General features: G+C 38.2%; 6 protein-coding genes and 2 long non-coding RNA genes across 11 annotated transcripts; 2 read left to right on the forward strand and 6 right to left on the reverse strand.

Moving 5' to 3' along the window:
• Positions 1-16,622: 16,622 nt before the first annotated feature.
• Positions 16,623-18,203, forward strand: LOC138878608 (uncharacterized). The gene is made up of 3 exons (XM_070158301.1): positions 16,623-17,156; positions 17,436-17,492; positions 17,601-18,203. The coding sequence occupies exons 1-3, from the start codon at positions 16,623-16,625 to the stop codon at positions 18,201-18,203; spliced, it is 1,194 nt and encodes a 397-aa protein (XP_070014402.1).
• Positions 18,204-21,016: 2,813 nt separating this feature from the next.
• Positions 21,017-22,274, reverse strand: LOC104241573 (uncharacterized). Its single transcript, XR_714760.2, has 3 exons — positions 22,050-22,274; positions 21,464-21,775; positions 21,017-21,383 (listed from the first exon to the last, which is right to left on the reverse strand). It is a non-coding gene; the product is annotated as an uncharacterized lncRNA (long non-coding RNA).
• A 165-nt stretch (positions 22,275-22,439) lies between these two features.
• LOC104244195 (uncharacterized) lies at positions 22,440-24,122 on the reverse strand. Of its 2 annotated transcripts, XR_715423.2 has the most exons (3): positions 23,898-24,122; positions 23,312-23,623; positions 22,440-23,231 (listed from the first exon to the last, which is right to left on the reverse strand). It is a non-coding gene; the product is annotated as an uncharacterized lncRNA (long non-coding RNA). The 2 variants fall into 2 exon arrangements; XR_011402403.1 differs by lacking the exon at positions 23,898-24,122 and having other exon boundaries at positions 23,312-23,839.
• Positions 24,123-24,287: 165 nt separating this feature from the next.
• Positions 24,288-25,937, reverse strand: LOC138877049 (uncharacterized). Its single transcript, XM_070156493.1, has 2 exons — positions 25,420-25,937; positions 24,288-25,316 (listed from the first exon to the last, which is right to left on the reverse strand). The coding sequence occupies exons 1-2, from the start codon at positions 25,444-25,446 to the stop codon at positions 24,399-24,401; spliced, it is 945 nt and encodes a 314-aa protein (XP_070012594.1). The 5' UTR covers positions 25,447-25,937; the 3' UTR covers positions 24,288-24,398.
• Positions 25,713-27,461, reverse strand: LOC138878609 (uncharacterized). The gene is made up of 2 exons (XM_070158302.1): positions 26,886-27,461; positions 25,713-26,696 (listed from the first exon to the last, which is right to left on the reverse strand). The coding sequence occupies exons 1-2, from the start codon at positions 27,459-27,461 to the stop codon at positions 25,713-25,715; spliced, it is 1,560 nt and encodes a 519-aa protein (XP_070014403.1).
• A 29,877-nt stretch (positions 27,462-57,338) lies between these two features.
• On the reverse strand, positions 57,339-64,424 carry LOC104216118 (cilia- and flagella-associated protein 58-like). Of its 2 annotated transcripts, none has more exons than XM_009766093.2 (3): positions 64,254-64,424; positions 60,929-61,791; positions 57,339-57,736 (listed from the first exon to the last, which is right to left on the reverse strand). In XM_009766093.2, the coding sequence occupies exons 2-3, from the start codon at positions 61,786-61,788 to the stop codon at positions 57,565-57,567; spliced, it is 1,032 nt and encodes a 343-aa protein (XP_009764395.1). In that variant the 5' UTR covers positions 61,789-61,791; positions 64,254-64,424; the 3' UTR covers positions 57,339-57,564. The 2 variants fall into 2 exon arrangements, with proteins under 2 accessions (XP_009764395.1, XP_009764396.1); XM_009766094.2 differs by having other exon boundaries at positions 64,212-64,378.
• Positions 64,425-65,602: 1,178 nt separating this feature from the next.
• On the forward strand, positions 65,603-77,293 carry LOC104216117 (uncharacterized). 2 transcript variants are annotated; one of them, XM_009766092.2, is made up of 7 exons: positions 65,603-65,849; positions 67,225-67,646; positions 67,755-67,821; positions 74,782-74,855; positions 74,947-75,122; positions 76,138-76,218; positions 76,962-77,293. In XM_009766092.2, the coding sequence occupies exons 1-7, from the start codon at positions 65,690-65,692 to the stop codon at positions 77,008-77,010; spliced, it is 1,029 nt and encodes a 342-aa protein (XP_009764394.2). In that variant the 5' UTR covers positions 65,603-65,689; the 3' UTR covers positions 77,011-77,293. The 2 variants fall into 2 exon arrangements, with proteins under 2 accessions (XP_009764394.2, XP_070012177.1); XM_070156076.1 differs by having other exon boundaries at positions 65,616-65,849; positions 67,260-67,646.
• Positions 77,294-78,888: 1,595 nt separating this feature from the next.
• On the reverse strand, positions 78,889-80,927 carry LOC104216116 (WEB family protein At2g17940-like). Its single transcript, XM_009766089.2, has 2 exons — positions 80,632-80,927; positions 78,889-79,689 (listed from the first exon to the last, which is right to left on the reverse strand). The coding sequence occupies exons 1-2, from the start codon at positions 80,770-80,772 to the stop codon at positions 79,195-79,197; spliced, it is 636 nt and encodes a 211-aa protein (XP_009764391.1). The 5' UTR covers positions 80,773-80,927; the 3' UTR covers positions 78,889-79,194.
• Positions 80,928-144,179: the final 63,252 nt, after the last annotated feature.

A 144,179-nucleotide genomic window follows, 5' to 3' on the forward strand; every position in this document is an offset into this window, starting at 1 on the left:
CGTCAGGGTCCAGTGGTCATTCTTGCTAAATGCTTTCAGTCTCAACACCGACCCCATGAACATCCCCAAACTCCATATTATCCACCCCAGCATTATCTGTCGAACAACATCCGATTATCCGTCCAACCACCAGGTCACTCCCTCCGCCGACGACAGGGTCCAGTGGTTGTTCTTGCTAAATGCTTTCAACCTCAATACCGACCCTATGAACATCCCCAAACTCCACATAATCCACCCCAGTATTATCCGCCAAACAACATCCGGTCATCTGTCCAACCACTAGGTCACTCCCTAGGGCGAGCACCAGCATCCCAAAATTCTCGTGTGCCTTCACAGCATTTTCAAGCATCCAACAATCCTAGAAAACTGAGGCATGGAGGGAAACAAAGGCAAAAAGATAATTTCACTCGCATCGGAGAATCCTACACAAGTTTGTTTGAAAAGTTAAAGCATTCTGGCCTGATTGAGCCGCTCCTCGGCTATACTCCAGACCCATATGCAAAAAGGCTTTGATCCTGCTGTACGATGTATGTACCAATCTAATGTCCAAGGGTATAGCATTGAAGATTGTTGCTCTTTGAAAAGGGAAATAGAAAGAATGATTCAACAAGGGGTAATTGTGGTCAATGACAGTGACTGGGAGCATGTGAATCCTCTTGGGAACTTGTTGACTAAAATTGATAATGTTGAAGTTGGTAATGGTCTTGGAAATATTGATGCGGAACTCAGTGGCTAAGATGTCGTGCTTGGTAATTGGAAAGACGCTCCATCTGTTGGCTAGATGGGGAGGAGTCTTGGCGGTTTATCTTGTTGTCATTTCTGTTGTCCGGGTTATTTTCAGGGTTGTAACCCAGATATTGTCTTGTGACTCAAACCTTTCTATCCTTTTATTTTGACTAGTTTGTTTAGTCGTAGTAGCTTATTTAGTGTTATCTAGGTTTGTTTCAGGTTTGTAACCCCAATTTAGTTTGCTTGTTTTGTTGTTCAAATCCTTTCACCAGCTGTCTAATGCAATTTTCTGTTTTCTGTAACTGCTAGTCATTTTTGTTTAGTTCTCTTTTCTTTTATAGTTCTTTTCTTGTTGAGTGACATGACATGCACGCATAATTCTCAGCCTGGTTTTAAAAGTCAATTTAGTCATGAATCAATGAAGCAATTTTGAAGATGTAGGGACATGCGAGGGGAAATAAGCAAAGGCATTTTGAGATCACTTCAAGCCCGAATTGTGTGAAACTAGGGAAGATAGAACATAAAGAAACCATATTGAAATGCATCCTGCCGCATCGGGTCGAAGCTAAAGGCAAGTTCGCCCCAAATTTGCAGGGTGTCGTTCGTGGTAATGAGAGTGAGAGTGTTGTCCAATGGTGCTTTGTATTTAACAGATGTAGAAGGCAAATGTGTAGAAATGGCTATCAATTATGATGCGGTCAAAAGATATTATGTATGATTTCTTTGGTTAAGTTGTGTTTGTTTTTACTTTGCATGTTTTGAAGATTGGAATGACGAAGGCATTTTGTTATGTTATCTAAACACTTTATCCTTTGTTACCCTTTTTGAGCCTTATTTATTTCTTTTTCATACCCCTCTTTTGGAATCAGTAGTAAAGTTCAGAAACGCAAGTGCAAAATATAAGTAAAGGACAAAGAGAAAAAGAGAAAGAAAAAAATGAAGAGAGAAAGAAAAGAATGAAAAGAAAAAGAAAAAAGGAAAAAGAGAGGAAAAAACAACAAAAAGAAAAACAAAAAGAAGAAAAGAAGAGAAAGAAACAGAAAAGAAAATCACAACAAACAAAGTAATTCCTATGACATGAACTACGTTCGACCTGATTCTTTTTAAGGATACGTAGGCAGCCTCAAGATTCGATCCCATCAAAATAAAAATCCAAAAGTCCCCAAACAACGAAACTAGGGCAGAAGTTGTGGTTGTTGTGAGAAAATCTGGTTCCAAAAGTTGTAATTTTGGACCCGGTTGAGTATGTTTTGAGCCTTTTGATACCCTTTATTTCTAATCCCATCCAAAATCCCACATTACGGTCTAAAGAAAAACCTTCCGATCAGTTTTCGAGAGATGCCGAGGCGAGCAAGTAGAGGTGAATCATATCAAGGGCAACATTCCGGTCCAAACGAGAAAAATGAAAAATGAGAGAGTCTTATTGGTGAAAATCCTCACGGGCACCGTAAGGTGACGGGAGCTGAGAGAACTCAAAAATGAGAGAGTCTTATTGGTGAAAACCCTCGTGGGCACCGTAAGGCAACGGTAAGTTGAGAGAAAGAACAAAATGAGAGAGGCTTGATGGTGAAAACCTTTCGGGCACTACAAGTCGAATAAGGATTGTGAATCAGATTGGATAATCGGAGCATTGAATCCTAGTTTCACGATTTAGGGGTATAACAGGAGTTGAACATCAGACTTGCTCAACATAATAGGCCATAGGTGCATGTCATGGTCATTAGAGTTGGTATCCACATCTGATAGGTTTCTACTTTGTAGTTTTCTTGTTAGGAATCATCTCTTTCCTTTGTCCTTTACTCTGTTCCTTTTGTTTTGTTTACTTCCTCTTCCTGAGTCTGTTTGGTCAAAATAAGTGAGAAATGACTTCAAAATTTGCCACCAGCTTTCTAATTGCACAAAACGAGATCTGGCTAGCACATCAAAGTGGCATAAGTCAGGAAAGAACAGCAAGCGCACTGAGTTGGTAACAATCAACATGCTTTGGGATCCATGTGAAATACAAAGGTTTGGTATATATCAATTCATGAACAATGCAACAGATGGAGGGTGTTAGGTGAACGGATCAAAGGTATTTTCTGTGATAAGATTGACAAAGAAAGTGGTTAACCAGTGACAAGAAAGGTCTTCCGAGCAGAAATCAAAGTTATCATGGCAAATGAGGAAGCAATAGACCTCAAGGCCAGGGCCAGGGGTTTAAGTCAAGAAAGAATAACATACAAAATGAGTGGGTGGCAATTGTCGTGCTTTGAGATTCATGTGAGACTCAAAGGTTTGGTAAATATCAGTTCATGAGCAATGCAACAGATGCAGGATATTGGGTCTGAATGGAGAAGAGGTATTTTCCGTGATAAGGGCGACAGAGAAAGTGGTTAGTCAATAAACAAGCAAGGTTTTCGAGTGGAAATCAAAGTTATCATGGGAAGTGAAGGAGCAACCACCCTCAAATCAAGGCCACAAACCAACCACCATATTTTTAAACTGACAAGATTTTTCTTTGATGTGAAACAGGAGCAGAAAATTTCGTTTGCTTCGGAGAAACCTTGCATAAGGAAAAGCAAGAACCAGACAGGTTTGACAGTAAATTCTCAGGACCCTCCTGGAAAATGGGACCTAGTTTTAAAATTCAAAACAATCATGAGTAGCAAGATCTAGCATAAATGCACCCCAAAGAAATATAAGTTGGTTTCAAAGTTTTCATTCTAGAGATAGGATTCAGTTAGGAGTTGTCAGGACCCTCCTGAATAATGGGACTTAGCTTTAAGATTTCCATTAGATAACAAGATTTAGCATAAGTTCTGTTGTAGGGTAGTATAATTCAGTCATAAAAGTCGTCACTCTTAAGATAAGACTTGATTTTTGACTTTCAGGACGCTCCTAGATAATGGGATATAGTTTTAAGACCTTATTAGATAACCAGATTTAGCGGAAGTCATACCTTTAGAAAACATAATTCAGCTTTTAAAACTATCATTTAACTAGGAGTTTTCAGGACCCTCCTGGATAATGGGATCTAGCTTTCAAATTTTTAGTAATATTTGGTAACATGATTCAGTTTAATACTCACAGATGTGCCCAGCTACCAAACTGGGGCAGAAAATTTTCTTTGTTTTGTCTATTTTGTTGAAATCAGGAGCCCACCTGGAGAGCACGGGAATACAGTTCAAGTTCAGCAATCAGGCGCCCACCTGGAGAGCACGGGAATACAGTTCAAGTTCAGCAATCAGGCGCCCACCTGGAGAGTACGTGAATACAGTTCAAGTTCAGCAATCAGGTGCCCACCTGGAGAGCACGGGAATACAGTTCAAGTTCGGCAATCAGGCGCCCACCTGGAGAGTACGGGAATCCAGTTCAAGTTTTGGCAATCAGGCGCCTACCTGGAGAGCACGGGAATACAGTTCAAGTTTAGCAATCAGGCGTCTACCTGGAGAGAGCACGGGAATATAGTTCAAGTTCAGCAATCAGGCGCCCACCTGGAGAGCATGGGAATACAGTTCAAGTTCAGAAATCAGGCGCCCACCTGGAGAGCACAAGAATACAGTTCAAGTTCAGTAATTAGGCGCCCACCTGGAGAGCACGGGAATACAGTTCAAGTTCAGCAATCAAGCGCCCACCTGGAGAGTACAGGAATACAGTTCAAGTTCAACAATCAGACGTCCACTTGGAGAGCACGGGAATACAGTTCAAGTTCAAGAATCAGGCACCCACCTGGAGAGAACAGGAATATAGATAAAATTTTGGCAATCAGGTGATCACCTGGAGAGCAAGGGAGAACAACACCAGTTTTAAGGAAGGGAAACAATCTAAGTGTCGGTAATCAGGCGTCCACCTGGAGAAAAGGAAAGCATCTCATATTATAATTCGAGTTTAGTAATCAGGCCTCCACTTGAAGAAAAGGGAAAGCATCTCAGATTACAATTAAAGTCAGAAACAAAAGAAGCTCGCGGAAAGAATGTGAGTCAACAGTCCGAGCTGATCAACAGAAGTTAGTCACAATAAAGGAAAAAAAAAGAAAGGCAAGAAGTTAATCCAAATGCAGAAGTTGATGAAAGATATGAGCTTCTCAAGACATGGTTGAGGTCACAAGCACTACATGTCCGGTCTTGATCTGAAAATCTGAAGAAGAACGAGCTAGCACCTGCAACTAGCAAGCATCAAGGTTCAAATCCAAAGTCTGCATGAAGAACCATTCAAGGCTCAAGATCAAGCTTCAGAAGACTTATAGATAGGAATCTTGTAACTTATAGTTGACAGACTTAGCTAGTCTTTTTCATCTTTTGATTTTTGATGTAATAACAGGACCGTGGACCGAAAACTCGGCGGAACAACACCTCGACCGGCTCTCCACCTCGTCATACTCCATCATCTCACTTACCTCTGAACCACACTTGGCCTGATTCCTTTATAGCCAAGGATATGTAGGCAGCTCAGATACCAGGGCTCGGTCACATTCCCCTTTTCTCAGTTTTAATCTCTCCCAAATAAGGGTTGGGTCAAAAAAAACCTGTCTAGTCGTTCTTTATCTGAAAACTCTTCGCGTTTCCAGTCAAAGAGGGGCAGCTGTAGACGTGATTTTTGACCCTCCCCAAGATTTTTATATTTTAGCATGTAAATATTTAATTTAGGCATAATATAGCTATTTCAACTAATTTTTACTCTTTTACTTTATTTTATTATTAAAAAAATTAAAATTATAAAAAAATATTTTAGTTTATGTGTTATTCATAAATTTAAAAAAAAAATACAAAAATAGTACCTTATTTTTATCTTTATATAATTTCGAAAACACAAAAATAATTTCATGTTTAGTTTAATTAATTAGGATTAGCTTTGGCATTCTGTAGTATTTTTATCTTATTTTAAAAAGAGTCAATTAAGGTGTTAGACCACAATTTTAAGAGTTTTGGAGCCCAATTCTTGGACCAATACCCAATACCCACTAAGCCAACCCTAGGGACCATTCTAGACTCTTCTTTAGAACAAAAAAAAAAGACCCTAAGGACTTAACAAAAAAGACCTAGGGACTAATTGGTAAAATACACAAAATGTAAACCTAGACTCTAGACCTATAAGACCCTAGAGCTGAAAAATAAAAAGGGAGAAGAAAGAGAGAAAAGATCTGGAAAAAAAGACTGAAATAGAGAGTGACGAGAAAACAAAAACGGGCAGCCTTCTTCCTCAATTGGAATTCCCGTTTCTATAGGAGAAAATTCATAGACTTTCAGCTCTCTTCTCCAGCTTTAAAACCACAAAATTTCCACCCATTGCACCACCATTTCCCACAAAAACCAGCCCAAAACAGTTGCAACGCACCTCTTAAATGTAGCTGAAAAATAAAGTAACAAAATTCAGCCAAAGAAGCAGCCATTTAATCCCAAAATCTCCCGAGAAAAAAATCCTAAAATTAGCAACATCAGCCGCAAAACCCAGTTGAAATCGATCTTGAAATCAGCTCCAAATAACCGCCAAACCCCGTTATAAATAGCTTCTTTCTTCTAGTTTTTGTTGCTGTGGGGATTCGAGTTTTTCGGCAGGTTTCGAGGTCGCCGGCGAGGTCCTATTTGAATTAGACGATTGGTTTTCGGTCTCTGTTCATTTGAATCAATTTCTCTGTATGTTGGCTTTGAGTTTAAACATTTTTGCTCCAAACTCTGTTCAAATGTGAGAGCCTCTGCGCAAATTGAGTTTCAGAAATAAAAGACAATTAAGGTTATTCCCTTCGCTGTTCATTATAGATTCACATTATGTTTCTTTTTGTTGCAATTTTGGAGTTATTTGCATCCTATTCACTATTTTTGCTTGATAAAGTGTCGTATTAGTTCATTGCTTTCTCTACGATAATTGTAGAGTATGGTTAATTAATTTTTTTTAAAAGAAGTTTAGTTTTTTTTTCAAAAGAAATCTGCAGAGAGCCTTGAGGTTTGATAAATAGAACATAGAAGAATTTTTGGGTCCATGTGTTTTAATATTAAAGAAGGTAAAAGATGAATTTAAAATGGACTTTTAAGGCGTTGAGGCCGTGATTGGGTTTTAAATGAGCCATTGAGTAGTTAAAGGGTTAATCCTCACTGAGGGCTGATATTGGCTCATAGGAGAATCAACTTTGTCACTTAGGAATTAAACATAGAATACCCAAACGTTATCCCTGCTATTAAGCCCAAATGTTGAACGATTTCTTGATAGAGATTGCTAATAATTTGATAAGTTGTAGGTATCTCTAATTTATATTTTTCTACAATAATTTTCATAACCTATGGCCTTCACTATAATCTCAAAGTCGTTTAAGGAAAAATAGTTCATGAAGTGTGTAGCTGCTTTAGGCGCGCTATTTAAAATTACTTCCCTAAACTCGGGTGTGCATTTATGTGACCTAAATCCAAATCTCAACAACGTTAAATAAAATGTATCGTGGACCGCGGGTGCATTTATGTGACGTGGTTCAAGATGTGTTTTAGATAATGTTGAAATTTTTCTTAAAAATAATTAAAGCGGTTATAAAGTTTAAAATTGAACCATAGGTTAAAACTTGTGTTAAAATCAGATAATAGGCCAATTATAATAGTTGAGCGACCGTGCCAGAACCACGGAATTCAGGAATGCTTAACACCTTCTCCCGGGTTAACAGAATTCCTTTAGTCGAATTTCTGTGTTCGCAGACTGTAATACAGAGTCAATCTTTTTCTCGATTCGGAATTTGAACCGGTGACTTGGGACACCCTAAAACTATCCCAAGTGGCGACTCTGAATTTAATAAATAAATAATTCCGTTTCGATTGTCACTTTAAGTTGGAAAAAACTCCCTTATATACCCCTTTAAAGGGGTGTAGGTAAAAAGGAGGTGTGGCAAGTACAGCATAAGTTGGGCACATAGGTTGAGTTGAGCACAGCATTTCATCCTCAGACAGACGGATTAGTCCAAGCGCACTATTCAGATATTGGAGGATATGCTCTGCGCTTGTGTTATAGACTTCGGAGATTCTTGGGATCAGTTCTTGCCACTTGCAGAGTTTGCCTACAATAACAGATACCAGTCGAGATTCAGATGGCTCCCTATGAGGCACTATATGGGAGACGGTGTCGTTCGCCAGTTAGATGGTTTGAGTTGGAAGAGGCTCGGTTGTTGGGTACAGATTTGGTACAGGATGCCTTGGACAAGATTAAGATTATTCAGGATCGACTTCACATAGCTTAGTCTCATTAGAAGAGTTATGCTGACCATAAAGTTCATGATGTTGCATTCAAGGTTGGAGAGAGAGTGTTGCTACGGGTTTCACCCATGAAGGGTGTGATGAGGTTCGGAAAGAAGGGAAAGTTGAGCCCTAGGTATATTGCCACCTAGTTTGTCAGTAGTTCATCCAGTTTTCCATGTGTCCATGCTCCGGCAGTATCACGGTGATCCGTCCCATATGTTAGATTTCAGCTCTGTCCAGTTGGACCAGGATTTGACTTATGAGGAGGAGCTGGTGTCTATTCTAGCCCAACAAGTTCGACAGTTGAGGTCGAATGGTTATCCTTTAGTTTGAGTGTAGTGGAGAGGTCATCCTGTCGAGGCAACTACTTAGGAGTCTGAGTCGGACATGCGGAGTAGATATCCACACCTTTTTACCAGTTCAGGTACTTTTCTATGTCCGTTCAAGTATGAACAATTGCTTTAGAGGTGGAGAATGTGATAACCCCATAGGTCATCTTATGTTTTAGAACCTAATTATGTGCTTTGAAGCCTTAAATACCTCATTTTATCTCTTCTCGATTTGCGTGCGCATTCCAGGTAATTTTTCGGAAAACATTTATTTTAAAAACTGAGAAAAATATGAAATTTTGCCTTAAAATCCATTTGAGTTGACTTCGGTCAACATTTTGAGCAAACGGACCCAAATTTGTGTTTTGACGGTCTCGATGGGTCCGTATCGTGATTTGGGACTTGGGCGTATGCCTAGAATAGAATTCGGAAGTCCCTATCCCGAGTTATCACACTTTGTTGATATTTGAAAGTTTAAAAGCTTAATGACTTTGAAAGTTTGACCAATGTTTGACTTTATTGATATCAGGTCCATATTTTGGTTCCGGAATACGGTACAGGTCCATTACTATATTTGTTCCTTATCTGTCAAATTTGGTGAGAAACGGAGTTGGTTTGACGTGACTCGGACGTCCGGTTGTCAAAATAGAAGTTCATGAGTTTTCTTGAAAATTTCCTTTGATTTGATTCTCAATTCGTAGTTCTAAGTGTTATTTTGACGATTTGATCGTGCGAGCAAGTTCGTATGATATTTTTAGACTTGTGTGCATATTTGGTTTAGGGCACCGAGGGCTCGAGTGAGTTTTCGATAGGCTACAGAGTGAATTTGGACTAAGAAACATTGCTAGTGTGATTCAGTTCTGGTGCAAGCCTCAGACCTCGCCATTGTGAGGTCAGGAATCCCATTTGCGACCTCTGATAGGTTCGCATGTGCTTTTGCGAAGTGGGATTGGGATAGGCTTAATCGCATTTGTGATCAATTTGGCCGCAATTGCGGAAGATCAATGTTCGCATTTGAGAACAAATCATCACAAATGCGACGATAGAAAAAATATAAGGACTTTGTATTTGCGAACCTCAGGTCGCAAATGCGACATCTGTGACTGATCAAATAGCTAAAAAATGGGATTTTCTCCTATTCTTCAAATTTTCAAAACAAGAAAACCCTAGAGACGATTTTCCCAAGCACACTTCTTCCCCAAATCATTGGTAAGTGATTCTAGCATATTTTCTTTCAATCCTTCATTACATTTCCTAAGATTTCAACCTAAAATCTAGTGTTTTCATAGTGGAAATTGGGGGTTTGGGTAGAATTAGGAATTTTTGTAAAATTGGAATTTAGACCTCAAATTGAAGTTAGATTCCAAAACAAATTACATAACCGGGCTCAGGGGTAAATGGGTAATCGGGTTTTGGTCCGAACTTCGGGCTTGGACCAAGCGGGCCCGGGAGTTGACTTTTGTTAACTTTCTCAATAATGACCGAAATTAAATCCTTTGCAATCGCGGGTAGTTCCTAAGACTTAATTGAATTGTTTGGTTGGTAATTTTCTAGATTCTATCAGTTCGGAGGCTTGTTTGAAAGGCAAAGACGTGGTTGAGCTTTGAATTGATCCTTGGAGCAAGGTAAGTTTCGTGGTTAACTTTGACTTGAGAGATTAGGACTTGTTTGTGTATTTGCTACATGTTTAGATGTTAGATACAATGTATATATGAGGTGACGAGTAATTATGCGTTGTTGTCGGGTTAAAGCATGCGTGTGGAACTTTTTCCTTGTAATTATTGCTTACTTTGATCATGTTACCCATGTTTAGAGTAGTTACTTGTTAACTTGATTGTTCTTACTGTATTTATGGGCTTTTGTGATAACTGAGTATTGTTTCTAAAATTGAGATTGGTATTGTGGAACTATTGTTGATGTAAGGCTTGTTATGTTGATCCTATCTCTTTGTTACTACTTGTTCATTGTTTTATGGTAAGGGAGAGTGTTAATGCATGAAGGGATATGTCATGCTATATTGTGAGTGTTAATGCACGAAGGGTGATACCATGCTATATTGTGAGTGTTAATGCACGAAGGGTGATGCCGTATCTATTGATTTGTGATAAAAATGAGTGTAAAAGCATGAAGGATGATGTCGTGTCGTTATTATTGTTTCACTGTGAGGTTGAGAGTAAACGCACGAAGTTTTTATTCATTGTGTTCACTCATTTCATTTGTTAAAGGCATATTAACTGTTCTAGTTATAATTTCTGTTGTATTTCTCGTATCTTGTACCCCCTTTAGTAGTCCCCCTCCCAATAGCACATGTTTGGCTTTTATTTGTTGTTATCATGTTTGTATATTGTTATCTGCAAAGGTTTATTACATAAGTGTCTTGTCATAACCTCGTCACCACTTCGTCGAGGTTAGGCTCGACACTTACGGAGTACATGGGGTCGGTTGTACTCATACTATACTCTACACTTCTTGTGAAGACTTTGGTACTGGCCCCAGTTGTTCGTGAGGCGTAGCAGCGTGGACTTGCTCATTGGAGATTCGAGGTAGATCTATTGGTGTCCGCAGACCTTGAAGTCCCCTTCCATTTCCCCTATTTTAATGTTTCCTTTCGTTCAAATCAGTTGTATTTCTTTCAAACTCTATTGGTAGAAAAATTCTAGAAGCTCGTGAGTTGTGACTCCAGATCCAGATTGTAGTCGCTATTATGGGCACTTATGCTATTTCGCACTTAGTTTTATTTCATGTTGGCTTAATTGACCTTATTTATTGGAATTGAATAAAAGTTGGCTTAACAGTTTTCTAACATTGGCTTTCTTAGCAAGTAAAATGTTAGGCTCCATCACGATCCCGAAGGTAGGAATTTCGGGTCGTGACATAATTGCCTTGACTACCCGTTACCATATATAATTGTAACGGCTACATTGATCTCTGAAGATTTCCCGTAATCCAGATATTATCCTATCACCTTCCAAGGCTTGGCGAACTCGTTTCTCCTGAGTGACGGTGTCCTTTGATGTCTTTTTTGCAGTTGTGTATGTTACCCCTTTAGCTTTATCTGTGGAGATGGAGGCTTTGGAGGTTCTTGCTTGTTTTTCATGTATGGTTGTTTCCCCTTCCCATTGAACAGATCAGTAAGATAGTCTTGTTTCAATAGATATTCAACTTCCCCTTGCAAGAGCATGTAGTCTGTTGTTCTATGGCCATGTTTATGATGAAACTCGGACAAGAACTCCAGGTTCCTTTTAGTTCGGATCCGATCTCATCTCTTTTGGCCATTATGCCTTGTCTCTCATTTCTCTTAGAACAACCACCAATTCAGAAGTGCTGGCGTTAAAACTATAATCTCTTATTCTTGCTTGAGGGCTAGAATCGTTGCTTCGGGTGTCCCGCTCCTTTTTAAATCGGGAAGAAGAAATCGTCTCTTTTTGCCTTGGTCTTGAATCAAAATGTGAATTCTCTTGTTTAGGTTGGGAATCTCGCCCCGGAGGTCTCATATAAGGCTCGTACATGTTCTTACCAGACCTTCTCTTTGATTCCGAGCATCTAGGACCTGGCCTTTCATCTACCCTTGGCTGTGTAACTGTATCTTCTTCTATCCGCAGCTTCGTGTTGTATCGATTGTACACACCGTTCTAAATAGTTGCAGGAAACTCCCGAACTTTCTTTCAACCTCCTCGTAGCTTCTGAACTTTTCTCATTCAAATTGCATACAAATGCCATAGCAGCCCAATTATCAGGTACTCGTGGCAGCATTATTCTTTCACGTTGGAATCTATCTACGAACTCTCCGGACAATTCTGTACTCCCCAGTTTAACTTTAAAGATATCATTAATCCTTTTTTTTCAACTTCCCCCCCCCGAATGTGCCTTCATAAATGGATCTGCAAGCTCAACAAAAGAATCAATAGATTCTCAAGTAAGAGCGAATACCATGTTAGCTCCCCTTTAGTGAGAGTTTTGCCAAACTTCTTATCGAAGACTGATTTTATCTCCTGCTTGGTTAAATCATTGCCTTTCAGGCCTGTGGTGAAAGCATTAACATGATCTCGTGGGTTATATGTCCCATCAAATTTAGGGATATCAGGCATTTTAAACTTTTTGGGAATTGGCAAGGGAGTTGCACTTCTCTTCCAGGGTTGTTGTGAATATTTGTCAATATCCACACCCTTGTTCGCAGGAGGCACGCCAGGTATTTGTTCTATATGTTCATTTTGCTCCTTCAGCTGCTTCTGCAGAGTTAGTACTAAACTTTGTAAATTAGAATTATTCGGTGTACCTGATCCTCCATTGCGGGATTCATTTGGCATTTCTCTACTTCCAGAGTTAGCGAGTCTGGAACACGGATTTTCCAAGGTGGTATTCACTGGTAGATTCATTTGGAGTTTGTTATGCGTTGGGAAATCCACTAGCAAAAGCTCGTGGCGTTTCGTTCACATGTTGTGCAATCAACTGCTTCAAAGCATCTTGATCGACGATTTGGTCACCTCCCTGTTTCCCATCAATACGCAGACCTTTCAGGTGAACTTTCTCGTGAATGTTGGGGAGTAGTTGTGGTTACGTGATGTGGTAGAGTTTAACCTTGTTGATTCAGCTAGTTATTCTCATTAGCACTAGACATGTTTTGTTGCTAAAAACAAAATTTAAAAAGTGAACAGATTATCAAAGTCGCAGCAACAGAATCAATTTGTTTAACCAAAAAAAAAAAATCTCGATCAAAGCGAATATCAAGAAAAGTTCGGGTGACTGATAACCAAAATTATTTTACTTTCTTGGTAATTCAAAGAATAAAAAAAAATAATGGAAATATTATATAAGGAAAGAAAGCTTAATGTAGATCGACAATCTCTCCCAGAATTGCGGTTTGAACACTTTAAATAAAGTAAAAAACTAATTGCATATATTCATAATATTCATATGTCTTTACAAATGAGGATCGGTTCCTTATATAATGATACATAATTATAATGGTTTTCCTACTTAATTCTGCTTGTTAATGACATTAATTTCCTTGATTGTCCGTTACCATATATAATTGTTGTGGTTACATTAAAGGTTGAGATTTCCCGTAATCAAGATCAATGTTGATTTTCCTTCCTTATTTATAACAGATTCATGAATATTCCCCTTTTATGGTCTTCATTCATCTCATGCCTATTTATTCTTTTTCGGTTGTTAGGGCCGGTACCTTTTCTGATGGAACACCGGGGGGTGTTTCGTTCGTGCCTTTTCAATTCCTTTAATTCACTTAACCGAAAGTGTCATTTGTCGTCTTGTTGATGGTCCGCGTGTCTTGCCTTTTTTCCACCAATACACCTCATATAATTATTATTACGTTCAAATGATATTGTACTAGTCCTTAGCCATCTTCCATATGTAAAACGGTATCTTAGATATACGTTATCGCAATTAATTCCTTCAAACTTCACGAAATTCTTAAGGTCACTACACCATATTAGGTATTTTTAATCATAAGAATTTTTTTTCTAAACATCTTGTATTTCTCTCTTAAATGTTCGCTTATTAAACATTCCACAAATTAGAGCTATGGGGGTTGATGAATTTGCAACAACAACAAAAAAAAGCAACAAATACTTCTTATATTTTTTTTCTAAAACAGTGAATATGTAAAAATTAATTAGCGCATGTTATTGTAGACGATTGAATTTTATTTGAGTTTAAGTCCATTAAATTATTTGGACCACATGATAAAATCAAAGACATATCAGCCCAAACAATGATTACAGGCTAGAATAATTGAATTTATTATTTAAATCCAATATGCGTATATGGATTTAATTAAGAGCCTGAGTTAATTGGGCTAGTTCATCTTGTTGGACTTCAAATGATAAGCCCAAAATCCATGCCACGTGTCAAAGGACATGGCACGCCAAGTCAAATCAAGGGCCACTAAAATCATGCCACGCGCATAAGTGATGTAGCATGCCAAGTCAAATGTAAGGACCAATCAAATGTCGCCAAATATTCAAATGACATGGTTCAACCAATTATGTGCAAGCTTATCACATAGCTTTAGTGATAGGTTTGACTCAAGTTGGCCAATCAAATTGGAGGAAAAAGATATGTGTTTATCACAAGTTCCCTCCCCTCCAACTATAAATAGGGGGTCTCCATAAGGCTAAAGGGAGAAGAAAAAAGATACATATTGAAGCTCTCCTCCACAGTGGTGATTCGCAAGTCTTCCGCATAGCAAGAAGTTGTCGTCTCCAAGGGTGAGCCGCAAGTTTTCTATCCTCCACGTTTGTGGTCAAAGCCTAGCTCTGCATTCATGGTCAAATCCCAATAACAAGTGGTCCATCAATTCAACAACAAGAGAAGCTCTCGAATTGACGGCCGTGAGGAGAAGAATCAGAGGATTACATCTTTTAAACTTAAGATTGTTCAAAGATTGTAACCCGCGTAAATTATTGAAATACAAATACTTTTTTTGTAGCTATATTTCTTGTCTTGATTATTATTTTCAGGAACGAAATTTTAGTTGATACAAATTTTGGCACGCCCAGTGGGACATATCTTTTCCTCTCATCTCTTCTCTCCAACAATCAAAATTCAAGAACGCTAAATGGCTTCAAATAAAATCAACTCCGGTTCAACTTCCACCAAGGCTGCTAACTCCAAGTTCTATGATGATGTGGAAAGCATCCTCGATATTACCTTTGGAAGCTTTGGACTAGTTACGAGGAGAAAAGCAAGCTCTTTAGGACAACAAGCACCCCAAGTTCCATCTGCGTCAACCCCTATTTTCGGATCTTCATCCTCAAAAGGAGCAAGATCTTCCACAAACGTATCTGAAGAAGGAAGCGATGTTGCTGAAAAGATCAAGAAAACTCTTGCTCTGCTTGACCTCTCCTGATCCAAGCACTCTGCTGTGAAGGAAGATGATGATGCTTCAAGTGATGGGTCCTCCTCACTTACACCACATAGCGTGAGCCGATCAAGGATCAATCATTCAGTCGCCTTATGAAGAAAGGTGTCCCTTTCAAATGGGACCAAGCATGCAGTAATGCCTTTGAGAGCATTAAATCCTACTTGATGAAGCCTCCAGTTTTAGCAGCCCCTATACCTGGAAAGCTATTGATACTATACATTGCGGCACAAGAAAGGTCCGTTGGAGCACTGTTGGCCCAAGAAAATAGTGAAGGGAAAGAAAACTCTCTTTACTACTTGAGCAGGATGATGACACCGAACGAGCTGAATTATAGCTTGTTTGGCCAAGCTTCTCAAGACAAAAAAGTGCCTTTTTCCCTAATTTGAGGTGTTTGGCCAAACTTATTTGGGAAAAAAATGTGCTTTTGGGAAGAAGCAGAAGCAGTTTCAGAGAAGCAGAAAAAAGTAGCTTCTTTCCAAAAGCAGAAGCAGAAGCAGTTTTTGCTTTTCTTCTTACCTAAAATACCCTTAACAAAATATAGTATATACCAAAATAACCCTTAAACCTAATACTTAGGATATTAATTTATAAATATTTCTTCTTATTTTTAGGAAACTTTCTAATATATAGTGTCTTTAGGGGTGAATGCTTTTATATTTGTTGAAGGAATTTTAATATATTTAACTTATATTAAAAGAATTAAGTACTTTTTAATTTTATTTTCATATTTTACTTAAATAAAATGAATTTTTTTTAATTATTGCATGTAATAACAAAATCTTGATATTATTTACTTATAATATTAATTATTAAGTAAATCTATTCATGTCCTTATTCGTAATTTGACATTTAAAAGCACTTTCTAAAAAGCTTGGCCAAACACAAATTATTTCTCAAAAGTGCTTCTCAGACTGATTAGCCAAACACAAACTGATTCTCTCCAAAAGTACTTTTTTCAAAAGCACTTCTCAAAATAAGCTGATTTCTCCAGCTTGGCCAAACATGCTATTATTCGCCAATTGAAAAGTTGTGTTTGTCGCTAGTCTTCTCAATTCAAAAGTTGAAGCATTACTTTCAATCTCATATTGTTCGTCTTGTTTCTAAGGCAAATCCCATCAAGTTTGTGATGTCAAAACCTATTCGTAGCGATCGACTAGTGAGATTGTACCTCTAATTTCAACAATTCGAGATTTTATACATTCCTCAAAAGGCTGTAAAAGGACAAGCATTGGCAGACTTCTTGGCAGATCATCTGATACCTGATGACTGGGAGCTAACCGACAAACTACCTGATGAGGATGCAATGGTCGTTGAAGTTTAACCTCCATGGAAGATGTACTTTGATGGTGCTGCACATCGTCGAGGAGCTGGTGTTGGTGTAGTATTTGTCACTTCCCAAGGTGAAGTCTTGCCCTACTCCTTCACCTTGACACAACTCTGTTCCAACAATGTTGCTAAGTACCAAGCATTAATACTTGGGCTTGAAATATGAAGCAATTGCAATTGCAAGTCTTTGGAGACTCCCAGTTAGTGGTCAATCAGCTTTTAGGTAGTTATGAGGTCAAGATGCCTGAACTATGCCCATATCATGATTACGCTAAAAAATTAATGGGTTGGCTCAGTGATGTGACTATTCAGCATGTGCCAAGGAAAGAAAACAAGAAAGCGGATGCTTTAGCTGCCCTAGCTTCATTGTTAACCCTGCTTGATCAAGCGCAAGTTATTGTCTACAAAAAATGGGTAGTACCGTCGCCAAATGAGGCTGAAGGTAAAGAAAATAAACTCAAGCATCTTGTCGCTGTTTCTGAAGTCGAGAAAGAAGAATGGAGACAACCCATTATTGATTACTTGTGTTATGGGATACTTCCAGAAAATCCGCGGAGAAGAACTGAAATCTGTCGTCGTGTACCTCGCTTCCTTTACTACAAAGATACCATATACAGAAGATCATTCGAGGGACTACTCTTGCTATGCTTAGGGGAAGATGAAACACTCCAAGCTTTACAAGAAGCGCATTCTGAGGTATGTGGGTCACACCAGTCTGGACCAAAGCTCCACTTCCATATAAAAAAGATGGGATATTATTGGCCAATGATGGTAAAAGATTGCTTGGACTATGCTCGAAGATGCAAGGCTTGTCAATTCCATGCGAATTTTATTCATCAACCTCTTGAAGTGTTGCACCCGACTGTGGAATCCTGGACGTTTGACGCTTGGGGATTGGATGTTGTTGGACCACTACCAAAGTCCTCTGGTGGGCACCTATACATCCTGGCTGCAACCGATTACTTCTCAAAATAGGCTAAAGTTGTTGCTCTTAAGGAAGTAAAGAAGGAAAATGTTGCTAATTTCATCCGAGTAAACATTATTTATCGCTTTGGCATTCCCCGTTACATAATAACGGATAATGGAAAGCCATTCGATAATAGGTTGATGAATAAGGTTTGTGATCTCTTTGGCTTCAAGAAACGTAACTCTTCGATGTACAATGCTGCCGCCAATGGTCTGGCTGAAGTATTCAACAAAACTCTATGCAACTTGCTAAAGAAAGTCGTCTCCAAATCCAAACGAGATTGGAATGACCGTATGGAAGAAGCTCTATCGGCATATAGGACGACTCACCTCACGCCAACACAAGCAACTCCGTATTCACTTGTTTATGGAGTCGAAGCCGTCTTGCCACTTGAGCGTCAAATACCTTCATTACGACTGGCTATTCAAGAAGGGATCACTGGTGAAGAAAATGCTCAACTTCGATTAGCAGAGTTGGAGGCTCTTGATGAGAAGAGGTTGGAAGCTCAACAGAGTCTTGAATGTTATCAAGCTCGATTGTCTCGTGTCTTCAATAAAAGAGTTCGCCCGAGATCCTTTCAAGTAGGAGATCAAGTCCTTATCGTACGAAGACCTATAATTACTTCCCATAAACCTGTAGGGAAGTTCACTTCAAAATGGGATGGGCCCTATGTTGTACAAGAAGCTTACTCAAGTGGGGCTTACAAGCTGGTTGATGCAGATGGCATGAGAATTAGCCCTATCAATGGCAACTTTTTGAAGAAGTACTATCCTTGAAGTTGCAACGCTCCTCGACGTATGAGCCTAAACTGCAAGTTATGACGCTCCTTGATGCATGATCCTAAACTGCACGTTGCTACACTCCTGGCCCGCATGAGTCTAAACTGTGTACGGCCCAACCAAAAAAAAAGAAGTCCGCTAGGTTGAAAACCTCGCGAGAGGTGGCCTAGGAAAAAATTAGGACATAAAAAAAACAAAAAAAAATCATCCCTCTGAACTACGTTATGACTTGATCCTCTTTATCGAGGTACGTAGGCAGCTTAGACTTTCATTCTAAGTTCAGTCGCATGAGTTTTAAAAAAATAAAAGTTTGGCATCATCGGATCATTACATTAATTCTTCCAAGTGTAGAGGCACATATCTATGAGGAAAATGAGACGATTTGCGTTGAAATATAAAAGATGTTTTATTTCTTCAATAGTACAAAAGTTGATACATCCAAAAATGTAGATACAACAGGAACTAGACATTTTTCTATACAAAAGCCTAAATCATGAAGATAATCGTAAACTAGGCTTTGTTGTTGACTCGTCTAAATGCTTTTCTAAGTCTATATGACATCTCCACATTTGATGCCATTCTCAATTGTTGGTTGAAGGTCCCAATCACCATGGGAGCCGCCATTGATGAGCTTCAAGACTATCAACAAATCAAGTGCAATAGTTGGTGAAGGGGTGGCTCCACATCTTGTATGACACCTCGGTCTGATATCCAGACTCTTTGAGCTTCTTTGCGAGTCTTCAAAAGAAATAAATGAAGAGATAAGATTTGTGACGCATATAGCCAAAGCTACTACACGCAAGACTATAGAGTCAATTTCAAGAAGAAAAAAAACATTTGTAGGACAATTCAGAGAGCATAGAGCTGGAAAGCAAGCTCGACAGACGACGGGATCAACTTTGAAAAACTACTGCAGTCCATCTTGAAGACGTTTTGCTCCTAACATTTTATATGTTGTAGATTTGTATGTCTAGTTTGTCATGATTTTTTTGCCGGAACTACACGAATCTGAAAGTTACTGCAGCTACGTGGACTTTGAGAATTTTCTGTTTCTAGCTCGGAAGGAGTTATGCCACGAAACTCATATGTATTGCAGATCTCTAAGTGTACTTTCTAACAGCGCAAATGGATCTCAATTTGGAGTCTCCTAGCTCGAGATATGAATCATTCGACAGAAGTGCACAAAGCAAAAACAAACGCAAGGCGGACATCAGGAGCGAATTCAAAGTAATATCGTGACCAATCTAAAAGGAGTTCTGCCACGATATTTTCAGGTGTTGTAGGTATCAAACTTATCTTTCCGATGTTGCAGACGTCGTGGGATCCCGATACCCATAGCTTGAGATATGAAGTTTTTTACAAAAGCGCGCAAAGCTGGATTGCAAGTGCGGCAGACATTAGGAGCAATTTCAAACTACTGTTGCGGGCAATCCGAAAGGAGTTCGTCCTTGATATCTTCAAGTTGCAGAAATTGTAGTGTTCTCTCCAATGGCACAGATGGCTTGCGATTCTGACACTTGTAGATTGAGATATGAATTTTTCCACGAGTGCACACAAAGTTGAATAGCGAGTTCGGCAGATAGATGGGTGAATTTCAAAATATTGCTGCGGCTAATCTGCTCAGAATCCTTCCATGATGTTTCGGGGATTTCCTTACTCTGAGTCTTCTTTCCAGTGGCTCAGACGGCTAGCGATTTGGACGTTCCTAGCTTGAGGTATTTTTCGTTCCAATGACAGCATGCAGTGTTGTGAAGCCGAAATGACAAACTTGTGCATCACCTTCAAAAGTTCATTCCGACTTGTCCTGTTGCAAGTTTTGATTCTGCAGAACCAAGCGGATTGCAGTTTGGACACTCCTAGGTCGAGATACAGTTTTTTTAATGCAAGCATGAAATGCTATGAAGTCAAAGTAGCAGAGACACGCCAAGTGCTTGCTCGCCGAAGTTGGAAAGGCCAACTCCAAGCCTGTTCCGCGCCAATCTTCAAGAACTCTGCGCTTGCATAGAAGAATACAGTCGCTCCAACTCCAAGCCTCTTCCGCGCCAATCCGATGAGAGGTGCCATGTGCTCGCTCTTCAGGGATGAACTCGGTCTTCATCTTCGGCATGACCATGGATTTCGAAGGTAAGATGCCAAAGGACCAGACATATCGCAATTCGGATTCACCATACACAAGATATGATCTCTTTTGCAAGAAAAACAAAAAAAAAAAAAAAAAAAAAGAAAGTTCACGAGTTTGAAAGTTTACTGCGGTTAGGCCAACTTCAAGAATTTTCTGTTAAGAGCTCGAAAGGAGTTTTGCTATGGAAATCGTATGAGTTGTAAGCCTCTGAGTGTAATTTCTAACGGAGCAAACGGATTTCAATTCCGATTCCCCTAGCTCAAGATACATTGTTTTTCGCTGAAAGTACACGAATCAGAAAGTTTACTGTGGTTAGGCCAACTTCAAAACAAAAAAAGCTGTTGACAGCCCAAAAGGAGTTTTGCTATGAAATTCATATGCGTTGTAGGTCTCTAAGTTTACTTTCTAACGGATCAAACGGATTGCAATTCCGATACTCCTAACTAAAGATACATTGTTTTTCGCTGAAAGTACGCAAATCGGAAAGTTTACTGCGGTTAGGCCAACTTCAAAAAATTTCTGTTAACAGCCCAAAAGGATTTTTGCTATGAAATTCATACATGTTGAAGGTCTCTAAGTTTACTTTCTACTGGAGCAAACGGATTGCGATTCCGATACTCCTAGCTCAAGATACATTACTTTTCGTTGAAAGTACACGAGTTTGAAAGTTTACTACAGTAAGGTTGACTTCAAGAATTTTCTGTTGACAGCCCTGAAGGAGTCCTAATATGAAATGCATACATGCTGAAGGTTTCTAAGTTTACTTCCTAACAGCACAGACGGATCAGGATTCCGACACTCCTAGCTCGGGATATGATGTTCTACGCTAAAATTATGCAAACCTGTAAAGTTACTGCAGTTAGAACAAATTCAAGAAACTACTGCAACTAATCCAGAAGGAATTTTGATCTGAAATTTTGACACGAGGTTGCGGTATAAGTCTGGTTTCGGGTGCATAAACTAGACTTCGGGTTGCACCCACCTACACCAAGATATGGCTGGTTCAGCAAGAGTGGACAAAGCCGTGAAAGGAGCGAGTCATGATTGGAGGCCGCCTTCAAAAAAAAAAAATTAGTTCTGGTCGGTCCAGAAAGATATTCAATCTGAAACTTTAATATGTTGCAGCACTTGATACCTGGTTTCTAGGGGATTAAGGGTTTCGTGATTTGAGCGCTTCTAACTGAAGATATGGATTTTTTTCCACTAGAGCGCGCAAAGCTGTAAAACATATGTATCTGACTTAGAGATCAACTTCAGGAATCAGCTCGGACCAATGCGGAAGGAATTTCAAGGCGCATGAAGTGAATGACATATGTTGTAATAGAAAACAACTCTGCCGCACGTGATCTTCACTGCCTCTCCAGCATCATATCATGAAGCTTTTGCTGTGTACTATTTTCGGATCTTGGCGTAGGCCTTCAATACAAACGGACGCACTGCGAAGTCCCTAAAAAACATATGAGCAAGTCGTCCAGTTAGAATTCATCAAATACGTGCATCCAGTAAAGAGTCGCCTAAATATGTTTGTCACTGAATGGAGTCCATGGCTCGCATTTGGGAATGGTCATTCGACTGAAGCCTCCATGAGTAGATGGCTGCAACTTAAAAAAAACAGCTTTTCCACCGCAGTGGAAACTGAACCAAAAAACAAAGGGAATTCTTCTAAGAAGCATAATTAAAGCAGCGCAACAACTTTGAACACTATCAGCAAAATAACTTACCATTGTGTAGTAGACACAGCCGATCGAGCTCAAGTATTGTGACAATAAAAAGTGCCGCAGCGTTTCATTCGGCATGTCTCCAACAACGGAGCAAAGCATCTGAAAAAGCAACTTTGGTCGTTCAACGACCTTTCTTAGCAGCATCAGGAAGCAGTGATCAACAAACATAAGGTGCAACTCTGACCAGCAACACACCAAAAATGGGAATTATACAAAAGTGTAAAGATGGAGAATCGACCAAGCAAAGAACCTGAGCGTCATATGTTTTAGAAATAAACGGTTTCAGAACTATGACACCAGTTAGTTTATCTCAATTAACCTCGATATATCTGTATAATTCATCCATGCCATAATTCACAGGAAACTCAAAATTCAATGAGACAACGCAAATAAAAAGAAAGTACTTTTATTGCTCTAAGAAAAGAAATATCAATACATGATATTCGTCTCCAAAATAAGAAAGAAGCAGGGGATCCTAAATAAAAAATAAAAAATCTAAAGCTATGGAAAAGGTTTGAAGCTAAAGATTTGCTGGAGACTCGTTTTAACTGCGTCTTTCAAGAGTGACAGTTTCTCCGCTTTATCATCCGACAACGGAACATTCACCTCAATGGTATAAATCTCGCCTTCGGTAACGGTGATTTCCTTTTGACTTTTGGACAGCATCTCTTGTTGTTTATCCAGGAGCACGATGATCTTCTTCTTTTTATAGGTCAGGGCTGCTAACGGATTGCAATTCCGATACTCCTAGCTCAAGATACATTACTTTTCGTTGAAAGTACACGAGTTTGAAAGTTTACTGCAGTAAGGTTGACTTCAAGAATTTTCTGTTGACAGCCCTGAAGGAGTCCTAATATGAAATGCATACATGCTGAAGGTTTCTAAGTTTACTTCCTAACAGCACAGACGGATCAGGATTCCGACACTCCTAGCTCGGGATATGATGTTCTACGCTAAAATTATGCAAACCTGTAAAGTTACTGCAGTTAGAACAAATTCAAGAAACTACTGCAACTAATCCAGAAGGAATTTTGATCTGAAATTTTGACACGAGGTTGCGGTATAAGTCTGGTTTCGGGTGCATAAACTAGACTTCGGGTTGCACCCACCTACACCAAGATATGGCTGGTTCAGCAAGAGTGGACAAAGCCGTGAAAGGAGCGAGTCATGATTGGAGGCCGCCTTCAAAAAAAAAAAATTAGTTCTGGTCGGTCCAGAAAGATATTCAATCTGAAACTTTAATATGTTGCAGCACTTGATACCTGGTTTCTAGGGGATTAAGGGTTTCGTGATTTGAGCGCTTCTAACTGAAGATATGGATTTTTTTCCACTAGAGCGCGCAAAGCTGTAAAACATATGTATCTGACTTAGAGATCAACTTCAGGAATCAGCTCGGACCAATGCGGAAGGAATTTCAAGGCGCATGAAGTGAATGACATATGTTGTAATAGAAAACAACTCTGCCGCACGTGATCTTCACTGCCTCTCCAGCATCATATCATGAAGCTTTTGCTGTGTACTATTTTCGGATCTTGGCGTAGGCCTTCAATACAAACGGACGCACTGCGAAGTCCCTAAAAAACATATGAGCAAGTCGTCCAGTTAGAATTCATCAAATACGTGCATCCAGTAAAGAGTCGCCTAAATATGTTTGTCACTGAATGGAGTCCATGGCTCGCATTTGGGAATGGTCATTCGACTGAAGCCTCCATGAGTAGATGGCTGCAACTTAAAAAAAACAGCTTTTCCACCGCAGTGGAAACTGAACCAAAAAACAAAGGGAATTCTTCTAAGAAGCATAATTAAAGCAGCGCAACAACTTTGAACACTATCAGCAAAATAACTTACCATTGTGTAGTAGACACAGCCGATCGAGCTCAAGTATTGTGACAATAAAAAGTGCCGCAGCGTTTCATTCGGCATGTCTCCAACAACGGAGCAAAGCATCTGAAAAAGCAACTTTGGTCGTTCAACGACCTTTCTTAGCAGCATCAGGAAGCAGTGATCAACAAACATAAGGTGCAACTCTGACCAGCAACACACCAAAAATGGGAATTATACAAAAGTGTAAAGATGGAGAATCGACCAAGCAAAGAACCTGAGCGTCATATGTTTTAGAAATAAACGGTTTCAGAACTATGACACCAGTTAGTTTATCTCAATTAACCTCGATATATCTGTATAATTCATCCATGCCATAATTCACAGGAAACTCAAAATTCAATGAGACAACGCAAATAAAAAGAAAGTACTTTTATTGCTCTAAGAAAAGAAATATCAATACATGATATTCGTCTCCAAAATAAGAAAGAAGCAGGGGATCCTAAATAAAAAATAAAAAATCTAAAGCTATGGAAAAGGTTTGAAGCTAAAGATTTGCTGGAGACTCGTTTTAACTGCGTCTTTCAAGAGTGACAGTTTCTCCGCTTTATCATCCGACAACGGAACATTCACCTCAATGGTATAAATCTCGCCTTCGGTAACGGTGATTTCCTTTTGACTTTTGGACAGCATCTCTTGTTGTTTATCCAGGAGCACGATGATCTTCTTCTTTTTATAGGTCAGGGCTGCTAATTGTGTCTCGACACTCGCAAGAGCCACTTGAAGTCTTTCAGCAGACTCATTTGCCTTCCCATATTCCAACTTCGCATCATCGAGGTGTTGTTGCGCATTAGAGAGTGAATCTTGGTGTAATTCTCTACTCATCTTGGACGATCTTAAAGCATCATACTCTGTATAAGTCTTGAAGAAAGCTTCAACAAGATCCTCCAAAGTAGAAATATCAATGATATTCTCTCTTCGTATTTCCGTAAGAATCAAACTAATACTTTCCTCCAACTTCATAAAGCTATCTGTGGAATCTACAGAGAACTCTTTGATCCACTCGCATAATTCACGCCACATCACAGAAACAAAAGTTGATTTGGCACGACAAATAGTCCCATGCGGCTCTTTGCTTGAAGCACCAGGCTGCAATGGCCATGAGGAAGGCCTAAACGATTTTGGGTGCATGACCTCAGTTGTAGCAGCCGTAGCTTCACTCGTCACAGCTGGTTGGATAAACTTTCTATGAACTGGAGAAGAAGAATATGGCTTTCTAGGTGGTATTAACTCCACCGAAGAGGCTCCACCCATACCATGATACTTAGAACCATTTGGTGACTTATGGGAACTCTTTGCTGTCATACCAAGATCATCTATGTCAGCAAAGCAATCCTCAATAATGTCACCCCCAAGCTCATCATTGCATAATTCTTGAAGATCCGACTGAAAATATATATATAGAAGAAGAAGAAGAAAAAGCTGTTAGTATTCAAAAAAAAAGGAAAAAAAAATAAAGTAATAGGAATACAAACAAGAAGAACTCTACTTGTTCTGGTAATTCAGGGAATGGCATTGTTAATTAGCCCGTATCCTCATCCATAAAGGCATCATCCTCAATAATGATGGTATCTAAGGCAGCAGTACCGCAACAGACGTCACCCAACTCCTTCGCCTTCTTGTTCGGACGGTTCCAATGGTGGTCTTCGCTAGATTCACTCTCTACTGGACTGGAAGCTATAGTAATATCTCCAATACCATTTGGAACAATGGGAAGATGATTTTTCTCTTCACAAAGTGGCACAAGGTTGGGCTCTCTATCACTGCCCTAGTTTGACGAAACTAGGCACTCCTTCCTTTTGCAAGAGTCGTTGGATACCTTGGGGCAGTAGTAGTTGTCTTCAAGGCCAATGAACGTCGCCTAACTTTCTTTTTCGTCGGTGCATTCCCATCCTTCATGACTTTGGACTTGGAAAGGGTCTGGGCTGCTTGCAGAAGGTCATTTGACTTCGTCTTAGGCTTGGAAGAAGGAGAAGGTAGCTTTACTTTCAGTCGACTCGGGACCCCTTTAGATCGCACATGCACTTGATCTTGCCTTGGACTTGTCGAAACAATATGAGGGTTCTTTTTTGAAGGATCTAGTCGATGTATTGGCCACCAGTCTATGTACTCACGAGTCATTAAGGTCACATCGTTTAACGGACGTAGTGGCACAATGAATTTCAAGGAGGTACCAAGACGTGTGGATGAATCCCAAAGTTGCACTAGTGCCTGCAACGTACCATCATAGGGCTGCTCCATAAGATCTCCAGGGATGTCTTGGCAAAAACCAAACTGCCTACTAAACCTGTGAGGGTTGTAGGACTCCACGATAAAAGTAGCATCATGCCTAAGGGTGAGATAGCTAGAGCGAAGAGATATAAAAAATTCGCTGAACGAATCTGAAAGTTTGCCATTTTCCGTAAAGTGTAACTCTTTGCCGCGCAACAATGCCAAATGGTAGAGTTGACGGGCATCATCACGTTGGAACAACCTTCGAGCATCAGAAAGGTTGAAATATTTATCCACCTTCTCGCCTAAAATTTTGCATAAGGGTAAACTTCGGTTCATGTGATTAACACGATGGTGGGTCTCAAAATACTCTCCCATCCAACCACACACATAGTGTATGGGAAAAATTACATCACTTGCAATCAGGTCATTGGAAGTGGAGATCTCCCTCAAGCCATGGTATATGCTCGCAAGGAGCAGGACTGCTAAAGAGAATTTTACTCCACGAGCCATTAAGCTTGCAACTTTGAAAACACTAGCACGAACGTGGTCAACCTTCTTATTTGGAAGCACAAACTTACAGAGCCAACATGCAAGGAAAGCCGCCAAGTTAGTCTCATTTATAAGAGACTCTTCCACACCTAGCTCGATAAAGGGGGCATTCTCCTCGTTTGTTCATGGTAGGAAGGTTTTGTCTATACGTCCCGAAGGATTATGATTCTACCTCGGCTTGGTGGTCCGTACCTTTGACGTCTTTTGCAGAGGCTCAGCATACCTGCTCGGCCCTCTAAACCAGAACCCCACCCAATCATGGACGGAGAACTCATGAAATTCCCCTTTTGCAAGCCTGTGGAACGCTGAAAACAAGTATAAGCAGCTTTCTGAGAGGAATGGCTTCACTTGATGGTCCATTTCTATCAACTCCTTCGCTGAAGGAACTACTTCGTCATAAAAGGACCCATGCATGGGAAGGCCTCCAATGGTTCGCAGGTCCCATAAAAATATAGATAATTCTCCAATGAAGGTAGAAAGTGTGTTGGTGGAAGGACGCCAAAGCTCACAAAAGGCCTGAAGCACGTTGTCGTTATAATCGTACGTAAACAATGAAGCGTATATGGCATCGTAGACCTTCAGATCTTCCAAAAAAATTTTGTGGTGGGGGAGCACATCTTCTACCCACTCCCAGTAGCCGGGTATGTAGCGAACCTTGCCAAAGCCAGAAGGGGGAACATTCCAAGTGTGGAAGCATCCATTGCGATGAGAAAATTCAGACGGCGCGACTTCCCGATGAGTTGCGGACTTCAAAATAGGGACCTTCATGCTAGTTGTCACACCTCCTTTTTGCGCGCCCGCCCCTAAGGATAAATGCGCGAGGGGAGTTTTTCCAATTTAAGTGACAATATTCGAAATGGGATTATTTATTTAATTCAGAGTCGACACTTGGGAAATGTTTGGCTTTTGGTGTCCCAAGTCACCGGTTTATCTTGAATCCCAAATCGAGGAAATTTTCGACTTTTCCAAATGAAGTCTGCGAACCAGAAATTCTAAGTAAGGAATTCTGTTGACCCGAGGGAAGGTGTTAGGCACCCTCGAATCCCGTGGTTCTAGCACGGTCGCTTAAATTGTTATAATGGCTAAATATCGGATTTAAATACATGTTGTGACTTATGTGCTTTTATTAAGTTTAAAACCGCTTTTATTATTATCATTTATTTTTATAGAATTGCAACGTCATGAAAATGCATCTCGAACCACGTCACAATCAATGCACCCGTAGTTGTTAACACATTTCGACTCCGTTGAGATTTGGATTCGGGTCACATCAATGTGCACCCGAGTTTAAGAAGGTTAAATTATTAAAGGTACGCCTAAAGCAACTAGCGTATTGTTATTTTAGGAAGAGGCCGTGAAGGTTCATTAAACGACCAAATCCAAAGTCTAGTCAATGGTTATGTATTTTATTGAGGGCCCCGGCGGTTTGTGATTTATTTGGCGAGGCTCGTCTCATTTTTATTTTAAAGGATAAACCTATAGTGACTATATTTTCTATTAAGTTTGTCTCTAAAAATAAAAGAAAATCTCTTAATTATTTACATGCTGAAAACGTAACCTATTAGTTATTAGTTTACGGCTAATGCGATTGGAAAATTGCGATCGAGTTTGTACAAAGAAAAACTGCTTTCATTTTTATACTCTATTATTTACTAATGCTGGAACATGAGAGGGATACACAATAATATCAAAGCCGATTAACTATTCTTCAAGTAATTTAAACTAGCATTATTAGATGAAGAAATCATACATATGCAGCCTCATTACTCATTAATTAATCGACTACATTTTTATACAAAGAGAGGAAAATTAATATTCAAACACAGATCCAAACAAAAGAATTCAACAGGAACAGGAGCCTGATTAATATTTCATTTTTTCGCTTCAAGCCAAGAGTGTACAAATGTGTACCTGGAAACAGCAGTACAAGAACAAAAGAAGTAGGAGTCAGCAACAGTAATAACGCGGCAACAGCAGGTTCAGCAACACCGCAAAACCAGTAACAACCAGTAGAATAACCCAGTAACAGATTGAAAACTCAGCAGTGCAAAAGTACAATCGCAGTCAAAGCAGAAGAGAGAAAAGATACGAGATGCAGTAGTTTCTGACTTTTGAATAACACTCGAAGAAAAGCAAACAGAATTGTTCGAGTGAAAGTTCAAATTGTCTTTCTCTTTTACTATCACAAACTCTCTCAAGTATAAAAGTATGTCAACTCTCAAGTGTAAAAGAATCTGTCAACTCTCTCTAAAAATCCTCTCAATAATATTCAACTCTTTTTCTCTCCCCCAAAAATCCTTCTTAAAACTCTCTAGTCTTCTCCTCAATGTCAAGAAATGACTCTATATTTATAGCAAGACTTTGCCTTGAATTCCTAAACCCAAATTATTCCCCCAATGGCATGCTTTGTCCCACTATCAAATGTCTTCTTTATTTTAAAACTTTGTCCCCCATGCCTACATTAAATAAATGTCACATTACCAACTCATTACAATATGTCCCCCATGCCTACATTAAACAAGTGCAAGATTCCTCCCCATTATGTTTTGTCTTGTCCCCCATTATATTAAACAAGTACATCAAAAACCCCACCCCATTATATTTGTCCCCCATGCTTAACATAAAGAATCAAAATAATGTTCAATTACCAAACTACCCCTCCGACCTTATTGCAATTACAAATCTACCCCCGAATGCAATGCAATTTACCAAATTACCCCCATCAGCTCTAAACACTCAATTAATCATAACTTGACCGAAATATGATCAAGATGACCAATTTCTCAACAATCTTCAACAACAATTATATGAACACGATGAACAACACAACTCAAAATTAATGGAATGAATTAACCATATCGGGAACCAATCCTGGTTAATTTAGACCATGAATGTATGAGCAAAACACAACAATACAAACAACAAAATACTAAATTAAACAAATCAAAGACAACATAAACTCACATTAAATCACTGGATTTAATCATGAACTTCAAACAAAGATGAACATGAATTAAATCTATTTTTAGCAACAAACATGACGGGTTCACATGACTCAAACAACATAAATAATTTCTGAAAAATACATAACAACATGAAACAAATTGAAGAAATAATAAATTAAATTTCAATTTGAATCTAACAAATATTAAACTAGCAAACATTCACTTAAACAACAATACAAACATGGAATAAACATGAAAAATAATTAATTAATCTTTCATTTGAAATCTGAAAAATTAATTTAACAAACAACACATGAACATGAACTAAAAATTAATTCAAACGATAAAAAAAACAAACATTTGCCGATTTTAGATTCGAAAATATCAAAACAAAATACGGACAAAATAAAACTCAAAAAAACTACTAACCGGATCGAAACGACGAACAACGACCAAACAAACAACGAACTTGACGAGCCTCGACCAAAGCTCAAACCAACGATGGCGAACACGAGCAGACGACGAACGAACATGAACCTACGAAGCAATATCAGCGGTTGACAACTGAAAACCACGCCGAAGCTAAACCGGCAGTTGGCGGGGCAGAAGTGAAGCAGTAAAAGCATTCGTGGACGACGAGGTTTCAGTACAAACCCTAATGAGAGGTCGATGGACAGCGGAGACGCGACAGCTGGGGACGGGGCTTCGAACTGGACGATGAGCTTGGCCAATGGAAACAGCGGAGACGCGACAGAACTGGGTCGTGACGATGACGGGGAGGCAGCTGGAGGCGACGGGTTCTTGTTCGTTTTCTGGGTTTTTGCCGGAGAAGAACGTGACGCAGCAGCAGCATTAGCATCAACAGCTGCTACTCGACAGGGGGGTCCGATGATTCGAGCATTGGGGGTGCGAGGGTTCGTCTGGGCAGTGGCGTTTGGTGGTTGTTTGGTCGTCGACTCGACAGTGACGACGAGGGGGAAGCTGGTGGTTGACGAGGACTGTTTGGTCGAAGGTGTTTGGACGTGAGAGAGTCCGGGCTGCGTCCATGGTGGTGGTGTTCGCGGTGGGAAGGTGCTGGGTGGTGGACGCAGAAGAAGGGAGCATGGTTTGGGCAGCCATGGTTGTGAGCTTGGAGTTTTGAGAGGATGAAGAGAGGAGGCGGATGAGTTAGTCTTTAGGGTTTTTGGTTTTTTGTTATTTTTGTTTTGTTTTTGTGTTTAGACCAAAAAATGAAGAAAGGGGTTGGGTATTGGGTTAATGGGGCGGACCGGGTCGACCCGTGTGAAGTGGACTGGGTCGTGGACAATTGTTTGGGCCTGGGGTTGAAAATTGAAGAAGTGGCCCAATCCGATTTTTATTTGTATTTTTGTTATCTTTTCTTCTTTTATTTTCTAAAACTAAATTATAAAAATACTTAAATTATTATTAAGAACTAAATTAAGTTATAAAAGCGCAAATTAACTCCCAATAACAATTAACGCACAATTAAGTAATAATTAAGCATAAAATTGTTCATTTGGACATTAAATGCTAAAAATGCAAAAGATGCCTATTTTTGTAATTTTTAATTTTTGTAAAACTAATTTAATTACTAACAATTGTAGAATGAAATCCTACATGCAAAATGCGACATATTTTTATATTTTTTATTAATTTAACAAATAAGCAAACACAGACAAATACAAATAATTATCCAAAAATATCACAAAAATACTCAAAATTGCACACCAAGGAAAATCATTTTATTTTGCATTTTCTGGGAGTATTTCTCATATAGGGCAAAAATCACGTGCTTACAGCTGCCCCTCTTTGCCCGAAGACACGAAGGGTTTTCGCGCAAAGATAAAGTGAGCGATTTTTGCCTATCCGAGTACTCCGTGTGAAGCATTTTTTTTTGAAAAAGATTTAACCGAACCTCTGCTTCAAAGGTTTCCTACATATCTCTGGCTAAAGGGGAATCAGGTTAATGTAATTCGGGAAACTTTGGGTAGCTGGGACTACCATGGGATTGCAATGCTTGATGTTACTGATGTTGTTGTTGTCATCGCTGCTTTACTGACCGCCTTATTACAACCAAAGAAAAATTGAAACTGAACTAAACACTTATATGCATGTCAACTGCTAGTTACAAGATTCCTATCTATGATTCTTTTGCGACTTGATCTTGGGTCTTAGCTGATTCTGCTTGTAGACTCCGATCTGAATCTTGATGCTTGCAAGTTGTAGGCGCCTATTTATTTCTGTGATACTGAATATGACGGGGTTGGTATAACTCGGGACCTTGATCAAATCTTGGAGCGATCCGCCTTCCATTTTCTCCGGTGTCTCGGGACATCTTTTTTCTTTTTCTTCTTAGATTCTGAGTTGAGACTCATCTTGTGGGTCGTTTCGATCCGTGTGGCTCGAGGTTAGACCTGCGGGAAAAACAAATGAACGAAATTTTCTGCCCCAGTTTCACTAGGAAAAATTTCGTGAATTATTCGCCAGGAAGTTCATAAAATTGATGAAAGAGGATATGCATGCTCAGTTCAGGGTTGGAGCCCTAATATCGACTAGCTGGGGAAAGGTTCAGTTTAGAGTTGAAACTCTAATACTGACCAATTGGGGAAAAGTTCAGTTTAGGGTTTAAAACCCTAATGCTGACCAAAGGAAAAATTCAGTTTAGGGTTTAAAACACTAATGCTGACTAAAGGAAAAGTTCAGTTATGGGTTTAAAACCCTAATGCTGATTAAAGGAAAAAGTTCAGTTTAGGGTTTAAAACCCTAATGCTGACTGAAAGGGAAAGGTTCAGTTTAGGGATTAAAACCCTAATGCTTACTGAAAGGGAAAAGTTCAGTTTAGGGTTTAAAACCCTAATGCTGACTGAAAGGAAAAGTTCAGTTTAGGGTTTAAAGTCCTAATGCTGACTGGAAAGAAAAAGCTCAGTTTAGGGTTTAAAACCCTAATGCTGGCTGAATGGAAAAAGTTCAGTTTATGGTTTAAAACCCTAAGGCTGATTAAAGGAAAAAGTTCAGTTCAGGGTTTAAAACCCTAATGCTGACTAAAGGAAAGAGTTCAGTTTAGGGTTTAAAACCCTAATGCTGACATGCATGGAAAAAGCTCAGTTTAGGGTTTAAAACCCTAATGCTGGCTGAATGGAAAGAGTTCAGTTTAGGGTTTAAAACCCTAATGCTGACTAAATGGAAAAGTTCAGTTCAGGGTTTAAAACCCTGATGCTGATCAAAGGAAAAAGTTCAGTTCAGGGTTTAAAACCCTAATGCTGACTGAAAGGAAAAATTCAGTTTAGGGTTTAAAACCCTAATGCTGACTGGAAGGAAAAGCTCAGTTTAGGGTTTAAAACCCTAATGCTGGCTGAACGAAAAAAGTTCAGTTTAGGGTTTAAAACCCTAAGGCTGATTAAAGGAAAAAGTTTAGTTCAGGGTTTAAAACTCTAATGCTGACTAAAGGAAAGAGTTCAGTTTAGGGTTTAAAACCCTAATGCTGACATGCGTGGAAAAAGCTTAGTTTAGGGTTTAAAACCCTAATGCTGGCTGAATGGAAAGAGTTCAGTTTAGGGTTTAAAACCCTAATGCTGACTAAATGAAAAAGTTCAGTTCAGGGTTTAAAACCCTGATGCTGATCAAAGGAAAAAGTTCAGTTCAGGGTTTAAAGCCCTAATGCTGACTGAAAGGAAAAATTCAGTTTAGGGTTTAAAACCCTAATGCTGGCTGAATGGAAAAAAGTTCAGTTCAGGGTTTAAAACCCTAATGCTGACTAAAGGAAAAATTCAATTTAGGGTTTAAAACCCTAATGCTGACTGCATGGAAAAGCTCAGTTTAGGGTTTAAAACCCTAATGTTGGCTGAATGGAAAAAGTTCAGTTTAGGGTTTAAAACCCTAATGCTGACTGCTTGAAAAGCTCAGTTTAGGGTTTAAAACCCTAATGCTGGCTGAATGGAAAAAGTTCAGTTTAGGGTTTAAAACCCTAATGCTGACTAAAGGAAAAATTCAGTTTAGGGTTTAAAACCCTAATGCTGACTGCATGGAAAAGCTTAGTTTAGGGTTTAAAACCCTAATGCTGGCTGAATGGAAAAAGTTCAGTTTAGGGTTTAAAACCCTAATGCTGACTAAAGGGAAAATTCAGTTCAGGGTTTAAAACCCTAATGCTGACTGCATGGAAAAGCTCAGTTTAGGGTTTAAAACCATAATGCTGGCTGAATGGAAAAAGTTCAGTTTAGGGTTTAAAACCCTAATGCTGACTAAAGGGAAAATTTAGTTCAGGGTTTAAAACCCTAATGCTGACTGCATGGAAAAGCTCAGTTTAGGGTTTAAAACCCTAATGCTGACTGAAAGGAAAAAGTTCAGTTTAGGGTTTAAAACCCTAATGCTGACTAAAGGGAAAATTCAGTTTAGGGTTTAAAACCCTAATGCTGACTGAAAGGAAAAAGTTCAGTTTAGGGTTTAAAACCCTAATGCTGACTAAAGGAAAAGTTCAGTTTAGGGTTTAAAACCCTAATGCTGACTGAAAGGAAAAATTCAGTTTAGGGTTTAAGACCCTAATGCTGATTAAAGGAAAAGTTCAGTTTAGGGTTTAAAACCCTAATGCTGACTGAATGGAAAAGAGTTCAGTTTAGGGTTTAAAACCCTAATGCTGACTGGCTGGAAAGTTCAGTTTAGGGTTTAAAAACCCTAATGCTGACTAAATGAAAAGTTCAATTTAGTGTTTAAAACCCTAATGCTGACTAAAGGAAAAAGGTTCAGTTTAGGGTTTAAAACCCTAATGCTGACTAAAGGGAAAATTCAGTTTAGGGTTTAAAACCCTAATGTTGATTGCATGGAAAAGCTCAGTTTAGGGTTTAAAACCCTAATGCTGGCTGAATGGAAAAAAGTTCAGTTTAGGGTTTAAAACCCTAATGCTGACTAAAAGGAAAATTTCAGTTTAGGGTTTAAAACCCTAATGCTGATTAAAAGGAAAATTCAGTTTAGGGTTTAAAACACTAATGCTGACTGCATGGAAAAGCTCAGTTTAGGGTTTTAAACCCTAATGCTGGCTGAATGGAAAAAGTTCAGTTTAGGGTTTAAAACCCTAATGCTGACTAAAAGGAAAAGTTCAGTTTAGGGTTTAAAACCCTAATGCTGACTGCATGGAAAAGCTCAGTTTAAGGTTTAAAACCCTAATGCTGGCTGAATGGAAAAAGTTCAGTTTAGGGTTTAAAACCCTAATGCTGACTAAAAGGAAAAGTTCAGTTTAGGGTTTAAAACCCTAATGCTGATTAAAGGAAAAAGTTCAGTTTAGGGTTTAAAACCCTAATGCTGACTGATTGGAAAAGTTCAGTTTAGGGTTTAAAACCCTAATGTTGGCTGAAAAAGTTCAGTTTAGGGTTTAAAACCCTAATGCTGACTGGTTGGGGGTAAAGTTCGAGAATGCTAGCTAACCTTTTTTTGGATTTTCTTGTTTTAGTAGAAGATGAAAGGGAGTCTCATGGAAATTTACCTTTCGAGTGAGTTCCTTATTGCCAAGATATTTCTTGTACCCATGTACCTTCTTCTTTAGACGACACCTGCTTCTTGCACGGTTGTTTTGGATTATACTTGTTTCAACTTTTCAGACAAAGAACAATTGTTAGTTTGGAAATGACGGTCGGTTCGGTGACCTTGATCGATCCCAGTTGCTTTGTTGCGTCCTCATTCCTGTTGCGAAATCCTGCCATTGATTTGATTCAAATGGCGAAACTCTTTTGACTGCTCAGGCTTTGTATGTCCAGATTCTGTGATGATTTGCCTCGTAAGGCTTTTTTTTTTTTGTATCCCATCTTGTTTGGAGATTCTCAACGGGGATTTTATTGGGGATACTCTGTGGGGATTTGTACAAAAAGAAGCTCTGTGGGGGGAATATTTACAAAGTGGATTCTTTGTGTGGATTTTTGTACAACGGGGCATGCTGGGGATGTGCTGGGGAAATTCCAACGGGGATTTTTTTTTTTTTATATATATTGGGGAGACTCTGTGGGGGATTGTACAAGGGGAGACTTTGTGGGGATTTGTACAGAACGAACTTGCTGGGGATTTGTTGGGGCAAGCTTGCTGGAGAATTTTTACAAAGGGAGGCTTTGTGGGGATTTCTTTTTTTTTTAACTTCGTGGAGGCGATTAACCATGTGAAACCCAAACCTTTCAACTTCAATTGCCTTTATAGGCTGCCATGACCAGTCGAGGTCGTCTTGATGCCCCCTGCTGAGGCTGGGTGCCCTTTGCACATTAGCGTGTATCCAACGAAAGCCCTGTAAATCAGTCTTGCCATCCTTTCTTTGTCTTGGTTTTGGAACAGTGTTAGACCAAAAGGGATTCAAAGAGAAACAAATAATTGAATGGAGAATGAGTTTAAAACTAGAAGTGTCCCTTTCGGGGAAAGGAGAGAAGGACTTATCTGGAGTACATGCGGACTTCAATGAACATGACATGCCTTTTGGACTGGATGCCTGATCTGTGTAAACCGTCTGACTCCCAAAAATTTATCACAACTTTGCCTTGAATACCGAGGAACCTTGCTAGGACTCTGTTGATGACGGTGGTTGTGAGGATCTCATTTTCGGTCATGGGCGCCCTTTGTGGGTTTTCACGAGCTGGCATTTTCATTTCATTTCTTACCATCTCCTTATAGTGCCCGTGTGGGTGTTCACTAAACAAGACTTCTCATTTTGATTTTCTTTGCTTAGCGTCGCCTTACGGTGCCCGTGTGGGTTTTCACCAGCAAGACTCTCTCATTTTATTTCCTCTCATTTTGTTGTATCAGACCCAAATAAATCCATCCTCCCATTTTGAACCGCTTTGCCGATTGATCAGAAGGACTTGAACAAGGTTTGGGGTGAAAAGAATTTGGATTGAACTACAACTTTGGAACCTTTTGGGCGGGATCATTGCCGAACCATTATAACTTCTGCCCCAGTTTCACTTTTGGGGGACTTCTTGGATTTTAGTTTTGGTGTGACTGAACCCCAAGGAGAGGTTGCCTACGTATCCTTTCGGAATCAAGTCAAACGTAGTTCAGGCACTTTTGTTTTTTTTTGTTTTTTGTTTTTTTTTCTGATTTGCTTTGTTTTTCACTTCCCTTCCTTTTTCATTTTCATTGTCTCCCTTTTTTTGTATATATATTTTCTTATTTTTCCAATTCTTTCTTCTTCTTTTTTTTCTTTTTCATTTCAATTTTTTTCATTTTATTTTCAATAATATTTTCATGTTCCAAAGAGGGTAATCAAAGAAGAGTAACCAGCTCAAATAGGTTTGCAAAGGGTTGATAGTGTTTGGGTAGCGAGAATGAAAGCCTTCGTCATCTCAACCGGAAAAGATTTTATTATATAAAGGATCCAACATAGTACCTTTTGACTGCATTTGCATTGACAGTTATTTCAAGGACATTTCCTTCGATGTGTCCCAAGTACAACGCACTCTTTTTGGCAGTACTCTTGTTGTAATGTATGGACCTTTCCAATTTCGGGAATCAATTTTCCTTCAGTTGTTCCAACTCTTTGTCTTGTTTCCTTAAGCTATTCTTCATTGCGACCCAATTCTTGATTCATTATTTCGAGGTCTGGCAGAGTTTTAAGATCCGGGCATGAAGTCCGCAAGCATGTCATGTTATTGAAATCTGCGTTTAACAGAACTAAAAAGAGAATGAGAAGATTGACAAGATTTTAAGAAAAGAGACATTCCGGAAAAATGAAATATCAATTTCATTTGATTTTTTTATTTTTTTTTTATTTTTGAAGATAGAAGGGTTTACATTGGAAAGTAAGACAATAAAGTAAAACATCTGGATCACACCCTAAGACAATCCAGATGCAGAAAGGATAGCAAGACTGGCTACCGAGACTCCCGTCTGATGGGGAACTTTCAAGCTTGACAATCATTTTTTGGCTTTTCTTCTGTCTCGGCAATGGCTGCAATAGCCTTCAGTGCCGGATCAAATTCCTCAGCTTCACATATCATTCCATCTATTGGCCCATTTGTGAGAGTAGGCAGGGGAATGTTCATCATATTAGGAACCTTTTCGTCCCGGTGAACGATTCTTTCAGCTTCAATCAAGTCCTCAACTGCTATTTTGAGGGTCTAATGACCAACAGTCCTTTGTATCGTGCCCCACTGCTCCAGAGTGGCATTCACATCTAGTATTAGCTCGATGCGGGGAGGGGTGACTCGGTGTTTGGCCGATTTGGGGCCACTGGCTGCAGCAGACTTCGCCTGACTAGCTTTTGGAACAAGCCTGAGTATGATTCACCAATAGAGGTGAACTAATTCCTTTTGAAAGACTCTCTTGGGTGAGGATTGTACTGATGAACATTTGATTGGGGGACTATATGGAGCTTGGTAAGGATGGGCGTTTCTGAGAGGTGGAGCTCAGTTTTGTGTATAATGTTGTGGCGCGTGCGAGGCTGCTCATCACTGCATACCAACAAAACCAATCACCAGAACAGAACCTGGCTAATTTACTCACACACACAACCTTGTTAGTTTTGAAGCATTTAACATATAGGAAATCGCAAGATGGGATGCAATGCACCTAAACAGTTAAACGCTTTTACCATGTGTTTGAACGGGTTGCATGTTTCATCCCGACCCTAAACTAGCCCTCTTCACTATGTACCTCTTTTCTTTTATTCTTGCCTCTCTTTAGTCACTCTTGATCTTGTTTGTGCCGCTCTTTTATTTTTTTGCACTCTCTTTTTTTTCTTTTTTTTCTTTTTTGTTTTTTTTTCTATTCTCTTTTTCACTCGATTTTCTTTTTCCTTTTCTTTCAGTTTGTTTTTTTTTCTCAATTTATTTTATAGCTATGATCGAATCCGATGGAGATTGCCTACGTATCATGACCCCGCATGAATCAGATCTTGCGTAGTTCGGGCCAAATGAAAGGTAAAAGTAATGAAACATTTTTTTTCTTCATAATAAAAAATTGGGTTTCAACACTCACAAAATGCAACCGAACGGTTATTTTTTGCAAACGTGGCCCCTTCCAAATTTCACATGAATTTTGAGGCCGGGGAGGATCATTTTACAAACTTGTCCGTTCTTTTACGAAAATAACCTTTCGACAACTGAAAGATACTCTAAGGCTACTTCGGCAAGAACGGTTTAAGACGCGACCGAAGCTGGCTCGGCTTATTATGACAAAATTCAAACGGTATTCACCCGACCGCTGACTCTTTGCTTTTTGTTTTTTTGGTTTTTTTTTTCAAATTACAATAAAAACCTGGTGTTGCAAACACGGCCCTTCAGCGCCTCGGGGCGAAGGTTTTTAAGGCTGTGTGGGTCAACTGGATAAAAAATACTAAACAAGACCCAAAGGTGGCTGTTTATGCAAAGTCAGCCTTCCGGCGTCCCTTTCGGGAACATTCGGCTATTTATGACAAAACAGCATCACCTGACTTATTTATGACTCTTTTTATCATTTTTTTTTTCAAATTAGAAAACTCAATATTGCCAACACGACCTTTCAACGCCTCAGTGACGAAGATTTTAAGGTTGTGTGGGTCAACTGGACCAAACCTTAAAAAATGACCCAAAGGTGGCTGTTTATGCAAAGTCAGCCTTCCGGCGTCCCTTTCGGGAACATTCGGCTATTTATGACAAAACAGCATCACCTGACTTATTTATGACTCTTTTTATCGTTTTTCAAATTAGAAAACTCAATATTGCCAACACGGCCTTTCAACGCCTCGGTGACGAAGATTTTAAGGTTGTGTGGGTCAACTGGACCAAACCTTAAAAAATGACCCAAAGGTGGCTGTTTATGCAAAGTCAGCCTTCCGGCGTCCCTTTCGGGAACATTCGGCTATTTATGACAAAACAGCATCACCTGACTTATTTATGACTCTTTTTATCGTTTTTTTTTCAAATTAGAAAACTCAATATTGCCAACACGGACCTTTCAACGCCTCGGTGACGAAGATTTTAAGGTTGTGTGGGTCAACTGGACCAAACCTTAAAAAATGACCCAAAGGTGGCTGTTTATGCAAAGTCAGCCTTCCGGCGTCCCTTTCGGGAACATTCGGCTATTTATGACAAAACAGCATCACCTGACTTATTTATGACTCTTTTTATCGTTTTTCAAATTAGAAAACTCAATATTGCCAACACGGCCTTTCAACGCCTCGGTGACGAAGATTTTAAGGCTGTGTGGGTCAACTGGACCAAACCTTAAAAAATGACCCAAAGGTGGCTGTTTATGCAAAGTCAGCCTTCCGGCGTCCCTTTCGGGAACATTCGGTAGTTCGGGCTCGTGAATAGAGTAAGCAAACTAACCCTTTTTTTTTGAATTTTTGAAAGAAATGCTTTAAAAGAAGAAAGAAGATTTTTTATTGTTTTGATTTTTGTTTTATTATTTTTTTTAAAGAGATACTTCTAAAAAATTATTTGCTTTTGACTTGAACTTTGGAAAAAAAAAATTCTTTATTATTTTTTAAACAAAAAGAAAATGTGTTTGGTTGATTTTTTTTTTGTTTGTTTTACCTTTCTACGGAAGAAAGAATGTATATGATGTTGCCTCTTAAATTTTGAAAGAGGGACTTTTAAGAAAATGATGTGGAATTCTGAGTTTTATTTATTTACAAAAGCACTTCTAAAGAAAAATCCTAATATTTTGAAATTCAGTTTTTCAAATATTTTCTTTTTGGACATTTTACAAAAAAGAGACTAAAAAGCAAAGAGTGTTTTTTTTGGATTTTTGTTGCTTCTTTTTAATTCTTATTTCATTTTTTCATATGAAAGACTTCAGAAAGAAGGAGACTATTTATTTTTTTTATTTTTTTATTTTTATTTGAGTTTAAAGAAAACTTCTATATTATTTTTTATTTCTTTTTTTTGTATTTTCTAAAGAAACATTTATAAAGAAAGAACTAAAGAAAAATATTTTTTTTTATTTTTAAAAATTGGGGCCGGAACCGATGAGGTTTGCCTACGTATCTCACATCCGGTGAGAATCAGACCCGCGTAGTTCGGTCAAATTAACCGAATTAATTTAGAACAAAATTCTTTCCTTTTATTTTTCAACAAACAACTTCCCAAAAATAAAAGACTATTTTTCTATCTTTTTGTTTTTCTTTTTCTTAGTAAATAAAACATTTTCCCCTTTTATTATCGCAAAATTTCGGCAGAGTTTTGACAGTAATTGGGCATTGCTATTTTTCAAAGTAGAAAATTAGCCTTATACACTGTTATTTTTTATTATTATTTTTTTTTGTTTATATTTTTCAAATACTCCAAAGTCAGGCAGCATGCATGTCCGAGACAAATAAATGCGCGGAAACAAATAGGATGCAACAAGATGGTCTTTTCATTTCAGGTTGCTAGTCCTAGACGGACCCAACCCCTGTGTTGAGTCCCCTAAGTCAAATGCAACATGATGCAAATAAGCGTTCCTACTAGGGATCCGGCATGAAGTCAAGTTATTCTAGGTTCGTAACCTGGGTATTTGTTCTAGACTGTGTACCCGAGCGGACAACTCGAGTCGAGGAGGGGGCTACGTACCGGGGACCCGCGAGATCGTCCGGCTTTGTAACTTGTCCGACCTCTTTCTTATTTCAGGTATTGACACTAACAGAATAGGGAGTCTCGACCAGCGAGCTTCTCCCCGGAGGTAAGAAGAGAAGGGTTTCGGCACAGTTTATATACAGTTCAGATAATATCAAAGCGGTAAAAGACAACATTTAGCACGTTATGCAAAAACATGTAATAAAGATCAGATAATAAAGCCAAATATAACAATTATTCTAAGCTCGAATTCTTGAACCCTGAACCAGTAGTTCTGGGTTTACATCCCCAGCAGAGTCGCCAGAGCTGTCACACCTCCTTTTTGCGCGCCCGCCCCGAAGGATAAATGCGCGAGGGGAGTTTTTCCAATTTAAGTGACAATATTCGAAATGGGATTATTTATTTAATTCAGAGTCGCCACTTGGGAAAGGTTTGGCTTTTGGTGTCCCAAGTCACCGGTTTATCTTGAATCCCAAATCGAGGAAATTTTCGACTTTTCCAAATGAAGTCTGCGAACCAGAAATTCTAAGTAAGGAATTCTGTTGACCCGAGGGAAGGTGTTAGGCACCCTCGAATCCCGTGGTTCTAGCACGGTCGCTTAAATTGTTATAATGGCTAAATATCTGATTTAAATACATGTTGTGACTTATGTGCTTTTATTAAGTTTAAACCCGCTTTTATTATTATCATTTATTTTTATAGAATTGCAACGTCATGAAAATGCATCTCGAACCACGTCACAATCAATGCACCCGTAGTTGTTAACACATTTCGACTCCGTTGAGATTTGGATTCGGGTCACATCAATGTGCACCCGAGTTTAAGAAGGTTAAATTATTAAAGGTACGCCTAAAGCAACTAGCGTATTGTTATTTTAGGAAGAGGCCGTGAAGGTTCATTAAACGACCAAATCCAAAGTCTAGTCAATGGTTATGTATTTTATTGAGGGCCCCGGCGGTTTGTGATTTATTTGGCGAGGCTCGTCTCATTTTTATTTTAAAGGATAAACCTATAGTGACTATATTTTCTATTAAGTTTGTCTCTAAAAATAAAAGAAAATCTCTTAATTATTTACATGCTGAAAACGTAACCTATTAGTTATTAGTTTACGGCTAATGCGATTGGAAAATTGCGATCGAGTTTGTACAAAGAAAAACTGCTTTCATTTTTATACTCTATTATTTACTAATGCTGGAACATGAGAGGGATACACAATAATATCAAAGCCGATTAACTATTCTTCAAGTAATTTAAACTAGCATTATTAGATGAAGAAATCATACATATGCAGCCTCATTACTCATTAATTAATCGACTACATTTTTATACAAAGAGAGGAAAATTAATATTCAAACACAGATCCAAACAAAAGAATTCAACAGGAACAGGAGCCTGATTAATATTTCATTTTTTCGCTTCAAGCCAAGAGTGTACAAATGTGTACCTGGAAACAGCAGTACAAGAACAAAAGAAGTAGGAGTCAGCAACAGTAATAACGCGGCAACAGCAGGTTCAGCAACACCGCAAAACCAGTAACAACCAGTAGAATAACCCAGTAACAGATTGAAAACTCAACAGTGCAAAAGTACAATCGCAGTCAAAGCAGAAGAGAGAAAAGATACGAGATGCAGTAGTTTCTGACTTTTGAATAACACTCGAAGAAAAGCAAACAGAATTGTTCGAGTGAAAGTTCAAATTGTCTTTCTCTTTTACTATCACAAACTCTCTCAAGTATAAAAGTATGTCAACTCTCAAGTGTAAAAGAATCTGTCAACTCTCTCTAAAAATCCTCTCAATAATATTCAACTCTTTTTCTCTCCCCCAAAAATCCTTCTTAAAACTCTCTAGTCTTCTCCTCAATGTCAAGAAATGACTCTATATTTATAGCAAGACTTTGCCTTGAATTCCTAAACCCAAATTATTCCCCCAATGGCATGCTTTGTCCCACTATCAAATGTCTTCTTTATTTTAAACTTTGTCCCCCATGCCTACATTAAATAAATGTCACATTACCAACCCATTACAATATGTCCCCCATGCCTACATTAAACAAGTGCAAGATTCCTCCCCATTATGTTTTGTCTTGTCCCCCATTATATTAAACAAGTACATCAAAAACCCCACCCCATTATATTTGTCCCCCATGCTTAACATAAAGAATCAAAATAATGTTCAATTACCAAACTACCCCTCCGACCTTATTGCAATTACAAATCTACCCCCGAATGCAATGCAATTTACCAAATTACCCCCATCAGCTCTAAACACTCAATTAATCATAACTTGACCGAAATATGATCAAGATGACCAATTTCTCAACAATCTTCAACAACAATTATATGAACACGATGAACAACACAACTCAAAATTAATGGAATGAATTAACCATATCGGGAACCAATCCTGGTTAATTTAGACCATGAATGTATGAGCAAAACACAACAATACAAACAACAAAATACTAAATTAAACAAATCAAAGACAACATAAACTCACATTAAATCACTGGATTTAATCATGAACTTCAAACAAAGATGAACATGAATTAAATCTATTTTTAGCAACAAACATGACGGGTTCACATGACTCAAACAACATAAATAATTTCTGGAAAATACATAACAACATGAAACAAATTGAAGAAATAATAAATTAAATTTCAATTTGAATCTAACAAACATTAAACTAGCAAACATTCACTTAAACAACAATACAAACATGGAATAAACATGAAAAACAATTAATCTTTCATTTGAAATCTGAAAAATTAATTTAACAAACAACACATGAACATGAACTAAAAATTAATTCAAACGATAAACAAAAAAAACATTTGCTGATTTTAGATTCGAAAATATCAAAACAAAATACGGACAAAATAAAACTCAAAAAAACTACTAACCGGATCGAAACGACGAACAACGACCAAACAAACAACGAACTTGACGAGCCTCGACCAAAGCTCAAACCAACGATGGCGAACACGAGCAGACGACGAACGAACATGAACATACGAAGCAATATCGGCGGTTGACAACTGAAAACCACGCCGAAGCTAAACCGGCAGTTGGCGGGGCAGAAGTGAAGCAGTAAAAGCATCCGTGGACGACGAGGTTTCAGTACAAACCCATATGAGAGGTCGACGGACAGCGGAGACGCGACAGCTGGGGACGGGGCTTCGAACTGGACGATGAGCTTGGCCAATAGAAACAGCGGAGACGCGACAGAACTGGGTCGTGACGATGACGGGGAGGCAGCTGGAGGCGACGGGTTCTTGTTCGTTTTCTGGGTTTTTGCCGGAGAAGAACGTGACGCAGCAGCAGCATCAGCATCAACAGCTGCTACTCGACAGGGGGGTCCAATGGTTCGAGCATTGGGGGTGCGAGGGTTCGTCTGGGCAGTGGCGTTTGGTGGTTGTTTGGTCGTCGACTCGACAGTGACGACGAGGGGGAAGCTGGTGGTTGACGGGGATTGTTTGGTCGAAGGTGTTTGGACGTGAGAGAGTCCGGGCTGCGTCCATGGTGGTGGTGTTCGCGGTGGGAAGGTGCTGGGTGGTGGACGCAGAAGAAGGGAGCATGGTTTGGGCAGCCATGGTTGTGAGCTTGGAGTTTTGAGAGGATGAAGAGAGGAGGCGGATGAGTTAGTCTTTAGGGTTTTTGGTTTTTTATTATTTTTGTTTTGTTTTTGTGTTTAGACCAAAAAATGAAGAAAGGGGTTGGGTATTGGGTTAATGGGGCGGACCGGGTCGACCCGTGTGAAGTGGACTGGGTCGTGGACAATTGTTTGGGCCTGGGGTTGAAAATTGAAGAAGTGGCCCAATCCGATTTTTATTTGTATTTTTGTTATCTTTTCTTCTTTTATTTTCTAAAACTAAATTATAAAAATACTTAAATTATTATTAAGAACTAAATTAAGTTATAAAAGCGCAAATTAACTCCCAATAACAATTAACGCACAATTAAGTAATAATTAAGCATAAAATTGTTCATTTGGACATTAAATGCTAAAAATGCAAAAGATGCCTATTTTTGTAATTTTTAATTTTTTTGTAAAACTAATTTAATTACTAACAATTGTAGAATGAAATCCTACATGCAAAATGCGACATATTTTTATATTTTTTATTAATTTAACAAATAAGCAAACACAGACAAATACAAATAATTATCCAAAAATATCACAAAAATACTCAAAATTGCACACCAAGGAAAATCATTTTATTTTGCATTTTCTGGGAGTATTTCTCATATAGGGCAAAAATCACGTGCTTACACTAGTGACCTCGCCCAAATATTCGCCCATAACATCTTTGGCCTCCCTTGTCCACCATTCTGTAAGATGAAGAGATGTGGCAGGCAGCTTTCTAACACGAGGGAAGGAACTGATCACTGGAGGATGAACTTTCAAGGTGAGAACTTTATCGGACTGATTTTGCTCGTCGCTCGTGATTTCAAGATGAGGGTGTGGCTTATTATGGTCACAAAATTGCATCTTGATTGCCAGAAGTCAAGGTTGTATACGTTGCATGAAAGGAATTGAGAAAAAAGATTAAAATTCATGAAGCATGTCCAAAACTGAAACAGAAAAATCAGATCCTGCAGCTAACTTTAAAAAAAATCATAGAAACCAGCACACAATGAATTGAAGTGCGAGTATTCGGTGTAAAAGTAGTCTCTGAAGTTTAGAATTCAAATGATCAAGTAGTGCTTGATTTTGGGCCTACGTCAAGATACAAGCTATCTAGTGAGCGCGCAAATCTGGAGACGCAATATAGCAAGATCGCAACTCTGAATTTCAGAATATTACCTGGATAAATATATTAGCTTTCTGGTCGTGATTTTTAAGCATGTCGAAGCTCCACGAGTCTACTTTCCAGCGCCATAAACCGTTTGTGATTTCGGTATTCCTTCAAAAAGTTATTAAGTTTCTCGTGACGATGCGCGAATCTAAAACCATCAGCGAATTCGAATTAAGAACCTGATTTCGAAGAGGTTACCTAAACAAATCTACGAGCTATGTGATCAGGATTTTCGGATATGTCAAGGTGCTACGAGTCTGCGTTCCAGCTCCACAAACCGTTAAGATTCAGGTGCTCCTACAACAAGTTATGAATTTTCTCCTGCAAGTTCTCCAAGCTGCCAGGAAAGTTCTGTCACAAAGACAATAAGGGAAGAACAACATTAGCTGCAAGCTTTGCTTCATCTGAGCATAATAAATTATATGATCAACCGGAAAATGAAAAGAAAGCAAGGCTAAGTCCATAACGCCGCAATAGAAGTTGGAACGATAGAAGACGTTTGTTCTATTAAGCACCATGATAAGAGGCAAACCAGACCAAAACAAGTGTATGAGGACTTACATAAAGGAAGGAAATACTCGAAAGAGTTGGTGTGAATATAATGCATCGGAATGAGTCCTTATATCGACCACCGAAGGTAGTGTTTGATTCGTTCCCAACATGGTTTCATTGAGCTGTCACTCTTTGAGAAGAACTCAAATTTCAGGATTGAGGAGTTTATATCCTAAAATTTCTGGACAAGAAAAGTTGGGTCCTAAAAGAAGACAAATTGAAAAAAAATACTACTCTCTCTTGTTCCTAAAAGAAAAGGGAGTTTTTGTTGGCATGAGTCCTAAAATATCTGGACAGGAAAACCGAGCAAGTGGAATACCAATTGAAAGTTTTTAAAAAAAATAAAAGGGCGCGACTTTCCATTTTTTTCAATTTCAAGTAGAGAACGACTTCATATAGTATTGATGGACTCAAGTCTGAAGTTATTGAGCAGGAATATCGCAAGGCGAATTCGAAAAGCCAAATCAATTCGATCCAAATGCTATATGTTGTAAATTCACAAGGTTGTATTTCCAAAATAGGAAAGGGCTTACAAGGAGTCAAGTTTGAGGTTCAGACAAGTTTGTCAATATTAGTACTTCAAGCCTCGCCGTTAAAGTTTGACAAGTCTACAAACCGATGCAACTTGAAGTAGGGGGCATCTGTAGACGATTGAATTTTATTTGAGTTTAAGTTCATTAAATTATTTGGACCACGTGATAAATTCAAAGACATGTCAGCCCAAACAAAGATTACTGGCTAGAATAATTGAATTTATTATTTAATCCAATATGCGTATATGGATTTAATTAAGAGCCTAAGTTAATTGGGCTAGTTCATCTTGTTGGACTTCAAATGATAAGCCCAAAATCCATGCCACGTGTCAAATGACATGGCACGCCAAGTCAAATCAAGGGCCACTAAAATCATGCCACGCGCATAAGTGATGTAGCATGCCAAGTCAAATGTAAGGACCAATCAAATGTCGCCAAATATTCAAATGACATGGTTCAACCAATTATGTGCAAGCTTATCACATAGCTTTAATGATAGGTTTGATGACTCAAGTTGGCCAATCAAATTGGAGGAAAAAGATATGTGTTTATCACAAGTTCCCTCCCCTCCAACTATAAATAAGGGGTCTCCATAAAGCTAAAGGGAGAAGAAAAAGGATATATATTGAAGTTCTCCTCCACAGTGGTGATTCGCAAGTCTTCCGAACAGCAAGAAGTCGTCGTCTCCAAGGGGTGAGCCGCAAGTTTTCCATCCTCCACGTTTGTGATCAAAGCCTAGCTCCGCATTCGTGGTCAAATCCCAACAACAAGTGGTCCATCAATTCAACAACAAGTGAAGCTCTTGAATTGACGGTCGTGAGGAGAAGAATCAGAGGATTACATCTTTTAAACTTAAGATTGTTCAAAGATTATAACCCGCGTAAATTATTGAAATACAAATACTTTTTTTGTCGCTATATTTCTTGTCTTGATTATTATTTTCAGGAACGAAATTTTAATTGTTACAGTTATATTCTCTAATTCACATGCCATAAATCTCTCAAACATTGCTGGGACTTTTAGACTATAGACCAGAAACAACCAGAGCAACAGCTAATGAGATGAAATAATTGAACAGGCCAAAATAGAAATGAGAAAGATGTCCCATTACTTTGTTTTTCAACATGATAATAATGTGAACTATATAAACAAGTCACAAACTAAAACATGACATTAAAATCATGCAAAGAAACTTTATCTTTGATTTTTTGGGCAAAGGACGACCCGGTGCACGAAGTACCTGTTAGGATCGAAAAATCAGGTGCCATGCGGAAGCTAATAATGCAAACCTTGAACGACGATAAATCATGCTACAAAAGAGAAATATACCAAAAGAGACACAAATATTTAATGTGGTTCGGTCAATTGACATGCGTCCATGGCGGAGATGAGCAATCCACTATAATAAAAGAGAGTACAAAATATAGAGAGAACAACCTCACAAAGAGGTAAACACAAGTAACACACTAACACTTGTCCCGTAACGTTCTCCCCCTAAACACGACTCTCAAACCCCATATGGATAAATTATGGATACTACTGAATGAGAAGGACGGATCTTCAATTTATAGAACTCCAAACCTTTTCCTACAAGAAAAGGGACTATCCAAATATGGAAGAATTATATTTTCCTTCTAGGAAAAGAAAAACTTTATTATGGTAAATATGTTGTCCTTTCCTTCATGAGATAGGAAAACCAATTATGGTAAGAAATTTGGACAAACACCTAACAATTCTCCCCCTTGGCCTGAATTTTCTGACGAAATAAACTTGATCCACCTTCTTCGCATAGCCTTCAATAGGGTCGCATCTCCAAATCTCCACCACAAAGTTTGTCTCAATGTGCGTAGCACACCGGCCAAATTTCTCAGATAAAAATTACTATTATTGTCAAATATGTTACGGCTAGAACTGAACCCTCCAAGATGAACCTGTCTTGAACATCGCTCTGATACCACTTGTTAGGACCGAAAAAACCAGGTGTCATGCGGAAGTTAGTAAAGCAACACTTGAACGACGATAAATCCGATAACAAAAGAGAAATATACCAAAAGAGATGCAAACATATAATATGGTTCGGTCAGTTGATCTACGTCCACAGCAGAGGTGAGTAATCCACTATATAAAAGGGAGTACAAAATATCGAGAGAATAACCTCATGAAGAGGCAAACACAAGTGACACACTAACACTTGTCCCATAAAGTTCTCCCCCTAAATACGATTCTCAAGCCCCCTATGGCTACATTGTGGATTTTACTTAATGAGAAGGACGGATCTTCAACTTATAGAACTTCAAACCTTTTCCTACAAGAAAAGGGACTAGACAAATATGGAAGAATAATATTTTCCTTCTAGAAAAATGAAAATCTAATTATGGTAAATATGTTGTCCTTTTCTTCGTGAGATAGGAAAATCAATTATGGTGAGAAAATCTGGACAAACACCTAATAATTCTCCCTTGTGGCCTGGATTTTCTGACAAAATAAACTTGACAAAATAATGTTTGGAGAAGCAAGATGAAAGATTTGTTATTCGTGAAGAAGATGCATCTACCCGTTTTTGCAGCTCATAAACCCGAGAATGTATCTGATGAAGATTAGGATTTCGAGCACCAACAAGTATGTGGATATATACGACAATGGGTTGAAGATAATGTTCGCAACCATATTGTGAACGAGACACATGCGAGATCATTGTGGGAAAAGCCAGAGACTCTTTATGCTTCAAAATATGGGAACAACAAGTTGTTCCTGCTAAAGTAATTGATGACCTTTAAATACAAGGAAGGCAGCCCTATCTTTGGTCACATAAATGATTTTCAGGGCGTCCTTGATCACCTGTCTAGAGTGAGAGTTAATTTTAATGATAAGATACAAGGACTTTAGCTTTTTAATACTCTACCAGACTCTTGGAAAACTCTTCGTGTTTCTTTGACAAATTCAACTCCTGAAGGTAAGGTGACCATTGAATATGCCAGGAGTGGTGTGTTGAACGGGGAAGTAAGGAGAAAATCTCAGGGTTTATCCTCACAAGCAGATATCTTGGTTACACAAGACCGGGGGAGAGATATAACAAGAGGCTCAAGGAATAGAGGTAAAAGTAGAAGTAAGCCAAGTTCCAAATACTATAATATTACATGCAACCACTGTGCCAAGATAGAACACATCAAAAGGTTTTGCTGCAAGTTGAATCAAGACATTAGAGAAGGAAAGAAAGCTGAAAATAACGAGAACAATGTTGCTGCTATTGTTCGATATAACCTTCTTTTTGCTTATGATGAAAACGTCATCAATTTGGTATCCCATGAGACGACCTGGATAGTAGATTCTGGAGCTACCTCACATGTCACACCAAGAAAAGACTTTTTCTCATCTTATACTCATGTTGATTCTAGAGTGTTAAAGATAGGCAATGCTAGTAAAGTTAAGGTGTTTGGTGTTGGCACAGTTTGTTTGAAAACTAATAATGGTTCAATGTTAGTTCTTCAAGATGTTAATCATTCTCCAGACTTTCCTTTCAATTTAATCTCCACAGGAAGATTAGACGATGAAGGTTACCATAATGCCCTATTTAAATGGCCAATGGAAGCTCACCAAGGGCTCGTTAGCAGTGGCTCGAGGAGTCAAGTATGGTCATTTATATGTGACATAGGGATATATTCATAATGACTCCATAAATCTTGTAGAAAGTGACACTTTATCAGAATTTTGGCACAGAAGATTGAGTCATATGAGCGAGAGGGGGATTACGTGTTTGGCTAAGAAAAGTTTGATTTCTGGAGTGAAACAAGCAAAGCTGAAAAGGTGTATCCATTGTTTAGCTGGAAAATAGAAAAAAGTTTCTTTTCATAGCCATCCTCCCTCAAGAAAGCCTGATTTATTGGAGCTAGTACACTCTGATTTGTGTGGTCCTTTTAAAGTAAAGTCAAAGGTGGTGCACTTTACTTTGTGACCTTCATTCGTGATCATTCTCGTAAGCTCTGGGTGTATCCTTTGAAATCTAAAGATCAAGCACTTGGCGTGTTTAAGGAATTTCAGACCTTAGCTGAGAGACAGAAGGGGAAGAAATTAAAATATATTCGCACCGATAATGGTGCTGAATATTGTGGTCATTTTGATAACTATTGCAAGGAACAAGGAATTCGCCATCAGAAACTCTGCCCAAGATGCCTCAATTGAATGATTTGGCAGAGAGGATGAATAGAACTCTAGTTGAGAGAGTTAGATGCTTACTTTCAGAAGCTAAACTTCCAAATACATTTGGACGGAAGCACTTAACATTGTTGTCTATATCATCTTGTTGTTGCTTTGGATGGTGATGTCCCAGACAGAATTTGGTTTACCAAAGATGTTTCTTATGATCACCTGAGAGTTTTTGGGTGTAAAGCTTCTGTGCATGTTCCTAAAGATGAGAGATCGAAACTGGATGTCAAAACTAAGCAGTGCATCTTTATTGGTTATGGTCAAGATAAGTTTGGGTATCGTTTTTATGATCCAGTTGACAATAAACTTATTAGAAGTCGTTATGCAATATTCTTTGAAAACTAGACTATTGAATGTATTGACAAAGCTGAGAAGATAGATTCTCATAATGAGAGCTTAGTTGATAGTGATCCAGTTTCTATTGCTAAGGCACCTATTGCACATGAATGAACCCAAGACAATGATGGAGACAGTGATCAAGAACAAAATGATCATCATGGTATAGATATTATGGATGCTTCAGTTGATGAAGTTGTGGTTGATCAGCAACCAATTCCTGCTCAAGTAACTACTTCGAATGCTCCTGAAACCTCTCTTAGAAGATCTAAAAAGGAGAAGCAAAAATCCATGCGCTATCCTCCTGATGAGTATGTACTTTTGACAGATATGGGAGAACCTAAGAATTATGATGAACCCATGCAAGATACTCATAAAGATCAGTGGATCGAAGCCATGGAAGCTGAGATGAAGCCACTCCATGAGAATGGCACATATGAATTAGTGAAATTGCCGAAAGGTAAGAGAGCTTTATCTAACAAATGGATATTCGGAATAAAGCAAGATAACCATACCTCTGCGCCAAGATACAAGGTTGGTTAGTTGTTAAAGGTTTTGGCCAGAAGAAGGGAGTTAACTTTGATGAAATTTTCTCCCCTGTTGTGAAGATGTCTTCTATTCGTATGGTTCTAGGCTTAGCCGCAAGTCTAGATTTAGAAGTTGAGCAGATGGATGTCAAGACTGCTTTTCTTCGTGGTGATTTAAATGAGTGAGATTTATATGGACAGCCTGAAGACTTCATAGTTAAACTTGCAGATAAGCATGTGTTTTGCAGAAAATTGGCAGGCATGAAGGCTGTCAATAGTTCCTCTAAAGACACATTTGGCCCATTGGATGGAGGGGGAGTTTGTTGGGCACATACTCATGTTGTCCAGCCAAAGGCCCAATGGCCTAATCCTATTCCCTTTTGGTTTCTATTCCTATTCGGAAGTGGATTCGGTGTTTATTCCTATTTTGAGTGGGTTTTGGCTTTAAGAGAAAGCACCACTCATGATCTATAAATAGGACAACCTTGAAGAATTATTCTATGCTCATTGATACAAGTCTTTGAAAGACTTAAGCACATAAGACTAGTTTTTAAGAGAGCTTTCATCAAGAGAGAAGAGAGAAGAAAAGTATTTGTTTCGCTGTAGATTTTTTCCGATCAGCCAACTTCAAATCATGTTTTCCGATTCGTTAACTGTTGGATCAGGCTAAAGTTTTGACTGAGTGTTTGTAACATCTTGATCTTTGATTTGAATGGTGAAGATCGGATTTCGCTTCCCATAGAATCCGATCTTGAGCCTCGAACAACAGCTTTATTTTTGTGGATTTTCCTCTTTCTTCAATTGATTATTTGTTGCTATTGTTGCTCCATATTTGGCACTTGCTGTGTAGTCAATTTGGAGAATTTTTGTAACCCTCTTATTGTTATAGTGGAGTTTTTTGGATCTTTGTGATCTCGTGATTTTTACCTTCGATTTGAAGGGGTTTTCACGTTAAAATTTGGTGTTCTTTACCTTCTTTATTTTTGGGTTTGTCTCTTCCTCGACATAACAGTACCTTGCATTTACGTAGGGTTCGGAGAAGAGCCGCATCCCAAGTGAGCAGTGGCGGATCCAAAATTTTTAATGATTTTAATGTAAATCCTAAATGGTCAAACATGATCATAGCGAGTGCTCATGGTCAATTTTAGGTATCTATGAATATATTACACAATTTGGACAAATCCAATGGGTGTACGGATTATGCATATTACTTAAACTCTAAAATATATATATATATATATATACACCTACTAGAAATCCGGTAAAAACCGACCAACTTTGATCGGTAATGACCAATAGCCGTCCAAAATGCGGCCATTTACGTGTGGACGGTATTTTAGAGATCGGAAAGGCATACCAACCAAAGTTGGTCGGAAATTACCGGTCAACTTTGGTCGGTCAATTAAATTCAAAAAAAAATATTGCAAAAAAAAAACCAAAGTTGGTCGATATTTTAATTATGTAATTAAAAGATTCACCATCTGGGAATCGAACAGGGGTCTGTACTGTGACAGGATACTATTCTACCACTAGACCATTGGTGCATTTTATTTTAAGTCTGCCTTTTATTTGATTTATACTCTTTAATTGTATTTTCGCACGAAAATTACCGACCAAAATTGATCGGTTTTATTAAAAATAAAATTACTGACCAAAGTTGGTCGATTTTTTAAAATGACCGGCCGAATTAACCGACCATTGATCGATTTTTTTTAATATTAATTTTTATATATTTTAATTGAAAAACCGACCAAAGTTGGTCAGTTTCTTGAAAAATAAATTTTGCGGAACTCAAAAATAGCTTCGCGCATTTTTGCGCCAAAGAAAACTAACTAAAGTTAGTCGGTTTCGTAAAAAAAATATTTTAAAAAACTGACCAACAAACCGACCAACTTTGGTCAGTTTTTGGCCGGTTTTTTGACTTTGGTCGGTTTTTGCCGAATTTCTAGTAGTGTATGTGTGTGTGTATATATATATATATATAATGACGATAAGTGTTTGACAAAATAGGCAGGTGAGTATGAGGAATGGAAAAAAAAAAAGACAATTTGGTTTTACAAAATACAAAAAAGTAATAAATTAAACATTGCAAACTTTGTTTGTTGCGACACTTGCGTGTTTGAGTGCGTCACAACCGAAATGAGAGAACGTCTAATTTATGTGAGAAAAAATAAATAATAAATTGGATTATTATTAAATAAAGTTAGGTGACTAATTAATGAATAGAGAAAAAGGACTCAACAACAAAGTAAAATAAAATTGGTTGAAAATTATTTAGGTTGTACTAATCAGTGATAGAAAGAAATTAAGTTATTAAACATTGATATAAAAATAAAAGAAGAAATGTATCAATGATAAGAAATATAATTATATAAATTAAATATTATATATAGAAACAGTAATTTTGGGGCCCTGAAAAGAACATAAATACAGGAAACTGAGGCTTTCAAAATAAAATTAAGTAACAAAAGTCAATAGAAGTGATCGATGCAGGTGGGTACTTTCATGTTCTATGAATGAGAATGGATAACAGAAGGAGCTTAGGACCAGTATTAATTAAGGAACACAAAAATGGCATTTTCTTATAGGGATCACCAATTAAATTTTGAATAAGCACGTGAATAAAATTGTATTCGAAATTTTAAGTCAATATACTCAATAAATGTGGGTACCAATTACATTTATTAATTAATGTTTTGCCACATAGATGCAGATTTCATAGAAATGTATATTCATTTTTTCCACTTTATATAATTGAACAGACCAAATTAGAATTGAGAAAGATGGCCTATTACTTTGTATTCGACATAATAACAATGTGAACTATATGTCTATATAAACAAGTCACAAACTAAAACATGACATAAAAATCATAAATGTAAGTACATTACGGCAATTCAAGTCAGACTTTTTGTGAAGAAACTTTATCTTTCATTTTTTTAACAAAGGGCAGCGCAGTGCACGATGTATCTTGCATTTATACATGTTCGGAAAAGGACTGCACTCCAAATTGGTGAACTGCAGGCAACCTACCATATTTGGCAAAGGCCGGGTGAGATCAAACTTATATAACTAGTAAAAATAGCACGATATAGCAAGTTTTCAGACTGGTCATTCAAAATAGTCCGCGTTTACCAAGTCAATGAAAAATAACCACTATTTTGCTGCAACAGAGACCAGTCCAACATAATATACTGGAGTTCGATGCATCTATGTATGAACTTCAGCATATTATGCTGGACCGGTATACTTTGCTGGCTCCAGTATAATATACTGGAGACTGGAGCACCGGTGCTCCAAACTCCAATATATTATGTTGGACCGGTATATTATACTGGAACTCTAGTATATTATGCTGGAGTATTTTTCCGGATTTTGAACAATGTTTTCGTTCAGATTTATCTTTATATGAAAAGTGGCTAAATTTCGATTACTTTTGAAACTGGACTATTTTTGAATGACCACTTGTAAATCTGGCTATTTTTTAATTTCTCCTATACGTGGCAGAATATACATTTTGACCTTGTCCAGAAAATACCTTTTTACCTTATCCACAACATAGAGAAAAGGGATGAAAGGAACTCTACTATTTGGTTAGGGCAGATTAATTTTGACAGTGATGTGGAGATACTAAAGGAGATGAGCTTGTCAACATGTACAAGAAGACGCATCACAAGGATCTATTGTACGTACTCTTACTTTGTATTTTTGCAAAAAGTTGTTTCCACAACTCGAGTCCGTGACCTCCTAGTCACATGACCACAATTTTACTAACTACGCCAAGGCTCCCCTTCACAAGAAAACATTACATGTTCTTAATTTATTCAACAAACATTTATGAAATTATCTACGCGCTCTAATCAAACTCCAGGTTTTAATTAATATCTGCCTTGACTGATCCCTTAATAATGCAACTATTGCTACAAGCCTACAACGTGAAAATTGAGTAGATAACCTTAATTAAAGAGGTTGTGGCAGACACGAAAACCATACGAAAGAAAAGATAAAGAGCAATCACGGTAAGGAGACTGTGATAGCCAAGGGCGAATACAGCTTACGGCAAACGGTGTTACATCATACTGTTTCGTCGAAATTCTAATTAAATATGCATGTACATATAGTATACAAAATAAAATAATGGGTATAAATATAAAAAATGACACCGCTTGTTATTATAGTAATTTATTTATTCGTTCATTTTTTTAAATATTGATACCGCTTATTAAAAATTCTGCGTACGCCACTGGTGATAGCTAGCCGTATGTCGGGCTAACTAGTGCGCAACTTGATTATTTTACATGGCACACGTTACTTTTTATATGTATAGATATCACCTAACGTTTGATGTCTTTATTTGAATTTGGACTTTAATCTTCCGTGTTATTCACTAACTTTACTGATCGTTAAGACACACCGTTCAAATCAACTATAAGTCTCTCTTTTTAACGAACTACAGCCGTCTCCTTTAGAATGTGTCACAACAAAAAATATGCTTTATTTTCATTTGGAAGGCAATGTGTGGCTGAGCCTTTACGAGTTCATTTATATTTGGAATATGGATTACTTGCAAGGTAGCTAATGGGCAATGGCCTGCTGTTATGGAACAGGATTCTTATATAGAAGTCAATAGTAGGCACTAAAAAAAATAATTTTCTAAATAATATAAGATAATTCAAATTAATGTTATCTTTATCAGTTACGATTTAACATTTTCTTATGATTAGGTATTGAAGAAAAATACATCTTAACTTCCCCACCATATTTCATTTCGTCCCTTTGCCATCAAAATAAGTCGGTCGATTGGCTCTACCGACCGCCACAAATCAATTGGTTTTCGGTTGGCTTTTGTCAATTACCAACCACATTGGTCGGTTTTGGCAGTCGTCTCATCAATTTTTGACTTGCTTACACAATTTGGTATCATCCTCTCTTTTTTTCCTTATATAATAGTGGTGTCCAATCAGCTTACTTGCACACACTTCAACTCATATATGGAAACACACTTCAACTCATATATGGAAGGTACCCATTGCCTCTCACCAAAATAGGCATACGGTAACTCTACCCATTAAGTACCAGGCACATACGAAAAATCACCTATCATATTTTCTGTTTTTGCTAGAATTTGAATCCTGCTTCCCATAGTTTTTACCCACTTTATTAACAGATAGGTCACATTCTTGAGTGTACATAAAGCAGTAAACTGTTTCCCTTAACTAAAAGCATATTTCAAAAAAAAAGGGCAAGAGGTAAAAGAGAACGCGCCTAACATGGCGCAGCATAGTTTTCCATTAAATTCAAGAGCAAATTGCATCTAGTTAGTTGAATTACTTCACCTAATGAGCAAATACAACACAACTATGGTTGCAGAAATTCTCTCAAAGATGCATGCATAGAATACAAGATTTTATGGAATTCAACCCTTGTGACAACCTTTTACAAAGACCACAAAGGAACAAAGGTTGCAAGCAGAATATTACTTATAAGCATTCAGTGCCATAACCTTGCATTGTTCATTCATGGCCAAGAGTTGTGCCTCTTTCTTGTCAAGAAGAGCTGTCAACCTCACATTCTCTTCCATAAGTTTTTGGACCTCGACCTCTTTCTGCATCTTCTCGCTCTCCAATTGGGTTGTTTTCGCAGTTAACCTGGTTCACATAAAACAAACTGAACTCATAAAAATTCCCGGATATGGGACCTTAGCATTTGTTAATTACAACGATATACTTTTCGTGCAAACAGGGATATATAAGACAAACTATTACAATTATAATTCTTGCGGAGACCACTACTCTTAATGCTCCGGAGAAGAAAAACCAAGTATTAGCCACTAGATGTGCTTAGACTTCTATTCTCATGCGTCAAATTAGCGTGAGATATAATTAATTAGTACTATACTATTATGACCATTAAGAAGGCGGAAATCAACCAAAACGAACGAAGCCAGTTGTAAGAGCAGGTAGTCCAATTGCAGCAGAAAGTAAGGGGCACGAAGTTCGCCCAAAAACAGCAAGAAACAAAGACATGCTCTGCTCAGGATCTTCCCAATGGTGTTTCAGAACACAGTGTTGGGCTAAGCAAGCCCACAGAAACTCTTATCATGGTGTTATATTGTCCGCTTTGGATCACGTCCATACAATTATTTTCCGAAAGGCCTCACACCATTAAAGAGTATTCCTACACCTTTTTCGTAGCTTATTTTCTTATCAACTTTCGTGGGACCGTTGGCGCACCCAGCAATCTCCTACTCCAACTAAGTGCCTCATGGCACTTCACCGAGATATATGGACAATAATTTATATAGTCTCAAAAAAACATGATATATGCCTAACTCTAACCGGCTATGTTCAAAACCTAACCACGTATATACGATCATCACCTCACATATATGAAGTACCTAATCATGTGGCAAACAACAAGCAAATCGCTTATAAGGAAAATTCCCTCTTACAAGGATAGACAAGAGACTTACCTCCATTGGGTAATAACTTCAACCTTCCAAAACAGACTTTCCTCTCGAATCGACCTCCAATAGGCCTCACACCATTAAAGAGTATTCCCACACCCTTTTGTAGCTTATTTTCTTATCAACATTCGTGGGACCATTGGCACACCCAGCAATCTCCCACTCGAACTAAGTACCTCATGGCACATCACCGAGATATATGGGATTATCTGGAGAATGCAACCCACATTATCTAAGTACTTATGGACACCAAAATCCACAAGCTTCTTGTGTGTGCGTCTCCAACGATGGGCAAATGCAGTAATTTGGATGTAGACAAGCAAAGGCCATAGGCCGGCCGTTCCACAACATCACTTCGACATTTCTATACTTGTATCACTAAGTTGTCGACACTGATATCAGATGTAAGGCTAAGCTAACCTAAAAACACTCGTAACAGTTGTGATCTTGTCTGCTTTAGGCTAAACCCATACAATTTTCCCAAAAGGCCTCACACCATTAAGAATATTTTACGCCTCATATGTAGCTTATTTTTCTTTTCAACCTCCAACATAGGACTTTGTTCGCACATCAACACAAAGCAGCGGAATTTTGTCAAATAGCTTATAGAAATCCTGATTTTCATGCCACATTCTTTCCCTTTGTACTGCTCTTCCTAATTTTCATGACACACTCTTTTATTCTATACTGCTTGGTAACTTCAACATAGAGGAACGTAAAACAGGAATGGCACACAGGCAGAATATATTAGTCGGTTACAAGCCTATAGAACTTCAACATTCGAGTTTACACCAGGCTAGATAATTCGACAACACATCCCCCGTAAATTGCAGGGCCAACATGAATTTTAGCCCAGTCAGAAAAGTATATCCAGATAAAAAATGGATAAAACACCACAGCAGAGAATAAGTAATCCCCCCCCCTGCGGCAGGGAAAATAAATCCCATTGTGAGAAGCAAAAAGGAACTTTTCAAGAACTTTAGGTCCTCTAGGAAAGAACATTATCTAACATAAACCAGCATTAACATCATTTGGAAACTTTAAGAGTCAGGATGGGTGAAGACAAATTAGAGAGACCAAGTGGAGATGGAATGACGTGACGATTGTATAGTTTACCCGCACACAGTGTATATGAAGGATAAAGTTCGATAGAGAGAGAGAAAAAGAACTGGGAAAGGAACGGAAGGCGATAGAGACTCTATACAAGCAAATCACTTACTGCATTAAGTTAAGATAAAAGTAATACAGTAATTATATGATCATTACCACTTAAATCTACAAAAAGCGAATAATTATTAAATTATACATGAATAAAACTATAATTTCAAATACACCGAAGAGTAAGCGGAAAAGACAAGATATACTACACTTTGTAGTTAATCTTTTTGGATAACCGGGAAATCCCTAAGAACTAATGGCGTAAGGTTCGAAACTCGGGGGATAATGAGCCCACCCCTCTATCCTTCCCCACTTGAATACCAGGCCTTTGTTTGCGGCAAAATTTGAACCTGTGACTTGCGCCTAGTCCACAAACCACGCGTTGTGCTCATACTACTAGACCATAGCCCTGGAGCCACTACACTTTACTATTAATAGATCAACTTAGTTCCAAATTTCAGTTAAAAATCACTTAGAAGGATAATCTGAATTTTTGTAGAGGTCTAAAATATATAACATAAACTTAATATGAACTAAAATTCAGTAATTTGAATTGTTTCACAATGCAAGTTCCAATTTTTTGTCTTAGTGACCAGTTCAGTTTTTATTATAAACTGTTAGTCCAGCATCTTAATTTGTAATATTGGTAGAAGGTGATTATCACTACCATCACTAGTTGGATCAGAGAAAAGCTTTTGCAAACCTGCAGTCAAACCGCCTCGTTCTATGTTCTGTGTCTAGGACATGCCATAGTGCTAGCTTAAATTCAACTTTGCACTAGAAAAAAAAAAGGATGATTCTTCATTCTTAGTACAAATAGTATATTTCATTTTATCTTTCAGATTTTATTGTTTCTGTACATATCAGTAAAGCCGAGAACAAACAACCTAGTGCCCTGATACATGGTATGAATCATATGACCAACATTCAAAGACCTAAAGAATTATTAATTTATTATAACCAATTCCACCAAAGGACACTCTGGTGCTGTGGGAGAAACATGGCTGGAAAAGATGCTTAAGGGTTCTTGATCCGTTGACATAAATTCAATGTCTAAGTGAATTGGTAAGCAACTTGTTTTTTATGTTAGTACACTAACAGTAACTTCTGATATCACTCGCATACTGACCAGAAGCACTCAAAGAACATAATTAAACAGATGTACCATCATTTTATGATAACGGAAATTATGTTCGAGTGAAAGAGTTATACTGACTGTTCAAAAAGCCTTTCAATTGTCTGGAATTGCTTTTCTGATGACAGAAGAGTTTCTCTGACACTAACGAGACTACTGACATAGGATTTCAGAGACTCAAAATCTCTTTTAACACGAGAAAGCTCCTGCTCATTTTCTGTAGCTCGCTGCCTCTGTCTAGAAGTTTCTTCGACCAAATCTTCAACTCTCTGGCGCATCTCATTCAAGATACAATTTGTACCCAAAGCAAACCTTTCCATCTCTTCTAACTTACCTGACATGTTTTCAATCTGAAGCGCCTTTCTTTGAATCTCTTCATGACCTATTGTTACCTTCTCCTTCTCTAAAGCAGTTTCAGATTCAGCCATTATAGCCCTCTTGACAAGATTTTCCATAACATCTGTAACCATTTGTACACTGGTGAGTAATTCGCTCGTATAAGATCCATCTTGTTCATCAAAGGAATCTTGTTTACTCGCAAGTTTAATCCATGTCTCATCATCAGCATCACTAAACGACGAGAGATCTAAGTCCCTTGACCAACTAGACAACGGTACACCATTTTTATCAATAATTCCTACTCCATCTAGTTCTTTTATACCGCAGGACATATGGGCCAAATCTGGAACAGCCATGACTCTAGCTTTAGCTTTCAAATACGTCATTAATGTTGCAGCAGTTCTGACTCTACGCCAAAGTACATCTAACTCCTTTTTTGTATCTTCTTCTGAACCCTGAATACAAGCTTTTACATCTAATAGTTTTGCTTGCAAAGCATCCACTTGAGACTGGTTTTTCTCCATCTCTTGCTTCCAACTAACTTGTGTTTGGCTCAGTTGGTACTTTAAATCTGAAAGATCAATATCTTCCTCAGCCGACATCACCTGTTATAAATTCAAATTAGGAACTTAGATCGTTAAGATCTAACAACACTAGGAAGTAGCAACACGTACAGCACACATGGAGAACGAAATCTCACTAAGATCATCTCAAAAGTCTAAGGTGTTTTTTGGCTAAGTCAAAAAGAAAATGAATCAAATGCAAATAATGAATAAGACAGTAAACTGTGACTAACAAAATACTATCTTTCTCATCCACTCGAGGCCGTTCTTTCTTGTTCCTTCTAACCAAACAACCCCCAAGTTTAATCACTACGACACAGTTCTTGATACACAGATAACAACAACAACAAACCCTGTAGTTTCCCACAAGTGGGGTCTGGGGAGGGTAAGATGTACGCAACCTTACCCCTACCCCTGGAAGGGCAAAAAGGTTATTTCCGATAGACCCTCGGCTAGAGAACGACTGAAAAAGAACAGGTAATTGCAACAAGTAGAAATAACAGCAAAATGAAATAAGATCTAATCCAAGAATGCAGTCAAACTCTAGGTAGTAATAGTCATCTATGAATAAAAGATATCATATTAACACTAATGCTAGCGAACTGAGTAAGACAAAGAGAAATGCTCGACTACCTACGAACCTTCTACCCTAATCTTTAACTTCTACACCCTCCTATCTAGGGCCATATCCTCAGTCAGCTCCAGCTGCGCCATGTCCCGCCTAATAACCTCTCCCCAAGACTTCTTAGGCCTACCTCTACCCCTCATGCTGCCCATCGATGCTAACCGCTCGCACCTTCTAACTGGGGTTTCTATACTTCTCCTCTTAACATGCCCGACCATATAAACCTCGCCTCCCGCATCTTATCCTCCACAGGGGCCACTCCCACCCTTTCCCGAATAACTTCATTCTTAATCTTATCCAACCGGTATGCCCACACATCCACCTCAACATCCTCATCTCAGAGTACTTTTAGCTTCTGGGTATGAGAGTTCTTGACCGGCCAACACTCTGCTCCATACAACAAAGTCGGTCTAACTACAACCTTGTAGAACTTACCTTTAAGTCTCAGCGGCACATTCTTATCACACAAGACACCGGAAGCGAGCCTCCACTTCATCCATCCCGCTTCGATACGAGGCGTGACATCTTCATCAATCTCCCCATTACCTTGTATTATAGATCCCAGATACTTAAAACTACCTCTCTTGGGGACGACTTGCGTACCAAGCCTCACCTCCATATCCCCTTCCTGGATACCGTTGCTGAACTTGCACTACATGTATTCCGTCTGGGTCCTGCTCAACTTGAAACTCTTAGACTCTAGGGTGTGCCTCCAAACCTCCCGCCTCTTGTTAACACCACCCCATACATGGATAATGCATCATAAATACATGAACAAATTCTTTGGCAGTGCCGTGCATTTACAATTTTGCCACAAAAAATACAAAACGCATTCTAAAACAGACAATGAATAATGTTTTTTGTAAGATAAGAATGAAGATTTACATACTCCCCTAGCAAAAACAAAATACTTCTATCAGAAACTACACTAAGAAGATAGTGCCCCTTATGCTCAACTTCTATCACCGTTTAATTCACATCAAATTTACAGAATTCATATTTTGAATCTATAAGATACATTTGTATATATAAGTTCAAATAAAGAAAAACAACAACAACAAACCCAATGTAATCTTACAAGTGGGGTCTGGAGAGGGTAATATATACGCATACCGTACCTCTACCTTATGGAGGTAGAGAGATTGTTTTCGGTAGACCCCGGACTCAGAGAACAATGAAAATAAAGCCACAAACAATTGCAACAACAAGGTAACAGGGTAACGGAAGAGAATGACACAACATGTACTAATAACGAACCAAGAATAAGAAAATAAGATAATTTCTTCCATCCCATCTATCTAAGCTTTATTACGCAGTATATGTGTGGAATAGTCGAGGTGCGTCCAACCACTCAGACACTACCAAAAACAATAAATAAATATATTGAAGTTCAAGATAAACTCCTAGTAAGAGGCAGACTGCCAATTCCATCAACTGCAAACCCAAGATAAGAAACTAAACATTGTCCTCCTTTTTACAGATAAATCAAAAGAATTCACTTATAAAGTACAAATTGTTACTTTTGGCAGTGAGTTCAAAAAAATGCTAAAGACAGCATTTTTAGTCCAACCCAACTTTCAATTTGGCTTCTTTAACAAATCCAATATAACCCCAAGACAGAATCTTTATAATTTGTCCCTCCCTAAAAATATCTAAAGCCACCAAGAAAATAAAAATCAGAATTTTACCCAATAAAGCAAACACAATTACCATAAAAATAAATCCTACTAATACCCAATAATTTATCATTTAAGGAACCAAAATAAACACAAAATCAAAAAATTAGCAAGGATGAAAAAAATTAGCAGGTACAATCTGAGCAAAAAAGAAAACATACATTTTGTTAGGAAAATTTTCAAAGGCATAGAAAAAGAGGCACCTTGTAAATTTAATGGGAAAAAAAAACAATTGAGAGCTTTAGATTTTTGGCAGGTGATGATGATGATGATACTGCTCGAACACGCGTTGTGTGGAGGATGGGTATTGAAGGAATTTGGTAAAGACAGCTTCAAGTTCTTGATTGTCTGTCTTTTTCAGTTTAACTTTATGGGAATTGTATTTGTTTCCCCTAAACCTTCTTAAATTACAGATTGGGTATCACTTCCTTTTGAGCCTTTGCATAAAATAAACTTATTTTAAAAAATATTTTTCAAAATGTACTTTTAGTGAAAAGCAATTTGTATTTTGTTATTTCATTTAAAAAATACTTTTAAGTAGTAATTAATATTTAATCAAATTTTAAAAAGTATTTTTTACTGTATTTTTGTCTATTGAATAAAGTATTTTGAGGAGAAGTTACTTTTTTTACTTCTTAAAAATTACTTCTGCTTCTAAAAGTATTTTTTTTCTTTCTAAAAGCTTGGCCAAACATCTAAACTTTTAAGCGAAAAAGAAGCTTGGACAAATAAACTATTATTCTCACCAAAAATCCAATTTTTGAATTAAATAATTTCGAGAGTCAAAAAAAATTTCAATATGTCTAAAAAATACTTTTTTATCTTAAAACACTGGTTTATGATAGTTTTATTTATATTGTATTCATTGAATTATCTTTTTTAATTGGATTTTCATATAATAGTTGATGTTAGAATTGAAAAGTTAAAACTAAATTTAAACACGCACTTTATTTATCAAAAAAAAAAAAAAAAGATCTGTTGGTGAAAGTAATATTTCATATGATACACTGTCAAATTTTACATTTCAATATTAAACTTCACTCTTCACAATATCCATGACCCTATAAGTATTTGGATGTGTTGCATTTCAGTATTCTGAAAATAAAACAACCATCAAAGATTATGTTGGGTTGAATAAGATTTTTCACTTTTAATTTTGGTCAAAAGTGCTTTTGGCCACAAAAAAAAATACTTTTGGCCCAAATAAAAATTTGATCAAACAAACACAGTAACAACAACAACAACGATCCAGTATAATCCCACAAGTGGGGTCTGGGGAGGGTAATATGTACGCAGACCTTACCTCTACCCCGAAGGGTAGAGAGACTGTTTCCAGGAGACTCTCAGCTTAAAAAAGCAACAGGAGCCGATATATTAGTACCATAAAAATGCATAATAAAATAACAGCAATATAAGAGATATTTTAGGTTCCAAACTTTGAGAAGGAAAAAGATTATGCTACGGCGGGATATTTAAAAAAAATATAGAAGGGGAGGAAACGGAATATAAAAGGACGCGAGTCACGTGACCCCGGCATTCCCTAAAACAAAATAGGGCATCCATATCCCCTAGTAGGCTAATACCAAGCGGGAAGTACAAAAGGTGTTGCGCAATAACAACAGCACAATCTCATAGAGAAATGGGACGAGAAGGAGATTGGGCGTGTAGTGGTTGCGGCAATAGGAATTATGCATTCAGATGTTTCTGCAACAGATGTAAACAGCCTCGTCTCCTTGTTGACAACAACACTCCTTCTGATTCCAAGTGGCTTCCGCGTATCGGCGATTGGATCTGCACTGGTAATTTCCATTTCGAATTATTATTGTTTTTGTGTTATGTTTTGGTCTGTTCTTTCGTTCATACTTTTAATGGAAAAAATTGAATTTTTCCTATGTGTTTAACTGTGCTAAGTCGCCAATTATATTGAACTTATTGGTAGCTAGTTTGCCTTAGCTGTTTGAAAGTAGTTTGTAAGCATCAAAGTGCTAAAACAAGACATTTTAAGTGGTGAAACTGATTTAATATGTTCAGTGTGCCATAATCAGGGGCGAAGCTAGAAGCCCGGCTATTGGTTCGGTCGAACCAAGTAGCTTTTGCCAATAGTTTTTGCTCAATCAGTGTATTTGTGTTAAGAAATTTATTATATATGTACGAATATTAAATTATAGGACCCAATTACTAGCACTTTAAGTCGTCCTTCTAAAATTCCAAGACACATAAGTTGGCTCCGCCTCTGGCCATAATACGCCAGTACTTCTTTCGAAACTAATACCCAAGTAAATATGATTGAAGTTTTGTACATGTTACTTACAAAGTGTCAACTATCTTATACAACGATCAAAAATTATTGTCACCTATCTTATACATACATCTCTTTATAAGTATTTTGACCGCATGTATGGAATTCTGCATATCCTCTGGCATCGACTTCTTTGAAATTAGTTCTGGATTATTCAGTGGAGATCAATGATCTTTTCTGGAAAACAAAGTATTTATACAATGTTTTTTAATCTGACACTTTAAAAGAAATTTATCTTCAAATTGGTTGCTGGTATAAAAAATTGATTTACGCTATCTTTTCATTTGAAAACAGCTTTGTTGAAACTGGTTTCTAGTTTAAGAATAAACAACTGTATCTCTATTTGCCTCGCATGTAAAATTGCTTTTTCCTTTAAGTAGCATTTTTTGGTGGATAAGCCCTCTAAGTAGCATTCTTGAACTGATTAAAATATGATTCTCTTTATACTGCTGCCAAACTGACAGTTTATTCTTTGCATCAAGTTGGATTTTCCCCTTGTAGCTCTAGCTGCTTGCCAATTTGTCTGGTGCAACTTATTGCATTATTGGTTCGCTGGCTTTCGTGCTCTCTGCACTTCTTGTCCTTTTTTTGTTTAATAGCTTCCTTAGTTTCTTGACAGGAATTAATTACCGGATCCAGACAAGCCAAACATTTATATTGGCTATAAAGTGAACTATGATTAGAATTCCTCATATTCTATGGGAGATTGATTTTCTATGTTAAACTGTATTAGAAACCTGATTTTAGTAGGTTGAGTTTTTTATGATTTCTTCTGTCTGTCTTCATCTTGGATGGCGGGTTGGCGTGCGTATTCTCGGCTTGTTTCCTCTTCCTGGGTGCGTTGTGTATTGCGTGTGTGTGGAATGCTCCATTAGGTTGCACTAACAACAATTATGCTTCGAGAGAAAAGTGCAAAAAATGTGGACAACCAAAGGAGGTAGCAGCAATGCCAGCTATTGCAATCCCTGGAGCATCTCTCCCAACTCATCCAAATTATTTTGCCAGGGCACAAGGAATAGAGCAAAAGTTGAACATTGGGTTATTAGGAAATGGAGCTCTCCAGCAGCAACTTCCCTTGAGCTCTAACTGGTCTTTAGGGGAGGCTGGTAATTACGAAAGCCAACATGCTGATCGGTATAGACTGCTGCAAGCTTCTACTTGGACTTCCGTTGGTAACAGCACTCCTGGAGTTCCGTACCGAAGCCAAGCGCACCAACTGCTTCCAGTTCCAAATGGATGGCGTAACGGCGACTGGCTCTGCAGTTGTGGCTTTCACAACTACTCTTCTCGAGCTCAGGTACTACCATACAGAACGTTAAATACTTTCGGAACATTAAATACTTTCAATATATGAAAAGACATTTTTGAGTGGCGGTTTCATATGGATGTACATCTGCTCTTGCAGTGCAAAAAATGCAATGCTTCTGCGGCTCCAGCTTCATCATCTTCTCTTGTCAGCACCCCTATGACAGGTTTGCGTAGCATAAATTTTTTTTTGATCCTCCAGTAATCTATATATATATATATAAGAACAATAAGAAAGCGAGTTGGCACCTCAGTATTGTCAAAGGCTCATTTGAGGCGCGTTTCAACCCTGAAAGCTCAAAAAAGCTCAAGGTATGCGTTTCGCCTCACTTAGGTTGCGCTTAAGTGTAGGCAAGGCACTGACGTGTGCGCCTCATTGCCTATAAGTTCTATTTTTTGAATAAAGTGGTACAAAACAATAAATGTGATTGGCAAAAAGATATATTAATTGTTGAGGAAATCATTATGAATGAAATTGTCACTACTTTCTTGCATTACATATATATATATATATATATATATATATATATATATATTTTTTTTTCTTCGTTGCGCCTTTTTTTTAACTAAAGCCTACACTTTAATTGTGCTTTGCGCTTAAAACTCCGATAGACTTGACCGCTTTTTAACGCTTTTCGCCTTTGACAACACTGTGGCACCTCTCTTAAGCCAAGAAACATGTTTATCTTTTTTCTCCTTTTTTGGGATTTTTCATTGTTCTTTCAATTTATTTTATATTAAAAGTTTATTTTCATAACTCACACTTCTTTATCTTCGTATCCTATTCATTTTATAATCTCATAACCCTAAATATTTAATGTGTAAGTTTATGATAATTTATCTCCTTTTTTTTCATTTCCCCCTTTATTTCTCTCATTTAGTCTATTTAACACATTGGAGTAATAAAGAGCCCATGTAGCTTTACCATTTCCATTAATTGAGTATAGATCTCAAGGCTTATACCTTATTTTAAATTTTAAAAAAAAGCACCACGATGCTTCGGTCACTGTCCTTGCAGAACTCTTTTTTAGTATTTCGACTTTTTAGCTGGCTAATTTTCCCCGGTTGCTTTGAGATCCTACCAAATCCTTGGAACCTATATGTTCAAAACATGTATTGAGCAAGGGCTCCAATTTAATTTACTTCTTACTTTTGAAGGAAAAGTCTGATGTGGACATTTTGACATGTTGAGGTTTCTAGGCTGAACTTTTTTAAAAGAGAAAAATTATTGTGTTGTATCATAATGGGATGAAAGATATTCGTTGTGAAAAGTATCTTATCTTCTGTTGAAATCCATTCTGAATTGATCATTACTTGATCGTCATCCAATCCTCTAATTGTTTCACATATTTAATGATGCCTTATCTTTTTCAATTGTTACTTTTAATCATCAGAAGAAATGTGTATATGTTTTGATGTCAAAGGTTCTCTCTCGTACCCTAGAATTTAGGCAATTAGAACGTCTGGTCTTTAGGTACTACCCTATACCACTAAAAGGGCTTGTTTGGTTTGGTGGTTGGATGGATTAATCAGGGTATAAAATCCAGCATAGATTTATACATTGTTTGGTTGGTCTCTTTAGAAAAACTAATACAACAACAACATACCCAATATAGAGCCCGTTTGGATTGGCTTAAAAAAAGTGGCTTTTAAGTTAAGTGCTTAAAAGCACATTATAAGTGTTGGAGCTTGTTTTGTAAATAAGCAGTTACGTGTTTGGATAAAAGTGCTGAAACTGAAAAAAACTGATAAAGTGTTTGGTAAAGAAGTGTTGGTAGACACTTTTTCTTGTTAAAATGACTGAAATATCCTTAAAGTTGTTAACATTATAAAGAAGATAACATTATAAAGAAGATGATTACTATAATATTATATTTTCGTTCATAGCTTCTAATTCATCAGCCCCTTTCCAAGAATCCATTAGAAATTTCAAGTTGAAATCTTCAAAATTAATCCTTTTGTTTACTCTAAACAGAAAGCAATTGGCCAGAGAATGGAGATAGTTAATTATTCTCATCATTTGTCATAAACCCTCTACGCGTTTTCTTTGTTAATCAAATCCATTCTTGAGTTGTTGCTGCTGCTGCTATTCTTGAGTTGAAAAATGAAAACCCCAAAAAAAGATAAAAGAAAAAGTTGGCAAATTAGTCACAAAAGTCGTAGTTACGACTATGAAATTTACAGAAAGGAGCAGTATATATATATTTGGTCTACTATTAGTAAACCAAATGTATAAGTGTTTTATTGAAAAATATGAGGGGTGCATAAACAAAGAAATGAAAGGAAAAGAAAAAGAGGGGAAAATAATGAATGAAGTGTAAAGAAAGAAATGAAAGGAAAAAAGAGAAAAGTTATGGAAGAAGACGAAGAAGAAAGCAGAGTACGTTGTAACAAGAATGGAGAAGAAGGCTACTGCGACAAGATGGAGAAAGGAAAAAGATAGTATGTTGTAAGGTTTTCTACTGAGGGGTAATTTCGGGATTAAGAAAAATTATAAGGGATAAAAATGTAATATACTTGGTCAAAGCACTATGGCTTTTAAGCCAATTTCGAAAAAAGTTAGGTTTTCCAACTTAGAGCCTATTTGGATGGGTCCTTTTAACTTGTGGAAGTGTTTGGCAACCAAAAAAAGGGCTTAAAAAAAGTTAAAATCTGCTTAAAAAAGCCAAAACCAATAAGTTGGAAAATTTAACTTTTTCGAAATTGGCTTAAAAGCCATATTGCTTTGACAAAAAATATTACATTCTTATCCCTTATAATTTTTCTTAATCCCGAAATTACCCCTCAATAAAACATACTATCGCCTTCTCGTCCCCGACCAGCAACCCCTATGTTCCATTCACCTCCACAATTCCAAGCGATGGGTGAAACTCCAGTCCCAAAGTCAGTTTTAAAGAAGCAGAAGAGGAGTGAGGAATGGGCTCTTGCAAAGAAGCAAGAACTTGAATGCTGAGAACCGAAAAATAATCTACAACAGGGCAAAACAGTAGTCAAAGGCTAAGTTGCACGGACTTGCCTATTTTGGTGTCGTACCCGTCTCGATACGGGAGCGGGACGGGACCGGGAACGGGATACATCCCGGATTCAGTCAACCGACGTCGGACACTTTGACCGGAGTCCATCGACAGAACTTGGTGGAATGGCGTTGAATGACTTTCGTTTTCACTTATGAAGGAAGAACGAAGGGGTAAAGGCAGCGTGAATGGCGGTTTGTAAGAGCTTGAAAGAAATTGGGTAATTTTGAGCATCTGTACAAGCTTGAAAGAAGTCGGGGAAGCTTGAAAGAAGTTGGGGTCCTTGGGGAAGATGATCTGCTGTGCCTTTAGGTGTAAAGAAAATGTAATAAAATAATACAGTATAATAATAAATACACTAGTGTTTTGCACATTCCAAGGCTAGTGATGTCTGCCACCAAACTTTGTTTAATAATATTTGTTAAATCTCTTTTAAAAATATGTGGATATTGCAAGACTTGTTGAGGAGAACAGCTGTCATAAACTACTGTCATGTTCTTGATTCTAATGCCTAAAGAACTCTTAAATGTAAAAAATACTATATAATAATACTTTTGCACATTCCAAGGTCACTCATATTTGCCACCAAACCTTGTTTAGTATTCAAATATTATTATTGATTTAACAGTAGCAGTTTAATAGTAGTCGTTCCGTTCTTTTAAAGTAATTTCTATATTGCAATTGAAAAATAACGGTACTTTATCATGATGACCAAAATAGTTGTTAACATCAATGAGTAATTTTTTAGAACAATTTTTTTTTACTTTACATAGTATTTGCAACAAGTATATTAATTTTATAGTAATTATGTGGTAAATAAAAATTTAAAACTACTAAACATATATCTATTTTTTTATTTTGAATTTTTTTAGCCGAATCCTCGCACCCGTATCCATATTTGGATTCGCACCCCCGAATCTTAAAATTTATATTTTGCTGAATTCGATACTCGGATCCGTCCCCGTATCGGATACCTGCACCCGAGTCCGAGCAACTTAGGTCAAAGGAGTATGAGGAGCAGGAGAAGGAGTTAATTTGTTTGAAACGTGAGGCTAGGTTGAAGGGCGGTTTCTATGTGGATTTTGGGATAGCTTCCTCCGCTGGCGCCGGCCACCTCTATTGCTATTTGATCCTTGCCAACTTTAAGGATATTTCAGTCATTTTAACAAGAAAAGTGCTTATCAGCACTTGTTTACCAAACACTTTATCAGCTTTTTTTCAGTTTCAGCACTTTTATCCAAACACGTAATTGCTTATTTATAAAACAAGTTCCAGCACTTATAAAGTGTTTTTAAGCACTTAACTTAAAAGTCACTTTTTTTAAACCAATCCAAATGGGCTCTTATTGGTTTTGGCTTCTTTTAAGCAGATTTTAACTTTTTTTAAGCCTTTTTTTTGGTTGTCAAACACTTTCACAAGTTAAAAAGTACTTAAAAGCTGGTTTGACCAGCTTTTAAGCCCATCCAAACAGGCTCATAATCCCACATATTGGGCTCTGGGGACATTAGCCCTAACTTGTGAAGGTATAGATGTTGTTTCCAATAGACCCTCGGCTGAGGAAAGCATAAGCACCACATAAATAAAAAAGAAAACAAGATGGGACAACACCGAGAAGCCATGTAAAAACAGTATAAATAACAACAAGATAGTAAAATAATTGAAATGCAAAAAGCAACAGGTAGTCATAGAAACCTAATACTTACAGAATGCGAAAGTACATACTGATACTACTGGTATGAATAATTTGACTACCTAACCTACTAACATAATCCTCGACCTCTACACCTTCCTATCAAGGGTCATGTCCTCGGTCAGTTGTAGCTATGTCATGTCTTACCTAATCACCTCTCCCCAATTCTTCTTCGGCCTACTTCTACCTCTTCTAAGGCCCTCCACTGTCAACCCCCCACACCTCCTAACTGGGGTGTGTGTGCTTCTCCTACTCACATGTTCAAACCATCTAACCCTTGATTCCCGCATCTTGTCCTCAATAGGGGTCACACCCACCTTGTCCTGAATAACTTCACTCCTAATTCTATCTAACTTAGTGTGCCGCACATCCATTTCAACATCCCCATCTCTGCTACCTTCATCTTTTGGACATGCTCAGCCGCATATAACATAGTCGGTCTGACCACCGCTTTGTAGTACCTTTAAGTTTTGGTAGCACCTTCTTGTCACACAAAACACCAGAAGCAAGTCTCGATTTCATCCATCCTGTCCCAATACGATGTGTGACATCTTCGTTAATCTCGTCATACCCCTTTATAATAGACCCAAGGTACTTAAAACTCCAGTCTTAGGGATGACTTGTGAATCCAGCCTCACCTTCCCCCTGAGTCGCACCACTAAACTTATACTCCAAGTATTCTGTCTTGGTCCTGCTCAACTTGAAACCTTTAGACTCCAGGGTTTGTCTCCACACCTCTAACTTTGCGTTAACCGCCTCGCATCTCGTCAATCAAAACAATGTCGTCTGCAAATAACATGCACCACGGCACCTCCTCTTGGATGTGGCGTGTCAGTACGTCTATCGCCGGGGCAAACAAAAAAAGACTAAGTGTCGACCCTTGGTGCAATCCCATTACGACCCGAAAATGGTCTGAGACCCCTCCCACTGTCTTCACCCTGGTCTTCGCTCCATCATACATGTCTTTAATAGCCCTAATGTAGGCCACAGGTACACCTCTAACCTCCAACCACCTCCACATAACCTTCCTCGGAACTTTATCGTAAAACATCATATGCAAGTCCCTCTTTCTCTCCCTATATTGTTCCATCTTAAGAAAACTAATCTTGGTCTAAAATCCACCATAGCTTATACAATGTTTGAGTAGGTTTTCCTTTTTCTTCTACATAATAAACGTATTATATGAAAATTATGAGGAAATCTGTGTATTATTTTATGCATGGTAGAATATGGAGTAAGAATACGTGTATTAATACATGGATTAAACTATCTAATGTCAATATTACTCTCATACAATTTTTAGCATGGCCTTGATCACACTTAAAAGAATCTTGAAAACTTCTTCGTTCAACGTTAACTGTTGACAAGTAAACTAAAAGTGAGCAAAGTGAATTTCTATAATCCTTCAACGCAAATTGGTTGTCTTTAACCATTATAACTTCATCAGCGATCTGAATTTCTCTCATTTGCTGATTACTTTTTCGTGAAGATTCTCTGTTTCTTACTGTTCCTTCAAATTATATAATGTGTACCAAGTCTTATACCAACCAAACATTCAAATGGAATTATTCACGGCATAAAAATCCCTGCATAACTGATCTCCGAACCAAATGACCCCTAAATGTTTAGGTAACTTTGGAATGATTGCATAATGTAGTCACTTGCTTGGACTTACCCAGTTATCATGCTATCCTCCAGTCCGGGTTCATCAAATATTTCCAGCTGGTAAGGTCGAACTAGATCCCAAAGATGGCAAGAATCATTGTTTAGGATATATGGAATCATCTAAAATGGTATGCAATGGCAAGAAGGATCATGAAACCTACAGATCTTACTACCTTCGCAGCCTTCCCAATTTACCAGTTTTACTTTACAAATCCCAGCAATATTTCAACCTTTAGATAACAAATACTACACCTCATCAATAAGCCATTTAGTCATTGCCTTTAGTTTTCTTTATCTATTTGTCTGAAAATTTCTACATTTTTACTCATTAAGAAAAGAAAGGAAAATTTCTACAAAACTTATCTCAGAGTTTTTTGTTCTGAGTTGCTGTATATTTTAAGCTACTCTTTCATAGTTGGGGTTTAATACAGATTCATAGTGGACTGAAGGAGTTATTCAAGTTAAAATAAATGGTCATTGTTTTTTTTAAACTAGGATCATGCTATCCGCAATCTGATAGTAATAACCCCTGAGATCCTAATTTGGGTCATGATTCTCAAAACATTGGTTGTTAGAGCCTCTAATATTTTTGAATGTACTCATAACTTATTTCATTCTTCCATTCCGTTTTGCTACCTCTTTTGGGGAAGAAAATTTTGTTTCGCTCTTTTTACCTGCTCATGTTTGCTTTTAGTCCAGTAATCTGAATGTGTAACTGAACTAGTGTGTTCTCCTCTGTCTTCCCTCTCACAATGAAGCTCTTGGGACAAAGCGATTAGCATCGGAAGAACTTGTTCATGACTGGGATAACAAGAGGCTGAATGCAGGGCATGTATGGATCCATCTTCTTGTATTGATGTCTCGAAAGTTTTTGTTGTGAATTTCCGGTTTACACTCACACACCATCTTATTTGAACCTTCAGACGTTTGGGTATCAGCAAGCCTATCCAGAAGCAGCAGAGAGAATGGTGGGTTCAGTTGGAAATCAACTAAATGGTATATCAACAACCTTCCCTAGTGGAAACTCAATGGTGCTTCCTTTGCAAGTCAACCTGCAGGTTCCTCATGTACCAGCAGCGCCCACACTTCTTGGCAAAGGGTAATGTATATTTTATTATAAACTCTTGCTTCCGGGTTATTGGACTGACTAGTGGAGGCAACAGGGATGCTGCCCATTTATCCTGTAAAATGACTATCACCTAGGATTATTTACTTTGGAAATAGTAGTGTAACATTCATAAGATAATATCCCTCTCTTTCAATGTTCAGGAAGTGACATCAGGACTTCGAGGATTAAGGAACTATAACATTGAAAACCTTTGTTGTACATTTTCGCCGGTGCATTAGTCACTAAGCACCTTTTGTATGGCTGACCTTAATATCACTCCTGTATATACAGTCGTGGCAATTACCCATTAAAAATAAAGGTGACTGGAAAAGATGAGGATATACAGTCTTGGCAGTTACCCGTTTAAAAAAAAACATCAAACTTTTGTTGACGCAATGTCATCAAACATGTATCTGAATCTGTATTGCCACACTTGAACTGCCACCAAAATCAACTACAAACTGATAACACAATATGAAGAGCTCTGGGACGAAATAAGCTGTGGTCTACATATAAGCTATGTTGCCGTGCGGATCTAGAGGTCATCCTTCATAATCTGAATTTTAAGATTTGGGAATACGGATTCAGGTATGTATACGGGTGCGGAGATTCGGCTAAAAATGATTCAAAATTCTAAAATTAGATCTATAAAAATATCCTAAATTATGAGAAAATTCTGTGAAAAATTTATAGGTTGTGGAGTGCAGCCAATAATTCAATCTTTCATTTTGGGAATTTCTCAAGTTGTAGGCACTAGACACTAGCAAGCAGCGGCTAAAATTCAATTTTTCGTTTTTCCTCAAATTTGTCCATGGATTGTGGTCAAAGTACCCGATCTCGATTGACCACACCCGATACGAATCCCACATCCTTACCAGTAGTAGTATTGTGTTGACACGGATGCGGCGGCTAAAATAAAGAGTCCCCACAACATAGCATCTAAGTGCAATGCTAGCAATCATTCTTCACAACATTTTTAAGTAGTGCTGTTGCATGTGTTTATCAGGGCAAAGCAATGGCGTGATGGGGACTGGATGTGCACAAATTGCAATAATCATAATTATGCATCTCGATCGAACTGTAATAGGTATGCTCCTGGTACTTTATTCAGATTCTTTTTGTAAAGCTGAAATCTCCGAGGACCACTGGCACACGGTTTGAAACTCGATGGATAATGGGCCCACCCCTCTACCCGTTTTCTCTTAAATAGCCGGCTTTTGTCTGCCGCAAGGTCGAATCTGTGATATGTGCCTATGCAGACATCATGTGTTGCGCTCTTATCATTGAGCCCTTGGGGCTACTTTATTCAGAATTTTGTGAACCACTAGTGAGCAAATGTTGGTAAACCCTCGGCAGAGCACCTTAAAATTAACTTTGAAGATGTTCACTCCAAAAGGTCTCTTCCACTTTCCTGCCAAATTTCTCTCTATTCCGGCACATAAAGGAAAGGATCCTAGTTGTAGTGTCTTTTTAATTAAGGGACCTAAGCATTTAAAGAAAAACAGCATTTGGCATTTCATATTGCCTTGTAGTCTCATTGTGATGATGGTCTTTTCAATCACATTTTCTTTTTTCTGAATAAATATAAGGTTTTTTAATCACATAAAAGTTAATGCTTGAAAAGGGTCACCGCTGTCGGAGTAGAGGGAGGGAAGCAGTTGAGGGTTGTTGACTTAACTATATCAGTTGAGCTATATAGGCAGAGAGGCAAATGGAGCTTAGAAAACTTGACCGGAAATATTGATTTTGTTCCCACTCTTGATCTCCAACCATCTGATTTTCAATATATTATATTTACGTCTTGACATCTATGTACTTTTGCCTGTGCAGGTGCAAGACTGAGAGAGACGTACCAGCTCAACCTGTTAGTGTTGCATAGCACTTCAGTTATAACCGGCTTGAACTTGTTGTAGCTTCACAAGATGCGTTTGTATCCTCCTCTAACTTATTATCATGTTGTGTGTAGTTTTGGTAGGCAATCAAATGAGGTAGATTAATCAATATGGTGTAAATTGATCGTTTCTCCGGTTTTGCTTCAGGAGAACGGAGTACATGAGAGAATACTATCTGTATGTTATCTATTTTCTCATTAACCGTTTCTTCCAAATACACTTATAAGATTTATATTGCAATCTATATTAACTTGAGACTTGTTTGGGGCAGCCTGGTTTCACAGCTTATTCTGGGCTGCTAGCATCATCTGATATATAACATTGAAGTTTCTGTTTTCCTGGTGAAAGCGAATGGCATTGTTTTGTGAAAGATTTTGAGCCCATGTGGCCATAAAAATTTTTCCCCTTTTTTTCTTTATTTTTTTTTTGTTTTTCAAAATTAGTGTTTGGCCATAGAATTTTTAATTTTCACTTGAAGTTAAATTTTGGAATTTTTCGAAAATTTGAAAAACTTCGAAAAGTTATTTTTCAAAATTTTCACTTAGATCACTCAAAAAAATTCAAGAACAACCCAAAATTATATTCATGTCCAAATACAACTCTAACTTTTAAATACCGTTTTCACTTGATTTTTTTTTTCACTTTTTTCTGGAATTTTACAATTCTTATGTCCAAACACCCTCTTAGTAGTATGATCTGCTTAGCCTTCTTAGGTTTCAAGTAAATAGAGTATAAAAAGAATCTTATTAGAAACTCGGTTGGCTACCGGAGGGTTGGATTTTCCACCTTGTATTTCCTTCCCTTATTTTTCCTTCCGCTATGTAATAAAAAAAAAATTTAAAAAAAAAAGAATAAAAAATTCTGATACATTTTGTTTCTTCTATCCTAAGTCCCAACTAGGGAGAGTCGATATCCATAAGTTTCCTTTTCCAAATATTTTACATAACGATAAGGCGGAGTGAGTTATAAAGGGTAAAATTTACCCCAATCAGTGCTCGCATCAAATATGCTAACTCACCATGGTTCAGTGATAAATTAATGCGAGAATGTGTATTAATTGATTATACTTTTACTTTGTATACAGTACAAATGTGTCATAAAATCTTTGGGTTGGGTTGGTGCAAACACTTGGTGGTTAGTTTTAACCGATAAGGGTGTGTGATAGTTGTCTCATTGGCGCCAATCTTTCTCATTAAACTAGTACATAGTTTGTATTCTATTATCATGTTTCGTCTGAGGATTTATTTTTTATTATCTAAATAGCTGACGGATGCCTCATGGTCTGGTCCAGACCTAGAAATTGACATCGCAGAAATGCTCGGATTCAGCTCCACGGATAGTGGAAATATCAAAATAAGCCATATAAAAGGGGACGTTTCAATAAGTTTGTGCCATTATCAGAAGGACAAAAGGGGGCAAAGTGCAGCAATAGCCATTTTAAGTGCGCTATTTAAAACATATTCACAATTTACAATGTATTTAAAAATTAGCCAATTCACCCAAATTTCAGGACTAAGTGTCCTGAATTTCCAAATTAAGGACTTATTGTCCTGAATTTTTGAGCTTCTAATTTGAAATTCAGGACTAAGTGTCTTGAATTTCTGAACTACTAATTTAAAATTCAGAACATAAGATTGAAACTTCTGGACACAATATTCAAACTTTAGGACACGATGTCCTGAAGTTTGAATTTTGAGGTTAAAACTCTAGGACGTTGTGTCCTAAAGTTTGAGCGAAATTGGCTAATTTTTAAATATATTATAAACTATGGATATATTTTACACAGTATACTTAAAAGTGGCTACCTAGTGTCATTTCCACAATGGAGGGGGACAAAAAGGAATTTTTGCCATATAGAAACCAAGTGAAACTGTAAGAAATAAGCTATTCTGCATTAGTAATAGTAGATTTTTCAATAATGAACAACAATGCTGATAATCCCAATCAATATATATACACATCGTCCATGTGTACTATATTTTGCATATCTAAAATATTGAACTAATTACAGGCACTCTCTTTCTAGATTATAGAAATAAACCAATAAAGATTCTCTAACAAGAAGAAAACTTATTTAATTAACAGCCAAATGCAATGGTAAAATCTTTTTGAGACCTCTACCATTCTCCTTATTCAAAAGGGTCACAAAATTTCAAACTTAAAATAGGATTTCATGAATATTGGTTTACTTGATTTCCTTTCTTCTTGGAAAACAATCCACCAAAAAAAGGAATTAAAGTTTTCTTCTTCATTTTTTTCTTAAGTTGTGAAGGGCTAGTCTTAGTCTCCACATTAATGATCTTAGTAAGTAAAGGGGTACTAGCAAATTTAACAGACCTTTTTTTCTGAAATTCAATCTCATTATCATACTCTTGAAATTGTGTTCTTAATTCAACTTTGGATGATGATGAATTCTCAATGAATTTGAGCTCTTCAATCTCAGGATCCGCGCCTAAAGGTACTTTCTGCTTCAGTTCTCTTGTCTTTAACTGTTGTATTTCTCTTTTTGTCAGTTCTAACTCTTCTTTTAGAGATTGAAGACAATGTGCCATAAAAGTTCCTTCTTCTTTTGATTTTTGGAGGTTTTGCTTTGTCTTTTCAAGCTCAATTGTCACTGGTGAATCTGTTTTAGGCTGGTTCTGTCCAGCACTTGGCTTGGTCTGTACCTAATAGAGATGAAATAATTAATTAAGCGCACAGCTAAAACAGCTCAATTGTAATAGATATTCTAAAAATTATATGGCCTGAAGTATTCATATGCTAGATTAATAGAGTTGAGGGTCTAAACAATTGTTCCCTCCTATTTAACTAGCCTTTCTTTCAATTTCATTAGCAAATGTTACCTACGGTTGTGGTAGGATGCATAGGATCCCTCCACCCATAACCAGAGAGGTCTCGCGTTCGAGCCCTAGGTATGGAAAAAAAAATTATTAGGGAACACTTCCCCTTAAATGGGCCTTACACGGCGCAAATTCAACATAGTCGGGCTCCAATGCAGGTAACGGATACCGGGTGAGAAACCCCGGAAAAAAAAAAAGCGAATGTTAAGTTGTTTTCTTCTATGTAGATCAATGTTGCCTTTTGTAGTATTCTTTGTACAAGAACTATGCCTAAATCCTTACCAAGTTGGGGTTGGCTATATATATGAATCTTCATATGTCACTCGTTTAAGTTCCATCCATACAATATTAACTCTAAAATCATTTAGCACTTAGTCTAATAGGTAAGTTTTTTCATGCCGCGACTCTTCCTTGGTTCGTTCGAAAATCAGGATAGTCTTTTCATGATGGAAATTATGCGGAACGGAAATGTGCCTAGATACCTAGGAACAACGATAAAACTGCCTTCTGTTTATGACCTTGAATAAGTGAATTTAGGAGACAAAGACGTAGTCATACTTTATGATTGTTTATACATGTTACGGGAATTACTTAGTACATAAACATAATTTGAACCAAAGCTACTAGGTTTTATCGTACCCGTAACTTCTATTGTATCTCTGCCCCTGATAATACGTGCAAGTCATGCATGAAAGCGTTTGCTCAAAGCTCCATAACCAGAGAAAAAAAGAGAGGAAAGACAGGAAACTAAAAGGAGAAGAAAAGAACCTCTTTAAGCTGTTTGGCATAAATTTCTTCAGCCAAAAACTTTTCTCCGAATAACATGACTGCCTCCTTCACAGATCGAAAAGGCTGCCTCGTGTCGATCTCTACACGTCCCCGCACCATTAATTCTCCTTCTTTTTCCATCTTTCTTGTCGAAAATCAATACTTTTAGCAGTTTGGCTCTTATATATCTGTAGTTGAGATGTGTCGTTTCTTCGTGGTCATTACAATGTGCAAAATGTAGAAAGAAGACTTAGCTTCTTTTCTCTATTATAGAGTAAATATGATCAGTATCTAGCAGCCATCCTTTGAAGAAAGCGTAATAGCTCACTGGTCTAGCTCCATGGCACCGAAAATGTATCAGGGCTCAAGTGATTCACCGAAGCGACGAGACCTTGAAAGCTGCTTTTTCAAGTGTCAGTAGCGGAACGTTCTGTCAATCGGGGAAGGTTTTTGGTGACAAGACCTGGAGATATCAGAAGTGAGAATGCTGACATGAGTAACGAAAAATCCTGTGAAAAACACGATCGCCTGCCAGTGGAAGGTTTTCTGCGTTCAGTCAATCTACGCAGAGTGAATCGGTCCCTAAGGAACCCCCGAAAGGGCTGCCGTCCGATGGGTACACGAAAGTGACGAAGTTGCTTTGACTACAGAACCATGCCTGTCTGTTGGAGCGAATTGGATGATCGGGCCGAGGGCTGCCCCCTCTTCCCCTCACTCTCCTTTCCCTAATATGAACCTTGAGTCATCAAAGCCTTTCTGACTCGGCCTGGCCCGGTCGCCCTACGCGACTGGCGCTTCAAAAGGCGAAACTCTCGGTCGTAGTTTGGCGACCTATCTTCAGTAGGGGCCTTTAGTCTTTTGATTAGAGTAGGGGTCGCGAGAGAGCAGAGCGTACCGCCCTGCCATAGTCACGAGTCTGTTTATAGTCGCGACTGTTGTCATAGTGAACCCAGTTATTATTGCATATTAATCTAAAATTACGGCGGGAACCCATAAGCCTCAACTCCTGGATCGGCCTCTGGCGTATACAGAATTTTAAGTTATTGCCACAAAATAATTTTTATATACTGGTTTGTGTTTGATGTTCGGAAGATTATAAGAATTCACTTCGTCTTCCAAATTAATATTTAAAATTTTTAAGTAGCATCGAATTATTGTATCTAAATATTTTTATATAAAAATGCTAATTACATGTAAATATAGTGAAATCAGAACAGTTATTCAGAACAGTTTAAATTGAATTCTGTATTCTGATGCCTTGAAAACCTCATTTAGCATCACCTCGATTTGCGTGCGCAGTCCGGGCGCGTAGTCGGAAAGTCTAAATGTGAAAATCTATGAAAAATGATAAGTTTTGACTGTAAAATGAATTAATTTGACTTTGGTCAACGTTTTGTGTAAACGGATCCAGACCCGTGATTTGACGGTCCCGGAGAGTTCGTAGGAAATTATGGGACTTGGACGTATGCCTGGAATCGAATTCCGAAGTCCCAAGCCCGAGAAATGAATTTTTAAAGAAAATTATTTCCTGAAATTGTTTAAAGGATTTTGAAATGAATTTTGATTAGAACATGGTGGTATCGGGCCTGTATTTTGGTTCCGGCACTCGGTACAGGTCTTATATGTGGTTTAAGATAACTCTGTGAATTTTGGTAAGAAACGGAATCCGTTTGACGTGATTCGGACCGTAAATGCAAAGTTTGATGCTTTAAAAAGTTTTGAAATATTTCATTGATTGTGAGGCTTAATTCGTTGTTATTGAGGTTATTTTGGCGATTTGATCGCATGGATAAGTTCGTATGATGTTATTGAGTTAGTACGTATGTTTGGTTTTGAGCCCCGAGGGCTCGGGTGTGTTTCGGATGGGTTTTGGAAGGTTTTTGGAACTCAAAAGTTGCATGTTTTTCTAGTTCCTGTTGTGCTGATACTTTCTTCTTCGCGTTCGCAGGAGGACCCACGCGAACGCGATGTGTTATTTGTGCTGAAGGAAAATTCCTTCTACGCGAACGCTTAACCTAGGTCGTGAACGCGAAGCATTGGGGGGTCTTCCCTTCGCGAACGCGAGCCTGGTATCGCAAACGCGAAAGCTTATAGCTTGGGCAGGGGAGGGGTACTGTACCCTACGCGAATGCGACCACCTGGACGCAAACGCGAAGGCTCGAGAAGTTTCTTCTCCGCGAACGCGAACCCACTTATGCGAACGCGAAGGTCTCTCAGGCCTGACTCATCGCGAACGCGATGAACCTGTCGCGAACGCGAAGACCATTTTCGCCCAGTTATTTTAAGTTTCAAAAACAGAACATATTACGAGATTTCCACAATTTTTCATAAACTTCATCTTCTCCACACCTCTTGGGCGATTTTTGAAGCACTTATTCACCATAACCTCTTGGGTAAGTAATCTTTGACTTGTTTTCTTCCATTTTTATCAACACCCACTAGATTTCTTGGCCTAATGTGATTAAGGGTAGAAAATTAGGGATTTGGGTAGAGTTGGGGCTTTTTGATTATTTGGAAATTTGACCTTGTTTTGGGATCGGATTTGAAAATAAATTATATATTCGGGCTCGTGGGTGAATGGGTGATCGAGTTTTGGTCCGAACCTCGTGTTTTGACCAAGCGGGCATGGGGTCAATTTTTAACTTTTTAGGAAGAATGATTAGAAAGCTATAATTAAGCATTGAAATTGGATTGTTTAGCGTTTATTGATGTTATGAAGTCGATTATGTATAGATACAATTGATTTGGAGCCGAATTCGAAAGGAAAGGCTGTGTTTGAGGCTTGAGTTGGTCGTGGAAGTTCGAGGTAAGTGTTCAGTCTAACCTTAGCTTGAGGGATTAGGAGTTGTGTCCTATTTGCTATTTGCTTCTTGTCGAGTACGACGTATAGGCATGGTGACGTGTATCTATACATTGGTATCGAGCATGACCGTGAGTCTTAAATTGGAGTTTGTTGTGTTCTTAAATGATATTATGGATGATTTAATTGATAACTCTCGATATTGAGCAAGGATTTAGTTTGATTTCGTGGGAATTTACTTATGATTGAGTATTGGTGTTAGCTGAGATGATTAGAAGTTGGGTTGAGATTGGTTATAGTTGTTTCTCCCTTGCCGGGACGTATTTATTTTTACCGTTGAATCCCTTGCCGGGATAGTGTAGTTTGTTGTTGATCCCTTGCCGGGACTCTTGGTGTGGTTGTTGCTAAAACAATATTAAATATATGGATCGGGTTACACGCCGCAACAATATTAAATATATCGATCGGGTTGCACGCCGCAATAATACTAAATATATCGATCGGATTGCACGCCGCAATAATATTATATTGGATCGGGTTGCACGCCGCAATAATGTTATATTAGATCGGGTTGCACTCTGCAACAGTGTTACATGATAGGGATCGGGTTGCGCGTCGCAACAATGTTATTATTGTTTGTTTTAGATTTTGAGTTGTTCTCTCATATTTCTCTTTAGTTTTTGCTGGACTTGATATTTTCCCCGTAGTATGTACCCCCTCCCATTTAAATTGTTTATTTTTCGTTGTATATATATATATATATATAACTGCACAGGTTTATCTGGAGTCTTGTCCTAGCCTCGTCACTACCTCGCCGGAGTTAGGCCAGGCACTTACCAGGACATGGGGTCGGTTGTGCTGATGCTACACTCTGCACTCTATGCAGATATCGGAGCAGCGTTGATAGTAGCACTTGGGGAGCCAGCCTTCAGTCCATCCAGAGATCCCGAGGTAGTCCTGCAGGCGTCCGCAAGCCCGGCGTTCTTTTATATCCATTTATATGTTCTGTTTTCACTTGTTTTTCGTGACAGACTGTATTTCCTTTTTCAGACATTTGTACGTAATACTCATAGACAGTCCGTGAATATTGTGACACCAGATTTCGGGTAGAGGAGTATATTGGCACTGTAGTACTGATTTTGATCACTTTTATCCGTTTAAGTCTTCCGCTTATTCTTTTATCGTTAATCTTTAAATTGTTGATTACCTATTGATTCAAGTTATTAAAAGGATTAAAATGAAAGAGTTAGAATTTCTATATTTCGTGGCTTGCCTAGTTCTACGAGTAGGTGACATCACGATCCCCGAGGGTGGAAAATCCGGATCATGACACCAAACTAGCTAGGTCGACTATATGAATCTTTACCATTATGTTGTTAATAAGTAAACTATTCAAATGTAAGTTTTTCAGAAAAGAACGAAATAAATGTTTTCCAAAGACTCGTGATTTTCAGAAAATAATGTAAGCACAAATAAAGAAAATAGTTTTCTAAACACTAAATAAATATCAAATTGAATCTTTTAACAATTTTACTACTGTTAACCCGTATATATTGATTTCAGCAGTATCTTGTAAAGTGAGTGACTGGAGTATGTTGCCTTTCCAAAGTAGTAAGCTTTTGGGCTTCAAAATTACCGAAACATTTACATTAAGAAGAATTAACATAAATAATCGTTCACCCAATTATTTAAATTAAAAATAATTGGTAAATATATAATAGATGTAATTCATATAGTATAATATATGTATAACTATTTATACTAATATATAATCTATGTATACAGACTAAACAAAAGTAGACCGTCAATCCGATAGGCTATTTGTGTAAAGATCTCAAGCATTAATTAACTGTAGAGCCATGTGGTAAATTTCTTTTTTGTAATGGGTGTTCCCTGTCCAATCCAACAGACAAGGTATTAGGAACTACAATTCAGACCAAAAAATTATGGCCCAATACCTTTTTCTGAGAAATTTTCAGAAATCACTATTGTTTAGTGACTATTAATTCTTATAGCTATTATATACACAATTACTTTCTATAGCTACTACTCAATTGCTACGGTAGTGTATTCGCTGTATTCGCGCTGCTATATTCATGAATACAGCAGCAAAAAGCGCCTAAAATCAGGGCAATCCAGCTGTACGCGCATGTATTCACGCCATGTATTCATAAATACAACACTAAAAAGCGCCTAAAACCAGGGCAGTCCAATTGTACGCGCATGTATTCACGTCATGTATTCATGAATACAACAGCAAAAAGCGCCTAAAATTACGGCAGTCCGACTGTACGCGCATGTATTCACATGTATTCGCACTACTGTATTCATGAATACAACAATAAAAAGCGCCTAAAACCAGGATAGTCCAACTGTATGCACATGTATTCACTCCATGTATTCATGAATACAATAACGGCAATCACCTTAAAAATAGGTATGTCCACCTGTCCAAGAGAGAGGAAAAACATAAATAGCGTATTTCATGCCTTATTTCATGCCTCAATGGTAGTATATACCATAAACATTTATTTTGCTATAAAATATAAAAGGTAGCTATAGAAAATAATATTTAAAATAATTTTGATTTATAATAAATTGTCACGACCCATTTCCATTATAGGTCATGATGGCTCCCAACACCAATGTCAGTCAAGCCAACGCGGAAATAAAGATAAGTGTTCATTTTACTTTACCAAAATAAGTACTGCAATTTCTAAACTTGAAGTTAAAACAAGTGATAATCAGTAATGTACCCAAAATAATTGTGCAGTTCCCAAAAGAATAGTCTACTAATGTGTGTGTCAAGATCTGGTGTCACAAGTTGTGGGCAACTAGTAGAATATACAAAAGAATAAATATATGCTACTATCCAAAATAGAATAGACAGCCAAAAATAAAAGAGAGACTCCATCAAGCTACAAAACGGCACAGAAAGGGAGCAGCTCACCGTGGAGGTCTCGGACTATGATCAGGGATGCGCACCAGACTGATAGCCAGATGTACATGCCTCAGATCCTGTACAATTAAGTACAAAAGCGTATGAGTACATAAACAATATGTACCCAGTAAGTATCTCGTCTAATCTCGAAGAAGTAGAGACGAGAGGTCGACTTGATACTTATTAGGGTCAAATAATATAATAAAGTGTTATGCTAAGCATGGAAGTCACAAGTAATTAGCAGCTTGTAGCAAGAAGTAATAAGTCATGTCCTTAATAATATCACAGTTAACCATTTACATTTCAAAACATTTAACAAAACAAGTCATGAATAAGATTTCACATAGATATCATGCGCACATTATGCCGAGGTCGACGGCCCGATCCAACAGAAAAGAAACTGTGCATTGCTAGAGGGTCGAATGACGCGAACCATAGATGCATCTATTTCTACCGAGGCGATCGACCCGATCCACAAATATCAATTATCATCAGGAAAACACATGAAGGCGCATTTATATTCAAAAAAATTCAAAATTCAACAAGTACATACGTTCACTTATGTTCAATTCCAATTCTCTAACGTATCCTAAGTGATCACATTAGCAAGAAAATATATAAACATTCACAAATATGGCTTGATACGGGTCCTAAACTACCTGGACAATTAACATAATAGTAGCTACGCACGGACTCTCGTCACCTAGTGCGTACATAGCCCCTGCATTTAGTGGCAAATTATTTAATTATTACACCTATGGGGATAATTCCCTCTTATAAGGTTAGAAAGGAGATTTACCTCGCTCCGAAGTATACTTCCAATACCAAGAACGAGCTCAAACTCTCAATTTTGAGCCGAACGATCCAAAACTAGTTAAACGAGGTAGGAACTAGTCAATACAAGCTCACAAGATCGCATTCTAACTATTAAGGCAATTTCCCAACCTTAAACACAAGTTTCCTAAAATTCGACCCCGGGCCCACATGCCCGGATTCCGAAATTTCTTTAAGAAAGTTGTTCTTTATAACCTAAGGATCAATATTATATGATTTCTAATGCATTTCATAACAAATTTCGTGGTTAAATCTAACTTTTATCAAAACCCTAGGTTTTGCTCTAACCGCATGATTTTACCTTAATCTTTGTGTGTTAATCTACCCAAGACTCAAGTATTAAACTACAAATAGGTAGGATAAACTTACCTCAAGATGATAGGTGAAATTCCTCTCTCAAGAGCTCCAAAATCGCCCAATAGGTGAGTGAAAATATAATGACCTGATCGGTTGTTTTGAGCTTTTGCACTTTGCTCGCTAGTTCTCGGTCATGACTTGCCCTGTGTGATGTACTGTGACTTATGAAATCGTTGGTTTTGGTTTTCAGGGTAATCAGAATGAATTTGGAAGAACAGTTCTTAGTTTGAAGCTTGAAATTTAAAAGGTTTGACCAAGATTTAACTTGTTAGTATATGATCTCGCATCGGAATTTTTATGATTTGGTTAGCTCCGTTAGGAGATTTGGGACTTAGTAGCGTAATCGGAATGCATTTTGGAAGTCCGTGGAAGGTTTAGGTCTGAATTGACGAAATTGAGATTTTTAGTGTTTTTCGGTTGATAGGTGAGATTTTGATATAGGGGTCGGAACGGAATTTCAAAGTTGCAGTAGTTCCGTTATGGCATTTGGGATGTTTGTGCAAAGTTTTAGGTCATTCGAATGTGGTTTGGTTGGGTTTTTGATCAAAAGCAGAATTTGAAAGATTTAGGAATCCTAGGCTTGAATTTGATGTGTTTTTTGTGTTTTAATGTTGTTTTGAGCGTTCTGAAGGTTGGAACATGTTTGAATAAGATTATGGGATATGTTTTGTGCTTTTGATTGAGGTCCCGGGGGCCTCGAGGTGATCCCGGATGGGTAACGGAAGGATTTGCAATTGAGTTTTGAAGCTGAAGCATTTGGTTCTGTCATAACCGCACTTGCGGTTGGGAGACCGCAGGTGCGATGATCGCAGAAGCGGAAGGCAGCTGCAGATACGGTCAAGTAGAAGTCCTCAGGAACCACAGAAGTGGTGGCGTGGGCGCATGTGCGAGTTTTTAACCCCAGATGTGGTAACTGGCAATTTAATGAAAACCGCAGATACAGTTGTTTTAGTCGCAGAAGCGATACCGTAGAAGCGGGAAAAAGGACCGCAGGTGCGAAAATACCTGGGTCAGAAAGTATATAATGTTCCTTTGCGAATTTTTGCTAAATTCTCTATTTTTGAAGACGGAAAGAGAGCTAGGGCAGTGAATTCAAGGGAAAATCAAAGAGAATCAGTTGGGTAAGTTCCCTAAGTTTCATTACTCATGTTTATGATCATTTTTCCATTATTTAATCCTGGTATTAATGGAAATTAAGGAAGAAAATTGAGGGATCCGGGCTTGAGATTAAGAGACCTTTGAGTGGGGATTTGAGGGGCCATTTGAGGTTCGATTTTGATGTTCTGTATATGTATAGACTCGTGGGAGGATGAGGATTCTATTGAAGTTAATTTTGTTGGATTCTGAGACGTAGGCCTGGGGGCCGGGTTTGAGCAATTTTTGGGATTTTTGATGTAAATTGGATATTTTCGAGTGGGTTTTGTTCCCTTAGCATATTTTAATTGTTATGTACTGATTGTGGCTAGATTTGGAGCATTCGGAGGATGGTTCGTGAGGACAAAGGCATCGCGGGCAAGAGTTTGGACCATATCGAGGTGAGTAATGATTGTAAATGAGGTTCTGAGGGTATGAAACCCCGGATTGCACATCGTTGTGCTATATTGAGGTGACGCGCACGGTTGATGACGAGCGTGGGGTCATGCACTATTGAGGATTGTGACTTAGTCTTTCCCGAATAATTATTTTACCGCGTATTTGACTGAAATCTATTTGCTATCATCATGTTTTGGGTTGAATGCCATATTTGGGCCTCGTGCCAACTATTTGAAACCTTAGAGGATTTTTTATTGATATTTCCTCACTGTTTAGACTTTATACTTGAACTCTGTCATTCTATATTCCACTGTTTTTATAACTCGGCCATGTTTACTCTATTTTAACACTTAAATAATCATTTAAATGATATTTTGGGCTGAGGATCATGTTTTACTATTGCCCGAGTGGCTTGTGAGGATTTTGACTGAGTAAGGCCGTGGGTCTATATTGTGAGGAAACATTTGGTTATGATTATGAGGCCGAGGGGCTGATATATGTATGCTACGAGGTGGCTTGTTGATATGAAGCTGAGAGCCTAGTGATGATGCCATGAAATAGCTTGATATAGCGCTTGGGCCGTAAGGGGCCCCTCTAGGAGTCTGCACACCCTCAGTGAGCGCGGGTACCCATTGTGATGTGAGATATAGCCCTAGGGACTGGTATTATTGACATTGTGCCCGAGGGGCAATCCTTTATGTGCTTACCTGTCTTATTTGTCTGTCATTTACCTGTTTAGTTGTGTATTTGTGCCCGAGGAGCGAATTTTTTGTGCTTATCTGTTCTAATTGTTTTGCATTTAATTGCTTAATTGTTGAAAAGTCATTTTTTAAAGAAGTTTAAACTGGGTTAAGATGCTTTAAGAGATTTCACAACTTCATTGCTTTCTTACTGGTTTTGTACTACTTCTATACAGAATGTTGATGTACTTTTCATGATTTCCTATCACTCAATCTTTAGTTATGATTATTACTCACTGAGTTGGAATACTCACTTTACTCCCTGCACATTGTGTGCAGATTCAGGTATTTCTGCATCCGGTAGCGAGTATTGGTTGATCAGAGGTAGAGTATTTGGAGTTTAGCAAGGTAGCTGCCCGATGTCCGCAACACTGCTTTTCTCTCTTTAATGTCATTAGACTGTATTTAGCACATTTATAGAAATTCTGTTGTATTTTAGACCTTAGTAGATGCTCGTGACTTGTGAAACCCCGATATCGGGCTGTGTTGGGTTGTTCTTCAGCATATTTGTACTGTTGATTGCTTAAATGTTGGACTAATTATCATGTTTTAGACTTAATTCTCATTTTTAACTGCTTAAAACTGAAATGGGTAAGTGTCGGCTGGCCTTGTCTTCACGAGAGGCGTCATCACGACCGGGTCCGGGTTTAGGGTCGTGACAAGTTGGTATCAGAGCCTAGATTACATAGGTCTCACGAGTCATGAGAAGGTTTAGTAGAGTCTCGCAGATCGGTACGGAGACGTCTGTATTTATCCTCGAGAGGCTGCAGAACCTTTAGGAAAAGCTTCACATTCTTGAAATTCTTATCCTGGGTCCTTGATTCAACTTGAAATGTAACTCTTTGAACTCCTTCCACGTGTTCGTATGCGCACATGAGCGCTCAGTATCATATGTGCATCGATGGCTTGTGGTTCTCTGATCGAGGGGCGGGATGTGACCTCTGTGTGTTTGATGTTGGGCCGGTCTGGAGGACTCGAGGCCGGATTTTTGCCTATAGCTTAAGCACCGAGGTGCTGATTGTGAGAGCACATGTTTTTGAACTGATATGTTCGGAAGTGTCCTTATTAGCAGAAGTGATGGCTTGATGGCTATGCGATGAGTATGTTATGACTGCGAGATGTACTCATATGATTTGGAAGTGACGAGAAGTGTCTGTTGGAGGATAGAGGAACTATTGGGTGCTTGATTTCCATCTTGATTTGAGGTATAGCCCCGAGTTATGGGTGTGTGAAGAATCCTTTCATGCTTCCTAGTTGGGAGTGAAGTAAATTTCATGTTGCGGTATGAGTTCAGACATAGGAAGATTAAGTGACTACATAATGTTTATGATGGTGGAAGGTATACAGAAATGTTGGTTTGAGGCGAAGCAGGTGGGTTATCTCCTGCGAAGTGTTCTGAAGTTGTGCGATCCTTATGTTGTCCGTTAGGAGATCTCATTTACAAGTGAAATATACGTGTTGCAATTTAAATTTGGGTCGCTTAAGAGAGTGGGTTTAACTGTTACGAGACTGAATGCGAGATTCGCATAAGAGTTAAAGTACCATATGGTCTGTGTTTCACGAACTTTTGAAGGATCGAATTTAATCTCACTATGGCACTATGGCAGCAATAGAGTATATGCGTTATGAGTTATTGAGTGTGTTTTGATCTATGGCTTCGAGCCAAGTGGGGGAGTCTTCTATTGATTAGTTGATTGTACGGTTATGTGCTATGTTGGTTCTAGTTTGAGGCGTACGGGAGAATCAGTTATGGCCTACGGAGATTGAGACTGAAGATGGCTCGAGTAAAGGAAAATTCTTGACAAAGGTTATAGAATGCTTTATAGGTGTGTGTGAGAATCACGGAATGTCATGAGTTGTTGTTGGTAAAGGATACTCGGCGCATAGAGCAGGAAGTTGCTCGGTTGTTTTAGGAAGAGGTTACACTCTACGGTGTCGGAGTGCTATTGAGGCACAGGTTGTTCGATTTGTTTGGTCAGGCTAATTGCAGTTTGAGTAGAGTGAATGACTCTCGGGAATGGTTCTAATGGGTTCAAGATTTTTCATGTAATAAGTAGAAATTTTCGAGTTGTCTTTTTGGCTAGAAACTGAAGTTGCATTGGAGGGTGTCAAGACTCGTGGTATTTTTATATCACTATGGGATTCTATGTATCAGTATCAAAAGGTGGAGGTAATGGCTTTGGATCCGCAGGGAAATCTCTTCAGGGTAGGTATTTTGAATGTTGTGCTTTTGGGAATATTTAAGAGAGTAATCCACAGCTTATGAGTCTTAGACGGTGTGATTTTATGCTTGGGTCTCGTATGGTGATTCTGGATTGAGGAGTTGTGGTGTTATAGCAAGAAGGAGTATCAAGTTAAAGGTAAATCAGAAGGAACTAGGATTAATAGGATAGTTTGGTAGTAGGCCGGATCGGCATGGTAAAGATATGATTAGTCCTTTGGGTGATTACGAAGTAATGAGTTTCTGCAATTGTTTCGCGGCAATTCTCTTGGGTTTTTAGTGGCCTGCGTAGCTTGGTTGAGTTAGAAGGATTCAGTCCTGACGGTTTAGTTTTGTGTGAATGGAATTCGAAATGTTCTTGATGATTCTACCACGGTTAGAGGTGTATATTTTCCACGGGCATGAGGAACATGGGATGTATAGTGATTTTCTCCTAGATGAGGTCCAATGGAAAAGTTCTTGGCTAGTTGAGTACATAGCTTCTTGTGACCCGGAAGGGGTATGAAGTTCTCATGTGTATCCTAGGGTGATATGGTATGTGCGATATGTTGTGTAGCATCGAGATTTGCATGTGTGAGGTCACGATTCAGTTCTGGAAGGAAGGTCACAAATTCTTAGGCAGCATGATCTTCAAATTATTAGGGAAATGATATTACTAACTGGTATGGCTGGATGAGAGTATGTATTTTCAAAAAAAATGCAATGTGATTAAGTTGATGGTACTTCGGTGGTATTGCGGCACTCTCTTGATGGATCGACCACTGATATTCGAGTTTGCCTGGTGGCACAGAAGAATTATAAGAGTACCTCTCGTGGAATGATTGGGTGTTTGAGGTGTGTGGTATATTCGGACGGTGGACTTTAGATCGGATGTAGAGAATCGTGTGCTATATGGAGTTGGAGACTGGGAGTTCTCATAAATAGGTTAGGTCGTGGTTGTGGACCGCGTATATCGGTCTGGTGTGGTAACTATTGGGGGTTCAGAGACCCGAGTGGATCCTTGTTGCTTGGTATGTTAGATTTTGGATGTGTTATTGGGTATAGACTAATTGTCTCAGTGTTGTGTTATTCTGGGCTGTTGCGCTAAGACGACGACGTTGGCTATGATGGGTATGCCACGGATTGAGTGGCGAGGTTCGACGGACTATGTTCCCAGTAGGGTGGTGTCATTTTTGAAGACATAGCGGATGGTTGGGAAGGGTTGTCTTTCTTATTTGGCCTTCGTGATGGATGTCAGTGCAAAGACTCCTACCATTGATTCAGTTCTAGAGATGGGGGACTTTTCCGGATGTGCTTCCTGCTGTCGGGCATGTCGCTGGACAGGGTTTTTGATTTCGGTATTGATTTGGTGTTGGGCACCGTATTGTATGGCACCGACAGAGTAAGAGGAGTTGAAGGAGTAGCTTCTGGAACTCCTTGATAAGGGGTTCATTGGTAGACCTATATGGATGTGTGTTCTGCATCGAGACGGCTTTGTTGACTTCGAGTCGCTATTGGTAAGGGATGTGTTGATTCGGTTGTTATTGAGATATTAGTGCTCTGAGGTGATCTATGAATTACTTTTCTATGTTGCGAGACATTATGATTTGTTGGTTATAGGAATAGATGGTGCGGTTCCATTAGAGTTTCATAGTGGAAGTCGAGCGGGAAAGAGTACCGGTATTGCTCGGTGGATGGCATATTAGTTATGTCCTTTCGGGTTTATGTAATGTATGTCAATTGCTTCACGGTGGTTATGATGATTGCTTTGGTTTTAGACATCATATTGCGCATGGTTGTCGATTTTAAGCATAATGACTTAAGGTGTTTCATGTGGACCAGTGATTGGATGAGGTCGTGCATTGGAGCGAAGCTATGTGGAGGTATGATCCTGCGGATTGGATTCGTTTGTTCTATTTCTACGACGTGTTTCAGGTTCTCATCATTATATTGAGGTGGTACTGGGGAGCTTGCAGTACAGCTCTTTCATTTGAGTCATTTCCATGATTTGAGTATATTCGGATTATTGCTTATTGGTGCGCGGATTGCGCAAGTTGTGGCTTTAGTCTGTATTGAGGTGTCATGTCACTAGAGTAGTTGTGTTGGATTAGATGAGATCATTGGTATCTAGAATGAATACAAACGGATTCAGTTTTAGCGTGTGGGAATGATAACATCGAGGTTCAGCTAAGAAATTTGCTATGGTCCTTGACAAAGGAGAAGTGTCTTCATGAATGGTTGATCTGAGAAATGGTTACTGTTTATTGCGTGTTTCATTTATCATTGGCATTATATGGAAGTGTTAGAATGGGACTTTAGTTGATAAGAAGGTTTTCTATCGGTATTCGGGTGTTGTGTGCAGCTGCTGTGATTAGAAGTTATCGCTACAAGCGTTTGAGTTATGTGATATATCATGTAATTGCACCTCAGGTTGCACGTATGGGTTATTACAACTTGTTCGGGCTTATTCAGAGTATAGATGTGAGATTCTGATCTGGTGGATAATTTTGGAAGCGGAAATGTGGTTCTAAGGTTTATGGGCTAGGTTGGATTGTGAAATTTCAGTTATATTGTGTTGTCGGACCTATATGAGATAGGGTGATGTGGGATCACCCCCGAATATATGCATGGTAAGGTTACACAACGATCTGATGGTTTTTGGCAACTTTGGGACGTTCGAGTATGAACGTATGTTTAAGTGGGGGAGGATGTGACGACCCGACCGGTCGTTTTGAGCTTTTGCACTTTGCTTGCTAGTTCTTGGGCATGACTTGCCCCGTGTGATGTATTGTGACTTATGTAAATCGTTGGTTTTGGTTTTTAGGGTAATCAGAATGAATCTGGAAGAACAGTTCTCAGCTTGAAGCTTGAAATTTGAAAGGTTTGACCAAGATTTGACTTCTTAGTATATGATCTCGGATCGGAATTTTTATGATTTGGCTAGCTCCGTTAGGAGATTTGGGACTTAGGAGCGTGATCGGAATGAATTTTGAAACTCTGAGGAAGGTTTAGATTTGAATTGGCGAAATTGAGATTTTTGGTGTTTTTCGGTTGATAGGTGAGATTTTGATACAGGGGTTGTAATGGAATTCCGAAATTTGCAGCAGTTCCATTGTGGCATTTGGGATGTGTGTGCAAAATTTCAGGTCATTCGGACGTGGTTTGGTTGGATTTTTTGTCAAAAGCGGAATTCGAAAGATTTTGGAATCCTAGGCTTGAATTTGATGTGATTTTAGTGTTTTAATGTTGTTTCGAGCATTTCGAAGGTTGAAACGAGTTTGAATAAGGTTATGGGATATGTTTGTGCTTTTGGTTGAGGTCCCGGGGGCCTCGGGGTGATTCCTGATGGGTGACGGAAGGATTGGGAATTGAGTTTTGCAGCTAAAGCATTTGGTTCTGTCATAACCGCACCTGCGGTTGGGAGACCGCAGGTGCGATGATCGCAGAAGCAGAAGGTAGCCGCAGATGCGGCCAAGTAGAAGTCCTCAGGAACTGCAGAAGCGGTGGATTGGGCGCACCTGCGGTAGCACAGGTGCGAGTTTTTAACCGCATATGTGCTAACTGGAAATTTAATGAAAATCACAGATGCAGTCGTTTTAGTCGCAGAAGCGATACCGCAGAAGAAGGAAAAAGGACCGCAGGTGCAGAAATACTTGGGTCAGAAAGTATATAATGTTCCTTCGCGAATTTTTTCTAAGTTCTCCATTTTTGAAGACGGGAAGTGAGCTAGGGCAGTGAATTCAAGGGAAAATCGAAGAGAATCAGCTTCATTACTCATGTTTATGATCATTTTTCCATTGTTTAATCATGGTATTAGTGGAAATTAAGGAAGAAAATTGAGGGATTAGAGCTTGAGATTAAGAGACCTTTGAGTGGGAATTTGAGGGGCCATTTGAGGTCCGATTTTGATGTTCTTGATATGTATAGACTCGTAGGAGGATGAGGATTCTATTGATGTTAATTTTGTTGGATTCCGAGACGTGGGCCCGAGGGCCGGGTTTGAGCAATTTTCGGGATTTTGATGTAAATTGGATATTTTTGAGTGGGCTTTGTTCCCTTAGCATATTTTAATTGTTATGTACTGATTGTGGCTAGATTTGGAGCATCTGGAGGATGTTTCATGAGGGAAAAGGCATCGCGGGCTAGAGTTTGGACCGTATCGAGGCGAGTAATGATTGTAAATGATGTTCTGAGGGTATGAAACCTCGGATTGCACATCGTTGTACTATATTGAGATGACACACACGCTTGATAACGAGCGTGGGGTCGTGCACTGTTAGGGATTGTGACTTAGTACGTCTTGAATGATTAGTTTACCTCGTATTTGACTGAAATCTATTTGCTATCATCATGTTTTGGGCTGAATGTCACATTTTGGCCTCGTGCCAACTATTTAAACCCTTAGAGGATTTTTTATTGATATTTTCTCACTGTTTTGACTTTATACTTGAACTCAGTCATGTTATATTCCACTGTTTTCATAACTCGGCCATGTTTACTTTGTTTTAACACTTAAATGATCTTTTAAATGATATTTTGGGCTGAGGATCATGTTTTACTATTGCCCGAGTGGTTTGTGAGAATTTTGACTGAGTAAGGCCGAGGGCCTATATTATGAGGAAACATTTAGTTATGATTATAAGGTCGAGGGCCTGAGATATGTATGCCTCGAGGTGGCTTGTTGATATGAGGCCGAGGGCCTAGTGATGATGCCACGAGATGGCTTGATATTGCGCTTAGGCCGTAAGGGGCCCCTCCAGGAGTCTACATACCCCAGTGAGCGCGGGTACCTATTGTGATGTGAGATATAGCCCGAGGGGCTGATATTGTTGACATTGTGCCCGAGGGACAATCCTCTATGTGCTTACCTGTCTTATTTGTCTGTCATTTACCTGTTTAATTGTGTATTTGTGCCCGAGGGGCGGATTTTATGTGCTTATCTGTTCTAATTGCTTTGCATTCAATTGCTTAACTATTGAAAAGTCATTTTTTAAAGAAGCTTAAACTGAGCTAAGATGCTTTAAGAGATTTCACAGCTTCATTGCTTTCTTACTGATTTTGTACTACTTCTATACAGCATGTTGATGTACTTTTCGTTATTTCCTATCACTCAGTCTTTAGTTATGATTATTACTCACTGAGTTGGAGTACTCACTTTACTCCATGCACCTTGTGTGCAGATTCAGGTATTTCTGCACCCGGTAGCGGGTATTGGTTGATCAGAGGCAGAGTCTTTGGAGTTTAGCAAGGTAGCTGCCCGACGTCCGCAGCGCTGCTTTTCTCCCTTTGATGTCATTATACTGTATTTAGCACATTTACAGAAATTTTGTTGTATTTTAGACCTTAGTAGATGCTCGTGACTTGTGACACCCCGGTATCGGGCTATGTTGGGTTGTTCTTCCGTATATTTGTACTGTAGACTACTTAAATATTGGACTAATTATCATGTTTTAGACTTAATTCTCATTGTTAACTGCATAAAACTGAAATGCATAAGTGTCGTTGGCCTTGTCTTCACGAGAGGCGACATCACGACCGGGTCCGGGTTTAGGTTCGTGACAGAAAAATGGCTAAAAATGGCTCAGAGCCCGTATTAAATGAAGCTCACTGCTTCATGATTTTCGCATCTGCGGTCAGGAGACCGCATATGCGATCCTGCTTCTGCGAGAGGAAGGTTGCATCTGCGAAATTGGCCAAGCGAGCTGGGACCGCTTCTGCGGTCTTGAAGCCGCTTCTGCTCTTCCCAAGATTTCCAACTTCACTCGAACCTCGTCCGATTGATGCTCGGGGCTCCCGGCCCCCACCTAAACATACCGACAAGTTTGAAATCATGAAACAGACTCGCTTGAACCTTCAGAACGCTCAAAACAACGCTAGATCTAAGAATCACCCCCTAAAACCAATTGAATCAAACTTATGAATTTTAGGTTCTTCAAGTCACTCCTAACGCGCCGAAACGTGCTTATACTACTCGGATTGACACCAAATTTTACGGGCAAGTCTTATATGTTATATTGGACCTGTACCGGGCTCTAGAACCAACATACCAGCCGAATACCAACGTGATCAATCATTATTTAGATTCTTTAAATCCTTAGAATTTTCAGTTTAACAATTTCTAATAAAAAATCATTACTCGGGCTAGGGACCTCGAAATTCGATTTCGGGCATACGCCCAGGTCCTATATTTTCCTATGCACCCTCCAGGACCATCAAAACACAAATCCAGGTCCATTTGCTAAAAATGTTGACCAACATCAAACTTAGCCTTTTAAGAAAATCTTAAGGAATCAAATTAGCCTATTTCAACCCAAACTCTTCCAAATCCCGAACCAACCATCCCTGCAGGTCGTAAATTAGTTAAAGCAAGAACAGGACGTTTTATTTAGGGGGACGGGGTTCTAAGAAGTAAAACGACCAGTCGGGTCGTTACATTCTCCACCTTTTAAACAAACGTTCATCCTCGAACGGACATAGAAAAGTACCTGAGGTGTTGGATAAATGTGGATATCTGCTCCGCACGTCCTTCTTGGACTCCCAGGCCGCTTTCTCGACTGGTTGGCCCCTCCACTGCTGAAATCCTCATGGATCTTAACTGGCGATCCTATATATCAACAATGGCAACTGGCTTCTCCTCATAACTTAAGCTCTCATCCAGCTGAATAGTGTTGAGGTCTAACACGTGGGGTAAGTCGGCATGATACTTCCGAAGCATGGACACGTGGAAAACTGGATGAACTCTCGATAAGCTGGGGGGTAAATCAAGCTCGTAAGCAACCTCCCCAACTCGCCTCAACCCCTCAATTGGACCAATAGACCTTGGGCTCAGCTTGCCCTTCTTCCGGAACCTCATAATGCCTTTCATTGGCAAGACTTTTAAGAGGACCTTCTCGCCAACCATGAATGATACATCACACGCCTTCTGATCTGTGAGCACGTGATTTTTGCCCTATATGAATTATTCCCATAAATTCAAAACAAAATAATTTTTTCCATTGCTCGCAATTTTTGGATTTTTGTCGCATTTCCTGTTATTGTTTGCATTTTTGTTTAAATCATTAAAAATTCAAAAATATTGCATCTATGTTAAGGATTTAATTTTTATATTTTTAGATCAATTAGTACATTAATTTGTTTAACAAAATAGAAAACAATCATAAAAATAGTCATGTCGCATTTTAATTTCGAATTTTTGGCAATTTTATTTTTGGCATTTAATTAGTTGTGGTAATTATTATTTAGAGATAATTAAGTTAATTTAATAGAATAATTTGATTTAGGAATTAATTAAGGTTTTATTTTTTATTTTGAGAAGAAAAATACTTTTGAAATAAAAAGAAAATGAAAGGAATAAAAAAGAAATCAGAAGTTGGGCCAATTTAATTAAAATCCCAAGCCCAAATCAAATATCCCTCCCAAAACCCGGATAGACCCAGCCCATACCCGTCCAAACCCGTCCCCCTACCTGGTCCAGCCCCATTGCCACCCAAACGACGTCGTTTGACAAGTTTTGATCAAGGCCATCGATATCATTTGATCAAACGGTCCACTACATCGCCCATTAACCCGACCCCGACCCAATCCAGAACCAAACTGCCCCTAGTCAAAACGACCCCGTTTCGATTAAGGATTCAATCGGAGCCGTTGGATTCCAATCATCTGACGACTCCAATTAATCATCCCATTTTAATATACCCAAATCCCCCAGACCCCCCCCCCCACACACTTCACTCTCGTCTCTCCCAAACACCCAAACACTAGAGACACCGCCCCTGAAACCTCCATCGTTTCCGGTGGCGGCGCAGCCTTACACCACCCCTACCCACCTGAAAATAACACCCCAAGACCCTCTCCGTCCCCTCTTCCCCAATCTGTAGCTAGTTTCCCTCGAATCACCCTAGGACTTCTTAAATATTCAATCGAAGCAGTCCGGTCCTAAAATCCCCGAACCCTAGCTTACCCAATCGACCCCAAATCAATACCACATAACTCCCATAAATCCCTCATACCAAATCCATCATTGGTTTCCTTCGAATCTGACCGGAACTCGTCGAATTTTAAATCTAAGTTTGAACCCTAAAAGTTCAAAATCAGTTTCCGTTGAACCTGATAACATGCATCGATCTAAGCCTCTAGTTTTTCATGATTAGAAGGTCGATTCACTACAAAACTGATGTTGTTCATTTGTTTTTGACAAAGAACAAATGATTAGCATCAGTTTCGGGTGAGTTAGAGTATCAAGGGTAATTTCAAGTTTAGCCGGTGAGTTCCCTTTATTGTTTTCTGTTCATTTTTAAATTTGTTTCACCTTTTACTCTTCTTCTTTCCTTCTTGTTTTCTTTCTCCATGGCCCTCACAAAGTTGCAAACGCGTAGTTACTTTAGGCGCGTCATTTTAATAATTTACCTTCCTAAACTCGGGTGTGCATTTCATGTGACTCAAATCCAAATCTTAATAACGTTGAATAAAATGTGTTTCGGATTGCGGGTGCATTTCATATGACACGATCCAAAGACATATTTTAGACGACGTTAAATCTTCTTTAAAATAAATAAAAGCGGTTAAAAGTTAAAATTTGCACATAGGTCTAAAATGTTTTAAATCAGATAATGAGCTAATTATAACAGTGGAGCGACCATGCTAGAGCCACGGAACTCGGGAATTCCTAACACCTTCTCCCGGGTTAATAGAATTCCTTACCCAAATTTCTGGTTCGCGGACCGTAAAACAGAGTCAATCTTTCCTCTCTTCGGGATTTGAACCAGTGACTTGGGACACCATAAAATTATCCTAAGTGGCGACTCTGAATTTAATAATAAATAGTCCCGTTTCGATTGTCCTTTAATTGGGAAAACGCCCTTGTACCTTTCGGGGTGTAGGAAAAAGGAGGTGTTACAACTCTGGCGACTCTGTTGGGGAAAAGAACCCAGAATCTCTGGTTCAGGATTCAGAATTCGAGCTTAGATGAATTGTTATAGTTGGCTTTATTTATTATCTGATTTTGTTACATGTTTGGGCCTAATGTGCTAAATATTGCTTTTACCGCTTTGATATTCTGTGAACTGTATATAAACTGCTATGAAACCCATCTGATGTCTGAGTCTTCTAAATCATGGAGGAGTGTGCACTTCGTGTGATTTCTCTTCTGTTAGAGTCATATCCCAAATTTAGAAAGAGGTTCGGACAAGTTGCAAAGCCGATGAAGCTTCTTTATTCCCGGTACGCTGCCCCCCCTCCCCCTCGGCTCGAGTTGTCCGCTCGGGTAAGCCAGGTCTAGAACAACAAAACCAGGTTTTAAACCTAGTATAACAAAGCCTCATGTCGGATCCCTAGTAGGAACGTTTGTTTGCATCACGTGCATTTGACTTTGGACACTCAACACAGGGGTTGGGTCTGTCTAGGACATGTGTACCCGAAATGAAAAGGACCATCCTGATGCATCTTGCTTGCTACTTGTGCATTTATTTGCTTCGTATTTGCATGTTGATCGGCTTATAAATAATGGGAGAAGGTTGAAAAAAAAAGAATAGCAATGTGAGGGTTAAGTGAGTTCGTCACCTGTTTTGAAAACCCAATGTCCAAATAGTGCTGAAACTCTGCCGAAATTTTGAGAAAAATGAAAAACAAAAGGAAAAAAAAAGAGGTTTTGTTTTTAAAAATAGTTGGTTTTGTTTTATTTGTCCGAACTACGCCAGTTTGATTATCATAGGGTATGAGATACGTAGGCAATCTCTATCGGGTCCAACTTTCTTTTTGCAAAAATAGCCCGAAAAGAACAAAATTTTTATTTTTATTACAAATAAGTAAGGTGATGCCACTCTTGTCAAAAATAGCCGAATGTCCCTCAAAAGGGCGCTGGAAGGCTGTTTTTGCAAGAATAGCCGCCTTTAGTCATTTTTTAAGGTTTTGGCTGGTTAGCCGACACAGCCTTAAAATCTTCATTTTCGGAGTGCTGAAAGGCCGTAGCCAGATATTTTTGTAAAAATTTTGAAAGATGGTCATTTTTCTTGAGTCAAAATGAGTCGTAGTTTTCTTTTAATTGAAATTACCTTAATAAATGTGCAGGATGAGCACAATTCAAAATGAACCTTTCTCAGTCGGTGAAGAGATCCCTTTGGAGCTACATATGTGGTGGCATGATTTGGAGGACGACAATAGGAAGGTTGTGACAAAAGCGTTGGGTGGTCTTATTGAGCTCTTGAAGATTAAGCCGAGAAAGGACATAATTAAGGCCTTGATACCATTTTGGGACCCAACACATAATGTATTCCACTTTGCTGATTTTGAGTTAACTCCTACACTAGAAGAGATAGCAGGCTACACCGGTTTTGACGGAAATCTTAGAAATCAATACCCGGTGGCACCTAGAGCAGTAACCCCTCACAAATTTTTGGACCTGTTAAGCATCACTCGGGACATCCGAGATGGAAATTTAGCTAAAGGATTTTGTACCTTCTTTTTCCTGTACCGACGTTATGGGAATCCTCGTGGCTTCGAGACGCCGGATACCGGTATTACTCATGCAGAAAACCAAGACAAGTGGGACGCTCAGAGAGGATTAGCTTTTATAACGGCGTTCCTGGGTATTTTGATTGCCCCAGAAAGATGGGAATATAGAGTTGGGACTCGTGGGGATAGCTGACTTTATGATGAAAAAGGTAAATGGGACTATAATGCCGCTGATCTTAGTAGAAATTTACCGAGCTCTGACCCTTTGTCGAGAAAGGGGAAAGTTCTTTAAAGGGTGCAATATGTTGTTACAATTATGGATGGAGGAACACCTTTGTCACCGTCCCGGATACTTGAATTGTGGTATGACTGGTATCGAGTGCATTGAAAAATAGGAAAAGCGGGTGGGGGGTTATGAGTTCCCGAAGGGTACAAAAGCATGGCACGCCCACTTGAGATCCTTGACTGCAATCAAGATCGAATGGACGTTCGGGTGGCTCTCGGTCAGTGAAGTAATTTATATGTCGGCTGAGGTGTGTTTCCTACTGTTGATGGGGCTTCGGAGTATCCAGCCTTATGCTCTGCATAGAGTCCTGCGTCAGTTATGCAGATACCAGACCATCCCATACGATGAAGATTTGAGTCGGCATGTCATTGAGTTAGAACCAAAAGCTACCTTTCCAGAAGAAAACGTGCGTCGGATTTGGCATCAGTGCAGATTCTACCCCATGTCCAACAGTTCACTGATGGAGCACAGGTGCAATGGGACTAGTTGACCAAAGAAAATGAGTACAGGGCTACCATAAGCAAGTTGGAAAGGCAAGTCTTGGACCTTCAATTTGAAAATGGTTTGCAAGCCGTCGCAGATGAGGGAGAAAAGAAAATCTAACTCAGGAAAATGAAACCCTCAAAGCTCAAATCCGGAAGATGAAAACAGCTGCTAGAAACCCGGAGAGAAGCCGAGCGGATGAAAGGCTTATAAGATGTCTGGAAAAAAAGCCCTTGAGTGTCAAGATGACCTGGAAAAGTCTGAGGCCAACCTAGCCAAAGTCCGGGCACAATGGGAGAAGGCGGAAGAGTAGGCAAAGTTTGTGCAGCAAATGAAAAGAAAGTATTAAGGGACAATCACCATCCTGAGGAGAAAAATGACTACCCTCGAGAATGAAGCAACCAAGCAAGCCAAGGACTTCAAAGCTGATAGGAAACACTGTTATGATTTGATGGCTCAGATGGAAGAAGGAATGCAACAATTGCAAAATCAACATCTCTACGACACTCAGGTGTTAGAAACCCGAAATCAACAGGTCGGGCGTCTGCTTCAGGAAAAGGGCAGAATTCGAGAGCGGGTCAGAGTCATCGCCGACTACATTGTTGTGAAATGCTAAGTATGTGAGGATATGACTCGCACCACTTTCTTTGCGGCAGTGATGACGTTGGCCCGACAGATAATGAGTGACTTGGAGAGGCTTCAAAGGGATCTTGCATATAGGCCCGTGGCGAGACCGAATGATGTCCTGCGGGCCCCAAGAGCATTTAAGGAATTAATGTATTCGTGATTTTTTTTACTTGAGTCTGTATTTTCTTTCTGTTAGAGTCTGTTAGTTTCTTTTTATTCTGTTAGTTTTTGAGTCGTTATAATCAAAGTATTTGTTTTTTGAAAATCCCAAAAAAAATTATTACTTATTTTTACACATATACCCAGAACTACGCTCGGTCTGATTCATACGGGGTCATGATACATAGGCAATCTCCATAGGATTCGACCATAACCAAAAGAAAAGAGAAAGAAAATAAGGAACCGTGACAAGGAAACAAAATAAGAAAAGGAAATGAGAGAATAAAAAAAAACAAAGAGAAGTCAAACAAAGAAAGGCAAGAATGAAAAAAAAAGAGAAAAAGGGAAGTTGCACATGGAAATAAGGAAAAGCCGGGATAACACAAGCAATCGAGCAAATACATGATAGAAATGATTAATTACTTAGGTGCATTGCATTCCACAAATATGCGGTTACCAATCTGTTAAGCTCTAATCACTAACGAATGTGTTGTTGATGCTCCAGAACCAAGGCACGTGGTTAGTTTGTTGAGCATTCTGGCAACCCATCCATACAACACCAGGTCCAAAGGCGAATTTATCATGTCTAGCCAAGAACTTGATGCGAGTGTCATCGATCCTTCAAGAGAGGTGGAAGAGTTGGATGTTAATTCGATGAAAGAAGAGATGTATAAGTTGAAGCAGCAGATGGCTGAAATGTACCAGGCTTGGGCAAAAGGGCAACTACCACCAGCTTATCCCGCCAACCCTGCTTTCATCCTGCCATTGACTCAAACCTAGGAACATCCTACTATTGATTCATCTGTAGGATTTCCTATTTACCATCACTACCAAGGCACCACCTCCCAAACACCGCAAGCTCCACCACCCAAACCAGTTCCATATCCTCCTCCCCCAATCACTCATGTCTTCGTAGCATCCCCATTTGCTACACTACACCAATCTTCTAGTGAGCCTGTGTTCCAAGCCCAGGATAACCAATACTACCCCCCAGAGCCGACTTTCAAAGCTTCAGAAGTTTATACTCCTCGTTTTGATCTCCTTGCGAAAGCTGAAAAACCATCCAAAAATCCTGAACAAGAGGAGATGTTCAAAAAAGTTAAAAGCATAAAATAATCATTCAGAGACATGCGGGGGTTAGGAGGTCAAGTAAGTGTGGCTTACAAAGAACTGTGTTTGTTTCCAAATGTGCAATTACCAGCAGGGTTTAAGATGCCCAATTTTGATTTGTATGATGTGCACGGTGATCCAGTAGCACACTTGAGAGGTTTTTGTAGCAAGATGAGGGGAGCTGGAGGAAAAGATGAATTGCTGATGGCATATTTCAATCAAAGTCTAAGTGGATCGACGCTGGAGTGGTACACCCGGCAGGATCACGGAAGGTGGTATACATGGGATGATCTGGTGCAAGCATTCGCTTGTCACTTCAAATATAATCTTGAGATCGTTCCAGATCGACTGTCCTTGACAAAACTGGAGAAAAAGCATAGCGAAAGTTTCAGAGAGTATGGTTTCCGATGGAGAGAGCAGGCAGCAAGAGTAGACCCTCCAATGAAAGAAAGTGAGATGGTGGATTATTTCCTACAGGCCTTAGAACCTACTTACTATGGCCATCTGGTCTCAGCTATAGGAAATCCTTCAATGAAGTAGTGAATATGGGAGGTATGGTAGAAGAGGGGACTCAAGTCGAATAAAATCATGAGCTATTCGGCTATTAAGGTGACCACTCAGTCCATTCAGGGCGGCACCAGAGGAATTGAGAAAAAGAAGAGGGAGGACGTAGCAATGATTGATTCAGGAACTTGGTTAAGACCGATAGGCTCATCTCACCACTATAATCAGCCTCGACCCCACCACCAAAGTTACCCTCATAGCCCATATAATCTACCCCAACACTACTACCCCCCACCATAACCTCATTTTTCTGTCCACCATGTCCAAATATACAACCAACCTCCTGCCCACGCACAATGGCGAGCGCACATTCCCCAAAACACTTATCCATCCCCATGAGCCTACCGAAACCCTCCTGGACCAAGTTTTCGGCCTAATCAAGCATTTAAGGATGAAAGGTTGCAGAAAAAGAAAACCTTTACTCCATTGGGAGAGTCATATACCGGTTTATTTCACAGGCTAAGAACTCTGGACATGCTGAGGCTGATACAGTCCAAATTGCCAAATCCTCCCCCGAAAAATCTTGATTATTCCGTAAGCTGTGAGTATTGTTCTGGTACTCCAGGTCATGACACGGAGAAGTGCTGGCACTTTAAAAGTGCTATCCAGGAGCTTATTGATACCAATCGGATTGAAGTTCAAGCTCCCGAGGCACCCAATATCAACTGGAATTCGATGTCAGCCCATCAGGAGGCAAATATGATTGAAATAGTGCATGAGGGAGGGGAGCCCAGGAAGCCGTCACAGACCGTCATGATGATTCGGTCCAATGGGGTCAAGACAGTTGAACAATCAACAAGTGAGAAATCAGTGCTCAAGTTGAGCGAAAGGAGTAGTGAACCATCCGTAATAGTTAAGAAGGGGTCTTCAAGTGATGTGGCAGAAAAACAATAAAGGTTGAAAGTGGTTGTGCCAGGAGTGGTGAACAAACCTATCATAATCGTGGAGGGCGCCCGCATAGATCATGTTATTATAAAGCCGGTAACCCAGTTACTGATAGTCAACAGCAGGCTATTCCATGGAATTATGAACGGGTGACAGTGACTTACAAAGGAAAAGAAGTTAAAGAAGAAGTCTATGAAACCCAGGGTTTGACTCGTTCGGGGAGATGTGTTGCCCCCGAAGAGTTAAGAAAATCTAAGAACTCCAAAGATAACCCAGTGCTAGTGAAGAAAGCCGTAACTGAAGAAGAGGCAAAGGAATTTTTGAGAAAGATGAAGATGCAAGACTATTCTATCATGGAACAGTTGAAAAAGACGCCTGCTCAGATTTCACTATTGTCATTGTTAATCCACTCAGATGAGCACCGTCGATCCTTAATGAAAATCCTGAATGAGGCTCACGTTCCCGATAAGATATCAGTGAACCATCTGGAAAAGATAGCCAACAAAATCTTTGAAGTGAACAGAGTCACTTTTTCCATGATGAATTGTTTGTAAAGGGTACTGAGCATAATAGAGCCCTTTACCTTATAGTGAAATGTGAGGACTCTGTGGTTGCCCAGGTATTGGTCGACAATGGTTCCAGTGCAAACATTTGCCCTCTCTCCACTCTGAGCAAGTTGAAAGTAGAAGATGAGAGGATTCATAAGAACAGTATCTGCATGCGGGGATTTGATGGCGGAGGCAAAGATTCAGTTGGTGATATAGTGCTAGAGCTGACGATAGGACCAGTTGAGTTCACGATGGAGTTCTAGGTGTTGGATATAGTTGTTTCCTACAATCTGCTGTTAGGACAACCCTGGATTCACGCCACTAAAGCAGTCCCGTCCACACTACACCAGATGGTCAAATTTGAATGGGATAGACAGGAAATAGTTGTGCACAACGAAGAATTTGTGCGCTCATAGCAATGCCGTTGTACCGTTCATTGAAGTGGAAGATGACAAGGGGTCGTGGGTCTACCAAGTTTTGACACGATGTTGGTTGAGAAAATTCCAGAGGGGAAATACATTCCAAATCCGAAGATAACTACCGCATCAGACATGGTGGCCTTTGAAATGTTAAACAATGGTTTCGTACCAGGCAAGGGTTTGGGTTCATCTCTGCAGGGCATCATACAGCCAGTATCCCTCCCTAAAAACTTGGGAACATTTTGTCTGGGATTCAAGCCCACAGCCGCAGACATAAAAAGAGCCAGAAAATTGAAACAGAGGGCATGGGTCCTTTCAAAGCCGGTTCCACGTCTATCCAGATCATTTGTCAAGCCCAGTACCAGAAGTCACCCAGTAACAATAATTCCCAGTTCTGTGATTGATCCTGACAAGGAATTAATTGAAAAATTCGAGAAGTTGTTCGACGATATAAACATGGTGGAAATTGGAGAAGGTTCTAGCAACGCGGAAGTGCAATTTGACGGGCCAGAAATGAAGCTTAACAATTGTAAGGATACTCTTCTCCCCACTCGGAAGGAGTTTTGGTAGTTTGTTTTGATTTTCCTTCAGTTTGTCTGGGTTATTCCGGGGTTGTAATCTAGATTTTTATCTTTTAGTCTATTTGAGTGTGCAAACCTTGTTATCTTTTATCCTTCAATGAAATGCAATTTCCCTTCTTCATCTGTCCTGATAGTTTTCTTTTTTCTTTTTTTTCTTTTCTGTACAGTTCCTTTTACGCTGGTTCTAATGACATGGCATGCGTAAGGAATCCTCAGCACAGTCTTAAAAATCAATCTGATTCTGAAATAATAATTCAAGAAGTAGAGTGTGATGAAGAATCAGAATATGATGAGGATGAGGCCTTTGAAGAGATTAGTAAGGAATTAAATCACTTTGAAGGAAAACCCAAACCCAACCTGAATAATACCGAATCCATCAATTTAGGGGACACAGATAATATCAGAGAGACTAAAATAAGTGTCCACCTTGAACCAAAGATCAGGGAAGAGATAATCAAAGCACTGATTGAATACAATGATATTTTTGCATGGTCATATGATGACATGCCAGGTTTGAGCACTGATTTGGTGGTCCATAAATTACCCACTGACTCGGCATTCCCTCTCGTCAAGCAAAAATTGAGAAAGTTCAAAACTGATATGAGTGTGAAGATTAAGGAAGAAATCGCCAAGTAATTAGACGCAAAAGTCATTCGGGTCACACGATATCCCATTTTGTTAGCTAATATTGTGCCAGTACCAAAGAAGGACGGCAAGATTAGAGTATGCGTTGATTACTGCAATCTCAACAAAGTAAGTCCAAAGGATAATTTTCCACTACCCAACATCCACATTTTGATCGATAATTGCGCCCAGCGTGAGATTGGATATTTTGTGGATTGCTATGCAGGGTATCATCAAATCTTAATGGATGAGGAAGATACGGAAAAGACAACATTCATCATGTCATGGGGAACTTACTACTATCGGGTAATGCCATTTGGTTTGAAAAACGTTGGGGCAACTTACATGAGGGCAATGACTATTATTTTCCATGATATGATATACAAGGATATTGAGGTATACGTAGATGATGTAATCATAAAGTCGAAGCAGTAGGCCGACCACGTCGGTGATTTGAGGAAATTTTTCTGGAGGCTTCACAGGTACAATTTCAAACTTAACCCTGCCAAGTGCACATTTGGTGTTCCATCCGGAAAATTATTGGGATTCATAGTCAGACGTCGAGGCATTGAGTTGGACCCATCAAAGATCAAAGCTATCCAAGAATTTCCGCCTCCGAGGAACAAGACTGAGGTGATGAGTCTATTAGGGAGGTTGAACTACATCAGCAGGTTTATTACTCAGCTCACGACAACTTGTGAGCCTATTTTCAAGTTGCTGAAGAAGGATGTTGCGGTCAAGTGTACTGATGAGTGTCAAGAAGCATTTGATAAGATAAAAGGATACTTGTCAAACCCACATGTGTTGGTTCCACCAGAACCAGGGAGACCTTTGATTCTTTACTTGATAGTCCTGGAAAATTCATTTGGTTGTGTATTGGGTCAGCATGACATCACTGGCAGGAAGGAACAAGCCATCTACTATCTTAGCAAGAAGTTCACGGCTTATGAGGTTAAGTACACTCACCTGGAAAGGACATGTTGCACCCTAACTTGGGTAGCACAGAAATTGAAACATTATTTGTCATCCTACACTACTTACCTCATTTCGTGCTTGGATCCGTTGAAGTATATCTTTCAAAAGCCTATGCCCACAGGAAGACTTACGAAGTGGCAGATTTTACTCACGGAGTTTGACATCATCTATGTGACTCGGACCGCGATGAAAGCCCAAGCATTGACTGATCATTTGGCCGAGAACCCGGTCGATGAAGAGTACGAGCCATTGAGAACTTATCTTCCCGATGAAGAGGTGATGCATATCGATGAACTAGAGCATATTGAAAAACCAGGTTGGAAACTTTTCTTTGATGGGGCTGCCAACATGAAAGGAGTTGGAATAGGGGTTGTGCTTATTTCTGAAATAGGGCATCACTATCCTGTTACAGCTCAGCTTCGTTTCTATTGTACCAACAATATGGCTGAGTACGAGGCATGCATTTTGGTTTTAAGGCTAGCTGCAGACATGGATGTCCAGGAATTCTTGGTCTTGGGAGACTCGGATCTTCTGGTGCACCAGATTCAAGGAAAATGGGAAACACAGGATTTAAAGCTCATACCATACCGACAGTGTTTGCATGATCTTTGTCAACGGTTTCGATCAGTAGAGTTCAGGCATATTCCAAGGGTCCATAATGAGGTGGTCGATGCTTTGGCTACTTGGCATCAATGTTGCACCATCCAGACAAAGCTTATGCCGATCCTCTACATATTCAAGTCTGAGATCAGCATGCTTACTGTAACATGGTGGAAGAAAAACTTGATGGTGAACCGTGGTTCCATGATATCAGGGAGTACATCAGAATGGGGGTATATCCGGTGCAACCCACGGGGGATCAAAAGAGAACAATTCGACGGTTGGCAAGTGGATTTTTCTTCAGTGGAGGAGTTTTGTATAAAAGAACTCCAGATCTTGGATTGTTGAGATGCATAGATGTTAAACAAACCACGGCTATCATGACCGAAGTACATTCTGGAGTCTGCAGAACGCATATGACTAGATATGTGCTGGCGAAGAAAATTCTCCAAGCAGGTTATTATTGGCTCACCATGGAGCGAGATTATGTCAGTTTTGTGCGCAAATGTCATCAATGCTAGGTACATGGAGATTTAATTCATTCTCCACCATCGGAATTGCACACAATGTCAGCACCATGGCCCTTCGTTGCTTGGGGCATGGATGTCATTGGACCAATCGAACCAGCAGCATCCAACAGGAACATGTTCATTCTAGTGACCATTGATTATTTCACCAAGTGGGTTGAGGCTAAAACTCTCAAGTCTGTGACCAAGAAAGCAGTGGTCGATTTCGTTCACTCAAATATCATCTATCGATTTGGGATACCAAAGGTGATCGTCACAGATAATGGTGCTAATCTTAACAGCAACTTGATGAAAGAGGTATGTCAACAATTTAAGATTACGCATCGCAATTCCACCCCATATCGCCCTAAGGCGAATGGAGTAGTCGAGGCAGCCAACAAGAACATAAAGAAGATACTTCAGAAAATTGTGGAAGGTTCCAGGCAATGGCATGAAAATTTACCATTCGCATTGTTGGGTTATCGCTCTACTGTTCGCACTTCAGTGGGTGCAACTCCTTACTTGTTGTTATATGGCACTGAAGCAGTGATACCTGCGGAAGTTTAAATCCCATCCCTTCGGATTGTTGCTGAGGCCGAGATTGAGGATGATGAGTGGGTCAAAACTCGTTTGGAGCAGTTAAGTTTGATCGATGAGAAGAGATTGGCAGCAGTGTGTCATGGGCAGTTATATCAAAAGAGAATGGCAAGAGCGTACAACAAAAAGGTGTGTCCCCGAAAGTTTGAAGTGGGTCAGCAAGTATTAAAGCGCATCCTTCCACACCAAGCCGAAGCGAAGGGCAAGTTCGCCCCAAATTGGGAAGGGCCATTCATTGTAACAAGAGTGTTGTCCAATGGTTCTTTATATCTAACAGATATCGAAGGCAAATGTGTAGACATGTCTATCAATTCTGATGCAGTCAAGAGATATTATGTATGATTTCTTTGGTTCAATTGGTGATTGTTTGTACTTGGCATTGTTTCGAAGATTGGAATGACGAAGACAATTTGTTCTGCTATCTACACACTCTACCCTTTTTTTCCCCTTTTGAGACTTATTTATTTTATTTCATACCCCTCTTTTGGAATCAATAATGAAAAAAAGAGAAAAGAAAGAAAAGAAAAGGAAAGAAAAAAAGCAAAAAGAGAAAGTACAAGAAAACAAAGAAATTCAGGTGTGAACTACGTTTGACCTGATTCCTATTAAGGATACGTAGGCAGCCTCATGGCTTGGTCATAACATATCAAAATAAAAATAAAAAATCCACAAGCAAGAAAGTGGGGTAGAAGTTGTGATTGTGGTAAGAGATCAGATTCCAAAAGTTGTAATTTTGACCCATTTAAGTTGCTTTGAGCCTTTTTGATACCTTTTTCTTTCCAAACATATCCAAAGAACCCACATTACCGTCCAAAGAAAGACCTCCCGATCAGTCTTCGAGAGATTCCAAGTCAAGCAAGTAAAGAGGATTCATATCAGGTGCAACACTCCGGTTTAAGCAAGAGAAATCAAAAAATGAGAGAGTCTTATTGGTGAAAACCCTCGTGGGCACCATGAGGCGACGAAAGCTGAGAGAAAGTAATAATGAGAGTCTTATTGGTGAAAACCTTCACGGGCACCATGTGGCAACAAGGAATTGAGGAATGAACAAATGAGAGAGGTTTGTTGGTGAAAACCCTTCAGGACACTACAACACAAACAAGGTCTGTAAGCTGGCGAAAAGTAAACATCGGGTTGCGAAGATCTTAGAGCACAAAGTAAAACAATTGGAAAAGTGATTGGTTAAACAGACTGGGTTGATTAATCCAAAATGCATACCATGATTATTGGTGCCAGTTACTCCACTCAGATAAGCTTCTTTTTCTCTCTCCAACAGTTCCAAATTTGGATTTTCTTCTTTATTCTTAATTCTTAAAATCGTCGCATTTCATTGCTGTTAATTTTACTCCTCTAAAGCTCTTTCAAGATTAACCTTGTTTCAACAAATAAGAAGGAATTTCAAAGTTTACTACCAGTTTTAAAATTGCACAAAGCAAAATACGGCTAGGACATGCCAGAGATAGTGTAATGAAAAGTGGGACATAGAGTGTAAGCAAAAGTTAAATCGGTGAAATGGTTCAGTAATGTCGCGGGATATGCAGAGGTCAGAAATGAAAAACAACGGTTGGGGTGTAGAGCACTCAGATCATCTAGGGTCCTGGGGTTAAGAATCAATCAGAAGGTCAAACAATTCTCGATCGGCTCAAGGCAGCCAGTCAAAGCAAAGCATGGCAAAGGAAGAACCACCTTCGGCAAGAATGGCACAACTAATCGCCACGTTTTAAACTGACAAAATTTTTCTCTGATTTGAAACAGGGGCAAAAATTTCATTTGTTTCGGAGAAATCCTACGTGAAGAAAGAGCAAGCACCAAGTAGGTTTGATCGCAAAGTTCTTAGGACCCTCCTAGAAAATGGGACTTAGTTTAAAATTCAAAATAATCATGAGTAGCAGAATCTAGCATAAATGTACCTCAAAGGAATATAAGCGGAACTTCGAAGTTTGCATGCTTGAGATATGATTCACAAGAAATTTTCAGGACCCTCCTGAATAATGGGACGTAGCACTAAGAATTCCATTAGATAACAAGTTTTAGCATAAGTTCGGCTATAAGGAAGTATAGTTTAGCTTTAAAAGCGTCACTTGTAAGATAAGATTTAACTTAAAACTTTTCAGGACCCTCCTGGATAATGGGATGAAGTTTTAGGACCAAGTTAGATAACAAGGTTCAATACAAGAAAATATAATGCAGCTTTGAAACGGGCATTTTACTAGAACTTTTCAGGACCCTCCTGGATAATGGGATCTAGTTTACAGATTGTTAGAGATATTAAGTAACATGATTCAGTTAACACTCACAAAGGTTCCCGGCTACTAAATTGGGGTAGAAAATTTTCTTTGTTTTGTCTATTTTGTTGAAGTCAGGTGCCCGTCTGAAGAATAGGGAAGAACAACACAGATGTTAAGGATAAAAAGCAGTTCAGGATCAAGTAATCAGGAGCCCACCTGGAGAACAAGGGAAAACAAATCAAGTTTCAAGGAAGATTGACACAAGGATTGGTAATCAGGCACCCACCTGGAGGAACAAGGGAGAACAAGTCAAGAAAAAAACAGTTAAAGATTCAGCAATCAGGCGCCCACCTGGAGAGCAAGGGAATACAATTCAAGTTTCAACAGTCAGGCGCCCACTTGGAGAGCAAGGGAATATAGTTTAAGTTTCAGTAATCAGGACCCCGCCTGGAGAACAAAGGGAAAAAGTGCAATTCAAATGTTGTAAATCAGGAGCCCGCCTGAAGAACGAATGGAAGAAGTACAAATTCAAATTTTGTTGAAATCAGGAGCCCACCTGGAGAACGAAGGAAAGAAGTACAAATCAATCTTCAATAATCAGTAGCCCGCCTGAAGAACGAAGGCAAAGAGTACGATTCAAGTTTCAGTAATCAGAAGCCCTCCTGGAGAACAGAGGGAAGGCAACAATGGTCAATAGAAGACAGTTCAAGTTGAAAGGGGAAAGCAATTCGAGTTTCATAGGAAGGGAACACAATTCAAGTATTGGCAATCAAGAAACCACCTAAAAATGAAAGGAAGAAGAACAGAAGGAAGCAATTTAAGGAAAGGCAATAACAGTCAAAGGAAGACGGTTAAAGTTCGGCAATCAGGTATCCACCTGGAAAACAAAGGAAAGTAATTGAAGGAAAGGGAAAGCATCACAAAATTACGATTCAAGTCAGCAACAAAAGAACTTCTATAGGAAAATACAAGTCAACAAGGCAACAACAATCACAAGATCAAGTTTGAAAATAAATCTTTGTAATGCATAGTTCATAGCTTAGTCTAGCTTCTTTTATTTTGTCATGGTGTAATAAGAAGGTCGGTAAGCAGTAGTAGCAGCAACAACAACAGTGAAATCACATCTTCATGGTAGTCCCAGCTACCGAAACTTCCCGAACTACACTGACTTGATTCCTTTATAGCCAAGGATATGTAGGAAACCTTTGAAATAGAGATTCGGTCAGATTCTTTCAAAGATGCTTCCCACAGAGTATTCAAATAGGCAAAAATCGCTCGTATCCGCTCACTTGATCTTTGCATGAAAACTCTTCGTGTTTCCGAGCAAAGAGGGGCAGCTGTGAGCACGTGATTTTTGCCCTATATGAATTATTCCTATAAATTTAAAACAAAACATTTTTTTCCATTGCTCGCAATTTTGTGAATTTTTGTGGCATCTCCTATTATTGTTTGCATTTTTGTTTAAATCATAAAAAATACAAAAATATTGCATCTGCATTTAGGATTTAATTTTTATATTTCTAGATCAGTTAGTACATTAATTTGTTTAACAAAACAGAAAAAAATCATAAAAAATAGTCATGTTGCATTTTAATTTTGAATTTTTGGCAATTGTTTTTGGTATTTAATTAGTTATGGTAATTATTATTTAGAGATAATTAAGTTAATTAAGTAGAATAATTTGGTTTAGGGATTAATTAAGGTTTTATTTTTTATTTTAAGAAGAAAAATACTTTTGAAATAAAAAGAAAAGGAAAGAAATAAAAAAGAAATCAGAAGTTGGGCCAATTTAATTAAAATCTCAAGCCCAAATCAAATAACCCTCCCAAAACCCAGATAGACCCAGCCCAAACCCGTCCAAACTCGTCCCCCTACTCGGTCCAGCCCCATTGCCACCCAAACAACGTCGTTTGACAAGTTTTGATCAGGGACGTCGATATCATTTGATCAAATGGTCCACTACGTTGCCCATTATCGACCCCGACCCGATCCAGAACCAAACCGCCCCTAGTCAAAACGACCCCATTTCGATTAAGGATTCAATCGGAGCCGTTTGATTCCAATCATCTGATGGCTCCAATTAATCATCCCATTTTAATATACCCAAACCACTCAGACCCCCCCCCCACTTCACTCTCGTCTCTCCCAAACACCCAAATCCTAGAGACGCCGCCCCTGAAACCTCTATCGTTTCCGGTGGCAGCGCAGCCTTACACCACCCCTACCCACCTGAAAATAACACCCCAAGACCATTTTCGTCCCCTCTTCCCCAATCTGTAGCTAATTTCCCTCGAATCACCCTAGGACTTCTCGAATCTTCAATCGAAGCAGTCCGGTCCCAAAATCCCCGAACCTTAGCTTACCCAATCGACCCCAAATCAACACCACATAACCCCCATAACTCCCTCATACCAAATCCATCATTGGTTTCCTTCGAATCTGACCGGAACTCGTTGAATTTTAAATCTAAGTTCGAACCCTAAAAGTTCAAAATCAGTTTCCGTTGAACCTGATAACATGCATCGATCCAAGCCTCTAGTTTTTCATGATTAGAAGGTCGATTCACTACAAAACTGATGTTGTTCATTTATTCTTGACAAAGAACAAATGATTAGTATCAGTTTCGGGTGAGTTAGAGTATCAAGGGTAATTTCAAGTTAAGCTCGTGAGTTCCCTGTATTGTTTTCTGTTCATTTTTAAATTTGTTTCACCTTTTACTCTTTTTCTTTCCTTCTTGTTTTCTTTCTCCGGTATTCTTCTGAGTAGTCCTTCCGTTCACAAGTCTATTAGTCCTTCATCTGCATTAATCTTATTTCAATAGCATTTTTCTGAATTTATAATCATATAAGAAAGGTCTAGGTTTAATTGAATTGGTCGAGGCTTATTCGAATATGTTTTGGAAGTCGTTAGTTCCATTTAGAGTCTTATAGCAGATTAATTCAATGAATTGATATGATTCAGTTGTTTGATGTTTTCTTAATTTTAAAGTGCATTTGTATTAGCTCATTTGTTTCCTGTTTATACGAATTCAGAGTTTATGAGTGATAAATAACATAAGCTTTGAGGGTAATTTGGGTAGTCTAGCCTAAGAAAACTGTCAATAATTGAATTAGGAAGCTTCTAATAAGTGGTAGGATTTAAGAATGCACTACTCACAAAATTAAAGAACTAAGTTAAGTGGAGTTAATTAAAAATTGTTGAAAGGGCATTTGTGAATCCAATGGGGCATTTTCTACTGCCTATATAGAGATCAGAATTGAAAGAAGGAAGAAAAGGAGAAAAGAAGAGAAAATAGAGTCTAGGGGAAGAAGAAACAGAGATTGAAGAGATAAAAATTCTAAAAAAAAGGCGGCTGACTGGTTCAAATAATTACTATTCTATTGAACATTTTCTGAGATTTCTTGAAGTTTTGATTTTTAAAGTAATTGCTGATTCTGGTAGCTGAAATGGATTAAATCTGGTTTTCAAAAGCTTGGTTTGAAGTGGTCATATTCCCAACTTGATTGGGACTGTTTCATCTACTGCTTCATATCAATCTTCTTGAGTTTGAGTTATTTTGTTGAAACTGGTGTTGCTCTGCTGTGATTCCTGCTGATACCTCACTTTTCTGCTTCCTTCTTTTACTTCCAGGTACATGACCCTGTAACTCCTCTGGTTGAGAAGTAAATTTGAGGAATGAAAAATGAAAATGAAGAATCGGAGCATAAAAAATATTCCATTTTGTTCTTCTTTGATCTGTCTGTTTTATTTAATGTGATTATTTTGTCCAAATCAGTTTAGTTGAGCATGTTGTAGTTACTAGTAGAGAGGATATGGTGTTAGAATTTATATGGTGAACCTTCAGTTCAGCTTGTTGGTTTCATACAAGGTTGAATGATTTATGTTCATTAATAGAGATCCAATAATCTAGATCCATTTTTAACTGATCCATTAGCATCATGTATTAAAGTCTGAATCATCATTAGATCTGTTAGGCCCTGTATGATGTTTGTTCATGCATAGTCAGTAATCGTACTCAAAGTCCTGCCTAAGTGAGGTTTATTAAAGGCTTTTATTGTTAAATGTTAGCTATAGTTTTGTATTGACAAATGGACTGTGGACTCTACTCATTTAGCTTTCTTCTAATGAATTTGAATGAATGCAGGGAAAAGGATCTGTTAGGGGCCTATCTAGTTGCAACTCAGAAATGTATTTTATTCTTGTGAAATACAGAAATTGAATCAATGGGATGTGAAATACAAAGGCTTGGTGTGATCATTGGCTTAGTTATGGTCTTGTTTAGTTTTTCTTTAATTTGTAAATCTGGATGGACTTTTGATTAACATAATGTTTGATTAAATAGTTTAGGACTCTGATTTTAAGGATATCAATCGGACACTTGTAATAGAGATTAATTAGTATAAGTATCATGTTTTCTCTTTTAAAATGCCAATTGATGGTTCAGCTGGTCATAGACTCTCATTTTTTTTAAATGCATATCTTTGATTTTCCTTTAGAAGGGTTATGGTTGAGGTTCGCTGGGGTTCTTTAATGTAGGTTTACGCTCAAATTCACTATAAAAATGACAAAGTACTAGTTTGATTGTATATAGGTCTTACTTGTATTAGATTGGTTTGGTTTAAATCTTTAAGACTGTATTGCAAGGCAAGTTGGAGACTTGGAAATTAAAATACTGTCAGTTGCAAAAATGGGATTTCTAATTGTTTTCAATGTTGAATCATGGCTAGAATACCAGATAATTGTTCATTGATAAATTGAAATATGACTCCGAAGTTTGCTTGCATTGGTACTGATTCTATCGTTAGTTTTTTTTTGTATTTACATAATCTGAGCTTGGGCTCATGCTTGGGCCCAAACTGGGTGGCCCGTTGATCTTTAACTCACCAGCTCATTTGGAATCCTTAATTCTGGACTTCGCAATAATTTCAGTAAATCAAGAATTCCCGTGATTGCTCCCGTTTGAATATAATTCCTTTCTTGGAAAATAAATCGAGGTGTGCTATATTAGCCAAATTGTACAATTTATGACCCTCGTAAGTTAGCTTAGAAACCTTTTGGTTAGGATAAATTGAGGTGTGTTGTGCCGAACAAAAATAACAATTGCATGGCCCTCGTATAATTAATCTTGTTTTATCCTTAGAAATCGAGGTGTGCCACCTAGTGAAATTTCCATGGCCCTCGCAAAGTTGCAAACGCGTAGTTGCTTTAGGCGTGTTTACCTTCCTAAACTCGGGTGTGCATTTCATGTGACCCAAATCCAAACCTTAATAACGTTGAATAAAATGTGTTTCAGATTGCGGGTGCATTTCATGTAATGCGATCCAAAGACATATTTTAGATGACGTTAAATCTTCTTTAAAATAAATAAAAGCGGTTAAAAGTTAAAATTTGCACATAGGTCTAAAATATTTTAAATCAGATAAAGAGCTAATTATAATAGTTGAGCGACCGTGCTAGAGCCACGGAGCTCGGGAATGCCTAACACCTTCTCCCGGGTTAATAGAATTCCTTACCCGGATTTCTTGTTCGCGGACTATAAAACAGAGTCAATCTTTCCTCGATTCGGGATTTGAACCGGTGACTTGGGACACCATAAAATTATCTCAAGTGGCGACTCTGAATTTAATAAATAAATAATCCTGTTTCGATTGTCCTATAATTGGAAAAATGCCCTTGTACCCTTCGGGGTGTAGGAAAAAGGAGATGTGACAATCTGCGTAACTCTTCTTCCTGGACTAAGCTATGCGAAGCCTTTCCTGAATCTACTTCACCTTATCCAGGGCATCCTTCACCAAGTCTGTGCCGTACAACTTAGCCTCACCAGGATCAAACCACCCGATAGGAGAACGACATCGTCGACCTTATAAAGCCTCAAATGGAGCCATCTCGAAGTGGACTAATAGTTGTTGTTGTAAGCAAACTCTGCCAGAGGCAAGAACTGATCCCACTGTCCTCCAAAGTCAATCACACATGCTCTAAGCATGTCCTCTAAAATCTGAACTATCCGCTCCGACTGCCCGTCGGTCTGAGGATGGAATGGTTGTGCTAAGCTCTACACGGGTCCCCAACTCACTCTGAACGGCTCTCCAGAAATGGGAAGTGAACTGAAGGCCTCTATCTGATATGATGGAAACAGGCACACCGTGCAACCGGACTATCTCCTGAATGTAAATCTGAGCCAATCTCTCTGAAGTGTAAGTAGTCACAACCGGAATAAAGTGTGCCAACTTGGTCAACCTGTCAACTATGACCCACACTGCATCAAACTTCCGCAAAGTTCGGGGTAACCCAACTACAAAGTCCATAGTAATGCACTCCCACTTCCACTCATGGTATAGGCATCTACTAAAGTAGGCCACCCGGCCTCTGGTGCTCATACTTAACCTGCTGGCAATTCAAACACCTAACCATATACTCCACTATGTCCTTCTTCATCCTTCGCCACCAATAATGCTATTTCAAGTCACGATACATCTTCGTCGCACCCGGATGAATGGAATATCGCAAACTGTGTGCCTCCTTTAGTATCCTCTCCCTCAGACCATCAACATTAGGAACACATAGGCGACCCTGGAGTCACAAAACACCATCCTCGCCAATAGAAAACTCATTGGCACCTCCCTGTAGCAATGTCTCTCTAAGAATTGCCAAATATGGATCATCGAACTGTCGAGCCTTGATCTGCCCCAATAATGAAGACTGAACGCAAGAACTCGGCTGGGCTTTAAAATATCCGACCTCACAAGTCTGTTAGCCAAGGACTGAATGTCCAAAGCTATTGCCTCTCCTCTGCTGGAATGAATGTCAAGCTACCCATACTCTCTGCTTTCCTGCTTAAGGCATCTGCGACCACATTTGCCTTTCCCGGATGATAAAGAATGGTGATGTAATAATTCTTCAGTAACTCAAGCCATCTACGCTGCCTCAAATTGAGATCCCTCTTATTGAACAAATGTTGTAAGCTGCGATGATCAGTATAAACCTCACATGACACCCCATACAGATAATGCCTCCATATCTTAAGAGCATGAACAATAGCGGCCAACTCCAAATCATGCACAAGATAGATCTTTTCATGAATCTTCAGCTGACGTAAAGCATATGCAATAACTCACCCCTTCTGCATCAATACACATCCCAATCCAACGCGTGAAGCATCGCAATATACCGTATATATCCCTGAACTGGAAGGCAACACAAGAACTGGTGTTGTAGTCAAAGTTGTCTTGAGCTTCTGAAAGATCGCCTAATAATCATCGGACCAGTGGAAAGGAGCACCCTTTTGGGTCAATCTAGTCAGAGGTAATGCAATAGATGAAAAGCCCTGCACAAATCGCCTGTAATAACCTGCTAACCCCAGGAAACTCCTGATCTCGGTCACTAAAGTAGGACGTGGCCAACTCTGGACTGCCTCAATCTTCTTGGGATCCACCTTAATACCCTCTCCTAACACCACATGCCCCAAGAATGCCACTGACTCTAGCCAAAACTCACACTTGGAGAACTTAGCATATAGCTTCTGCTCTCGCAAGGTCTGAAGCACTACTCTCAAATGTTGCTCGTTCTCCCCCAGGCTGCGTGAGTATATCAAGATGTCATCAATGAAGATGATGACAAAGGAATCAATATAAGCTCTGAACACCCTATTCATCAAGTCCATAAATGTTGTTGGGGCATTATTCAAGCCAAAGGACATCCCCAAAAACTTATAATAGCCATATCTAGTCTGGAATGCAGTCTTCGGAACATCCGAGTCCCGAATCTTTAACTGATGGTACCCTGACCTCAAGTCGATCTTAGAGAACACCCTAGCACCCTGTAACTGGTCAAACAAATCATCGATACGAGGCAACGGATACTTGTTCTTGATGGTGACTTTGTTCAACTGGCGGTAATCAATGCATATCCGCATATTCCTATCCTTCTTTTCACAAATAACACTGGTGCACCCCAAGGTGATACACTAGGTCTAATAAACCCCTTTGCTAACAACTCTTCAAGCTGCTCCTTCAACTCTTTCAGAGCCATATGGTACGGTGGAATAGATGTAGGTTGGGTGCCTGGAGCCAAATCAATATAGAATTCAAAATCGCGATCCGGTGGCATGCCAGGAAGATCAGAAGGAAACACATCGGCGAACTCCCGAACTACTGTAACTAAATCAATCGTCGGGGACTCTATGGTGGTGTCCCAAACATAAGCTAGATAAGCCAAACACCCCTTCTCGACCATATGTCGAGCCTTCAGGAAAGAGATAACCCGACTAGATGTACCGACTATGGAACCCTTCCACTCCAACCTTGGCAACCCTGGCATTGCTAATGTAATAGTCTTGGCATGGAAATCTAGGACGGCGGGATATGGGGATAACAAATCCATGCCTAGGATGATCTCAAATTCAATCATATCAAGCAACAGGAGATCGGCTCTAGTCTCGAAACCACAGAATGTGACCACACAGAAATGGTAGATCTGATCCACAATTACAGAATCACCCACAAGAGTGGACACATGAACAAAAGTGCCCAAAGGCTCAAGAGAAATAACCAGGAAACGAGCAAACAGAGATGATACATATGAATAGGTAGACCTTGGATCAAATAATATCGAAGCATCTCTACCGCAGATGGAAATAATACATGTGATGACGGCATCTGAGGCTAATGCATCTGGCCTAGTCGGAAGGGCATATAATCTAGCTGGAGCGTCGGCTGGCTGGCCTCCACCTAACTGAGCAGTAGCTGCCTGACCTCTCCCTATCTGGCCTCCACCTCTAGGATGGCCTCTACTAGTCTACCCCCAACCTCTAGATGGCTGGGCAACCGGTGCTGAAATCATGGGCTACTGAACCTGTTGTACTGCCTTGTCCCGAAGCCTGGTGCAGTATCTCCTCATATGACCAAGGTCTCTGCACTCAAAACAACCCCGCGGTGCGGTGACTTGCTGCCCTGATGGCTGACCATGATGGCCTTTAGACCCACTGGAAGAAGCCTGGATAGCCGGTAGATAGTATGAACTCTCCGGTATAGCACTAAAATAGGAACCAAAAGAACTCTGGGGACTTGAATACCCACTGGAGGAACCTTGAATAGTTGGCGAGCGATAAGAACTCTCTGGCATGGTGCTGAAATAGAGGCATGCTGGAGTATCCCGAGCAGGTGGTGGTGCTGAATATGGGGGTCTGCTGGGCTGACCCCTCCCAAACTGACCTCTACCCCTAGCGGGGGCACCTTTGAACTCTCCGGAGAATCTAGCCCTCTTATCCTGCTACATTTTCTCCCTACCCCTCAAAGGGTAGCCCTCAATCCTCCAAGCAATCTCCACTACTAGCTGATAAGGAGTCCCCATCTCCATCTCTCGGTCCATGTTGGCCCTAATGCCAAAATGCAACCCTACAGCAAACCTCTGCACCTTCCCTGCGTCAGTAGGAAGTATCATCAATGCATGGTGGGATAACTAAGAAAACCTCATCTTATAGTTAGTCATGGACATCTGACCCTACTCAAGCTGCTCAAACTGATACCGCAGCTTTTCCCTCTCAGAGGGTGGAATATACCTGTCCAAGAATAACTGTGTGAACTGACCCCAAGTGATGGGAGGAGAACCTGCTGGCCTTCCAAGAACATAAGACTGCCACCATCTGCGTGCCCTGCCCTTCAGCTGAAAAGTAGTGAAGTCAACCCAATGTGACTCCAATATCCTCATGTTGCGCAGCTTGTCCCTACACCTATCAATGAAATCCTAGGCATTCTCATGATGCGTACCCCCGAATATAGGAGGGTGAAGTCCAGTCAATCTATCAAACAACTTCTGCGGGTCACCATCCATAGCTGGTCTGGGCTGGGGCACCACCGTAGCAGCTAGCTAAGCCCCATCTGCGGGTAGTGCACCCGGAGTCTGATACACTGTAGATACATGACCAGGAGCCTGAGCAGTAGGGGTCTGTGCTCCCCTCTGCCTGTGATGTAGCTAGATCTGCTGGAAATAAACCAGCCTGAGTCATGGTGTCCATGAACCGCAGCATACGGCCCATGAACTCCTGGAAACCCGTTGTTGTCATAAAGTCCTCCGGGGTAGGCTTAGTTGCGGGCACTCGCCCTGCTCCTCAATGATAGGATCTCCCGCAGGATCTACTGGTGGTGCTACTAGGATAGCTCTAGGACGCCCTCGTCCCTTACCTCGGGTCGGTTCCCTCTCCCGGCCTCTGCCTCGGCCTTTAACAACGGGGGAAGCAGCTCCTCCCGGGTCTGGAACATCAGTCGTGCGTGTCCTCACCATCTATGAGGTAATAGAAGAAGGAAATTTAGTATATCAACCACTGCACGATAAGAAATGAATAAAGAGTAGTTTTCCTAACACTCTATAGCCTCTCAAAGATAAATACAGACGTCTCCGGACCAATCCGCAAGACTCTATTAGGTTTGCCCATGACTTGTGAGACCTACGTGAACCTAGTGCTCTGATACCATGTTCTCACGACCCATTTCTATTATAGGTCATGATGGCGCCCAACACCATTGTCAGGCAAGCCAACGCGGAAATATAGATAAGTGTTCATTTTACTTTACCAAAATAAGTACTGCAATTTCTAAACTTGAAGTTAAAACAAGTGATAATCAGTAATGTACCCAAAATAATTGTACAGTTCCCAAAAGAATAGTCTACTAATGTGTGTGCCAAGACCTGGTGTCACAAGTTATGGAAAACTAGTAGAATATACAAAAGAATAAATCTATCCTATTGTCCGAAATAGAATAGACAACCAAAAATAATGAGAGACTCCATCAAGCTACAGAACGACACGGGAAGGGAGCAGCTCACCGTGGAGGTCTCGGACTATGATCAGGAATACACACCAGACTGATAGCTAGATGTATCTGCCTCAGATCCTATACAATTAAGTACAGAAGCATAGTATGAGTACATAAACAATATGTACCCAGTAAGTATCCCGTCTAATCTTGAAGAAGTAGAGATGAGAGGTCGACTTGATACTTACTAGGGTAAAAAAATATAATAAAGTGTTTTACTAAGCATGGAAGTCACAAGCAATTAACAGTTTGTAGCAAGAAGTAATAAGTCATGTCTTTAATAATATCACAGTTAGCCATTTTCATTTCAAAACATTTAACAAAGCAAGTCATGAATAAGATTTTACATAGATATCATGCGCACATTATGCCGAGGTTGACGGCCCGATCCAACAGAAAAGAAACTATGCACTGCCATAGGGTCGAATGGTATGAACCATATATGCATCTATTTCTACCGAGGCGATCGCCCCGATCCAAAAATATCAATTATCATTAGGAAAACACATGAAGGCGCATTTATATTCAAATAAATTCATACAAGTGTTCAACAAGTACATACATTCACTTATATTCAATTCCAATTCTCTAGCATATCCTAAGTGATCACATTAGCAAGAAAATATATAAACATTCGCAAATATGGCATGATACAGGTCCGAAACTACCCGGACAATAAATATAATAGTAGTTACGCACAGACTCTTGTCACCTAGTGCGTACGTAGCCCCCGCATTTAGTGGAAAATTATATTATTACACCTAGGGGGACAATTCTCTCTTACAAGGTTAGAAAGGAGACTTACCTCGCTCCGAAGTATACTTCCAATACCAAGAACGAGCTCGAACTCTCAATTTGGAGCCGAACGATCCAAAACTAGTTAAACGAGGTAGGAAATAGTCAATACAAGCTCACAAGATCGCATTCTAACTATTAAAGCAATTTTCCAACCTTAAACACAAGTTTCCTAAAATCCGACCCCGGGCCCACGTGCCCGGATTCCAAAATTTCTTTAAGAAAGTTGTTCTTTATAACCTAAGGATCAATATTATATGATTTCTAATGCATTTCATAACAAATTTCGTGGTTAAATCTAACTTTTATCAAAATCATAGGTTTTGCTCTAACCTCATAATTTTACCTTAATCTTTGTGTGTTAATCTAACCAAGACTCAAGTATTAAACTAGAAATAGGTAGGATAAACTTACCTCAAGATGATAGGTGAAAGTCCTCTCTCAAGAGCTCCAAAATCGCCCAATGGGTGAGTGAAAAATGGCCAAAAATGGCTTAGAGCCCATATTAAATGAAGCTCACTGCTTCGGTAATTTCCGTATCTGCGGTCAAGGGACCGCATCTGCGATCCCGCTTCTGTGAGAAGAAGGCTGCATCTGCAGAATTGGCCAAGCGAGCTGGGACCGCTTCTGCAATCTTGAAGCTTCTTCTGCGCAGCCACTTCTGCGGCTTTGGCTTGGCCTGCCTTGGCCGCATCTGCGAGAGGACGACCGCTTCTGCGGTCTCGCACCTGCGGCTGACCAACCGCAGGTGCAGTTATGACAACAACTTGAAGCTTCAGCTCTTCCCAAGATTTCCAACTTCACTCGAGCCTCGTCCGATTGACGCTCGGGGATCCCGAGCCCCACCCAAACATACCGACAAGTTTGAAATCATGAAATGGACTCGCTCGAACCTTTGGAACGCCCGAAACAATGCTAGATCTAAGAATCACCCCCCTAAAACCAATTGAATCAAACTTATGAACTTCAAGTTCTTCAATTCACTCCTAATGCGCTGAAACGTGCTTATACTACTCGATTTGATACCAAATTTTGCGGGCAAGTCTTAAATATTATATTGGACCTGTACCAGCTCCGAAACCAACATACAAGCCCAATACCAACGTGATCAATCATTATTTAGTTTCTTTAAATCCTTAGAATTTTCAGTTTAATAATTTCTAATAAAATTTTATTACTCACTCTAGGGACCTCTGAATTTGATTCCGGGCATATGCCCAGGTCCCATATTTTTCTACGGATCCTCTGGGATCGTCAAAATACAAATCCGGATCCGTTTACTAAAAATATTGACCAAAGTCAAACTTAGCCTTTTAAGAAAATCTTAAGGAATCAAATGAGCCTATTTCAACCCAAACTCTTCCAAATCCTGAACCAACCATCGCCGCAAGTCGTAAATTAGTTAAAGCAAGTGCGAAAAGTTTTATTTAGGGGGACGGGGTTTTAAGAAGCAAAACAACCAGTCAGGTCGTTACATAAATAGGGTGTATACCTTTGCTATAAGAGGTAAAATGACTTCTAGTACTTTTGCTTATAAGTTATAACCAATCCAATACAAGTTGTAGAATTTTGATAGTCTAGTAATTCGGTTGAATTTTTAATTTAACGAAGGTTTAATTTCCTACCTTATAATTTCATTTGCCGTCAAGAATACAAGAGGTTATTCAATAATAGAAAAAAGTAGTATTGATACCATGTTGAAAAGATGGAATATAGATTTAATTCGGTTCCAAAAATTAGCTCATAAAATTATAATTGCCAAGATCATATAAGGAGAAAACAGTACCCAATTCCCTCTTCCATTTGAATGCTTTAAAATAGAGTAAATATAAATTTCCCCCAAAACGGTTCTTATTTTTTGTTTTCTATTGGCATGAGCCATGAAAGTTTTGGTGCATAATAGCCCAAGCTTAAAGTGGGAAGAAAAAAGAAACATACTACTCCTTCCGGTCCATAATAAGTGACCAGTTTGCTTTTAGCACGCCCATTAAGAAAATACTAAATCATTTACAAAAATACGTAGTATAACTAAACTACCCTTAATTAAATATTAATCACATAGTTATAGTGGCATTTACTTCTCTTCTCAAATCACTACATTATTCAAAATAAAATTTAAAACTTTTACTAAAATTTAAGAACGTCTTTGAAAAAACGAACTGGAGTCTTTGAATGACTTTTCAGTTGCTGTTATTTAATTTTAGTAATTTAATGTGAGGAGTGAGAAAACTTTTTAGGGATATGCACATAAGGGTAAAAGAGTAAAAATAAATTAAATTTTTTCTTGATTACATTATTTGCAACAAATTTATGCAGAGAAAAATAAAACCGCAATCACAAACAACTATAAAGAAAAAAGGATTTTATTGATAAACATTGCAGGTTACAACTCTGTTTATCCCTTGATTCTTCCCTCAGATTTATTCTACGTGATTTGAGGGCCTTAGCGATGTATTTCTCGAACGTAGGATGATGTTGACCTTCCTCGGATGTATTTGATCTCCATGAAAAGGAAGAACATCCGTTGATCAATTCGGCGGCTTTGAGAAAGACAATATTTGATGTCTTTGATCTCTCTATGAATATTCCATGATTTTTTATGGAATTTCGAGATTGTCTTTGAAGGATACATGTAGCCTTGTTTGTAGGCATAAATTAGGGTTTGGGTGAAGTAGTCACCAAGTAACCCTAATAGACTCCTAATTTTTCAAGAGTTGTCTTGAAATTAGGACTTATCTTGATCTATTAAAATTTTAGTGTCTACCCCCTACTTCAAGGTTTGTCGAGGTGTAGGCTTGCTGAAACTTGAAGACGAGACTTGAAGTACCCGACCATCACAACAGATAATCTTGAAACTTGAAGTTTTTTATTTGCAGGAAGAAGAAATGAAACTGATCCCACTGGGCGTGCCAATTTGCTTGCAACAAATTTATGCAGAGAAAAATAAAACTGCAATCACAAACAACTATAAAGAAAAAAGATTTTATTGATAAACATTGTATGTTACAACTCTGTTTATCCCTTGATTCTTCCCTCAGATTTATTCTATGTGATTTGAGGGCTTTAGCGATGTATTTCTCGAACGTAGGATGATGTTGACCTTCCTTAGATGTATTTGATCTCCATGAAAAGGAAGAACATCCGTTGATCACTCCGGCGGCTTTGAGAAAGACAATATTTGATGTCTTTGATCTCTCTATGAATATTCCAAGATTTTTATGGAATTTCGAGATTGTCTTTGAAGGATACATGTAGCCTTATTTGTTGGCATAAATTAGGATTTGGGGAAGTAGCCACCAAGTAACCCTAATAAACTCCTAGTTTTTCAAGAGTTGTCTTGAAATTAGAACTTATCTTGATCTGTTAAAATTTCAGTGTATACATATATAACTGGACACTTATTTTGGACCAAAATAAAAAAGCAAACTGGACACTTATTGGGAGTACTCTACTAATTAAAAGATGATGATAAGATGACCTCACTATACTACTCTTTTTTTCTTGTTACGAAAAAGAAAGCAGGAGACTTCTATTTTAAGAGTTGCCCCGGTCATCTATATTAAACCCAGTTGAGAGTACCTAATAGTAGTATGAATTATTGATACTAGAAAATTGCCCACCCGATGCTTCTGATATTAGGGTTTCGACCATTAAATTACATTCAAGAGCCTTGAAAAGCAGAAATGATACTAGGTAGCCATTTCAAATGGCTGCTATTTACCTGAATTTTAGTTTTTCGTTCAATTTTTTAGGACAAAAGTGTTCTGAATTATCTTGAAGTTAAAATTTTTAATTTAAAATTTTTCAGGACAAAATAAGTACTAGCTGATCATTAAATAGCATCTCTAAAAATGGCTTTCAGTGCACTTGTGGATAGTCTTGATTATTTGATCCGTGCTTGCCCCATAATCAAACCTTTAAGGTTAAAAGTCAAAAATATTGTCCATGGAACAAGAAAGGGGCAACACTTGTTAAACTTGATCTTCTGTCCATGCGGTAAGTGGGATAAAAAAATCAAGATCACACACTTCCGAGGTCATTCTTACAAATCACTCGGTTTCAACTAATCTGAATTCGCACCACATATCAGAATTCTTTTCATTCTCAATACTCGAACATGAGAACTTTAATTAAGGATCAATCCTCTAACTTGTGCTTTGGGCAACTGTATTTGTTGTAGTCCCTGCATTTCTGAGTGCTCTTACATTAGAGTTTCCAATTATTACTATTAATTTCTGTATCAGATCTTAAAGTTACAGCAGCTGAACAGTTGGTGCATTGATAAGAAAACGTCACACCAAGTAAGATTTGAATAATTAAATAAATTTGAATTCCAAAAATTTGCGTAAAATGATATTTAATTTATTAGTAATAAAATTTAAAATTATGATAAAATGTGTGGAACGTGCAAAAATGCAAAAAGTACCATATAAATTGACACAGTGGAAGTAATTGTCACTTATAATGCATCAAACAAAACCACAGATGGATAAAAACAAAAAAGCAAACGTATTGGATAAATTTTTTTTCTTTTTGCATATAAAATATGTTATTTAATATATTTAAGTTTGGACGGTAGAAACCAGCCGTTCAGAAATTTCCCTATGAGAACATAACTTAGTTGATATTTTTTCATAGTTGTATTATAGGAATTTTTGTGTTCAATTGAAACATATCTAATATAGCCAAGAAAAAATTAAGACCATAAAAGAAATTAAAACACATAATTTTGTACAATCATTGTATTAAGACTACGGTATATTTGTCAACTCTATGACAACAACAATTGCAACCAAATATCAATTCGTTCATAAAAAAATAGCATACTTTTATATTTAAAAGTAATTTTACTTTCATTTTTCCATCTTGAATACTCTTAATGGCATGTTTTGTTATAGCCATATAAATCTTATAGAATATTGAAAATCACAAATTTCTAAATTTTTTTTGTTTCCTCCTTAAATTCTATGTTATCGGTCAAACACGGACACAAACACTTACGCCTTTTATCACAATTTATAAGTAAGATGCATTATTTTTTTAGTCTGCCCTTAAAAGAATGATACCTTTATATATGTAGAAATAATTTAAGTTTATACTTTTTATATTATAACTACACAAATATCTATTACGTACTTGTTTTAGACCATAATTTTTTTTAAAAAAAAATTCTTAAATTTCATGTACCGTCAAACTATATCAATAAAATGAGACGGAGGGATCATTTAATTAATTATTTTTTGTATCTTCATAAAAGTCAAAGAAAATAGTTTAAACAAGATATATATGTATAATTTTGTCTTCGTGTGACCGAGTCTTAATTAAGACTCTTTAATTTCTATTTGTTTATTTTCATTCACATGATATGATTAGGAGGACTCAGTCTCTACTCTTCTATGGCAGTGAACATTTGTCTCCTTTTAAACACCGACAACACTACAGCACCACAATCCAATTACGACAATAATTTTTGGTCCACCTGTAATACGGCACGTTTTTTAATTTTTAGCAGCTATATATTTGTATTCATATTTGAGGGTTTTTTTTCTCAAATAAATAAACTGTAGACTATTAATCACCTAACGAAATACCAATAAGGGTTGAGCTCATCTTTAATCTTAATAAGATATAAAGTCCCCTTTATTGGGTGCGCTTTACCCTCCTCCCCCAATGTGAAACGACTTTCTGGCACAATTCCAGATTTAATTGGACCTTAATATAGATACCGGGTGAAAAACCACCTAACAATAATGAAAAGTGGCTCTTTCTGAGGCTCTTTTGATGATGTTTCATGCAAAAAGAAAAGGACTCCTTTCTTTGTCATGCTAACTAGAGGCTCTTTTATCAAGCATTACATAAATAATTAATAAGCATCATGAGTTTCTCCATATGTTAAATGAATCATTTGTTTTTATCTTAGCATACCTTGAAGGGGAGTTTTGAAATAGCGGTTAAATTATTTTTGTGTGACCTATAGGTTACTGGTTCGAGCTATGAAATTAATCATCGATACTTGTGTCAAGATAGGGTACCTACATTACACTATGTCAAGGTGCGGCTCTTCGCGAACTCTATGTAAATGTGCGATGCGTTGTGCACCGGACTGCCTTATACCTCGCCAAAAGAACCATGACAGGAGAATGAAGGGTTTTGAATAAAAAATTTCAAAATATCCTAAAAATCAACAACAATAAGCTAAGTGTCGGGAGTCAGCACGTTCTAAATAGACGTGATCTTAATATATGTATGTTTTGTGTGTATATATGTACGTATTTTGAACAGAAAGAAAGAAGTTCAGTATTGAACTTGCACAAATCCTACGTATGCTCCTATTAAACAATTACATATAATATACTTAAACAATGGTTGTGCAGTCTCTAAATGACAGCCAAAACGTTCACACTTTCGTCTTTGTTTTCTGCAGCGTTTCCATGGATATATAGTGGCAACATAAATTATTATTACTATTATTATTATTATTATTATTTTCGCGACATAAGTTATGCATTTTTATTGATAGGGAAAAAATATTCTGCGGTCAAGGCTGCTGTTGTACTTTCATTCAAGATGGTCTTTGGTAAACCTTGATTTTGAATTTATAATATAACCAAATAATTCACGAAAAGGTTAGGAATATTCTGATATTAGTGCTTTGCTGATCTGCACATTTTTTGCTTTTTAACGAAAGTTTGTGATTTTTCTTTTAATATTTATAAAACCTTTGCATGAACAAATATCCCAAAAGTGTGAATGTTTTTTCTAAAATAAGATTCCGTTGCATGTTAAGAAGATACTACGCTAAAAGATTATGTTGTGTACTATTTTGTTTATCTGTTACTTGTCTATTACTCAAATTAGTAAAGCTTTATGCTCCACCTGATTTTGTTATTTTCATTAATTTGAAATTTACGTGTCTCACAAAAGAGGACATGCAACTTAATAACCAAGAAGTCACACAATTCAAATATAGTACTCGCAAATTCTAATCCAATTAGCTGTGATCACATTTGAGGCGGCTCAACACAGTTCGGGGCCTAAAGCCAAACTGTAATGAGGGCCTTAAGTTCCTTTAAAAAAAATTATATGTATTTTATTTAAAGTTTATTTTTCTAGGCGAATTAATAAAGTTAATTTAAAGTTTAAACTCTTCTCTTTTTTTAAAGTTCTACATAACCGGAATTCATATTTTCTAGTAGACATATTTAAACTCTAGTAAATAGCAAAAAAATAACAGTATATCTATAAAGTAAAAATATAAAAAATGACAGATTTTAAATTAAAAAAAAATAGTCAAAGGTTAGAACAATAGAACCTGATTCAATTGATAAGTTGATCCCAAATAACTTGTTAATACTTTTGTGCTTGAAAACCTATAAAATCATTCTTGTAAAAAATCAGTCCCAAGTACAATATATAGAAAAAGAAATGCTTGAAAAAAAAAGAACAAAATTATCATTAAAAAAATTTTTGTACTAAATAACTTTGTATTTTATCCACAAAGAAAGCTTTTGACAGGAAGGAGTAAGAATTATCATAAAGTTTTTAATGTAGAAAAGAAGAAAGCAAGAAGGTCTCAACTTTGTAGTTGTGAAAAAATATTAAAAATAAAGAAGTCAATCCCAAAAAGGCAAAGACGGTAAAAAGTAACAATTCATATCCCCAATATGCAATAACGGTAAAAGTAAACTTTTATTTTCCTTTTCCACAGCAAAATTATAGTTGTTCACATTAAATACTTAAATTTTCTAAAAGGAAAATAAATATATAAACCTAAAACTACTAAAAAGTGGGGCCTTCAAATTTATGGGGTCTAAAGCCCTTGCCTTACCTGCCTTGGGGTTTAGCCACCTCTGGATCACATACTCTAAATGATTAATTTATCATATATACGACTACTAAATTGTTGGGTCAAAATGGTCCAAAGATACTTTTAACATAATGTGATATTGTTTGTTAAGCCCATTTGATTTTCTCAAAAGATCTCACACCATTAAGAGTATCCATGTGAGACTTTGTTCACACACACTCAACAATCTCCCACTTGAACTAAGTTCCACATGACCCATGAATATTCATGGGCTAATTTGCGGATTAAATGTGTTCCACTCATATGATCTTGAGTATTTATAGTTGCCGAAGCCCAAAGGTTGTGTATGCTTATTCAAAGCTACGGGTAACGATCGTAAACCCCGTAAACAGGCAAATGCACTAAACTGGGCCCCTATGCCACACTCCACTATCTCCATAGTCTCTCTAACCATTGGCTCTGATACCATTTGTTGGGCTAAAACGGCCCAAAGATACTCTTAACATGATATGATATTGTTAACTTTGGGCCAAGTCCGTATAATTTTTTGAAAAAACCTCAAACTATTAAGAGTATCCAACTCCTTAATTATAAGTAGAATTTTTTTTCCTTTCTACTGTCCATGTGGGACTTTGTTCACACATACCCAACATAAATTCGATCTAACAGTAAAGTTATTAAATTATTCCTTATCATATTAAATAAAGTATGACATACACCGTATAGGAGCGGGTTGATTGAAATGGAGACTCGTTTCTGCTATTCTGTGTGACAGGAATGTGCCACCCAGGCTTAAGGGCAAGTTCTACAAAGCGGTAGTTAGATCGGTCATGTTGTATGGAGCCGAGTGTTGGCTAAATCAAATGCCGAGAAGATGAAAGTAGTAGAAATGAGGATGTTGCGATGGATGTGCGGACATACAAGAAAAGATAAGATTAGGAATGAAGGTATTGAGGACAAAGTAGGTGTGGCTCCTGTTGAAGAGAAGTTGCGGGAATCGAGGCTAAGATGGTTTGGTCATGTGAAGATGAGAGACGTTGATGCCCCGGTTAGTAGGTGCGAGAGTTTGCCCATGACGAGTCAGAGGAGGGGTAGAGGGAGGCCTAAGAAGAACTAGAGTAAGGTGATTAGGTAGGACATGACTCTGCTTTCAAGCCTTTGAAACTAGTGAAAATAGTCATCACAGTCTGAGTTCCTGCTTTCAACGATACTTTCTTAGCTTGTTAAACTTTCTCTCCTTCACTAGAAAAGTTATCCGGTAAGCAAGATCTTTGATTGATGTGCCTGAATAAGGTTGATCAATGGTAGCTGCTTGGAGCTTTCTCTATACCTTAATTGAACTACCCCGCTCTTAGCTCGGGTTCTTGCTTAATGAGGCGTCCCTTGTTTGCTCTAGCTTACTGAGGACATCACCCTTGATAGAAAAGAGTGAAGGTCAAAAATTAGGGTGGTGCATTGATATATAGTCTAGAGTTTTGCCTTGTCTTACTAGTAGTAGTACTAGTCGCGTACTTTCCTATTCCTAGTCCCTTGTTTCTACATGGTGTGTCAGTATTAGCAGTAGGATTGGTAATATTCTTGTAGTTTCGTATCCCAGGATCTCTATCATTACTCGTTGTATTATTTGTTTCTACTGTCTGGTTACCTTGTGGTTGCTATTGTTTCTCTATCGTTCTTTTTTTTTTTTAACGATCTTGAGCCGAGGGTCTTTCGGAAATATCCTCTCTAAGGTCTGCGTACACACTATCCTCGCTAGATCCCACTTGTGAAGTTCCACTAGATTGTTGTTGTTGATATTAAATAAAGTAATTGAATTTTATCCATTATAATAATAATAATGTTATTAGATCTTTTTATCATTAAAATAACTAGATTTTATCCAATATAACAGTAAAATCACAAAACTTTACCCCCTATAATAGTAGAGTCACTTTAGTGGATAGTTTTGTCATTACAGTGGTAAAATTTCATGATTTTACTGTTATATTGGATTAACATATAATTAATTTAATGTAAAAATAATAATTTTATGATTTTACTGCTATTATAGGTAAAGTTTAGTGACACTACTGTTATAACAGATAAAGTTTAGTGACCTTATTGTGATAAATTTTAATTTTGTGATTTTATTTTTGTTTTGAAAATATCAATAATCATACGTGAAATTAAACTATGATCTAAACTCTTCACTACCCTATTAACTATGTGAAAGAAATTTACATAGTATTTTCATATCATACATTTACGTACTTAATACACGTTTTAGGCCTAAATATGAATTTAAATAAATATTATTGTGACAAATGTATAAATCAATTGAAATTGGGATAACTTATATATGTAGCTTCCTCGTACTGGTACTCAGAAATGCAATCATGACCGGGGCGGATCTAGTACAATAGGAATGGGTTTACATGGACCCAATAACTTTTGCCTAGACAATGTTTTATATTAAAAGTTTATTAATTTTAGAGAAATTTTCATAAAGCACTATCTTTTAGTAGTAATTAGTCATCTATAGATATCATGCTATATTACGGATTATAGGTACCTTTTATATGGTTATAAGATGTATTTGATGTATTTAAGCTATTGTATTCATGAATACAGTAGCAAAAATAGGTGTGAATCAGAGAAGTTCAGCTAATCAGTTGTTGTATTCGAGTGTATTTGACTGTATTCATGGAGTGAAACATGGGATTATACTATTTTTAAAACGGAAAGTGAATCAATTAAAATAATAGACTCCTAATATAACTTAACAAACTCAATTATAACACACAAATTTTATATTTTCAGTTATAAAAAAGATTCTCAATTGAAAAATACCCCAAAAAATATAGCAATCTTCAGAGAAATTATATAATACATCTGAATACATATATTATATTAATTTAAAAAAACTTTCGAATACATTCATGGCATATAGCGAGACAGTGAATACAATAAAATACATAGAATACATCAGGATATATTGAAATACAATGAGAAAAAAAAAGACAGTGAATACAATGAAATATATGGAATACAGCGAGATACATTGAGTTACAATGTAAAAAAAGACAATGAATACAATGAAATACATGAAAATACATTAAAATATATTAACAGAAAATCAAGTTACTCCGCCACAAACTCCATCGTCTTTGTTCAAGAATAAACCAACCGGTGGCTGTTGTTCAAGAATCAGTTTAATGTCAGCGGCTGCTGTTGGTGGTGAGAATCTTGAACATAGCAATCTTCAAGAATCAGTGCATCTATTATAATGGATGGGGGCTTTGCACAAGAATCAGTTTAATTCCGGCGGCTACTCTGAAGTGGGCTTTGCACAAATCTTGTGAAAGCTAGTCCTTTTCAAATAAGCAACGGTTGATCAGCAAATTTGTCGTCCCAAAGCGGTAATTCGTAACCCGAATTATTTGGGAGGTGATCACTTGTTATTCTGTGTCTCAGCTATTCGAGATAGAGAGAGAGTACCAATGGTAGAGGAAGCGTTGACTTGAAGAAAATTGGCGGACATTGGAGGTGATGAACGCTTCCACTTGAGGAAGATGGGGGAAGAGAATGGGATATATCAAAGTAAAGAGAGAGAAAAATAGTGTAACTGATTAACATATTTAATTGCTTAGGGCTAGGATGTAACCAAAATTAAATATTTTGCTATAAACCTTAGTATCTATAGAATATAATTTTTTAAAATGGTATTTATTTAAAATAAAAAAGATGTTAACCTTTACTATAGGAGGTAAAAATTCCTTAATTTTATAAGAATATTTAGCTTGATACCCAGTTCAATAATCTAATTATTATTATATATTAATTTGAGTATAGGAACTCATAAACTTAAAATCCTGGATCCGCCTCTGTTTGCTCATGACCTAACGGCAACGTCAGAGTAACTCCTATTAGAGGTCGTTTGGTTGGAAAGAAATTATTTCAAGACTAATTATTTCGGGATTAGTTATTCCACCTTTTCATGGGAATAAAAAAATACTATAATTCCGGGATAACTAATCCTGGAATTAATTATACTGTATTTTTCTACCAACCAAACATGGGAGAAATTTTTCTTAAACTTAATCTCGAAATTAACTATTCCTTATCTCTCGTACCAAACGAGCTCTTAGTATATTTCTATCATCAGTCTTATAGCCTGTTTGGCTAAGCTGCAAAAATCAGCTTATTTTGAGAAGTGTTTTTTTTTCAAAAGTGATTTTCTTAAAAGTACTTTTGGTGAGAAACAGTTTGTGTTTGGCTAATTAATTTAAAAATCACTTCTGAGCAGCAACTAGTGTTTGGCCAAGCTTTAAAAAACTGCTTCTAAGTGTATTTTTCTCAAAAGTGCTTCTTAAAAAAATGCTTTTGGAAAGAAGCTACTTTTTTCTGCTTCTCTAAAACTGCTTCTGCTTCTCCTCAAAAGCACTTTTTTTCCTTCCAAAAATTTGATAAAAAAAATACTTTTGGCAAAAAAGAAGCTTGGTCAAACAGACTATTAGTATCAAGTAAAATGGTCATCCAATTATATGGAAAAAGTAAGATACTAAGGTTGCAATTTTCAACTTTATAAGGTCTAAGAAGATGACTTGGACTTGCAAAAAGTGGTAGAAATTTGAACTTGTCCAAAAGACCGGGTCAATACCCTGTGCCAAGAACAAGAAAAGGATATTTTTTGATGCATGACCCCTCTCTCATCTTTAATCATCGATTTATTCAATAAAATTATAACCACAAAACAAGTGTACGGTTGAATGATTATGAGAGGTGGATTGGATACTTTTCATCAGTGACTAGAGTGTGAATATTTGAATGACGATATTCAGGGCGGCAGAAGTATAATATATGGGTTCGGGTCTCACGATCCGATTTTTCCACCATCGATATCGTGATGACATCTAATATCGGATTCGTTAGGCAAGCCAAATTAGAGTTAGAATCAACTTTTTTTTTACCTTTTATAATTAAAATTTAACAAAATTAAATCAACGGAAATCAAAAGCAGAAGTACATAATTAACCGATTAACCTTATACTATTAACAAAACCGAAACTGTTACTATCCAGAAACTGATGTCATAACCTACGAACATTCTATGAATATCTACAAGTATTAGTCTGAAAGAAAAGTACATCTGTCTCGAAAGAAAATAAAACAGAAATGTAGAACATAGGAGGGGACGCCAGGGTCTGCGGGCGCCTGCAGGACCACCTTGAGTCTCCTAGGTGAATGCTTGCAACTGACCCCTCGATCAGCCACAACCAGCTCCAAAATCTGCACAGAAAGTGCAGAGTACAGTATCAGTACATTCGACCTCGTGTACTGGTAAGTGTCGAGCCTAACCTCGACGAGGTAGTGACGAGGTTAAGGCGGGGCATTTACAATATAACCTGCATACAGTTTATAATAAAGCAAAAGGAAGTACGGAACGAAATGGAACACTAACTTGTAGTAAAATAAATACATAACTCAATTATCTTGCTAGTACTCAACTATAACCAATCTTTAAGAGAGTTTCAAAGGCACAGAATAAAATCACAGCAGAAGAAGAATGTATAACCAACAAAATGATGCGGCGCGCATCCCGATCCCACCATATAATCAGTAACAATATGAACATTCACCCTTATTACTCCTTGTTGTGGCGTGCAACCCAATCTCACTAGTCCACCTTTATTACTCCTCAATATATCACCCTTATTCCCTCTGTTGAGGCGTGCAACCCGATCCCACATGTTCGTCCTTATTTCTCCTTGTTGCGGTGCGCAACCCGATCCGACCAGACAATCACATTTTACCCTTATTCCCCATATTACGGCGTGCAACCTGATCCCACCATATCAGTACCAATCACAAAATAAGAATAGAAGTTTCATAGTTTAGCTCAAAAACCCTCCATAATATTTAAACCTTAAACCAAGTCAAACAGAAGACTATACAATTAGGAAACCTCACTCCGTTATTACTATACAACGAGACCAATGGAAATATATTATAAAACACCGATAAACTAGGCTTAAACCAATAATGTAACACAATGAGACTACAGAATAACTAATACCTTCAATAAAGAAAACAACATCTAACAGGAAGAAATTAGACATGGAAGCATCAATAAGAATGGAATAGTTAAGACAGGAAGATAATATATTGGGAACGGGAAAGGGAACAGACTAAATAAATAGTTTGGCGGCGCATAGGTACTCGTCACCATACCTATACGCCACACATGGAATTTCACAAAGCAATCAAATCGGGGATCACCACCTCCAATCCATTTGTATCTAGTCATAATTAACTTAATAACATCAATTATTGCAAAAGAAATCAATTCTAATGCATAATTATAGGTTTCCCAACATTTTTCCCCAAAAAGTCAAAAACCGACACCGGGCTCGCTTGGTCAAAACTCGAGGTTCGGACCAAAACTCAATCACCCATTAACCCACGAGCTCAAGTATGTAATTGATTTTGGAATCCGACCTCAATTTGAGGTATAAATTTCCAAATTTGAAATTCCTAGGTTCTATCCAAAAAATCCCAATTCCACCATGAAAACCTTAGTTTCTAGGATGAAATCTTGTTAAAAAAAGTAAAAAAGTCAAAGAAATGAGTTACGAATCATTTACTTATGATTTGGGGAAGAAAAAGTATTTGAAAAATCGCCTCTTATGTTTTAGGGTTTTGAAAAAGTGAAGAATGAATGAAATGTCTCGTTTATATAGCACCCTCTAATCCTAACTACGCGGTCTGCTAAATTTCGGGGGCGGCCGCGAACCACCACCGCAGTCCACGAAATTATGGATGCGTCCGCGAAACCTGGGCCTTACCCTACCACATCCATGAAGCCCCCACGGCGGCCGCGTTCTTCTACCGCGGTCCGCTAATTTCACTCCGCGGTCACACTCCTAAGATTTGAGACCTCCAATTTTCTGCAACTATTCAACACCAGGTCTTTCTCTAAGTCTAGACATTTCGTAGTCTATTCGAAACTTACCCGAGCCCTCGGGGCTCCAAACCAAACATGCACACAAGTCTTAACACATCATATGAACTTTCGGACGATCAAATCGCCAAAATAATACCTAGAACTACGAATTTAACACCAAATTGCTTGAAAATCCTCAAGAGAGTTTTAAAACTTCTATTTCCTCAACCAAAGGTCCGAATCACGCCAAATCGGTTCTGTTTTTCACCAAATTTTACAGACATAATTTAAATGTTATATTGAACCTGTACCGGGCTCCGAAACCAAAATACAGGCCCTATATCAACGAGATCAAACATTAACCACTTTCTCAAACATTATAATTTCAGTCCTACATTTTTTATTGAAAATTCATTTCTCGGGTTAGAGATCTTGAAATTCGATTCTGGGCATACACCGAGGTCTCATATTTTACTACGGACCTACTGGGACCGTCAAAATATGGGTCTGTATCCGTTTACCTAAAACATTGACCGAAGTCAACAAAAATCAACTTTTTAGGCCAAAAATCATTGTTTCATCAATTTTCCATATAAAGGCTTTCCAGAAATACGTTCAGACTGTGCATGCAAATCGAGGAGAGATAAAATGAGGTCTTTAAGGCCTCGAAAATGGAATTAGGTTTTAAAACAGAAGATGACCTTTTGGGTCATCACATCGGGAATCCAATAATTTTAGTTCAAACTTTATATTTGTCTAAAAAAGATTTATTAAATATACAGTCAGACCTCTCTATAACAACATCGATATATAAAAACCATTCACTATAAAAGCTAATTTTGTTATGAACCCAATTTTCATATTATGTTATAATATATGTTATCTATAACAACACTTCGCTGTAAGAATCGAAAATTTCAAAACAAATGAGACTGTTATAAATAGATTTGACTGCATATACATTAATATATTATTAATTTATTAGTTTAGAACATAATAACTTAAAAAAATTAAAACCTTAAGCCGATAAACTTTAAATCATGATATTTGATTTGATTAGTGTAGTAGGGGCGGAGTGGGAGGACCCATCACTTAAATGTTATTTGGATTTGTCCGTTTAATAGTAATGTTGTAACTTCTAAGGCTGGTTTGAACAAAAAAAAAAAAAAATTAAAAAAAAAAAATTGTAAGGCTAAACACACTAGACCGGTTTTGAATCCCTTTGGCACAGTCCAAAAGCATAGTTAAGAAGGTTCAAAATCTTTGTAAGGTCATTAGTTCTATTCCCACTAGTTACAACCTTTTTGAGTTTTTCTTTTTTAAACCCTTAACGGTAATTCTGCCTCCGCCACTGACTACTACTATCTTTTTTCCCCAACTAAAAAAGTTTTACTTTTGAAAGAAATGTTATCCTCGGTTTGCATACATTAATCTACTTAATTGTGTGAATTATCGGTTGAAAAATTATATTAACATGTTTCTTTGTATTAGGGTTGTAGGTAGGGATGTTCATAAAAACCCGAAAAACTGAACCAAACCGAAAACCAAACCAAACCGATCAAAAAATCCGATACTTTTTGGTTTGGTTTGGTTTTGGTTTTGAATTTTAAAACCCGATCAAATTTGGGTTGGGTTTGGTTTTAATCAAAAAATAACCGATAAAGCCCGAACCAAACTGAATATAGGAGTAACTATTTCAAATTTATTATTACACCTATATATGCATATTTTTATATAAAATTTCAAAAATTTTATGGTAAATATTAATCATTTGCACTTTTAGTACAGTTCTTTACCTTTATATTCTGGTTTGATTGGTAGTTTTCTTTTGTTAGGTGTAAGAATCCATTTCATGTTAAAAATATATATTGTTAATTGAGTCCTTAAAGTATTCATCACTATTTGATTCAATTATCATCAATATATTTTAGTAAATAATAGATTTCTCAAAGGGCAATTGATTTGATAGTTTTACGTTGAAAATGTGGTCGCCGGAATATGTGTTTGGTAGTGTATGTCTTATATTTAAGAAAAAACCGACAAATAACCGAAAAAATTGAAAAACCGACAAAACCCGACATAAACCGAATCGAGAAAAAACCGACTTAATTGATTTGGTTTGGTTCTAATATTTAAAAAATCGACTTATTTGATTTGGTTTCTTTTTAGGGAAAAACCGATCCAAACCGAACCATGAACACCCCTAGTTGTAGGTTAGCTTATAGCTTTTGCGCTCTCCGACTACTCTACAACTTAATTGTTATTTGTCAGAAAAACGAATATCCGATAACTCTATCAATTCATGTTTAAGCATATACTGAATTATATAAATAATACCGTATTAACACGTAAATTGTTAAAATCGTGGAAATTTATTTATTTAAATTAGTTTACACCAACTTGTGACACTTGGAGGCCTTAATACTGTTGTTTAATGCTTTTCCCGTTGAATTATTTTTGTATTTTTGTGCCCGTCAGTTTATCACTATGTAAAGTGCTATAGATATCCAACATATTCTAAAAGAAAAATCTTGGAAAATACTAGCAAATGATTTTATCGTCATAAAATAAGAAATTCAAAAAAATAAAAATACAATCCTTATGAATTATGATCATTAGTTAGAATAAGACAATAAATCATTTGTTGACTGGACCAAAAAAATATCTTATTCTAACTACTTGTATTGCTACTGAATTGTCATAAACTCAAAGTTATACCTTCACTCACTTATGAAAATATTTTATTTCTCATCACCATAACTCATTTTTAAACTTAAGAAAAATAAAAAGATGAGTCATCCTCTTAATTACGTCCTACCCTATAAACAATTATTTAAAATTTTGTTTGTGTAAAAGCAATTAGTTGAAAATATGATAATTATTAAAAGGCAACAGCTGGACAAATGTTAATAGCACATTGTAGATTTCTCTTCTTTCTTGTTTTCTTTAATTAAATTTTCTAATGCAAACACGATGACTACGTCCAAATTCCCAACTAAAACAACAATTTAAAAATGTGTATGAGAGATTCAAAGAAGGAACTATGTTCTTAATTTATATGACTTTAAAACTCATATTGGGGGTGGGTGGGGAGTGAGCTAGCTCATCTTCCAACTTATACAATATACTAATGGTGTGATTTCCTATAATTATACATTTTTTTTATTCTTTTCGTCGGTGTTCGGTACTCGCATTAGAACTCAACCAAATTTGGATTCGCATAAGAAGTACCAGATTGAGGAGTAAAGCATTCCCTAACAAAGGTCACTCCATATACAAAGTTCGAACTTGAGACCACTCATTAAGAATGAAGGAGTACTTACCACAACTCATGTTAGTAAAATTATACCTTACTAGTCATGCACTTCTTTTAAGTTGCAATGGCGTAGAATTTTTTGTGCCAATATTTGAAAAAATAAATGAATAAATATATCATTATAATGATAAGTAATGTTATTTTTATATTTATACCCAATATTTTTATTTTACATATTATTTATGCATAAATATTTAGTAAAAATTGCGGCGAAGCAGTGTCATGTGACACCATAGAGGACAAGGTGCATCTGCCCTGCAAAGAAGGAAGTAATTTACAGAAAATATTTAGCATTTATTTTAAAATTATGATTAAGTCATATATTATTGGAGAATATATATTAATTAGTTGTGATTAAACCATCAAATTGTATGTTAAAAAACTTGACTCGTTCTTGTTATTTTATCCAAAAAAAAAGAGAAAAAAACAGCATACACAGGATTTCCATTTTAAAATCGCTTTGACTTTTTGACTAAAAAATGGGAGACTGCATTCATGACCTTTTTTTGTCTATTCTTCTCTTTCTTTGTTTCTTTTTGAATGGCGCTCCTTATTATAAGGTCTGCGAAGGATGGAGTAAATAAATACGTTTTTGCTTCATTATTGCAAATACTTAAAGAAAATTTTATACTCTTAAAAGTGTTATTTTCTGTTGATGACAACATCAAATACTTCTACGTTCTTGGATAATTTTTTCAGATTATTTCTATTGGAGTCTAAGATGCTTATGACCACAAAATAGTTTTCTATTTGCTGAATATTACTTACAATAAGTTATTTTTCATGTATATACTACTACTTGTAATTTGTAATTACGTGGGCCAGGCTTGGTTATTACTTTAATATGTGTC

The sequence above is a fragment of the Nicotiana sylvestris genome, chromosome 9 (assembly GCF_000393655.2).
Source record: "Nicotiana sylvestris chromosome 9, ASM39365v2, whole genome shotgun sequence".
In the NCBI taxonomy this organism is placed as follows: Eukaryota; Viridiplantae; Streptophyta; class Magnoliopsida; order Solanales; family Solanaceae; genus Nicotiana; species Nicotiana sylvestris.

Excerpts from the sequence above, each read along its gene's own strand:
- LOC138878609 (XM_070158302.1), bottom strand. The coding sequence starts at position 27,461 with ATGAAGGTCCCTATTTTGAAGTCCGCAACTCATCGGGAAGTCGCGCCG. Across the intron at positions 26,697-26,885 it reads CTCTGCAAAAGACGTCAAAG|GTTGACCACGTTCGTGCTAG; the intron begins GTACGGACCACC and ends CCAAATAAGAAG.
- LOC104216117 (XM_009766092.2), top strand. The coding sequence starts at position 65,690 with ATGGGACGAGAAGGAGATTGGGCGTGTAGTGGTTGCGGCAATAGGAAT. Across the intron at positions 74,856-74,946 it reads AGAGGCTGAATGCAGGGCAT|ACGTTTGGGTATCAGCAAGC; the intron begins GTATGGATCCAT and ends TTGAACCTTCAG. Across the intron at positions 75,123-76,137 it reads CCCACACTTCTTGGCAAAGG|GGCAAAGCAATGGCGTGATG; the intron begins GTAATGTATATT and ends TGTGTTTATCAG.
- LOC138877049 (XM_070156493.1), bottom strand. The coding sequence starts at position 25,446 with ATGCCATTCCCTGAATTACCAGAACAA. Across the intron at positions 25,317-25,419 it reads TCCCTGAATTACCAGAACAA|TCGGATCTTCAAGAATTATG; the intron begins GTAGAGTTCTTC and ends ATATATTTTCAG.
- LOC104216118 (XM_009766093.2), bottom strand. The coding sequence starts at position 61,788 with ATGTCGGCTGAGGAAGATATTGATCTTTCAGATTTAAAGTACCAACTG. Across the intron at positions 57,737-60,928 it reads ATTGAAAGGCTTTTTGAACA|GTTAACTGCGAAAACAACCC; the intron begins GTCAGTATAACT and ends TATGTGAACCAG.
- LOC138878608 (XM_070158301.1), top strand. The coding sequence starts at position 16,623 with ATGAAGCAATTGCAATTGCAAGTCTTTGGAGACTCCCAGTTAGTGGTC. Across the intron at positions 17,157-17,435 it reads TACAAGAAGCGCATTCTGAG|GCTAAAGTTGTTGCTCTTAA; the intron begins GTATGTGGGTCA and ends TTCTCAAAATAG. Across the intron at positions 17,493-17,600 it reads ATGTTGCTAATTTCATCCGA|AAACGTAACTCTTCGATGTA; the intron begins GTAAACATTATT and ends TTTGGCTTCAAG.
- LOC104216116 (XM_009766089.2), bottom strand. The coding sequence starts at position 80,772 with ATGGAAAAAGAAGGAGAATTAATGGTGCGGGGACGTGTAGAGATCGAC. Across the intron at positions 79,690-80,631 it reads ATGCCAAACAGCTTAAAGAG|GTACAGACCAAGCCAAGTGC; the intron begins GTTCTTTTCTTC and ends CATCTCTATTAG.